Below are 109,330 nucleotides of genomic sequence, written 5' to 3'. Positions count from 1 at the left end.
TCGAGCCAATGCTTGCAAAGGAGCATGTGCTTGCAGGATTTTAGGAAGGAGTGTGATTACACTATAGGGAATGAGAGGATAAAAGGCCATAAAGGAAACTGAAATTCATCTTGTTTCAGGTGGGTGATTAGACTTGTGCACTGCATTAAAAACCAAAGTAGTTCCTGTTTTTCACAGAGCCAGAGATCCCTTTGAGCCTCTGCAGCTGCGTTTTTGTGCATCTGTAGACTTCCTGAAATGGAGGAGTGAGCTGACCCCAAGCATCTCAGTTGGGGTATTGATTCTGGAGCCTTATGATAACATATCACTGTTTTTTAACTGTTTCACTGCTGATGTCTTTAACCAGATGGCTCTGCTGAGGGGCCTATCCAATTAAAACCACAATCCCTTGTTATTTCTGATCCAGTTGTCAACATCAGTCTAGGCTAATTTGTAGTTTACTACAGTAAGCTGTACTGATGTACCTCATGCCTACACAAGGGTTTTAACCTTGCACAGCTGCACTAGTTTAGGATTTCAGTTAAGGTTTAATCTCCTGAAATCCTAGGCTCTCCATAAACTTAGGTAGGTTCAAGCCTAGTTTTGCATGAGTCTTAGATAAATTGAGTTCTATGCAGGTCCTTGTGTGGAAGGGTCATTGGGTTATGAATGAAGTGAGAACAATATGTTTTGTTTCACTGCCTAATGTCTCTGGATGCTACCGGGCAGGGTGGGTGTTCTTTGGTAAACAGGACACAACACTGGGGCTTGAGCTGTGTGGAAGCCATCTGTTGTGGCTTTTGCAGAGCTGATTTGGAAACAGGTCTTTTTTCCCCCCATGGAATAATTTAGACAAGAATGAAAATGATTTTTGGTTGAAAGCAGTTTTGTTTGAACGTTCTTTAGGAAAACTCCAAATATTGAACTGAAAATATTCCCACTGGAAAAAAAATAGCTCTAGGACAACTTTTCCACCAGCAGTTAGCTGAAGCTTGTGGAATTTTTCTCTAATCAAGCCCTCTGTCCCAAGCCAGCAGCCCTTCCCACTTTCCCAGGGGTTCAATAACCATCAGCCAGGCAGTCTTTGATGGCTCTTTGCTGGTTTAAGCAGAAAACATAATTCTCCCTAATGGCAAAATCTGCCATCACATCAGTCGGAAGCCATCAGTCACTCATTGCTGGCTTAACATCCAAGCTGCCAAAATACAGATAATAGGGCTACTTGCTATCTCCCTTTACAGCTTCTGTTTGCGTCCTGTGTTTGTTTACTGGCTTTCCAGTTTCTGGAAGCTAATTTGGCAGGGCTCCCATCCCCTGCCTCCACTTCCTGCCCTCAGCAGGTGTCTTTGTTTGTCCAACATGACAGCACCGCCAACATACAATGTTTGTGTTACTTGGCTTGAAGCTTGTGTTATCCCATCAGGGAGCGCAAGTCAGCCTTTGGCAGCCATGGCAAGGGTGAGATGGGCCAACCGGCTTCCTCCATGCTGGGCTGTTTGTCAGGTAAATGCATACAGCCATCTGAGCTGAGGTGCGTTGTAATGTAGATGTGTCCAGGTGCTGGGGATGAGACTTGGAGACTCTAGACCGTATTCTCCTTTCATGTGTTTGGACAGGGACAGACTCAGGGTCCCCTCTAACTTTTTTCATCCATGCATGGGATGAATTTTAGGTGTGCCAACACGTGCGGATGTGCATCACCAATAGCAACACATGCCGGCAGCTGTGGGCACTCTACTAATCAGCTGGGCAGCATCTCAGTCTCTTCTGGGCGGCTGCCTAAGCATTCAGCTTACAGGGAACATTGGACAGAGTGTGGGAGAAGGAAGGTTGTGTTGTGCCACCTTTGCACTCAGATCCACAGCCTTTGCAGGGCCCTTCTTGAAGTCTAATATGTTCTGGCCCTCTGTGGTCTCCACAGAGTTCCAAACCCTTCCAGTATGGCTAGGAATCTCCTGGAATTGGCTTTAAAAGCAATCTGGGAGATCTGAATAGGATATTTTGAGTGAAAAAATTAATATAATGAATGCACAGAAGTTCATTGTTAAAATATAATAGTGCTATCCCATTCTGTTTTTCCTTCCCTTGGCAGTACCATCTAAACCTGTAGTTCTACCATAACTGACACTTACCTATGCCTATGAACATTGTCTGTTTTTTTCTTTGCATTTCCCTGCTGAGTACCAGGTAAATCCCACACGCTGCTTAGCAAACAGTTCAAAATAAACCCCCAAAACATGAATGACAGTTGCAAGGGGCATTTGAACAGCGGCATGGTGATGAGAATTGGCAACCCTAGACTGGTGGGAAGCAGAAATAGCTGCAGCGCTGTGCACACCAAGCACAGGGCTGAGAGTAGGGAGGGAGGAGAGCTCATCTGCCACTACTAGAGGCTCCTATGCAGGAGGGTTTCTGGGCCAATTTCCCCCTATATTTTTGGGCACTTCAATGCTCCAGAGGGGCCTGCGTGAAACTGAGAAACAAGCCCCCTGTCCACAGGACTAAGGTGGCCCAAGCAGTGCAATGAAAGTTTTCCTTAGGCCAGCATATCTTCTCTGGGAGGTCATGGACAAGGGGTTGCAGTTCTGTGTCCTCTTCCACCCTGATACTTTACTGAGCCTGCATGTCAAAGGAGCTCCTTGCAGGTGTGGATGCTTTTTCACCAGGGTCCCACACCTGGGACAAGGATGCAGAGACACCTGAATCCCAGACCTCTTGTCTGATCGTTTTCCCTGTCCCTGGTATTAGGTACAATATCTCCAGAGCCCTGCACAGATACAAAATTTGTCTCTGCACCTGTAGCAGCAAAAATGAGTCACGAATATCTGCATTGCATGTGCGGATATAAAGCAGATATCCCCAAATTTGCAGGGTTCTAGGTAAAAAATTTGTATCTGCAAAAATGAGCTGTGGAGGCCTGCAGGTACAAAGCAGGTGTCCACGGATTTGCAGGGCTCTATGCATAACCCATGGCTTATCAGTGGATCAAAAGCTATTGCTAAGTACATATGTTCTATTTTGGGTCTTGCTGACAAGCTGGGAACAGGTGAGGCCTGAAAGACAGGTCAGCCACCCTGTTCTCTCTAGAGAAGCCAAAGTGGGCTCACCTTTAATTAGCTGATGCTTTCAAGGAGGCTACTTTGAAGAAGGGAGCTTTTGAGTAAGACTTCAGCTGCTCGAGGGAGCTAAGCCCAGCCTTAATACTCAATAATGGGCTATTCTGAAGCCCCTTCTCCTGGAACAATTATGATCTATTTATTTTCCCTCCCTGAGGGAGCTAACCCTCAAACTCTGTGTATTGTGCTAAGATGTCACTAATTCCTCTCACGCTTTACTCAGATAAATAGATTTAATTCCCATAAACCTGGTTATACTTAATACAAAGAGAATTTCCCTAACATTGTTTGTGTGGCAGAAACACAAGGGTTGCTAACCCTGATCAGGTCTATGGTGTTATTGATCTGGTTTCCTGCAGCCATATTCTCAGCTGATGTAAATACACATATTTCCAAAGCAATGGAGCTGCCTCAGCTGACAGCGGAAGACTTGGCTAACTGTCTCCAATAGCTGCTAATACCAGCTGTTTCAGGGAGAGGTGAAAACGAGGGTTGGGTCAAAAAATGGTGTTTTGTGCCCCCAAAAGCCTTCTGTATAGTGGGGGGGGACCCACAGCCTTTTCTGGAAAATCCAGCCAGTTTCATGTGAAATGTTTGATGGACTTGTCTGATGTAAATGACTTTTATTGCAGTTTTTCACTGAAATGCTAAATTTAGTTTTGTTTTTGTTATTTTTTCTTGGTTCCCTCCCAAGTTCCTCCCTTTTTGGGAAGAATGTCTCCCGCACATCACTTTCCCCAAAAAATCCCTCTGTTAAAAACTTTCCATCTGAAGCAAACCCTCAGCTTGTTTCAAATGGCTGCTGCAATGGGACTGACTTTTCCATCACTGCACGCCTACATTCCTGACACAGACTCCCTAGGCCATTCCCATCTTCCTGCACAACTCCATAGCTTAGACCTGTGCTGAAGGTCCTGTGCATTGCTGAATCACACCCATAGTCCATCTAGCCTGTCTCCAGCCATAGTCAGCACTAACGTTCCCTCTAATTTTTTCCATTAACATATGGAATAAATTTTATGTGCACCAAGGTATGTGGGGGTGTGCACCACCAGTAGAAAAACATGTTGTTTACTGTGGGCGCTCTGCTCATCACCTGGGCAGTGTTTGACTTTCTCCCGGTTGGCTGCCCCAGTGCTCAGTGTACAGGGAACACTGGTCAGCACCAGCTGCTTCAAAGGAAGAGAGATGCACAAAACCTTGCAACAGTTGGCTAACCAAGACCCCAGGGAAGTCCTTTGCTGATGCTACTGGTTAGAAGTTGATTGGTGACCTGTAGCAGGACAGTTTATAGCCCTTCCAAGTTGCTTTGGGTTTTTTAACCCCTGCTGTTGCAACTCAGACTGGTCACCTTAGTCCTATAAACAGGCACTAGCTGCATCCCATTAGGCCCTTACCCCCTGTGTTTACCCACTGCTGGAAGAATGGATAGATTCACCTTCTCTCCTCCTCATGCTGCTGGGTCCCAGGGCAGGTAGCCTGGATGGATCCTTGGAGGCCAGTCCTGGGGCTGTGAGGAGACTGGGATTTGTTGTTCGCTTCCCTGACACTGGAAACAACAAAATCACAAGTCTTCCAGACCGACCCAGAAACGAGCATCAGGAGGGTCTGGAATGAGAAGCATCTTCCCCTTGTGAAGATCTTGCCGGGTCACTTTCCTCAGGGACGTGAGGTTAATGAGATGCTGAAAAAGACACAGAATGGGAGCTGTATTCCACGGAGGTTGCTCATATTAGGGGTTCAGATTAAGGCAGCAGGCTGTGGGGTTGGTTCCTCTGTATGGCTAAATGCCTAATTCTTCCAGCACAGGTGGAAAGGAAACAGCTGGAGACCCTAGGCTTTGAATCTCATTTTTACTAAGACCCCTTTTGCACCACAAGCAGTAAGATGGGTGCAAACTAATTACTAAATAGACCTATGGGGCTCCGCTGTGAGAATCAGCTCCTGTTACTCCTATTCTCCCTAGGTGGGTGTCCCTTGCAAAAAGCGTGGTCTGCAAGGGATCTCCCAGTGGTGGTGAAGTTATAAGACTATTATTTAAGACAGGGATCAGCAACGTCCAGCATGTGTGGCACATAAGCCGATTTTAATCAGCATGTGAGGCAGGAGCTCGGTCCCGTCCCTCCTCCCCCATGCAGCCAGGAGCTTGCTCAAAGCCAGGCCGCCCGCAGATTAACAAAAGACCAGCTAACGCTACCAACCACCACCTAAACGGTAGAGCTCTGCATCTTTATTTATTAATTAAGCTATTGTCAGTAAGACTATTGGTGACTTTAAAAAGTATCACGGGCACTCGCACCGTACGTAAAAGTCTAAAGGTCACTTTTCCACATTTTGGCACTCTGCCTCGGAAAGGCTGCTGACCCCTGATTTAAGAGGTTGTCCACCTTGGTTGTCCTCACAGGCTCTGAGAGAATAAGCATGTAGAGCACCTCAGGGGAAATGTCCTAGCGAAGGACACGATTGTCATCAGTGAAGAAATCAAAGCCCTCTGCTCCAGGCAGAATGGGGGTTCTGATATCCCTCTGCTGTGGCACCCCAATCTCAAATAATCCCTGGTTTAAGAGTATTCTGCATGGGCTGTTCAGGAGAGCGCTGCTCTGAGGCGGGATAGCATATCTAGATCCAGTTACAGACCTTGGATGGCCTCACATTTGAATGTGGGCTTCTGGCTTGGGACTTGGCAACTGACTCACCTGGATTGTTGGATCTTTCTGAGCTGGCACCTCTGTGTACCAAAAATACCCCAATCGGTGCAGCCTTCCAAGAGAGAAGCTCCCCTGGGAGGGTGTGGGCTGCCATCTTGGCTGACTCATGAGGCACTGAGCTAGGTTCCTCTAGCTAAAAGCAGGCCTGGCTGCAGCATGAGTTAGAGCCATGGTTTCTTAGCTGGTGCTGTTCTCTGTACCTTGGGACCGAGGGGGGCCAGTAACACATATTAGCCAGTGGCATATGCTAGCAGAAGACAAAGTGTCAGGGACAGATGGGGCGGAACAGAAGCCGGCTGAATAGGGTTCATTGTGACACGTGCACACACCCCGCAAGGCATTGAAGCATTATCAGCAAATCCCCTTGATCCCTGTGTCTGGGATCCAGGGACAGACATGCCGCCATTCTCTGCACAGAGACCTTGTCCTTCTCCTGTCGCCGAGGCAACCACCACAATCAAAATGGCCGCAGCTGTCTTGCTCAGTTATGTTGCACGGCCTGGGGGCCAGTTTCCTGCGGCGGAGGCTCCAGGTCCTCAGCCCCTCGTGGCACCATGGAGGAACTGAGGCTGTGCACCTGGCAGGATTGGGCCTGGTTTGAGGAGAGGAGGTAATGCACAAGAACTAGAGTAGGTCTCTCAGCCTGTGTGGCAGGAAGTACAAGGACCCCAGTCCTGAGGGTGGGCCTCTTACATTTCACCCCAAAACCCAGCTGAGCCCTGGTCCCAGCATCTGTGCTGCAGCAGTGCTGGCGTGCCCTTCGGAGCTCACCAACGGAGCACCAAGCAGGGAAAAGAAAATGGAAGCAGCTTAATCCCAAACCAGGGAAGGCGGTTGTTATAGGTCAATCAATCGTTAACAAGTATTTAACACGGTGCATTTCTCTTTTACTGCATAACTGACCCCCAGAAAGGATGAAAAAAAATGCCTCTTGCAGGATGGTTTGTGGGGTACTGTAGAAGTCAGGACTCCTGGGTTCTTTCTCTCACTTTGGGAGAGTGTTTAGTGGCTGGAAGAAGCCCTGCGTGCCAAGACTCCTAGGTTCTGTTCCCAGGTCTGGCAGGGAGTTTAGCCTAGCGAGGTGCTAATCAAGTACTTGGTCAAGTGATCTGGGCTGTTGGGTTCTAGTCCTGTCCCTAAGACAGCTGACAGCAGCCAGGCATTTGGGACCATCTGTATCTTGGTCCATGATGTAGGTCTTTATTTCCTTTGCTCTTATCTGACCCCCTCCTCTTGCTCCCTTATAAACAAGCTGGAGTCGGTTTTTAGCAGTCAGTGCAAGGTGCTGGATTCAGAACCTAGGCAGCTGAATCGCTCTGTTTAGCCACAGAATGGGGAGCAGCAGGGCAAGCTTCCCCACGCCCTGTTGCAAACCTCCCCTCACACAAATCCTGCCCTAGAGGAACCCCCTTCTGCTGCTGAAAGGGACAGTCAGCCCTTTGCAGTCCACGAAGTCCTTGGCTTCTCTGCTGGGCTGATGAGAAAGGGGACCAGTGAATCCTGACTGCGGTGATGTGGGCACTTGTCCATTGGAAACTGGCTGAGATCCATCAAACTCGTAACATGCCAGCCACCGAACAACCCTCAACCTTTGAGTGAGAGGCTGTCCATCCAGTTTTACCAAGGCCACAGCTGTGGACCATCTTATAGTGAGGAGTCAAACTGGTTTCCCCAGGATGCTGGAGAACAGATTAGCACCTTCAGGTCATATAGGCCAATTAATGATGTTTGTTGTGTGTCATGGGATGGCAGTCAGGACTCCTGGGTTCTGTCCCCAGCTCTTGGAGTGTTGGCTCATGTTCTGGACACAGGACCCTTGTTTTTTACCACCTGCTCCTGAAGAGTATGGTCTAGTGGTTAGACCTGGAGATTAGGTAGCAGGACTCTGGGGTTCTACACTAAATTCTCAGTGGAAATGTTGCTTAGTAGTGAGAATGGAACAGAGAGCCAGAAATCCTGGGCTCTAGTACCAGTTCTGTTGGTGTCTTGGTATATAGCCTTGGGAGAGACACTGCCCTCTCCCCCTCCATTGCTGCCTCAGTTTCCCCATCTGTAGAGCAAGGATCATAATACCCACCTTTACAAAGTGCTTTGATCTCCCGTGGAAAGTTGCTTCTTAAATCCCACTGACAATACAGCTGGCAGGAGGAACTCGAGCAGTCCTGGCACCTTCTCAAAGGTTGTTTTCTTTTTATCTGAGCAGACAGAGCAGATAAAGAAAAAATATGGAACAGTCAAGGATGGTGCCCCCATGGATGCAGAGCTGAAAGCTGAGCTCCTTTCCAGCCCTGGAGACAACGAGAGTGGTAGGCCTTTAATTATGATGTGCTTGGATGGAAGAAGAGGGGGCAGCAAGGGGAAAAGGGGGACCGGACAGGTGAAAGGATGTAGCAACAAGTCAAACTGTGGGTGGGCACCAGGCCTTCTGGAAAGGCACCCGATGCCAATTCAAAGGGACTGAGATGTCCGTCCAGTGAGCAACTTTTCAAGTGCCCTGGCTGCAACAGGCAGGAGCAATCAAAGCAGTTGTTAGCCTGTCAGCTTCACTGGGGCTGGGAGAGAGGACAGTTGTTTGAATGACAATCTGCACAGTGTGTGAAGGAGGCTGGGGAGGGGTTGTCTGATTCTCTGCTGGACTGCCCCCTATTCTGTCATTTATGCCAATGCAAATTGAGGGTAAAAATGAAGATATTCTGTTTTGGGGCTGGGTGGGAGGCGGAATTCTGGCTCCTCTGAGGTTAGTGACAAAACACCCAGTTCTCACAAAGTCAAACTTGTGTGGATAATTTAGTTTTAGTTTAGTTTCCCTTAGCAAAGGGGATGGGAATCAAGAGACATGAAAGAATTTTGTTTTCTATAAGGTAGATTTCAGGGGCACTTGGTGGATGAACGGGGGGATGGATCAAGGACTATCCTTTTGTTCTGGGTTTGTACTGCGCTTGGCACTGTCCATGACTGGAGCTGCTCAGCACCACAAAAATGCAAATAATATATCATAATGAATCACCTAATCAACACTGGAAGGTTCTGAAACAAATCCTCAGCTGGTGCAAAGCCAGTGTAACTGCCTCAAAGTCAATAGGACTACACTGATTTTCACCAAATTCTAGCCCCAAATCCCTGTATGGCCTCCGTGTCACTGAGAGGTAACAGCTGCACCATGCGCCCAGGATGTGATTCAAGTGAAAATGGTTTGGGTGGCTGGGAAACATGTTTCTTGTCCACATTACAAAACTGCTGCCACAGCGGCCAGGACCCAAAGAATTTTCAAGCCCTGAAATAGTGGGGGGTCTCAGGGAGTGCTGCAAGTTGGGCTTGAGGTGCTTTGGCAGAACTGTGCATGTGAGGAGCCCAGGGCTGGAATAGCAGGGGGCACAGTGGGTGGAGATTGAGAGGTGCCAGCGGAGCTTTGTAGGCGGGGAGCCCAGGGCTGAAGTAACAGGAGAGGCTGCGGGTCAGGCTGAAGAGGCATTGGCTGTAGTGAGGGTGCCCAGGCTGGAATAAGGGGAATGGGATGGATTGCTATGCAGAGGCAATAGCAGAACTGAGCAGGGAGGGATTCAGGGTTGCAATACCAAGGGCTGGAGGGCTGCAGGTCAGGAGTGAAGAGCTTTGTGTCTCCCCCTTATATCATCAAGGCTTTACAGGTCCCCAATCAGCACGTGACATCCCATAAGCATCAGTCATTCTTCTAATTTGCACCAGCTTCCAATCAAGCAGCAGCAGCAGGGCTCCCCCTTCTGCTGTGCACACGGATGCCAGCAAAATCTTACCCCTGCTCTGGGTCCCAGTTTCAATAACATTGGCATAAAAGCGAGAGTAATGCCAGTGAGATCCTCAGAGTCAGGCTGGAATTGACACTGGACTAAAAGGACTGCAGCTGACTGGAGCTTGGCTGCTGGGCTAAAAATTGCTCTGTTGATGTTCAGGCTGGGGCTGGAGACTGGGTTCATGAGGTCCCAGAGCTCAGACCCTGCTCAACAGGGTTCCCTCTAATTTTTTCCATCCATGTGCAGAATAAATTTTATGTGCACCCAGGCATGTACAGATGTGCACCACCAATAGAAATGGAGGCTGCCAGCTGTGGGCGCTCTGCTAATCAGCTGGGTGGCACCAGAATATTTCCTGGGCAACCACTCAAGCACTCAGCTTACAGGGAACACTGCTGCCCAACCCTGACGGTCTACACAGAAATTTTCCAACCCTGCAGCCCAAGCTCTGCCAGGCCCAAGTCAGCTGACCTGGTCCAGCCACAGGAGTTTAACTGCTGTGTAGATAGACTCTCTAAGATCAGAATCTGCCCCTGGACCATGTACAGCCGTGAGACCACTACTAGATAGATGGGGGCCTCTGACATTCACTAACCTGAGCCATCCCCACCTGCCATTTGCCAGTGCTAAATGGGTGTGAAATCCTACTGCATCAGAAAGGGCAGCATTTGCCCTCAGAGTTGGTGTAGACGATAGCCCGAGGTGCAGGGCAGGGGGGATTCAAGAACTTCATCTTCCAGATGGATGGAATGGCACCTTTGGTGCAATGCACGCTCACAGAGCGAAAGACAACGTACACTCTCCTCCCCTCCCAAGTGCCTCTCTGCACATATCTGCAGACACTGTCTTGCCAGCCCAGATCATGGGTCTGATTCTCATTTATACCATCACCTCCTTTTAGCACTCTGGCTATGCAAAGAGCACTTACAGGGCGTACATTGCAGTCACACACCCTTTCGGACCATTTGCTAATGCCAAGGCCACGTAAAAGGATGTTGGTGTAAATATGAATTAGCTCAATCCCGCGAATTCATGTGCATGCAATCTCATTCACAATCTCACACAGATCAACTGTCTGTCACCCACGCGGTCTGATTACCTGCTCGCCTGCTCCACTGGAAATCAAGAACTTCTCCTGAAGCCAGTGGAGTTGCAGCGGAGGGGACCTGAGATCAGAATTTCACCCAGGTCTCACAAATACACAGACTGTCTCACGCACTGTGTTTTCTGTCTCTTACACACACACACACACACACATCCCAACATAATCATAAACACACAGTCTGCCTCTCACAACAACACGTTCCGTCTCTTTCATGCCCATGCAAACACACAGACTGCCTCACACAACATGTTGTGTCTCTTACATGCACACAAACACACAGATTGCTTCATGCAACACATGGTCTGTCTCTTACATGCACACACACACTGCCTCACCCAATGTGTGTTGTCTCTTATGCACACAGACTGTTTCACACAACGTGTTCTGTTTCTTATACTCACACACAAACACACAGACTCTCACACAACATGAGTTCTGTCTCTTACATGCACACACAAGCACACAGATTGCCTCACACGATGTGTGTTGTCTCTTACGTGCACTGACTGTCTCACACAACGTGTTCTGTTTCTTATACTCACACACAAACACACAGACTGCCTCACACAATGTGTTCTGTCTCTTGCACACCCAGACACTGCCACACACAACATGCTCTGTCTCTTCCATACACAGACTTCTTCACATAACACCTGTTCCATTTCTTACACCCCCAAACACAGCCAGTCTCACACCTTTTGTGTTTGCACACATACAAACACAGGCTGCCTCACGCAACACATCTGTCTCTTACACACATGCCACACAGATTGCCTCACACAACACATTCTAGCTCCTACACACGCGTATCCTTTGCCTTGTAGTTTGAGTCATCCTGACAGTGGAAGGAGCCTGCTAGCAAAGTGGATAGGAGCTGATCAGACAGAGAGTTCAGAGCCGCTTACCTGCCAGGCAGGTCTGTGTCCATCTCGATTTGATCCTTATTTCCCCCTAGAGCTGCCACACCTTCAACACTCAGCCCCTCTCAGTTCACTAAGACTCATCCCTCCCTTCACAAAATCCGGCACAGGCCCCCTCTGGTCGACATTGGAGCCTCTGGCTTGTGTGTGGGCGAGCCCCAGGCAGCTGGGGGAAATCTTATATCAAGACTGCTCTCAGAATAGGCTGGCCTTGGTGACAGCTTGAGTGGCAGCCTTGGGAAGGGGCTGGAGCTGTCTTCATCAGCCGGATGCAGTGAGAAGGAGAGAGGCAGGGGTGGGGGCTTGTCATCCACATGAGTGATGTCATCTTGAGCACTGATGCAGCCCCCTACTCCCTAAAAGGACCCCTCTATCTCCCTGGTGGCTGGGGCACTTATACACCGGGATAGGGATGGAGGATTTGGGTTAGGGGGACCTGACCCTGCACGCCAGCACGGGAAGCAGGGGGTTTGTTTTGCCGGGATCAGGCTTGTATTTACATAGGGACAGGGCGTTTAGTACAGCGGGTCAGATCCTCAGCCAGCACCAATTGATGTAATGGTGGGGGGAACCCCAGGGCTGTGCCCCTTAATGCCAGCCAAGGAGCTGGCCTGCTGCCTTCTCTCATTCCCTTCCTGGCTCCTCCTCCGCACCTGCCTAGGCTGCACAGTGGTGTGCTGAAGCCCACACTCAAGAGGGGTTCGGGGCAGAGAACTGCTGGGATGCGAATTGGGACACCTGCCTGCCAATGCCCTGTTGCTGTCCCAGTGCCCTGGATGGGCAAAGGATTTGGGGTGGGGGGACTCATGGCTCAAAGACTCCATCTACCCAACCCTGCTCCCTGCCTCGGAGCAGATGCCACCACAATCAAGGATCCTGAGGCCAGGGCTACCAGGCAGGAATAGACTGTGTGAATGCTGTCTTGGTCAGGAAGCAAAGCAGACCTATCCCTTGGCCATGTGGGTGAGAGAGACCTCAGTGGATTCTCAGGCATTCTAAGACCCATTTGTACCACTCGGGCTGCAAAAAGGAGTCTGAATGGGCCCACTTCTGACCCCTTTACATCAGCAGAGCAGGCTGGAAATTGAGTTTACACAAGACACTGTGTTGGTGTAGTTACACCAGTACAACATCGCCCTAGTGTGAACCCAGTTATAGCAGCGTAAAGGTGCTTAGCCCTGCTTGGCAAGGGGAATAACCTAGAATGGTATAAGGCACATGCCCAGGGGTAAGCAAAGTTTGAGGGGCATGAAATTTCATAAGGTGGGGGCACAGTATGATCGGCTGCTGGGTCTCAGCTTCACCCATCCTATTAAAATATTGAAATATGTTACTGTTTGGCTGTGTCTACACTAGCTCCCTACTTCGAAGGGAGGATGGTAAGTAGGGTGTTGGGAGATTATGAAAATGAAGTGCTGCGGTGCATATGCAGCACCTCATTGAGCTAATTCTCCCCTGCAGCAGCTCTGAAGTTTTAAACTTTGAAGTGCCGGCTCGTGTGTAGCTGTGGCTCACCCACCGGTACTTCAAAGTGCCTGGGCAACTTCCAAGTCCCTTTACTCCTCAAAATTTTGAGGAGTAAAGGGACTTTGAAGTTGCCAGGCATTTTGAAACACCATCGGGTGAGCTGTGGCTAGACGCGAGCTGGCACTTTGACGTTTAAAACTTCAGAGCTGCCGCAGGGAAGAATTAGCTCAATGAGGTGCTGCATATGCACTGTAGCACTTCATTAATAATCTCCCGACACCCTACTTACCATCCTCCCTTCGAAGTAGGGAGCTAGTGTAGACAAGCCCTTTTTGTGTATGTGTATTTACATTGATATCCCGATTAATGAAGTTTTTACATTCTACAGACTTATTTTCTTACACATGCCAAAAGTGTTTCTTTTTTATACAGTAAACTCTTTCATATCCTGCATTCTATCATTTGAAACTCTCAAAAAAACCCCGCATTTTAACCACAAATAACTTTTAGTTAGGTTTCCCATAAGTACAGTATAGTGAAAGTAAATACAAATAAATTCAGCAAATACGGTATAAGTTGACAATATACACTACTACTGTTGTTGGTAAATCAAGTACTCTGAATACATTTTTGTTTGTTTCTTAATATCTAACCTTGTTTTTCTTTAGTGTTATGCATGGCTAGGTATACCTCTCTCTTATCCAGAATATTTGAATATCCGGCAACCTCCCAGTCCTGGGGCTGCCGGATACAAAAGAGTTTCCTAGAATCATAGAATCACAAAACACTAGAACTGGGAGGGACCTCGAGAGGTCATCATGTCCAGTTCCCTGCCCTAATGGCAGGACCAAGCACTGTCTAGACCATCCCGGATAGATGTCCTGTATGAACATAACCAAAATTTCGGTCACTTTGTATGACATTAGACAGGCTGTGGGGTCTACTAACTGCGGGGTGAAAACTGGGGCCTGACCTAAGAAGTTTGCTCACCCCGACGTAGACATTATACTGGTGTAACTGTATCAGTAAAAAAAAAAAAGTCACTCCTCTCCAGACTGACAGGGTTATAGTGAGATCACATCAGCAATCAGGCCCTCAAGGTTTGCTGGCTCCAGTGTGGGAGAAGAAGTAGATTTGCTGTGGATCACTAACAAGGAAGAATTGCATAATGGTGAGCTGGAATCTTGGGTTCTAGCTATACCCAGCTCTGGTAGGTGGGGATGTAGGAACCAGGAGGCTGGTGGGAAAAGTGTGATCTAATGGTTACAGCAGAGGCCTCGATTGTCAGGATTCCTCAGTTTGTGTCTTAGCTCTGTGAGAGAAGTCGGGGTCCAGCTGTTGGAGTGGCAGGATGCCTAGGTTCTATTTTTAGATCTAGAGGTGGAAGGTGATCTGGTGGTTACAGGGTAGGACTTAGAACCAGGCATCCTGGCCTCTGGGCTTGCTTCTGGAAAGAAAGTGTGGTCTAGTGGTTACAGCAACAACGAGTGCGGAGCGACTGGAACTCTTGGGTTCTACTATTGGCACTGCTACACCAGGAGAATACAAATGACCTGCTCCATGAGGTACAAGAGAAGAGCAGATGTTTGCAGCCTGAAAAAAAAAAAATCTCCTGACCCAACATAAAAGCACCCTGTCAAGTGAGATAAGCCCAGCCTTGTGGTCTAAAAATATGGCTCCTTTATCATGTCCTGCAGTCAGGAATCCTAGATAGCTGATGGCAGAGGGACCCTTGCATAGCCAAAGGCCTTGACAGATAAAGTGTGTAACAGAGGGGAAGTCCCATCACCCTGCTCAGGCTGGGCTTGCATTAGAGAACATTTGCCTTCAGACAGCGTAGCAGCATCTATACTGATACACTGGGGAGATCAAACAGACACAGAGTCTCATTCTCTGATCCTGGGAATCACCCCCATGGCCACCTGTCAGCACAAAGGCACCTCAGTGCTTATGAGGCTCTGGGGTCAGAATTAAGGAGGTGCCTAACTCCCATTGCAAATTAGACACCTAAATGCCATTGAGGTTCTGGCTTCTCATGTAGCTGTACCCAGTAGGGAGTGACTGGTACTGTCCAAGTTTGTGCTGGATGAATGTGTTATAGCCCCATCTTGGGACCTTCATCAGCTTTTAGCTCTGAAGGTCCTTGGTTCGATCCTCGGCCATGCTGGCAACCAAAATCTGGGTCTATGGTGCAGATTTACTATATGCTGTTGCCCAAACCCCTCCACCATCCATGCTTGAATGCAGGTTTAAGAGCTTTCAGTGTGCTGGATCTGCACCCCTTCCTGCCCTCTTTCCAGTGTGGAGGTGCGGCATGGGCCTGTGTGCTTGCATCAGATATGCTGCACGAGTGCAAAACTGGGCCTGCACCAAAGTGCAGAGCGCCAGTGGAGCACATCTACCTTAGAAGCTTGCATCTCTGTCACTCATCACCTTAGTGATGTTCCCTAGTAGGGACAGGGCCTTAGCAATGTTCCCTCTATATTTTAACCCATCCGTGTGTGGAATAAATTTTATGTGCACCAAGGCATGTGCAGATGTGCACTACCAGAGGAAATATATGCTGCTGGCTGTGGGCACTGTGCTAATCAGCTGGGCTGCATTTGACTCTCTCCTGGGCAGCTTCCCAAGTAGTCAGCTTGCAAGGAAAACTGGGCATTGGAATCAACCCCAAGTTGCACAGCTGGACTGAAAACAAAGGCTGCGTCTACACGTGCACGCTACTTCGAAGTAGCGGCAGTAACTTCGAAATAGCGCCCGTCACGTCTACACGTGTTGGGCGCTATTTCGAAGTTGAAATCGACGTTAGGCGGCGAGACGTCGAAGTCGCTAACCCCATGAGCGGATGGGAATAGCGCCCTACTTCGACGTTCAACATCGAAGTAGGGACGTGTAGACGATCCGCGTCCCGCAACATCGAAATAGCGGGGTCCTCCATGGCGGCCATCAGCTGGGGGGTTGAGAGATACTCTCTCTCCAGCCCTTGCGGGGCTCTGTGGTCACCGTGGGCAGCAGCCCTTAGCCCAGGGCTTCTGGCTGCTGCTGCTGCAGCTGGGGGTCCGTGCTGCATATACAGGGTCTGCAACTAGTTGTTGGCTCTGTGTATCTTGCACTGTTTAATGAAAGTGTGTCTGGGAGGGGCCCTTTAAGGGAGCGGCTTGCTGTTGAGTCCGCCCCGTGACCCTGTCTGCAGCTGTGCCTGGCTCCCTTATTTCGATGTGTGCTACTTTGCCGTGTAGACGTTCCCTCGTTGTGCCTATTTCGATGTTGGACTGAGCAACGTCGAAGTTGAACATCGACGTTGCCAGCCCTGGAGGACGTGTAGACGTTATTCATCGAAATAGTCTATTTCGATGTCGCAACATCGAAATAAGCTATTTCGATGTAGGCTTCACGTGTAGACGTAGCCAAAGCAACTTTGCCCCTGTTTTTCATTTACCCCAAGGCCCTTTGCTTCACTCAGTCAGCATACAGAGGCTGAAAGTGGGTGGAAATTACAATTATTACTGATTTGTTATTGTAGGGTGGTTCGTGAGCCCTGGGATGCACGCATGACTTTTGTTCAGTGTAGGGTTACTTGCCAGGATCAGACGACAATAAATGTGTTATGGTACGGCAGCTCTGGGTGGCTGATTTGTGCAGGCTGATTTGTTATTGCAGAGTCATTCATAAAGATGGAGGAGCAGGCGGTGGTTTGTTTATTGTAGGGTTGCTGATAATGAACCAAGGAACTATAATCTTTATTTGTTTGTTATGAAAAACAACTCCAGAGCATTTGGTTTAAACAGGGTTGCCACCCACACCCAGACAGTAAAATTGCTGTGGACTTTGTAAATGGATGGGAAAAGTAGGGAGGTCAGATTTTGGTCTGCTTCAAAGAAAAAGTCCCTTTAAATATCCTTGACTTCTGCTTAACTGTATTATTTTGCCATTCCCCAGAGATAAGTTGCTAACCCTGTCGTGCATCCAAATCTTGAGTCACTTTCATGATGAAAGAAAAGAGGTAATTTGATGGCAGCCGCTGCATCTGAGCCTGGAGATTCTTCTGTGCTCCAGAGAATTGTCTCTTAGCAATAGGACCCAAGTGCCTTGGTTCGGCTTCATTCAATCCCCAGTGGCAAACGACTGAGCTTGTATTTCTTAAAAGGTGAAATGAGGGGTTAAGGCAGGGTGCTTCAGAGAAGAAATTAGCTTGGAGGTAATTATGCAGCTGGTTTTTGCCAAAGGATTAGCACAGTTTGCTGCTGTTTATTGAAGGATCTCCATCTCCACTCCCTATGAAACAGAAAGCAAAGTGTTTCACAGGTGGGGAAACTGAGGCACAGAGCTGCAGTGTGATTTTTTTCCAAGGTGAGACAGCAAGCCAGTGTCAGAGGTGGGAAGAGAATGAATGAATCTTGTCTTCCAGTCCCCTGCTTTATCCACTAGGCTATACTCTTCCTCCTAAAATAGGAACAGTACCCAGGAATCCTGGCTGTGCAAGGCAGTGTCATCTACTGAAAAGGAGGCTGGGGGTGGAGGGAGGAGGCATCAGGGCATCTGAGTTCTCTTCCTAGCTCTGCCATTGACTTGCTGGAGGATGGCTCTAGGGTTCAATTAGTTGCTGAGCCTGAAATCCCAGTTTGTGAAGGGATGGGAATCCAAATCACTGCCCCTTTGGGGGTCTCTGAGGTCCCCTCACTAGCATGCAACTCTGAGTTTTCCCCACCAAATCCCTTTCTCCAAGACTCTATAAACTCTGATTTGGGCTGACAGCAACTGCCTCTCCAAGAAGGCTTAATTAGCATCCCAATATTAGCCACTCATTAGCAGTTTTCACTTGTGTTCATGGCAGCTGTCGCCATGACATCCCCACAAGGGTGGAAGAGTCAATGGACAGCTTAAAGAAATGAAGTATAAAAAAAAAACCCCACAACCAGCTCCATCTTTTGCTTTGCCCATGGCTCATTAGCCTAGAGAGCTCATTTCCTGCTCCTAATGATGAGGAGATGGCTTCAAGGAGCGGCATGAGGACCAGGGGAAATGGAGGTAGTAAGAGCATCTCGTTAACAAAGCATGGCAGCAAAAGATAGGAGGGTTCAGTCAGTCTGCCTGTCTGTTTGTCTGCATCCCACTGCTTCAGACTCTGCTGCTGCTATTAGTCAAGTGGCTGTTTACCAGGTTGTCTGTGGTTTCTGGACATGTTCCTATAAGACACAAGGAGGGTGCGGGTAAATGCAGAGCCCTTGAGGTACCTCCTCTGCTTCTGGAGCATCCCGCATTGGCTGAAGTTGGGTCAGGATATGAGATGAAATGGACCAGTCTAGACAGTCTGTTCTTGGCCAGACTGGTTGATGTACTAGATCTTGATTACACATTCTAGATACTAGTTTCTGGACTATGTCACCTGTATGAGATAAATTGTTCTAGATGCCCATTCTAGACCACTCCAGACTCGAAGGATGATGCTGGATGGTTTTGTTCTAAGCTGCCCCAAAGTAGAAGAAGAATGATACCAGGCTAGGTTGACTGTTCTAGGTGGCTTTTTCTGACAGGATCAGCAATGTAGTTTTGGGTGACCTATTGTAGATTGTTCTGAAATAAATAGGAAGCTCTAGATGGCCTGTGCTGACATAACACTTTCTGTACATTTTGTTATCCTGCCAGTAGCTCAGGCAGGATGCTGAATGGCCTTTAGAGGATTCTCTGATGCAATCTGGAGTCATCTTTCAGCTTTGCCTTTCATTACAGGACAGAGGGGTCAAAATACTGGCGCTGGAGACAGAACAGTTGAGTTCTGTTCCTGGTTCCAATGGGGAGTCACAGGGTGACCTGGGACAAATCACTTCACCTTGCTGTGCCTCAGTTTTCCCGCTGTAAAATGGGAAATAGGCTGCTGACCTCCTCAGTAAAGCACTTGGAGACTTGCATATGGAAAGAGCAACACGTTACCATTACACGGCACTTTGAGATCCTGAGAAGGAAAAAATTCTAGAAGAATTCAGAATGTGACGATTAAACACGGAGCACATGCTTCTCAGAGCCTCAGGAGGTTTAGCAGACCCTACCAATGCCGTTAAAGAAGAATATTCGATGATGTTGATTTACTTCCATAGGCTAATTCAGATTTTTATAATAGGGAGCCAACAGAGCTGAGCTGTTGTATTGTTCTGGAGTTATTACTGTATTGTGGTGTTTGTACCTAGCACCAGGGCCGGACCATATGTGCTAGGTACAATCATAGGGCAAGACAGTCTCCGTCTGAAAGAGCTTCTAATTTAAATATAAGACAAGAGGCAACAGCTGGATTCAGACAGTTCAATGGGAGAGCCCAAGGAAACAGTGAGACAAGACTGGCTGGTGAGAGATGCTGATGTATCAGCCCACCAGCAGCCTAATCGGCGCCAGGTTATTTGTGGGCAGTGCTCTTAGCGCAGTAGGCTCAGTAGTTTCTGTTAGCCTTGTAGGTTGCTCATAATGAGGAGGTAGTAAAAGCAGGGGTAGGTCATAACTCCCAGGGCTGGTGGAGTCTTATTGGCCTCCTGTTATCAGATCTGCTGATGGTGGTGGGGAGCAATTGCCCTGGGGCGCAGCAATTTTAAAGGGCCCAGGACTCCCAGCTGCCACCCTGCTGCAGTGGCATGGAAGAGAGCCACTATGGGAGAGCCCCACAATGCACGCTCTGGCCTACTCTAAGGGCTGTCAGATGGACAGGGAGTGATGGAGTTTGGCCTCCACCCAAGGCCCTGCTCTGTCCATCCAAAGCCCCACCCCTTCTGGGCCCCCCTGCCTGTTGTATCTCCTTGTTCTCAGTCCTAAAAGGAGAGCCAATTTCTCACTGGGGATGGTGGGACTGGGGAGAGGGGGGTCACGCTAACCCTATGTCCACCCCTACAGTAGCCTTCCATGTTCCTTTCAGTTGCTCATTATGTGGGCAACCCCCTCCCCGGAGTACTTTTTACAGGTGAGCAGCTTGCCAGGCTAGCCATTCGGATGGGGGTGAACAGACTGGTGTGCTGGCCAAATCAGTGCTCGCTCTTTAACGTGATGTGCTAGGTATTTCGGAGGGGCCACAGTGAGTTAGCCCCTGCCATAAAGAGCCCTGATGAGATTAGGGCTGCGTGGATGAAGCGTGACCAAATTCTTTAATCCAGATGAAAATTAGAATGAGATGCTCTCAAGCATTAATGTCTGAGAGATGCAGAAATTCTTATGATGTCAGTGGGCCAGATCCCACACTGGTGTCAGTAGGCTTGGCTCCCTGGGCAGGAGCCCCAAATGGTGTAAATCAGTGTCACTCCATTGAAATCAAGAAGGTTATACCAATTTACACCAAGACCCTCTCACAGTGTGATTGACTTGACTTTTACCATCAATTTATATGCATCTGTTGAAACTATGGTGCTACGCCAGGAAGGGCGGGTAGCCTGGGAGGATGTGGGGGATGGCAGTTCCTCCAGCCTTTGATTGAGAAAGTGGTGGAAATTTGGAACCAGCTCCACAGCTGGTGTAAATCAGCATAGCGTCATTGACTTCAGTGGAGTGACATTGACTTACACCAGGAAAGGGATCTGGTCCAATTCCCGGTGTAATTCCAATGCAGTTGTGCTAATTTATACCAGGGTGTGGGGAGGGGCAGAGATTTGGTCCATTAATTCTACTGCAGTTATGCTGATTTACACCGGGTGAGGTGGGGGAATCTGGCCGTCCTTTTTTATGTACAGTTGCAGGAAGAAACAAACATACTTAAGCTGACAGGGGCCAAGTGCCATGTGATGGTTACCATGGTAACAGAAAGCTTTCTGACAGGGTCTGTCTCTGGGTGATGCAATCCAGAGCTGGAGGTTTTGTTCTGTAATAGCAAAGCTTTTATCACATACAATGGTTGCGGAGGGTGCAGAGCGGGGAGATATTTGTCTTTCAGCCCCCTTGGCAGCAATCTGAGCTCCTTGTTGTGGCATGGTTGTTTTGTTATTGCATGTCTCTTTAAAATTCTGGGGCCACCTCCAACCTTTCAAATGCAAAGAGACAACAGGCAAGGGGACAATAACTCAGATGGAAAGGTCACTCCATCCTAGACAGGTTGAGTGGGGATGAAGTTGGGGTGGGATAGGGGAGAGGAGATGGTGAAGGAGGATTAACTGCAGCTTCCATGCACATCCTTCATTGGACTAAATACCACAGTATCTATCTATCTATCTATCTAATCATAGAACTGGAAGGAACCTCAAGAAGTCATCTAGTGTACTGCCCTGCACTTGTGAGAGGACCAAGCACCATCTAAACTAGCCCTTTTTTTCTAGCCCACTCTTAAGCATCTCCATTGATGGAGATTTTACAATCTCCCCAGGCAATTTATTTCAGTGCTTAACCACCCTGACAGGTAGGAATTTTATCCTAATGTCCAACCTAAACCTCCCTTGCTACAATTTAAACTCATTGCTGCTTGTCCTATCCTCAGAGATTAAGGATAATAATTTTCCTTCCTCCTCCATGTATCAGTCTTTTAGGAACTTGAAAGATGTTATCATGTCCCCCCTCAGACTTCTCTTTTCTAGGCTATTATATGTAATTAGTATTTTTTAGCATTACATTGCGGTAGCACTTCAGGGCTGGCCAGCGCTCTGGCTGCAATGTACCAAGTGCTCTACTTGGATGGGGAGAGAACGAGAGAGAGAGTACGTGTGTGTGTGTGTGTATGTATATTCATACGTACAAACGTATTATTAACCTCAGACTCTTATATAGCACCTTTCACTGCTAGATCTCAAAGCATTATAAAGAGGTGATCGGATTCTTGTGCCCCCATGTACAGCAGCTCCAAGACCAAACCATATTATCCAAACTGCTTTATTGTTTAGGGACCACAAACAGAACCAAAAAACCAGTCCCTGCTTCAGTTTCCTTCCAATCTAAGTGAGGGTACGTCTACACTTACTGGAAGATTGACACAGTGGCAGTTGATCTTCTGGAGTTTGATTTATCATGCCTAGTGGGGGCTACGCTAAATCAAATGATCAGGGCTCCACCATCGACCCTAGTATTCCTCACTGTCATTGACCTGCCATCGACCTCCTGCTGTGGGGATGGCAGGACGAATGGATTTCTGACAAGTTGTCTCCAGCTATGCAATTCACATAGCTAGCTGTCTTACATCTGTTTTTCACTTTGGCGTTGACCTGGCTCAAGTGGCCATATGCAAGCAGACTTGGCTTCCTGGAAAATGCAGGCATCTTAACTTCTTTGCTCTGCTCAGCAAAATGTCATTTGCTTTTCGCATGACTTATTTTTTGAAAATCTTTCTTTCAAAAGTGCCTGTGAAAATTCCCTCCCACTTCCTCTACCGGTGCAAAAATGAAAACCAAGCACAATAACTCCACACATGCCGTTGCCAGAATGTCAGAAGGGTTTATGCCACAGCCAGCAGCCGCAGCCGTGGGATCCCTGGCTAGGGGGACATTTTTGCATAAATGTGGAACGTGGGACTTAGGTAAATTTGGGACTATCCTGCACATTGCAAGACGTCTGGCAACCCTAACATCAGGCTTCGGGGGAAGGTGGCATATGGTGGATTTGTTTTGTAGTTTGGTTTTATGCTGCAAAAACCAAACAAAACCAAGAGAAACAACAAAAATGTGTCTTAATTTGGGGTAGAGGGAGGACAGACACCATTTTCCTTCAAAAAATGTTTTTATGGGCAATTTTCCACAGTAACTAGGTGCAATGCGACCAGATCAGCTGCAGAAATAGGACCGTGATGCAGTGGCAGCGGGGGGCAGAGCACGCGGGAGAGACGTGGAATGTGCTTTCCAGGGCAAGGGCCCTGGAGGACTCAAACTTTATGGTTTAAACGCCTGGGTGAATTTCTCCTCTATGGTTTAGCGCAAACCCAGAGCGCCCGGAGAGGGGTGAAGGGTTTTACTTCCGGGAAAATGGCCGCCCCCATTGCAGAGCCGGGCATGCGGGCGCAGGGAAGGAATGCGGCTTGATGGTGAGTGGCGGCGTGTGCGGAGCCGCGGGGGCTGGAGACCCTGGGGTGAGCTGAAATCTGGGAGCTGGATGGGTAGCTGAGGGGGTTGGAGAGATAAGGATGTGAGGTTCGAGAGCCAAAGCGGGGAATTGGATGGGGGATGCTGGAAAGCCGGAGGTGAGTATATTGGATGTGGGGCTGGAAAGATGAACGAGGGGATTGGATGTGGGGGCTGGAGAGCTAAACGGGGGATTAGGTGGGGGGATTGGATGGGGAGACTGGCGAGCTAAAATTGAGAGAGGGATTTAGGATGTTGGAGGTGGGGATTGGATGAGCATTGGTGGTGGGACTGCAGGGTATATAGGGGTTCAGAGTGCGGGACATGGAAATAACCTGTTACCAGGACCAGTATCATTGTCTTCATTTTACAGATGGGGAAATTAAGGCACAGGGTAGTGAAATGATTTGCTGAAGGTCATCCAGCAGTACAACGGTAGAATTGAAAATAGAATCCAGGTTTCCTGAGTGCCAGTCAACTGGGCCACACTGTCTCTAGGCCCATTTGCTGCTCAGTACAAGTGATCATTTCAGCATGTGTGATTAGGGAACACTTTTCTTTGACAGATAGATGCATAGGGAGGCCTGGAAGCTGTAGGACTCGGGTAGCATCAAGCTTTGGAAGAGTCACCGAAGTCCACCATGAGCAGCTCCCTGCAAAGGAAGACCAGGGGGATGAAGTTTGCAGAGCAGCAGTTACAAAGGCATGGCTGGAAACAAGGTACAGGCTTGATGTAGCCAAAAAGCAAGTGTATGAAATAATGACTGGTTTTGACATGGACTGGGAGCCCGTTTGCTCCCTGTCCCCTGACAAGGCCCAAGGGACACTCAGTCCAATTTAAATGTGACACGTTCAAAATATGTGAATAACTTGTTCATACAACGTGCCATTGGACTGCCAAATTCCTTGCCACAAGATGTCATTCAGGCCCAGGTTCAAAGGGGCAAGGGGTGCATATGTAGACAATAAGAATGATCACATTTATAATAAGTTAATGAGAAAAAAAATTTGAAGGGATATTGAATCTCCTGCTTTAGGGTTTAAGAGAATCTCTGTTTTATGAGGGTTAGGGAGAAACCTTGCCCAGAACAGGTTATCCCAACAGGGTAGGATTTCTTGCACTCTCCTCTGAACCAGCTGATGTTGCCCATGGTTGGACACACATGATGATGATTCTTGTGCTCACAACATTGTGGCTGTGGCTATGCTAGCCCCTGCCTTTTGGAAGGAACATGCTAATGAGCCGCTGTGGCAGGTGCCAATGAGGTGCTACCATGAATATGCAGCACCTCATTGGCATAATGGTGGCTGCGTGTGTTTCAAAAGTGCTGCTTTTGAAACACACACTGCCTATGTAGCTGGGGCCTTTTGAAAGGACCCCTGAACTTCAAAAGCCCCTTCTTCCAGAAACCAAATGGGAAGAAGGGGCTTTCAAAGTCTGGGGAGTCCTTCCTAAAAGCCCCTGTCTACACGGACAGCATGTGTTTCAAAAGCGACTCTTTCAAAACATGCGCAGCTGCTATTATGCTAATGAGGTGCTGCATATTTATGGAAGCGCGTCATTTGAATCTGTCAAAGTGGCTCATTATCATGCCCCTTCCGAAAGGTGGGGGCAAGTGTAGTCACGGCCTGAGTGTCATGGCTGAGTGTCATGGCTTCTCTGGCTGTTCCACTTCCACGCAAAGTGCCTGCTGGATCCTTGTCCCTTTCTAGTGCCTGAACCATGAAAGAGGTTTTTTGGTTCTGCAGCTGGTTAGTCCTTCAGCTTAAGGTGATTGTGGTTTTAGATTAAGAGGTCCTGGGTTCAATCCCCACCTGTGAGCCCTCCAAGCCCCACTACACAAGGGAAGCTCTGCATTTATCTTGCTGTGCTCTCTTTAGGTAAAGGGCTGGGGAAGCGAGAGGACGGCATCTCTGAAGCCGTCAAGGTGAAAGTGAAATGCGACACAGCTGGGGTAAGGGAGAGCTGCTGTATACAAGCAAAATTTAGCATCAGGAGACTTAGATTGGGAAGTGCTGTGCCCCTTTGGGCTCATATGTAGATGGGGTGCTCTGTGGGCTGAGTGCTTCTGGGGCCCACAAACAAGCCACGGACCCTGAGTTGCTGGTTTAAACGAAGCCCAGTTGCCATCTGGCTGCTTCTTGGAATGAGGTTGGTGGGTCTCAGCCCAATTCCTAATGGGAAAAGTCTGTGGAAATCACAGGTTTGTCTTACTTTTCTGGGCCCTCTTAATTCCTATTGTTCAAAGGCCCTTGGTGTCTCCTGGATTGGCAAGAGGGAATCAGCTGTTCCCTCTTTGCTGTCTTCCTTCCCAGAGCTCTCTCTGCCACTGCTAGGCCAACAGATAAGGTTGCCTTTAAACTGGCTTCACCCCTAGCTGAGCTGTCCCAGCCTATTGCCAGCCCAGGGCTTTCCCTTTCCCACACATACAGGTCAAGATCCTTGAACATCCCATTCTCACAAAAACTTTGTTTTGTTTAAAAAAAAAATAGCAGGACCCAGAGTTTGGCAGGGCGGGAAAAGATCCTGACAGCCACGAGTGGTCCTTTTGGATCAGCAGATCCCAGGAGCAAGGCCAGGCTTTTTAACCCTTTCTTTTCTAATCCAGGTGGGCCACGACCCCTCAGAGCAATTCACTTTCCATTGGTGGGACCACCTCTTCAACAAGTCAGCTGCGAATATCTCTGTGGAGGCCGGGCAGGTACAGGAGGAAATTGGGGGATCCGGGAAGTCTGGATGTCTGATCCAAAGGCTAAAAGTGGCCAATGCCAGGTTACAGATGTGGCTGTATAGGAGACATTCCTAGAACAAAGCCTGGTCCAGTTCTCTTCTCCATAAATACTTTGGGCGTTTTCCTTGGCCGTAGTTGTAGTAAATGAAGCTCCTGTAACTCGTCCAATAGTGTTTGTCTCCCTCTGCACTCAGGCCTCTGGCACTGTGTCTGTTACAGCCCCCAGCTATAGAGTCTGGCTGCTGAGCTCAGTCTGTAGTAATTCCTGAGTTTAGCTCAGGAGATCTGTTTCAGTCGTGGTGGTGGCTGTCATGTAAGCTCTTAAGGACAATGTATCATGCTGGGCTTCACAAAGGGGGCTCAGTATCTTAGCCTTTTTAAGGATGGGGAAACTGAGGCGATATGACTTGCCCAGAGTCAATGCCAGAGCTGGGAGTGGAACTCCTAAGTGTCCTGCTCCCTGTACACACACCACAAGACCATCCATGGACTATGATCAGGAAAAAAAACATTCAAGTGGATTATTTATTTCCTTTTTGTTCCTTGGTCCAAGGGTCTCACGTGGAAAGGTGCTGGGCTGAGTGGCAGGACAGTGGCTTTCTCTTTTTGCTGCAGCTGCTGATTTGCTGGGCTGGCTTGGGTGTGGTGGTCTTCCTCAGAGAAACAGGCAAGCAGACAGCTGAGGCTTCTGAGCCACCTTGGCAAAGCGACTGAAGGGCTCCCTTGTTGTGACACTAGTGAAAAACTCAACACCCATTAGGCAACTGGTGTGCAGAAAACACAGTCTGTTTTACCGAGCAGTATTGTCTCTGCCCCCTTCTGAGTTTGTCCATCAGTCATCGCCTATCTCCAAGATTAGAAGCTATCTGATATGGAAACAATCTTTCTTCTGTCTTTGTGCAGCACGTACCACCATAGGGCTGTGAGCCAGGACTCCTGAGTGCTACAGGTTGAACCTCTCTAATCTAGAACTCTCATCTGGCCACATCTGTAATCTGGCATGATTTGTTAGCCAGATGAGCACTTATCATAGGTGTGGCCAAGTTTCCCATGGTGCTATAAAGCTTGTTTACAGGCACCATCCCTGGCTCTCAGTCTTCTGTGCTGCTGTTTAGCTGTAATTTACCCCTAAATGTCTTGTAAGAGCCCAGTAAACAGTGGGAGTGTCAGTAATGCTGCTAAACAATATTGACTTCCCACGGTCCGACAGATTCTCTGCCGGCACCGGTCCAGTCCCAAGGGTGCTGGACAAGAGTGGTTCAACCTGTATTGCTGTACAGAAAATACAAACACCCTTCAGGAATGGTCTAGTTATCACATGGTCCTGTCTTGAGTGCAGAGGATGGGACTAGATGACCTCTTGAGGTCCCTTCCCGTCCTACGCTTCTGTGATTCTACGACGCATAGTCTATACGTGTGCAATAAGGAACATGATTATTAAACCATGTAGTGGCCTGTAGTGGGGCATGGCTGATCACACAATACCTGTTCCAATCCCTCTTCAGAATGGCATCCAAATGAAAAAGCTCTCTGAGCAGGACGCAATCAGCAACAAGAAACCGTGCAAAGTGCCGAGCACCAGGAGCATGTTGTATGGCCGCTTTGTGAAGGTAACAGGGCACGTGGGTCAGTGTTTGTGAGTTCCCTTCAAAGCAGATGAGCTTGTGCTCTGTCAGCTGTAACACTGTGTGTTTCTATAGCACCTTCCCACTGTGCTCTGTAAACTACACACATGCTTCAGACACTGCTGGGATGCAGCCACCTTTGGGGTGAAACAAGTCAACTCTCTGACAGTGCAGATAATGCACACCAAGTGTTAAAATGCAGCCACTTCTGGAGTGGAATATGGAAGCTGGACAGCATATAAAGCTGCTGTATAGGGTTTGCACTCTTGGAACTGACATGCAAGTGCCTCTGGGGTAAAACAAGGCAGAAGCCTGTGCACAGGGATCAGGCTTCCAGAGCCGAAATGCTGCTTCGTCTGGAGTCAGGTGCACAGCTGCTCTGACACCTGCCCTGCAACTCTGCACTGCAGTTTAGGAGCAGTAGGAAGAAGGTTGTATCCATTTGAAGCTGTGGGGTGGGTTGGGGGCAGTGTTCCCTATAATTTTCTTCATCCATGGGTAGAATAAATTTATGTGCCCTCAAGGCATGTGTGGATGTGCACCACCAATAGAAATAGATGTTGCTGGCTATGGGTTCTCTGTCAATCAGCTGGGCGGCACCTGAATCTCTCCTGGGCGGATGCCCAAGCACTCAGCTTACAGGGATCACTGGTTGTGGGCGGGAAGAAGTTTGCTGGGATACCAGGGCTAATGACACAGAGCCCATAAATGGGGCACTACCTCCTCCGACCTCCACACCCGCCTCTTCAGGAGCCAGGGGAGTGGAGCCTGGGCTGCGTTTCATAGATTTCCAAGGCCAGACGGGACCACTGTGATCATCCACTCTGAGCTGGCGTGCACAGGCCAGAGACTTGCCCCCAAGTCGTTGCGAGAGCAGGTCTCTTGGAAAATGTAACAACTGTCAGGGATGGAGAATCCCTCACAACTCTGGGTAAATTAGGCTAGCGGTCAGTTACTGTCCCCATTCACAATGTACATCTTATTTCCCATCGGACTGCACCTAGCTTCAGCTGCCATAGACCTTTCTCTGCTTGACAGAAGAACCCATTGTTCTGTTCCCCACCACCCCCGATACATATAGACTAGGCTCAACTCACCTTTTAACCATCTGTTTAAGCTAAATGTGGGATGAGGAACCTGAGACACAGAATGAGCCCATCCCTTGCCTGAGGCCAAGCTGGGGATAGCACCCTGGAGTCCTGACTTTGTCTAATCTGCAATTCTGCCTCTTTGGAGAAACGCCTTCCCCTCCCCACCATCACACACACACCTGCAGCGTGGACTTTGGGGTGGGGGGCTGTCTCCTGTGTCTGGTGATTGCTGACTGCGCCTGTCTCTGTCCCAGGCAGCCACGCTGACAGCGGGAGGGGAGGAGCCAACGAAGCAGGTTTCCACGTCTGAGAGCAGCGAGGACGAGGAGATGGACCTGTCGACGGCTAGGAAGTGAGTGCCCAGCCAGGCGTGGGAGCGGCAAGCGGCTGTTCTGAGCCACTGTGCTGGGGCATGTGATAAAGGCCCTGCCACGGGACACATCTCTGCTCAGAGGGCCAGATCCTGTGTGAACAGACTGTACCACCAGGAGGTTGGGATGGGGGGTAGTCCTACTCCATGGCCTGATTCTCTGTTGTCCTAGAGCCCATGGTCTGTCCCCTGCAGTACATAAGGATGGCCCAGGGAATGAACCATTTCTGCAGCGGTTCTTGGTGGTACCCTACAAGTGGGACAGCCAGTGCTCCCCCTCCTGGCTGGGACTGGCGAGCACCAAGAGGTGGAGATGAGCAACTGTCCCTGCCTAGGGGCAGGGTAGGGCACAGCGTGGTCCCCTGACTAGAGCAGCACTTGGGAGCGCGCTCTGCTTACCCCAGCCCTGTTCTCGTGGCAGCTGCAGTGCGGGGCCCTGACCCACTCCCCAGCCAGCCTCTAAGTAATTCATCCAGGCCTGAAGGGCCTGGGCAGGCATATGTGTGTGATTGCCATGGGGGCTGGAGATGGCAAGGATATCCCATGCTGTGTCCTGCTGCTTGTGGCCAATTGGCTGCAGCTGCCATGGGTGAAGTGGGAAATTGGTGGCCTAGAGGCATAAGGGCCCCATCCAGGTTCCCCAGTCGGGGGCGGGGGGTGAAGTGCAGACCCCCATTTTACAGATGGGAAAACTGAGGCACAGGGAGACTAAATGACTTGCTCAAGGACACCCAGCAGAACAGTCTTGCAAGCCACGTCCGATTGGTTCCTAGGGGATGGTCTCTGGCATCTGTGGGCGAAACATCAGTAAGCCTGGAAACGCCTGACTTTCCCGATGGAATTTCCCCCTCCACGGCCTTATGCACATCGCAGGTGGCGGGGTCCTAGGTTCCTCTTCCTTTGGGTATCCAGCGTGGCCGACGGAAGCACTGCAGAGCACGACCCTCGAGCTGTCATCACCCCGTGAGGCCTTGCACTAAACTGCCTTGTTTCTCTCCCCAGGCTGACGGACGAGGAGCTGGTCCGAGCCTGCGGTGGCCGCACGGCGCACAAGTAAGTGGGCAGGACAATGTGGCTGGTACTGTCTCTGGAGGTGCTTCCAGGGTCCCTCACAGCCCTGGTGCCTGCACGGCTGCGGGAGTCCCACTGAATGAACTGCCTTTCTTGTAGCTCACAGCTCCAGGACTGTAGCATCCTGGGGCTGGCGGGGAGGTTGTTTGGTTCCAGGGACCTGTCCCCAGATGTGATGGGGCTGAATTCAGACTTTATTTTCTGCCCCCAGTGGCATACTGCCCCAGCTCCCTGCTAATGAGAAGTCCCCCCAGCAAGACCTGTTCTGACTCCCCTGATGCTTGGAATCTGTACCCATCACTGAGCACCATTGATCCCTAGACTTTCTGCTTCCCCTCCATTCTGCAAGCTGGAGACAGTCTGCCCCGCCTCCAGGCATAGCGTTGTGTCCAGGACACATCCTCGGACCCAGGAGTTATGGAGAGGTGGGAGGGAACTGGAGCCCAGTTCAGGAAGTGGAAAGTTGTGGGGCTGTTCCACACACCCCAGCTGGCTGCCACGGGCACCAGAAAGCTGGCTAGTCCCCAGCATCCTGAGACACCAGCCACAATCCTCCTGTTGGATGCAGCTGTAGCGGAAGCAGAGAAGATGCCTTTCAGGAATGACTTCTGAGAGGACAATGACGGGTCTCCCAGGCTGAGGCATGATCTCTCCTTTGCTGTTGCTAACCCTACCTATCCTTGTGTTCTGCCCAGGGGAGCCCGTCATGGTCTGACCATGAGTGCCAAGCTGGCTCGACTGGAAGAGCAAGAGCGAGCCTTCCTGGCTAAGTATGGCCAGGAGCAGAGAGGCCGCACCCCAGAGCATCAACAGGAGGCCACGTTGGAGGCTTCAGGCCTGGAAAGTAGCAGCCCGGCTGAGAGGAAGACCAAGAAGAAAAAGTGGAAGAGATCCCCATGGAGGGCGGGTTGTGCTGAGGCTCAGGGGAGCCCAGACCCAGCAGGGGAAGAGAAGCAGGCCGGGAAGAAGAGGAAAAAGAAGAAAGAGGGTTGTGAGAGCCGGTTGCTGGATTCAAGGGAGCAGCAGCTGATGGGGGCAGTGGAGCAGCCTGAGAGCGGGACAGCCCGGGATGGCCCTGGGAAAAGGACCAAAAAGAAGAAAGCGAGAAAGAGGCAGGTGCAGTGAACAAGGCCTCAGACTTTGAGTGAGGTGCCGCCCTCAGTGTTGCTACAGCCCCACCACACCTATCTGCTGCTGCAGGGCCTCTTCCCCTTCGGGCAGGAACAGCTCTGCAGCCCACTTCCCCTGATGCTCGCCCGTGGGGCTGGCTGCTCTGCACACGAGTGTGTGCCAGGAAAGATGTGGCTCTGGCTCCTTGGAAAGATCCACTGTGGAGTGTGTACCTGGAATGGGCTTTTCCCCACCACCACCTAATCCTGAAGAAGCCCTGATGCTGCTGGAGCCTGGCTTGAAACTGACACTTACCCCAGGAAGCAGATACACTCAGGGCTTGTCTACACAGCAGGTTATTACCTCACTAAGCCAGGATGTGCTCTGAGATTTCAGTGCATTGCAGCAGTGTCATACCCTGGCCTGCTACACAGTAACATGCTGTATAGATTAACCTTTGACCCTGCACAAGGCGGAGCAAAGAGACTAAAAATCCCACTGGTGGCATGGATCACAACTCCCCCTTGCCAGGGAATCAGCTGTTCTTGAATGACTCCTTTCTCCAGGTTTAGAAATCCCGTTTGGGTGCTGCTGCCCACCCAGGGTTGCAGCTGCTGTGAGCTCGGGGGGAGTTCTGCTTGTTGATTCCATGGGACCAGGATTTCCCCCACCACATCTGCAGCCTAGGGCGGTTGCACAGGAATGGATGGGAGGAGAGGGAAGGAAAGGCCCTTTCTGAGAGATTTTTAATGTCAATAAATCTTTTATTGCAGAGAAAAGCAAAGGCTGATTTTATATACACATCAGGGCCAGCCACATCTGTGATGCCTGCGGCCCCCAAGCCCTGCCGTGTGAGGTATTAAACAGAGCTGGTAGGAGGCCTCCACTTCCAGTCTCATGTGCAACTCCCAACATCCCTCCCCCACCTGAATGAACTTTAACCCTTCGGTTCTGATCCAACAATCCATGCAAAGCCTCCCACTGGCTGCAATGACCCAACACAATCCCCAGCACCCCTATGCCTGCCAGGCAGAGCTATACCGGGGATTCCTCGATGTGCTGATCACCCCCACCCCTGCAATCAGAGCAAGGCAAAGGGCACTTTTTAGACTCAGGCCCTCCCCTACCACCTAGCAACACACACCCCCCCCACCCCCAATGCCTTCTTGATTCAGTTACACTGAGCAGGGCTCATTTCTGCTTCACAATCACATCACGCTCTCCTTCACATTTGCATACTGCCGACTGCTTTGCCCATTCTGCCTCACCCCCTAGGGCAGCTGCAGGACGCAGTCAGTCTCCGGGTACGGTGGCAGGTTAAGTGAGTATTTCTTCTGCAGAGCCATTGGCACAAACCTGCCGCCCAGGAAGTGGTAGCGGCCAGTAAAATGCTGCGCAGCCTTCTTGGGTGCGGTGAGAGAAATGAGCATGTCAGGTTGGATGCTGTCAGGGTTGCCTTTCTCCACATCCCAGCCTGAAAGAAAACAGTGGGGGAGACGGGAGATTGGTAGAGCCAAATAAATCCCATGCCAGGCCAAGTCCCTCCCCTAGCACAAATCATAAAAAGCATTAATAGTTCCCCACTGAATATGCCAGGTCAATTCTGTCACACCAATCTACACGGGTATAACAACTCCCTGTCTCTTCTGTGTACTACAAGAGCACCTCAAAACGCCAGCTGAAATCAGGGCCTCGCTGTGCAGGGTGCTGCACGAACACAGGGAAAGACAGTCCCAAAAATGTGACACACTAAACAGATGAGAGAGAAGAGCATGGGGAGAAAACAAATATATACCCCTATTTTATAGCTGGGGATTTGAGACAAAGGCTATGCCTACACTAGCTCCAGAACTTCGAAAGGGGTGTGATAATGAACCTAATCAAAAGATGCTAATGAGGCACCACCATGAATATTCAGCATCTCATTAGCATAACAGGTGCCACAGCACTTCAAAAGTGCCATTTTCAATTGCGCATGGCTCATCTACCTGGGGTCCTTTTCAAAAAGACCCTGTGCACTTTGAAATCCCCTTATTCCTATAACCAAATAACCTTTCAAGAAGGACCCCGTGTAGACGAGCAGTGCACGATTGAAAGTGGCACTTCTGAAGTGCCATGGCTGCCATTATGCTAATATGCCTCATTAGCATATTTCAATTACATTCATTATCATGCCCTTTTTGAACTTCTGGGGCTAATGTAGACATAGCCAAGAGAGATCTGCCCCAGGTCACATGAAGCTGGGCCTCAGCATCCTCTCTCCTGAGTTCCAGTTCAGCACAGTAACCTTATGCGATTAACTAGAGTCGCCAAAGCAAATGCCAGCGGATGCAGCACAGAACCAGCTTGTGAGTTCACTTGTTGGAGGGGGTTTGGATTATTTTCAAGGGCTAATTAGCCTTACATAAGCACTAACATCTGTCCCTAAGGAATCTCAAACAATGCTCATGCTTCAGGGCACAAGCCAGCAAGGGTCGTAGAACACTAGAACTGGAAGGGACCTCGAGAGGTCATTGAGTCCGGTCCCCTGCCTTCACACCAGGACCAAGGATCATCTCGATCATCCATGATAGGTGTCTGTCCAACCTGGTCTTTATCTCCAATGATGGCGATTCCACAACCTCCCTAGGTAATTTATTCTGGTGTTTAACCACCCTGACAGAAAGTTTTCCCTAATGTCCAACCTAAGCCTCCCTTGCTGCAGTTTAAGCCCATTGCTTCTTGTCCTATCCTCAGAGGCCAAAGAGCAATTTTTCTCCCTCCTCCTTGTAACACTCTTTTAGGTACCTGTAAGCCATTATCGTGTCCCCTCTTTTCCAAACTAAACAACCCCAGTTCTTTCAATTTTCCTCATAGCTTATGTTCTCTTGACCTTTAATCATACTTGTTGCTTCTTCTCTGGACCTTCTCCAACTTCTCCACATCTTTCTTGAAACGTGTGCCCCGAATAGGACACAATAAACCTATTGAGGCCTAATGAGCGCTGATTTCCCATGTCTTGCTCACGACACTCCTATTAATGCATCCCAGAATCACGTTTGCTTTTTTTTGCGACAGCATCACCCTGCTGACTCATATTTAGCTTGTGGTTCACTATGACCCCCACATCCCTTTCTGCAGTGCCGACAGGAAGGATTTCTCATTTTCCCTGCACCTTGAGCAAGTACATTATTACTGCAGCAGAGAAAATTACCTTCCCCTGAAGCCGCAGTTCCCCAGATGGGGACAAGGATTTGGGTGGCTCAGTGAGTTTACCAAGGTAGTACAAATCTTTGCAGCAGAAACCTGGGCTGAACCAGCAGTTCTGCTGTTGTACTGACCAGTGCCAGCCCTGCCAGGCTCAGCATGTCACTAGGACCTTAGAGGCCCAGGAAGAACACAAGAACTCGGCTGACATGGAGAACAGATCCAGGGAGAAAAGTGGATGGAGGCCAACCAGTACACTCAGTGCCAGAAGGGATGAAACGCACCGGATGGGATGTCGATGCTGGCGATGGGGATGGTGACTTCCTCCAAGGTCCTGAGGATGCTGCCAAAAGGCTCCCGCACAGCTCCCTTGAAGCTGAACCCGAAAATGGCATCCACCACCAGGCCATATAGCTCGTCGATCAGCATGGCCTGCAGGCAAATGGGGTCAGGCTGTTACACCAGAAGGATCCTTCCCACCATACGCATACTCCAGGCTACATCTAGGGCCAAAGAAAATCCTCCAGTCCCAGCATCTCCAAACTGGGCCAGACCCTGGACTCAGGTTGCCACAAATCCAGAGTAACCAAGGATTTACATTGGGACAGCTGAGCTCAGGAAAGGTAAATCCACGCTTAGCTTGGTACAAAGGGACTTACTCTGCTCTCATCTGTGTAGAAAGCAGGAGTCACTCCCCTGGAGTTAGACTGGCATCGAGGAGAGGGGATTCAGGCCCGGTATCATTACAGGAGGAGAACAGGCTACGTCAGTCCAAGCCCCCAGCCTTCAGGAGAGCGACTCCTGATTTACACCAGTGTAACAGCAGACTACAGCGCAGTCATTCAGAAACACCTCCTATTCTCCAGCCAATTAAGCAGCAGCATGGGCAAATTTGTCATCTCACACTGGGGTCGCCTCGGTATTGTGGCAAGAAGCACCAGAGAGGCCGATACAGAAGTAATACCTCCATGTTGCTCATTTCCACTTGAACTGGATTAATTTGCAGTGCACTGGCTCCTGGGAGCCTCAGTAATGAAGCTGCTCCCCAGGGGGCTTGGTGCTGTACAAAACTCAGTGGAACCTCCAGGTACTGCACTGGCTTGTGGTCAAACTCCGATGCTACATTGGTATGACCCAGCACCAAAAGACACTTCCCCCCTGCAACCTTTCCCCTTTAGTGCCTCACTGCTCCTTCCTGCAGATCTCAAAGCACTCGGCCCAGATGACTTATTAAACCTCACTACGGGAAGGCAAACTAACAGGCCCTTCTGGCTTCAGAATCTAATCTATGAATCCATCCAGGATTGTCTCTGTTTTGTCAGACGGGGAAATGGACTCTTGCTCTGTATCTGACGCAGAAGTCCCCTTCCCTATTTTGCACAGCGCATATAACTGAAGACATGAAAGGTACACAGACAGCAAGGAAGGATGCTGGAGGTTCTAGTTCTAACAGCAACCAGCATTCCCTCTCATTTTTTCCCTCCATGGGTGTAATAAATTTCATGTGCACTGAGGCATGTATGGATATGCAACACCTACAGAAACATACACTGCCGACTGTGAGCGCTCTGCTAATCAGCTGGGTGGCACCTGAATCTCTCCTGGGTGGCTGCCCAAGTGCTCAGCTTACAGGGGCTACTGCCAGCAATGCATCCTACCTCCAATGGAAACTCCGAGAGAAAGGGAATGTCCATCTTCTGGCACTGAGTCGTCAGCCCTTCAAACAGCGCTTTACTGGGCCGCTTAGGATAATACACGGTCGGCTCGTAGCCCTGCCGGGAAAGTTACTGGGGCTCATGAATGGGTTCAGTCCCAGCACTGACTCACAGCTAGTCACCTGCCTGGGGCTTAGCTGGATCGAGTCCAACACACACACTGCACACCTCCCGCTCCTCCCTGTGCTGCACTGTCCTGTGATTCTCCCAAGCACCCCCTCTCCTGGCTCTCTGGTTCCTTATCCTATCTTTTGTGCACAGGACTGAGTTAAACAGCTGCATCAGCCCCAGTGAGTGGGTAGAATGACACCCAGGACTGCTCACTGACAAACCCGATTGACAAACAGAGGCTAGAGACCCCCTATGGAACACCTCCACTGAAGAGCTGAACTCTAAATGGACCAGGGAGGTTTCCGGGCATTGTGTGACCCACTCCTGCGCAAGCGTATTTGTGGCAGGTAATAATGCATGCAGGACACTTGCTCAGCTGCTGCCTTTGCTGTTTCTGCATTGGGCAGACTGGGCTTAATTCTCCAGGGCTGGCATGTTTTGCCAGCACTACTCACAAACATCTTCAGGTGCCTGGCACAGACCAAGCCATCACCTCCATTATTCCCAGGGCCACAGACGATCAGCACCGTGGGCTGGCTTTTGGTGAAGGAGCTTGGCGGGTAGGCCTGCGGGGGAGAAAAGAACAGGCTTCAGGCCACCAGCAGAAACACAGGATGGACAAGTGCCCTGTAAGTCACCCCAGAGAAATGACACCACTCAGGTTGCAAGCAGTGCTGATATCAGTACACTGCCATGCTTCCTCCTACTCACTGCCTAGCAGGCAGCCTTCACCCAAGGTGGCTGCATTCCAGTGACGTGCATCCATGTGAGAGAAGATCCTTCTATGTATAATCTTGTGCTTTGGGACCCTGGGAGATGGCAGATACAGCCTTAAAAACCCCAGCAGCTGCTTCCCAGGGCAAAATGCTATAAAAACGTCATTTACCACCCTGGGTAGCCAGGATCTTCCTTGAAGACTCTTGGAGATCAGGGGAGATATCGGATGACTGGAAGAAGGCAAATGTAGTGCCCATCTTTAAAAAAGAAAAGAAGGACAATCCAGGGAATTATAGACCCGTCAGCCTTACCTCAATCCCTGGGAAAATAATGGAGGGAATCCTCAAGGAATCCGTTTTGGGGCACTTGGAAGAGGGGAAAGTGATCAAAAGTAGCCAACATGGATGCACCAGGGGCAAGTCCTGCCTGACCAATCTGATTAGCTTCTATGACGAGGTAACAAGCTCTGTGGACATGGGGAAGTCAGTGGATGTGATATACCTTCACTTCAGCAAGGCTTCTGATACAGTCTCCCACAACATTCTTGTCCATACGTTAAGGAAATATGGATTGGGTCCTTGGACTATAAAATGGATAGAAAGGTGGCTTGATGGTCGGGCCCAATGGCTCAATATCTGGATGGCAGTCTGTTTCAAGAGGAGTGCCGCAAGGCTCAGTTCTGGGGCCAGTGTTATTCAACATCTTTATTAATGACCTGGATGAGGGACTGGATTGCACCCTCTGCAAGTATGTGGATGACACAAAACTAGGGGGAGAGGTAGATTCGTAGGAGGGTAGAGAGAGAATCCAGAGGGACCTGGATAAATTGGAGGACTGGGCCAGAAGAAATCTGATTCAGTTCAATAAGAAGTGTAGAGTCCTGCACCTGGGGCGGAAGAATCCCAAGCATTGTTACAGGCTGGGGATGGACTGGCTCAGCAGCAGTACGATAGAAAGGGACCTAGGGTTATGGTGGATGAAAGGCTGGATATGAGTAAACAGTGTGCCCTTGTAGTCAAGAAGGCTAACGACATACTAGGGTGCATTAAATGGAGGAGCATTTCGAGCAGATCTAGGGAAGTAGTTATTCCTCTTTATTCGGCACTGGTGAGGCCACATCTGGAATATTGTGTCCGGTTTTGGGCCCCCCAGTATAAAAAGGATGTGGATTAGCTGGAGCACATTCAGCGAAGGGCAACAAAAATGATTAAGCGTCTGGAGCACAAGACCTATGAGGAGAAGCTGAGGGATTTGGGCTTGTTTAGTTTACAGAAGAGAAGACTTAGAGGTGATTTAATAGCAGCTTTCAACTTCCTGAAGGGGAGCTCTAAAAGGGAGGGTGAGAAACTCTTCTCAGTGGTGTCAGATGGCAGAACAAGGAGTAATGGTCTGAAGTTGAAGAGGAAGAGGTGTAGGTTAGATATGAGGAAAAAACTACTTCACCAGGCGGGTGGTGAAGCACTGGAATGCGTTGCCTAGAGAGGTGGTGGCTTCTCCATCCCTTGAGGTTTTTAAGTCCCGGCTGGACAAGGTCCTGGCTGGGATGACTTAGTGGGGGTTGATCCTGCTTGAAGCAGGGGGCTGGTCTAGATGACCTCCTGAGGTCCCTTCCAGCCCTGTGATTCTGTGATCTGCCACCTCCAGGAGCTCCTAGGACCACACTGCTGCCTGCGGGCCAGGCATGGCGCTCCCTCTCCTCCATGGAAGGTTATGGCTGAATCAGGAGGGGTGGGAGTCCTGAGGTGGGGAACACTGGTGTGCAGGAGCACTAGGGCCTCATGCTCACCTTGGCAATAGCTGTTGCACAGCTCAGCCCTGCCAGCTCCATGAGTTGGTCGACGCTGAACTTATACTCCGTGAAGAGCTCTTGATCGATGGCTTGTGCTTCCTCCTGGCTGAGAAGAGAAAGGTAGCGCAGGCCTCTTGAGATCCAAGGGCTTGTCTTCACGGCGATTAACAGAACGGCAGCCTCGCCAGTGGCTAATGTGAGCACCCAGCAAACCACCTGGCTCCAGGACAGTCAGGCCCCCAGCCCCATCTGGCAAGTCCCCCAGGCAGCCAAACAAGATAGAATCCCAGAACTGGTAGGAATGGCGGGAGGGCACCAAGGCCCATCCCTTGCCCTCGTGGCAGGACCAACCATCAGAGAAACCATTCTCTGCCCCCCAGCCTCACAAAGGTCACCATGGCTGCCCTCGGCCGTCTCTTCTCCCCACAGGGCTGTAGCCAGGCCAGGGATCTGTAGGGAGCCAGCTGTCTGTTTTACCAAGCTATAAAAGCACAGCCAAGGGTGAGGAGAAAGGGCAGGGATGGGGAGGCAGCCTCCATTCCATCTCCAACCCTGGTATAGTCAGAGCCTGAGAGGTTGTTATATTCAGAAGGGTTGGTATATTCAAAGGCTGAGGGACTGATATAGTTAGAACTTGAGGCTCGTATTTTCAGAGGGGCTGCGCTCCCCAGCACTGAGGAGGTTGTTACCCCAGGAAATATACCAGAAAGGGGGTTTCTCTGGGGTGAGGCGGGAGGGAGACTGCCCTGCTCTCTCAGTAGGTGCAAGAGGGGGTGTTTTCGTCCCCCAAGTCTCCGTGATTTTTAATTTACATGAAGGCCTTTTCCCTCCGCCCACCAACCACCTCCAGACACCCCATCCTCCTCCTCTCAGACCCTGACCCACAGGCTCCTCCCCATCCCGGAACGGTGCCACAGGTCACTGCAGAGCCCCTAATGCCCAATTCCCCATGTCCCATCCCCCACAGCCCCCCACTTCTCTCCCCTCCTGCCTCCCGCGCCCGGGAGGGGGCAGGGCCATGGGGCTACCTGAGATACTTGACCCCGCTGCGCCCCGGACTCTCCATGGCGCCGCTGCTGCGCCCCCGGCCCGCGCCCCAGAGCCCCGCAGGGGACCAGCGGCGGAGCGGGCAGTGCCCCGCGCCCGCCGCCAGCCGGGAGCCCGCGGAGACCAGCAGGCCGAGTCCCAGCACCGCCCTGAGCCCAGACATGCGCGGAGCCCGCTCCGCCTGCAGCCGCCCGGCCTCGGGCCCCGCCGCGCACGGAGCAGGCGCTGCGCACTGGCGCCCCGGCGTGGGGGCGGATCCCGGAGCCCGGCCTCCCTCCTTCTCCTCCTCCTCCTCCGCCGGCGCTGGCCGGCTTCGCCCTGCGGCTGCGCTGGGCAAAGCCTCCGGGGCCATGCAGCCGCCCCGGGCTCCGTGCAGCCCGCGGAGCGAGAGACGGGCACCGGCGGCGCCTGGGCTGACAGCCTCCTCCTTAGCGCCGGCTGGCCGCGCCGGGGAGCGCACCCACTCCCCAGGCTCTGAAAATGCCAGCGCTTCTGAGTGCAGCAGCCCCCCAGCCTCAACTTCTGAATATACCAGCGCCTCAGCCTCTGAATATACCGACCCTTCTGAATATACCGGCCCCTCAGCCTCTGAATATACCGACCCTTCTGAATATACCAGCCCCTCAGCCTCTGAATATACCGACCCTTCTGAATATACCGGCCCCTCAGACTCAACCTCTGAAAATACCAGCGCTTCTGAGTATACCAGCCGTTCAGCCCCAACTTCTGAATATACCAGTCTCTCAGCCTCAACTTCTGAAAATACTAGCACTTCTGAATATACCAGCACCTCAACCTCTGAAAATACCAGCGCCTCTGAATATACCAGCCCCTCAGCCTCTGAACATTCCAGTCTTTCTGCTTCAGCACATGGATATACTTCTGAATCTATGGGTTCTTTTGTCTCTGGCTATGCAAGCTCCCCTGCTGCCAGGAACACAAAAACACATGAATATGTAAGCCCTGGTCTCTCTGGATACTCAGCTTCCTCTGGCTATGGGAGCCCTGCTCACTCTGGATACTCAGCTTCCTCTGGATATGGGAGCCCTGCCACCCCTGGATACAAAAACTGTTTCACAACTGAGTACGCAAACGTTACTGGCTATGTAAGCCCTACAGCATCTGGCTATGCAAGCTCCTCTGCTTCTGGGTATTCTAAGCCTTTGGGTATGCAAAATCCATCTGAACACAGGAGCCTGTCCACACCAGAGTATGAAAGCTCTAAAACCTCAGATGTTGTGAGGCTAAGCATGCGTAACACCCTCCGAAGATGCAAGGGGGATTGTATGTGCTGGAGGGATAAGGAAAAGCAATAAAGACCCAGAGGCCTCTCGTGGGTAATGAAACTCAGGTTGGGCTCAGACTGTGACCTTTGGAGCAAATGAAAAAATATCTCTAGAGATCCAGATTGAAATGTTATGGTGGATGTTGTCTGGGTTAAAAAATGATACAGTAAATAAAAGCCACAAATCTCTTCCTACACCTGGGCACCAGTAATGCCTGAGCTTATTAAAGCAGGGTTTAAAAACTATCTACTTCACTGTTCAGCACAGCTGTGGTTTGCTTTACTTTCTTGCCTGTCACTCATCAGGGCAGATGGAAACAGACCAAGGTCCTGTTGCTGCAGGCAGCCCTTTGGCTCCATTCAGAGCCCTATGGTGGAAAGGCTGTGTCTGGCCAGATCTTGCTATTATAGTTTGGATTAGAGCAGCTCTAGAAGCCTCGCCCAAGATGGCTCAGGGCTTCATCATGGCTAGACATATTGTGGAAGACATGCCACGGCCCATGCTTCTCCTTTCACCTAAGCAAGGCGAAGCACAGGAAGATTAAGTGAATTTTCCAAGATCAGCCAGCAAGACTGGGGCAGAGCTAGGCCTCGAACCTGCACCACCTGAGTCCGAGATGAACATCTGAAATCACCAGGTTACGATTAGGGGGACCATCTCTACAGTCAGGGGCCTAGTCAGTTTTGTGAGTTTCACCTCCGTCTAGCAAAAGGCTGTTGGGGTTGCATGGGCCCATTCACATCCAAGCACAAATGAAGTTATAGGACTAAAAATCAGTTCTGTTAGTTTTGGGTTTGTAAAGCTTTATGGTTAAGTGACACAAGTGTTTGTATTAGCTGACAGTGAGATGACAGAGTCTTGTTACTGAAGCCAATTGCCTTCAATGGACGTTTGTGCTTCAGGAATGAATGGCTGATGAAACACACCTTGTGATGATCCAAGAACTAATAAACTGGATCTAAACCAGTGGTGGGCTGGGGCGGGGGGAGAGGGGATGGGAAAGAGCAGGGATGGAGAGAGATTTGCATGCTCTGAAAGTGCTGGGAGGGAGAGGAGGTGCAGGTAGGTGTGGGCTTCAGTGCCCCAGGGCGTGACAGGTGCATGGGGAGGGGAAGGGGGTTTCTAACCATTGCTCAACCAGACAGAGAGAGAATCCTTTGTTCTACGAGAGAGATCCTTCAGTCAGGGCCTTGGGAGAGAATTCAAATGCAGAGACCCCTTTCCAAAGCCATGATCCTACAAGCATGTGCTTGACTTTCTTCTTGTATGTAGCACCATTAAAGTTCATAGGATCATTCGTGGCAGTAAGGTACATATGTGAGCATTTGCAGGGCTGGGGCCTTTATGCATGAAACATTAAGGTTCTGAAACAAATCATCCCCTTGCATCTTGTGCAAGCACTCGCACCAGTGCAAAGCAGGTGTGAAACACTATCAGATCAGCTGAGGGTAGATGTTATTCTCATACTTTCTGTGTAGACCAAAACTTGCCCCTGTGCAAAGGGACAGCCATCTTAAGGGGTTAAGTAAGATGTCAGTAGTGTATTTCACCAGGACTTGGTAGTGCATAGATCCTATGCACAGGGTATGCATTTCACTTATGCTTAAAGCTTGTAGTATGTATGGCACCAAATAACATCCAGCAGACAGGACCCCCATTCCCACCCCACCACAAAAAAATGCAGGGAGATGTACAAAATGCAGGTTTATTTATAGTAATACTCCCAAGCAAAAAGTGACAAAAGAATGTGAATTTAAAGCAGAACAAAAAATGACAAACTGCACCCCCCCCACCACAGCTACTGCTAACTTTATTCTTCATATTATGGTCACAGCTCAAAGCTCCAACTGAGATTAGAGGCCAGTTGTGCTAGGGGCTGTACACACACGTGGTGAGACACAGTACCTGCCTCAAAAAGCTCACAAGCTAAGGCCCTGCTCCTGCACTTCCACATGTTTATATTGGACAAAGCCCCAGGCTCCTCACTCAGTTAAGTTTTCCAGTGAAGTATTTCCTGGGTAAGGGTTGCAGGATTTGGTTACTCTGTTGGTAGTGGTTTCTACTGAGTAACCAGGAGTGAGTTACTTTTTCAGCCCACTCCCTGCAGACATCTGATCTGCCCTCCAATCTCTCACCTTCATTTTTTTTTCTCTAATGCTGGTGGTGCGTTGGTTCACAAAAATGCACAGCCCCCATCTGTGGCTCCAAGTGGGTTGCCTGAGTGGTGTACCCACAGTAGAAGCCTGTGGGTCTGTCTTCTTGCAGTACCTGGCTATGAGGTTTTAAGAGTCTACTACAGCTGCCAGCTAAGGCAGTTACTCCCTTAGCTCAAGTGCTGAAGGTTTATTATTTTGGGGCCGGGACCTGAGCCTACTCCAACAGAAGTCTGTGCTGGCCATGAGCATTTCCACTGTGACCCTGGGAGGGGGAGGGGGATCATGAAATCAGTGGACCCTCACTTTCCTTATTCCATGAGACCAAATGCCAGACTTGGGGTGGTGGTGTAAATTAGACCTTTTTGTACTAGCTGGGACACCCTTATATCCATTCAGCAGGAGCATCTTGATGCATCTCTTATACACCAGAGGTTACAGACCAAAGAGATTGTGACTATATACAACCAAGTAACACCTGGGCAATACGCATTACCTAGCCAAGGTGCTTTTGAAGCTAACCCGTTATATACAGTGAAATACATCATCCTGTCAGAGAGCAGCTTCTGCCCAAACCATTGCAAAGCAATGTACAGAGACTAATTGCCTGTGTGCAAATTCAAACAGCACCTGAGCGGGCAGGGAAAAAAATCCAAGAAAGAAGGGAGTAAAGACACATTTGCATTTTATTATCTGTATTGCCAGAGGGTTCAGCACCCTGTCCCCAGAGAGTGAGTGATGGACAGACACAGACTGAGACGACCGTTCCTGTCCCAAAGAGTTTATCATCTGAATTTGCACTGTGGATTTGTAATGTCAGGAGGGACCATTGTGGTTATCTCCTCTGGCCAATACTGGTTGAGACTCTCTAATCCGCAATTCTCATATGTGGCAACATCTGTGGTCTGGCATGATTTGAGTTAGCCAGATGTCCACTTATAAGGGGTGTGGCCAAGCTTCCTGCAGCCCCATTAAGTTTGTTTGCAGCCACTAGGCCTGGCTCTTAGTATTCTGTGCTGTTATTTAGCTGTAATTTACCCCCAATGTCTTCTAAGAGCCCAGTAAGCACTGGAAGTGTTCAGAATGCTGCTTGACAGTAGTGACCTCCCATGGTTCGGCAAATTCTATTGTTCGGCATCTGCCAGGTCCCAAGGGCGCCAGATTAGGGAGATTTAACCTGTACAAGGCTGGAGGGTTGCACTCAGTCACTCCTAGGCTGAACTTGGCAGCTTCCATCTTGTGGCTCTGCATCAGAGTTGAAATAAACTGGGGATTCAGCAGGATGGAGGCTGTTCCCATGGATGAGGGATGCAGAGGAGAAGGCTCTTGTGCTGGTGGTAGAGGGACAGAGAGGAGGATGCTTCCCAATGACTAGGGAGGGGAAGAGGTTGCGGGTAAGTCTGTGGATGGCTTTGTAGATGGAGAGAGTTAAATATGCCCTGCGTCCTTTCTCTGAGCTGTCTCTCTGGTTTACTTGGAGCAAAGCTGAGTCTCTGTTATTTACCATCACATGAGCGTGCACATTATGGACTCGAACCTGCGTCTCCTTTGCTGTGGCCAGGGCGCCGGTCTCTTGTCGGGGAGACATGCAGCTGGGTTGGCAGCAGCTCTAGGAGGAGAGCAAACGGGATGGGAGCAATTAACATTCTTATTAGGAGTTCCAGCTGTGCTGTAGGGCAAGGAGCTAGGGTGACTCCTCGCACTGTCAGTGGATCAGACTGCTGAGCTGGCTGGGCAGCTGATTCCCCCTCACTGGCAGTTCTAGCTCCTCTTTCCCTGCTCCCACCACTAGGAAACATTTTTCTCAGCTCTACTCAGTACCCATGCAGTGACCCGATTTCCTTTCTGGGATTCTGCAGAGAAGTCAGCAGGGCATGTTCAATGCACGGTCCCAACTGCAATCCAAACTAATCTACTCCCGACAAGCAATCCCACCCCAACAGCTGGGGAGCTGCTCTCTGCATTGCAACCCCACCTACCGCTCCAGCATCCTTGTTCCCAGTTGGAGGGTTTCGTAGTCGTGTGGGCCTGTGAAATCTGATGGAAAAGAGCAACAATCATCAGCGCCCTGGGGGGAAACATTTATTTCCAGTTGCTACAAAATATTGTCCCTTTGCTTGTATTTTACAGAGCAGTTTCAATGGAAGGCAATGGAATCAAACCCAGTGGAACCTAACCTGGTAAACGTGTGGATGGCTGAATGGATCATTCTCCACATTTACCTAGCTCATATCTCATCTGTGACTGTGGTCAGCCCTGGGTGGGCACAGGAAGGCGTGAAAACCTCCTGTGTCTTTACGTCTTCAGAGGCAACTTGCCTGCCTGGCTGGAAGACACACTGGTGTTAGCCAAATGTAAGTTACTGGGCTCAGTTCCGGGGTAACTGACTGGCATTTAAGGGTCTATGCTACATGATCGGACCATAAACTCTATGAATTAAACTCCATGCATCCCCTGCAGTAGGTACATGAGGGATTATCTGCCCCCCTCCACACAATCTTACCTTGATCTTCAGTTGTTAAATCTTGGCTTCAGCCCTGAAGCATGAGATATTCCTTTCAGGATTTGCTGTCATTAACTGTGAAAGCTCTGTCTACTCCTTATATTCAATCCCCAATACAAACTTAACCCAAACCAATGGATGATGTTTAATAACCCAATAAAGCCCCCATGTTTAAGGAATTATACTGGAATAGGAGAACCCAGGTCTCAACGCCACCCAGTTCAGCGTGCTAGCCCCTGGGCTGTGCTGCCTCTGATTTGGTAGCATACTGCAGGTTGAACCTCTCTACTCCGGAATGCTCTCATCTAGCAACATCCATAATCCAGCATGATTTTAGTTAGCTGGATAACCACTTATGGGTGTGGCCAAGTTTCCTGTGGTCCCATAAAGTTTGTTTCCAGCCACCAGTCCTAGCTCTCTGTGTTCTGTGCTGTTATTTAGCTGTAATTTACCCCTCAATGTCTTCTAAGAGACCAGTCAGCAGTGGAAGTGTTGGTCATCTGCTAGACAATATTGACCTCCTGTGGTCTGGCAAATTCTCTCATCCAGCACTGGTCAGGTCCCGATGCTGCCAGGTTGGAGCAGTTCAACCTGTATAACCCCTTTGCACAGGCGTGCATGCAGAACTGCCACCCCCAAGTATTCAATTGCGCCCCCTACCAAAATAATGAATTTTAAAATAATAATAAGTAATAATAATGTTGGGGTTGATTTTATTTACCCTGGTTTTTTTAGCCTCCTGCATTACGCTCAAGTAATGTTTTCAAAGCTTTTCTTTGCAACCCTTAGGGCTAGAACCAAATTTTTTTTTAAAGAAACTGACTGCTGAGGGTCTCACGCAATCACTTGACTCCAGCAGCTGGGTCTTGAGGGGAAACACCAACTATTTGCAAGACATGCAAAACTTTGGACGTGCTGCTAGGGATAGCACAAGGTGCATGCAAAAGGAAAATGGGGCATCAGGACCCAGCATTGCTTACTTTAGAGGGGATCCCTTTTTGTTTTCCTGCTTACTTTTTGATGAATGATGGAGCCTCCCATTCTGCAGGCAGTTGTAGTAGAAGGGATCCGGATGCAGGTAGGTGTTATTCAGGTTGCTAGGAGAATCAAGCAAAGACATCCTGTTACTCTGCTAAGCCAGTGATGGGATAATCAGAAACGGAATAGGCTACATTAGAACCTGAATTTCCATGTTCACTAAGGCCCCTTTATGTTGCCGTGGCAATGCAAATTCAGGCCTAGATCTTCATGTCTAGTTCAGAAGCAAATTCAACCTCGTTAGAACCTGAGCTGTGGTTGCTCTCATTCATCATTTCTCACTTTCCCACCCCTAAAAATTAAGAAATACCAAAGTGAGCGCTGCATTGTCAATTTCTCTGTCATTCTCAGTGTCAATTTTGCTTTTGTGGGACTGTAGTGGGGCAAGTGCCCACTACTGGAAGGAAGGGGTTAAGGAGGGCTGGAGGGAGCCTATGCAGCTCCCCCATCCAATTAGGGAAAGGCTCCTGGGAAAGCCAGTCAGAGGGCAGCTTGCAGGGTCATATAAGGAGCTTAGGCCCTAGTCAGGGAAGGGCCAGGGTCAACGCCAACGCCAAGATAGAGCAAGCACCTCAGTGGAACAGTGCTGGGCAGGCTATGGGGCTAGGGAGAGGCTCTGCCTGATGCCTGCCAGACTGCTGGCCCCAAAATAGAAGCCCACAAGGTGCAAGGGGTCCACAGGGAAAGTGGCCCAGGGAGTAAGACTGTAAAGGAAGGGGAGAGAAGAGGCAGTCAGGACAAGGCTGCAGCCAGAGGGTCCCTAGGCTGGGACTCAGAGTAGTGGGTGAGCCTGAGTCCCTCCTCTTCCCCCCTGTACCACACTGTGACATACCAGAGTGGCCCTAATGGACTGTAGTCTGCCTCTGAGGTGAGGGGCTAGACCGAGGCTGCAGTGGGTCTCAAGGGTGGATGCCCTGAATTAAACCAGGACTGCTGAGTCCCCCAGAAGGGGGCAAGGAACTTTTAGAGCAGGCACTGGCGGAGGACAGTGGCCTGAAGAGGACACAGCAAGCTAAAGGGCAACGTGGTCCAGAGAGTGGCGTGTGCAGCAAGATCGGGCAGCAGACAACAGGGTGAGGCACTGAGCTGGAGAGCAAACAAGCTAATTCCCTCATTGACCAGCAGGAGGCGCCATGGCAGTGAGTGGCCCGGTTACAGGGACATTTAATAATGGGTCTTAAAGTTGCCTTTCTCCTACCAAAGGATTTTATCACCAGATGACAGAGGGAGAAATCTGGATTGGAATTCATTTGCAAGTTTGACCCATTTAACCTGGGGCTTAACAGAGATCTCAGTTGTGTTACATATTACCAGGGCAATTTCCCCACCTTCTGATATTCGCAGGAATATCACTTCATTTACTTCTTCCACAGGTCCTAGTAAAGACAGGTGTCACCCGCACCCTTTTCATCTTCTTCTCCTTCTCCTCCCACTTCCCATCCCCCGTCCCCAAATATATAAACCCCAGATCTTATTTCTGCTCCAAATCTGATGAAGTGCATCTTACCCACGGAAGCTCATTACCTAATGAATAAAATTGTTAGTCTTTAAGGTGCTACAGGCCTGCTTGTTTCTGTGAAGCTACAGACTAACATAGCGACCCCTCTGAGACTCTGTGTAATGAAACATCAAGACCTTCATCATCCCCTTCACCAAATCCCACCACAACCCTGCCTCTAGGCAGAATACCAACTGCAATTATTTTTACACTTGCTGTGAGTTAATGTTATGTATCTTCTACCTATTAGGATGGTTAACTTTAGCTAATGTCAGTAATAACGATTTTGATATCTATTCTATCCTTTTATTTTGAGTCTCAGACGTGTGGGAACAATCGAGGATTAAAGTGGGTGAAACAAGTTTGTGAGATCTATGGTGATCCTGGTGAAATCACTTTGGTAGAATGGTGCTTAAAGTGGACTGTGCAGCCCTGCTCACTTATTATTATTTTTGGCTGGGTCTGTGACTTCTCTGGCCCTTTCCCCACACGTTCCACACTAGTAAAAATCACTTTATCAGATTTTTCATCGGCTTTTTCATCAGCATTGTGGTGGGTGATCCAGGCATTTGCTGCCCCCTGCTGAGGCCCCATTGCTTTGGTGCAACCCCCCCGGGGAGGCATCTTTTTGCTGAAGAGCAGTGAATTCAGACCTCCAAGAATTGCCTAGAGAAGCCACCCAGTGGCAACTGATGTCAAGACCAACAAGAATTGGCCCTCTGCTGGCTAGAAAAGCCAAGTGCAGGCAAAAGCCAATCAGAGCCCAGCATGGATGATAAAAGTGGGGTAGTTGCTTCTTCTAGAGCACGGGTGTCCAACCTTTTGGCTTGCCTGGGCCGCATTGAGTGAAGAGGAATTGTCTTGGGCCGCATATAAAATATATAATATAGTTAATGTATATAAATCACATAATAATGTTAAAAGTTTACGATCTTGTGGGGCCGCATTACTAGCTGTCCAGGGCTGCATGCGGCCCGCGGGTTGGACATGCCTATTCTAGAGGCAGATTCTGGGGAAACTCAAACAGGAAAGGAAGGCTCTCTTTTGGTTTTACCCAAGATAGGCCCATGACTATTGTCCTACTCTGCCCTTTCCTGCTCATGGGAGAGTACTGCACCCACAGTGGGGAATAGAACCCAGAGATTCAGATGCGCTGTCCATTGCAGCTGCTGGAAGACCACACTGGAGCTACCTTTGACTTCACCATTTGGTTAGGTCACTGAATGATTCTTGGTTTTATGGTATGAAATTAAAGGCCAGGTGACCATCTCAAGTTAGACATCAATTTACTGCTATTAAATTAAGGTCAGCTTGATTTGCACCATGCCACAATGGTGCAGGTGAACCTGGGACAAGTGTGTATAACAACCATGTATAACTTAGGTCAACATTCAATGTGAACACTGAACAGTGTTATATCTAATTCTAATTGGTATCCTTCCTGGCACCTCCTGCTGTTTCCTTTGTGACATGCAATGTCCCAGTGCACCGTCAGGCTCCCAAATTCTTTCTGAACAATAGGCAGGTTACGAGGCAGCCCCTGTTTTGAGTCTGTCTCTCTTGTACCCACCTGTTAGCCTGAGGCTGGTTCTGATACTCTGGAGCCATTACATACTTGTTCAGCTCCTCAGAGCCATTGTGTGCTAACACCAGACGGCGGCGTGTGTCTCTGTAATCCTCCGTGGATCCTTCCGCCAGGACTGTTGACTGTGAAGCACCCCTCTCTTAGAAGAAGATAGAATGCTTAGGTGGTAATCATAATAAATAACACAATACCTATCTGTTAATCTCACCTTTCATCAGCAGATCTTGAAGTGCCTTCCAAAGGCGGCCAGTCTCCCTTGTACAGATGGGGAAACTGAGGCACACACCAGGGATGTGACTCACCCAAGCTCACCAAGCAAACCAGTAGCAGAGCTGGGAACAGAACCCAGTACGCTCGTGTCCAGGCTTCTGGATTGGAGACTCAGAAGAGGTGGGTATAAATCTGAGCTCTGAAAGACTGCATGTGTCACCTTGGCCAAGTCACGTATATTTCTCAGTGCCCTAACTTGCCATTTGTACAATAATGATAACAATTCCTTAATGAGCCAAGGTGGGTGAGGAGGGGGAGGGGTATGCAAGGCAAAGGGGTGGAGTTTGGGTGGGAAGGACAGGGGCATGAGTGTGGAAGGGATGTGAGGGGGTGGGGCATGGGCGGAGCCTGGATGAGGAGGGGGTGGAGCAGGAGCATGTAGCTCCCCCTCGAATCCCAGCACTAGTCACCTCTTATTGTTGTCCACTGCTATTGCTGTGACACCGGGAATACCTTTCCCAGGCCTGAACAAGAGCCCTGGGCAAACTCAAAAGCTCATCTCTCCTCTCACCACCACCTGGTCCATTAAAAGTGATTCCTTCCCCCACCTTCTTTTGCTAGCATCCTGGGACCAACCTGACTACAGCAACACTACGTACAATAATCCTTGGTCATTTTGATCCTAAATACTGCAGATCAGAGGCTCCATGTGCAGCCGACCAGAGTGGGGATTGTGATGGTCTCTTCAGACCTGCAAGTCTATGAGAATGGGGCTTAGATCTCAGCTATGACAGCACCGTGGCAAGATGCTGTAATACCAACTGGCATTCCCAGGGCCATCGCTGGGTGGGGCCTGAGACCTGAGACCTCCCCCATCTGCCCCAGGCCCTGCCTCTTTGCGCTGTTGCCCCACTCCTGCTCTACCCCTCCTCCCCAAGACCACCCCGATTGGCATGGCTGGGAGCCCAGGGGACTGGAGTAGGCTGGGACCAGTTTGCTCTGCTTCCTGCTGCCATCGATGAGTGCAGGATGCAGACCCAACTCCTGCCACCACTGCCAAGTCCCTTGTATCCTCTGGACCCTGGGAGACCCCCCACCCAAAGTACAAGGCTCTGGTTACCCCAGCCCACCCAGCCTCTTACCTGAAGCCCTGCAACTTGGTCCCTGCAGAAGCTGCCTCCCAGTGTTCTGGGAGCCACCCCCTGCCCTTCGCTGGGAGGGTCTCAGATTTGCTAGAGCTCCCGGCACAGACTCATATTGCTCCTCCATGGTCTGCGCTGGGGGGACGAGCTTCCCCAAACACCTGGCACAGCCACAGAGAAGAAAGTTGGCTTGTGGGTTCCGGCTCTGTGCACATCTATGAAATGAGATGGGGGAAGACACACACGCCACCCGGCCATGGGTGTCCTGTTGTCCGTACTTTCCTACTTACGAATCGCTTCCCTGCTGCAACGGCTGGCACCTGGTCCCACGCCCCTGGCGTGGGGCTGCAGGAAACCGGACCTGGCTGGAGGTCTGTAATTTCCCAGGCAAGTGCTTCTGTGCAGAGCGACAGAGAGAAAATCAGTGGTTACAAACTAGAGCAATGGGAGAAATAGAGCAAGCTTCCCCTTGATGGGATGCACAGATAGGTAAATGATTCCCAGTTCTGTTCATTCCCTCTGGAACAGCTGCCATTGGCCTCTGTCGGAAGACAGGATGCTGGGCGAGATGGACCTTTGATCTGACCCAGTGTAGCCAATCTTATGTTCACTAGCTGGGTGCATGGAAGACCTGGATTCCGTTTGCTGTGTGGCCTACAGTCTGCTGTGGCTTCTCCTCTGCTCCCTGCCAGCTCAGGAAAGCAGAGAGACTCGCTGGGGCTCAGTGCCCTCTGGCCATGCTCCAATGTGCCCCGTTCAGTGGCGTCCTGTTGCATCCTTATGCCTTAGCTTGGCACTGGCAGGAGGTTTTCAGGATGCTGTTTTGACTGACTTTTTGCTGCCACATGTGAGGCCTTCGTGCATTGGAGAACCAGGCCGCAAGCATGTGCCAGGGTCAGCAATGCAGACCCACCAAGGACTGCTGCTGTGAACACCCTGCGTTTGGTGGCAGGAGATCACGCTGAGCACGGTTGATGTAGGTACCTGGAGGCTGAGGGGAAGGTGCTCTCATTACTCACCAGAGGGGCAGCTGCTGTTATCCCACCACCGTGGGAGAAGCAGCTGTTCAGGGAGAGCTGGTACTGGATGGCATCTGTGAGCTTGTTCACGATTCGCTCCTGGGCCGTTTCAGGGACGCCCTGCAGGGATGTGGTCGACAGTCTCATTAGAGTGAACTGGGAGAAGGGGTGGCCGGTGCTACACCCACGTACGTGGGCTGGGGTCGCTGTCTGACCAAATCAGGGTGCAGTTGTGCTTTTTAACTGCTTGTACCCCTAGGACTGATCCCAGTTCAAGTGAGACTCAGTCAGATTGATTAATAGTATCATATTTGCCCGTAACTCAGGTGCTCCGAGCACTTTACAACGCTAATAAAAGCCTCACAGCGCAACCCCCAGGGAGAAATCCGCTCAGAATAGTCATTTTGTTTGACCCTCCCATGGCCAGTGGGGACCCCGAGAGCTCAAAGTGCTAGTCGCTGCTGCTGCTGAGCTAAAAGCCCTTGCTGCGTTTGCAAAAGCTGTAGCTGCTACTCATCCTAGCTCTGAACACCTCATTACAAGGACACAAACAAATTGCACAGCCAGGGCCCTAAGGCTGACAGATGGTGGCCGCTGGATTTAGGAAGAGGCTCCAAGTCCCAGGTTACATTGGGAATGGAACCCAGAAGGTTGATGGGCTAGTTCTGGGTTCTAACCACTAGACTCCCAGCTCTGTGGCACATAAAATCATGACTGGTGTGGAAAAAGTGAATAAGAAAAAGTTACTTTCTTGTTCTCATAACATAAGAATTAGGGGGTCACCCAATGAAATTAATCATCAGGAGGTTTAAAACTAACAAAAGGAAATTTTTCTTCACGCAGCACACAGTTGACCCATGGAACTCCTCGCTGGAAGAGGTTGTGAAGACCTGGACTTTAACAAGGTTCAAAAAAGAGCTAGAGAAATTCCTGGAGGTTAGGTTCATCAGTGGCTATGAGCCAGGATGGTTAGGAATGGGGTCCTAACCCCTGTTTGTCAGAGGCTGGACATGGATGTCAGCAGTGGGATCGCTTGATGATGTCCTGTTCTGTTCTCTCCCTCTGGGGCACCTGCATTGGCTGCAGTCAGAAGCCAGGACGCTGGGCTAGATGGACCTTTGGTCTGACCGAGTCTGGCCCTTCTTATGTCCATATACCAACAGCCACATCCTCATTTCCACTGACAGGCAGTAGGAGGGGCCTTCTAGTGGGCACGCTGCTGCCAGAGTGGTACCAAAAGGCCTTATGGTCCGTGTGACTCAAGCCCTGGGTGGGGTGTGGATTGGTCTATGCTATGCGCTCAGATGCCTTACCTGGCATTTAGAGAGCAACGTTAAGGCCTCCTTGTAATACAGAATCGCCTTCTCGGGGTCTCCCAAGTGGAAGCGGGCTGCTCCAAGCCCTTCACAAGCCTGCCACTGCCCGGAGAGGTCATCTGGACACAGAAGGGGAGACTGGTTCAGACAGAAGACAGAGCAGTAGGGTCAGGAGACCAGTCCTTGCCTTTCCATTTGGTCTGTCAGGCAGCATCCTGGTGTTCCCTAGTGCCATGCCAGCTCATTCCTGCAGTGCTGAGTCCAAGGGAAGAGCATCATCCACCCAACCACCCATACTGCTTCTTTTAGCTTTCTGGGGAGGGAGGTGTCTCCCAGCCAAGGGCTGATCCAGCTTGAATCTGCTTAGCTTGGGAGCAGTGTTCCCCATAAGCTGAGTGCTTGGGGAGCCACCCAGGAGAGGGTTGGGTGCCACCCAGCTGATTTGCAGAATGCCCACAGCATGTGTTTCTACTGGAGGTGTGCATCCACACAGGCTGTGGTGCACATAACAAAATTTATTCCACCCATGGACAGGAAATACTAGAGGGAACGCTGCTTGGGAGGGCTCCTGAGATAACAGAACTGAGCAGCTGGGGCTGTTACCAGGCTCCCAACATGCTTCAGGGGATCAAAACCTGCCAACAGGCTAGGATGGCGAATGCCCCATCCTCAGCTGCATATCCCTTACCTGAATCCTTGAAGGCCAGCATAGCATGCAGGTAGTTTTCCCCCGCAGCCTCGTGGTCCCCCAGCTGGCTGTATGCATAGGCCAAGTTCCCAAAACACTGCCCTTGAGCTTTTCTGTTTCCCAGCACACCTGAAAAGAGACAAACAACACATCCCCCCGCAGGGCTGGTTTCCCTGTCAGGCTGGGTACGTCTATGTTGCAGTCATGTGTGTGTAATGTGTGTGAGGTGTGTCAGCTCATGCTAGATGCACCTGAACTAGGGTCCATCTAGCCAGCTTGGTTAACAAGAGCAGCGGCAGCAGCCAAATGGTTCCCACCTGGCAGGGTTGTATTGAGGGAGGACAAAGTGTTGCTGGTTTCCTTCTTCTTTTTAGAGTCCAGTGCTCATGACAGGTTTATTTATCATTTATTTAAAATATTTTTACCCCACCTCTCTATTTTAAATATTTGAGGTGGCTGAAATTTTTTTAAACATAATGTAAACATACATACAAAATTTAAAAGTATGAAATCCTAAAGGGACATAAAACCCATGAAGACATCTCGAGAGGAGGGACACGCACACATAGAGTCAAACACCAATAAAAGCACGAGTCAAAAGGGTGGCTTTAGCCTGACACTGAAACAAAGATAACGCTGGTGCCACATGAATACCCCAGGGAAGAGAATTCCGCAGCCTGGGAGCGGAAGCTGAGGAGGCTCTGCCCCAGGTAGATGTTAGTCTTATCTCCCTAAGTGGGGGAACACTGAGCAGAGCCTCCTCAGCTGATCTCAATCCCCAGGCAGGTTCACGTGGGACAAGATGGTCCTTCACATACTCTGGACCCAACCCGTTTAGAGCTTTGTAGGTCATAACCAAAACCTTAAATTGTGCTTGGAGACAGAGTAGAAGCCAGTGCTCTGCCTAATGAGTATTTGTGAACACTTGATGCATTTGACGAAGTAGCTCTTTGCCCACGAAAGCTCGTGCTCCAAAATATCTGTTAGTCTACAAGGTGCCACAGGACTTCTTGTTGTTTTTGAAGATACAGACTAACTTGGCTCCCCCTCTGATACTGGCCACCAAAGAGATTTGATTTGCAATGTTAAAAAAGGGCCCAGGAGGACTCCCACGCTGCGTACCTGTTCTTTCAAGGGAAGAGTAACCCTGTCTGGAACAGGTACTACATCAATCCCTGAACTCATGGCCTCTGATCCACAGGACCTCAGTCTTATCTGGTTTCAACTTCAGCTTATTTGACTTCAGCCAGTCCATCACAGCCTCCAGATATGGGTTTAGATCAGTTGCCGCCATACCTGGTTCTGAGGTCACAGGGAAATAGAGTTGGGTGTCATCTGCATATTAATGGCATTGTCCTCAACGGGGACAGACTCCCCCGTCTATCTCCCAGTGTAGGTCATCCACCAGGGCAACCAAGGTGGTGTCAGTTCCAAAAACCCGACCTAGAGCCAGACTGAAATGGACCTAAATAGTCTGGTTCCTCCAAGAGGGGTTGGAGTTGCAACACTACCGCCCACCAGAGCACCTTGCCGAGAAGAGAATATTAGCCACTGGGTGATCGTTATTCAAATCATGTGGGTCCAGAGAAGGCTTCTGAAGAAGCAGTTTTATCCCTGCCTCTTTCAAGGCAAGTGGGAACCATTCCAGATCTAAAAGATTAATTAATAATCCCCTGGACCCAACCAATCACCCTTCCCAGCTAAATTTAATAAGCCAGGAAGGGCAGGGATCGAGCAAGCGTGTGGTCGGTTGCATGCCTCCAAGCACCTTGTCCACATCCTCAGGCTGCAATAACTGAAAAATGACAAGATGGTGCTCTCAGCACATTCCATACCCCACTTATGTAGCAGCCAGAGTCCAAATCCAGATCGAATGCCAGCAATCTTAACTGCGAAGTGCTTCGGGAACAGATCACAGGAGAGGGCCAAGAGCTCCTCCATTTCGCCATGAGGGCCAGACTGTAACAGGCCCTGCCTCACTTGGAACGGTTCCAGTGGACGGCATTGTGCGGATGCAATACGGGTGGAAAAGGGTGCAGACTGAGAGCTCCAGAGGCCAAAACCTTCCCTCTAGCACCCATGAAGAATTCTAGATCGAGAGGCCCAGAGACCAAAATTCTCCCTTTGGTATTCACGGAAGGTTAGAGAGGGAGAGTCCCACCGCCTTTGATTCCAGCACCCAGTGTCTCCCCACCCACTGCCACTTACCATGCAGCAAAGCTGCTCTCTGGTGGAACTCCAAAGCAACATCAAAGTTTTCTAAGGTGTTGTGAGCAGCACCCAAGTTCTGTAGCACCACGGCTTCCTTGCGCTGGTCGGCCCGGTCAGCTTGGCAGAGCGGGAGGGCTTTCTCAAAGCTTTCGGCTGCCAGGGAGAAGATCTTGAGCTGGGCATAGCTGAGGCCAATGTCGTTGTAGACTTTGCCTGCAGAGCAAGGGAGAGAACTGGGTTGGGGTCTTGGGTTCTGGAGGGACGGTGAGGTTGGAAGATAAGAGACGGGCTCAAACTGTGACTTCAAATGCAAGATTCACAGAACAACATAAATCAAATGACTGTATCGGAAAAGCTTGATGAATGATGGGCAACCTGTGGCCTACGCATCCTTTGTTCACCCCGTGATGATGGGGTGAGTGACAATTTTATTCTCCCAGTGGTGCCTCAGTTTCCCTAGGCACAGCATCAGTGCATAGTGGTGAAGAGAGTTTTGGTGTGATGACTTCTCACACCTAGGCCAGGCCATCCCAGTAGTGCCCCAAATTTTGGTTGCACCACACAACTGATTATTCTGCTTATAGGTAAGGACAGCTCTTCATGTGCAGACACAGCCTGTGTGTCTCCTTACCAAGCTGTGTCTAGAGAGGACACAAAACACCAGCAAAGGGCTTCTAGGAATTTAGAGGTGCAGCAGAAAGTTAACCCGCATCCCCACCTGCTATAGCACTCTGTACTAGGTTTGATCCATAGCCTGAGGCCTCCATGAGACAGAGCACAGTGTGTGAGACTCCTTTGTAACATGCTGTGTTTCAAGGGACACAAAATGGCTGCCGCTTCCAGACAGATTGCTAGGACTTGAAAAGTGCCTTACAAAGAAGGGGACGCATCGTGCACTGCAGGACTGTATTAGCAACTTGGATAGGTTGTAGCCACACAAAACCTAACCTGTCCTCTTACCCAGCAAGGCTTTGTTTGGGATGCTCTCGCACAGCAGCTGGCATTCATTCAGCACCTCGATGATCTCCCCTGCCCCGTACCGCTGGCTCTGCAGCATGTAGTTACTGGCCTCAGTCAGGGCCACCACAGCACCGTCTAGTCTCTCAGCCGTGATGTAAGCCTGTCCAGCGTCCTGGAAACACTGTGCTGCTCGTGAAGAGTCCTGCATCCCCAAGTAACAGTAACCCATCTTCATATAGGTCCCGGCCTGATTGCCAGCCTGGGCCGGGCAGTAGTGACCCAGCGCCTTACGGAAATGCTCTAGGGCCTTGGGAAAATCCCGTAACCCCTCGTACGCCACCCCCACATTGAAATAAAGGTCCCCCAAGTGTTCCCCTGCTTCTCCCTCCTTGGGCTGGGACTTGAGTAGGAATTCCAGGCCCTTTTCTGGCTTCCCAGTCTCCACGTAGATGGCTCCCAGGTTGAAAGCACAGGCCTTCTGGACTTGCCTGCTGGGGGTTTCCAATGACAGGAGAAAGGCCTTTTTGAAGCAGGTCAAGGCCTCCTGAGCCTCCCCAAGCAACAGGGCCTTGTGGCCTGCCTTGGTGAGGCCTTCAATCTCAGCTTGGCTTTTCAGAGGCTCATCTCCGTCCCTGGCTTCTCCAGGAGCCTTGGCCTTCTCCTTCCATTTCTTCTTCTTCTTGGACGCCAGAGGCACAGTGGGATCTGGGTCCACAGGCTGAGCTGCCAATCCAGTGGATTCTACCAAAGCCATAGGCAGTTCTGGTGGTGACAGGACATGGAGGGCCTGCAGAAGACAAGAGGAGGGGTCACACAGGTGGGTCCCGAGAGCAGTATTTCTCAACCACGGGTATGTGTACCCTTGGGGGTACACTGAGGTCTTCTAGGGGGTACATCAACTCATCTAGATATTTTCCTAGTTTTACAACAGGCTATATAAAACACTGGTAAAGTCAGCACCATCTAAAGTTCATTCAGACTATGATTTGTTTCTCCTGCTTCATATGCAGACAATATTTCTATTCCAGTTCATTTATTTGATAATAAGATGGTAGGAAGTCAGCAAGTTTTCAGTAGTCGTCTCCTGTGAAATTTTAGCGTGATCTTGTACATAAGTAGTTTTTAAGTGAGGTGTAACTTGGTGGGACGCAAAACAAATCTGACTCCTGAAAAGGGAACAGTCCTCTGGAAAGGCTGAATGGTGCTTGTTTCAACACTTGTTATCTGTGCATTGTACACTGACGAGATTAGCATTTCCTGCCTATCCATGTATGGCGCAGCTGAACTAGGGTGGTTGCAGGAATCATGATCTGGAATGTCCTGACACTGATGCTGCTAAAATTTCTATCACACCTGCAAGAACCATCCTGACCTGCTGGGGCTCAGGTTCCAGGGTGATTGGAACATGTGTCCCACTGGAGTTAACAACACCATTTTAAGGAGCTGGAGACATAAAAGAGCTAAATAGATCTAGGCTGGCTAGAGGGAGACTCAAATGGAGAGACAATGGCTGTTTACACTCCATTCTGGGTCTGATGCTCATTTGCATTCCAGCCCCTTGACCCTGCTCTGGCAGAGTTCTGAGTGTCTTGATCTTGAATTGGGGTGAAGGAGGGGCGCTGCATGTAGCTAACCACATAGTTGGTAATACAGCCAGCTGGTTACATTCCTTTCTCTGCTAGCGAATTGCTAAATGACACTGGGTGAGTCACTTTGCTTCTCTGCAGTAGCCATTTAAATACACTTGGGTGCCTAACTCCCATGGGATTGAATGCCTGACCTGCTATACATAAAATCTCCTTCTCTACGTCTCAGTTTTCCCAGATGCAAACAAGGAAGTACTAACTAGCGTTACTTACCTAATGCTTCATTATTGTTTGCAGAGCGTGTCAGGGTCTTAGATGGCGGGAGCAGATCATGGTTCTTCTGCCCAAATAACAATGGTCTCAAAGAAGCACCGTGAATGGTGCTCAGGAAGGTCTGAGGCTCCTTGAAATCATCCTTAGGCCGCACTGCTTCCAGGCCCAACCTTGCAACAGGACAGAAAGTTGGAGTGGAGTGCTCGGCTCATACATCTCCCTGGGAATTGCACTCAAGACTGCAAAAAGTGCTAAGGAAATGAGCAAAAGCCAGGCAGGTGCATGCCTGGCCCTGGTGAGCTCTGGGGTTCCTCCTCTGCCGGATGTTTTCCCATGATGGCTCTTCAGGGTCTGGTTTCTGCTCAACTGCCTTCTGATTGCTTGAGACAGGTTGGGCTGCACCATAGCAACTGCATTTCAACAATGCGGGGCCCTCCCCTGTGCAGCCTGCTTGATGGACAGTTAAATCCGCCTCTCAAGCCCCTGGGGTGTTTAACTGAGGCTGTTTTTTTATGGCTCATGCTTTAGGGGAATAAAAGTTGGGTGAATGGAGCAGAGGGGGAAGCCCTGGAAACTGGAGTCCTCGGCCATGGAACTGGGACAGCCCTGGTAACACTTCCCCTGGAGCTAGCTTGTTCATGGCCCATTCATTCGTGGAGCCTCTAGTAAGGTAGCCAGCAAAGGAGCCCATTAATAATGAGGTGGCTGCGCTTGTGGACAGCTGAGACCATACAAACTCACTGCACATAAACAGCCAATGCTGCCCCTCCCCTGACATTTTCATGAGAATTTTCGCCAGTCCTGGCAGCTCTTATAGTTTGGTGCCACCAGGGCAGAGCTGGTAGCTCTTCTGCAGAGACACCCTCCACTGCAATTCACTGGCTGCTGCCGCTGTCAAAGAGCATTAAGAGATTCACACATCACGGGCTTCCCCTGAACATGGGGTTCCCTGGGCTCAGCTTGGGTGTGCACTGGCTACAGCCTGGGAGTGCTCTGTGAGTGTCATATTGCACCCACCCACACACTCATCTGCCACCTGGCTCCGTGAACCAGTCTCCACATTTACCTCTTCTCCCACTGCACCTCCCTCCCCACTGCACAGCACCCAGGGGCAGGGGCTGGCATAAGATATGTGCAGTGGGATGGTGGGAGTGCTAGAAAGGGGCAAAGTAGCTCCTGCTCTCAGCAGCCCTATGAAAGAAATGGGCGGTTCTCTCCCCAGGCAGGCCAGGTGGACCAGTTTGCGTCATGCACTAGCATCTCCTGCACAACAGCCCTTACATTACAGGGAGTAGGACACAGACACCTCTCACCCACAGCCTGACATTGCTACCATCAATCAGTGGAAAAGATAAAGATCTAGTGGTCAGAACAAGAAGAATGAACAGGCTCTGTTCCTATCGGGGCATGGGGTGGGACCTGAGATTTGAAGCAGGGGACTTGAGACTCAGGTGTCCAAGCTTCCCTACGTGACTTTGGGCAATTCTTGTCCCCTTTCTGTGCCTCACTTTTCCCTTCTGTGACATGGGTTGGATGAGAAAGTATCAAAGCCACACCCATGCAATACTTCAAAGCAGTTACTAATGCTGTGCCCTGTGGGACCTCTCGGAAGCTTGCAGGACAATCCTGATAGCCGTGCCCGCTCTGTTCCGTTGCATGATCTGTGAGAGAATCTTCACTAATCGTTAGCCGTGTAGGGCCTGTGACACACAGCTAAACCACTCTGATTCCATGTAGCAGAGGGCAACGGAGCATGCACACACTAGCCAATTCCTTGCAGCCTTCTCTTATCTCCCAGGGGTTTTGTGAGGTTTAATTAATTGGTGACTTTGAGGAGTTCAACTGAGAGTGAGGGGATGTTATGCTCCTCTTAATACACCCTAAAGGGTGCTAGTTATATGGTTATAGTAAAAAGAAGAGTTGGTGATTGTGCCACTTCCAGGTTGTTTTGGGTTGGTCATGCATCCCTGCCCTGGAACAAGGAGGAATGCAGGGCTATATCCATCTCGGGGTCAATTTCCCTAAGTGCTGGGAGTTAATGCCAGGACTAAGCCTGGCTCGTGATTCTTTGCAGCTAACTGGAAAGTGGCATTTCCTCCCCACCTGTCATGCATCATGTCCCAGTTTGAATGAGCCAGAGCAAGGAGTTGGCCTCCTTTGTTTTAAAAAGCACAGTGCCAAAGCCACTGATTACCCTACCCATGCTAATCCAGTTGGGCTGCACACTAAATTACCCAAGAGTTATGGGTATATCCCAAACCCCCAGATACCCCTTACCCAGTCCTGGAAGTTAGAAGCCCAAAACTAAGGAAAGTGAAGGGACCATCCTGCCCCTGCCTTTCACTCTAATTGGTCTGGTGACCCCTGGGCTGTGGACACTGGGGCGGGGATTTATTTCTGACTCCACCACTGACTTGCCAGGTAACCTTGGTCAAATCACGCAGCTCCAGGTCTCAGTTTCCCCACCGACCTCTTGTCTTATCTCGTAGAGTTTAGGCTGTAGGATCAGGAACCCACCTCTCACTGTATTTTCAGCTGTGCTGTGCTGTGCTGTGCTCTGCCCAATGGGGCCCTGATTTGATGAGGAGCCTCTAGGTCACCATCACAGTACTCAGCTTTCATTGTGCCCTGGGGAAGCCCAAACTATGCCCAGGACCCACGTGTCCAGGGGAACCCCCTGCGTGTACCCTGGAACTCCAATGTCTAGGGGAACCTCAAACTATGCCCAGGGAACCCCCTTGCCCAGGTGAACCCCCTAACTGTGCCCTGGGACCCCGCTGTCCAGGGGAAACCCCAGGTTATGCCCCGCGGAACCCCTCAGCTGTGGCTGGGGGAAGCCCATGGCCGTGCCCCCCCGCGGACTACATTCCCCAGCCTGCCCCGCGGCGCGGCCACGTGTCCCGGAGCAGCTGGGCGAGGAGGCGGCGGGAGATTCAAATCCCGACTCCCGAGCCGCATGGAGCCGAGCGGGATGGAGCCGGCGGCGGGGTCCGGGCAGGCCCGGCCGGGCTGTGAGTGAGACCGTGCGGGGGTGCGGCAGGGCGGGCGGACGGACAGACAGACAGACGGGGATGTGGGCCTGGGGAGAGCGGACGGACGGACGGACCGACCGGAGCAAGGGGGCAGGCAGGAGATGGCGGGGGGGTTGCTGGGGTCGGGGGCTGGGGAAATGGACAGACCGGCAGGGCGGGGGTGTGGCTGGGGAGAGAGGACGGGCAGACGGCAGTAGAGGGACAGGCAGGAGTTGGGCGGGGGGGGTGGGGACAGACAGACAGACAGACAGACATGTACGGTGGGCTGGGGGGCAGGGGAGAAGAGAGGACAAACCGATAGGAGCGGTGAGAGATGCAGACAGACAGACAGACGGGCGGGCGGGCGTGGTGCTGGAAGGGGACCCAGGCGGAGGGACGTGGCTGACAGGTGTGGGCTGCAGACAGGTGGGGACAGACAATGGGCCTGAATTGGGTCGGGGATGGGAGCTGGGCTATACGGTCCCCGGGACAGGCGTAGGAGGGCAGGGACACGAGGGTGACCTGGCTGGGGGTGTGGCAGGAGGGAGGATGCTGCAGAGATTCTGTCCTTCCGTCCCTTGACACCAGACAGGTTGGGATCAGGCAGAGGTGGGCTTGGACCAGCCAGTGTTGTGTGGGCAGGTCAGATAACCTGCTGGTCCTGGATCCCATCAGAAAAGGATGGGGTGGGAGCACAGGCCCTTAATGGAGAAGGGGCAGAAGCTGGAATTAAGGTACCTCTGCTTGAGCTACATAATTAACATAGCAGAACTTGCATACCTTAATTCAAACTTCCTCAGAGACAGGTGGTGATCCAGTGGGCAGTCTAAAACTTGAGACACCTGGGACCACCTCCCTGCTCTGCCATAGCTCCCTCACCCACTGGTGTGAGCTTCAGCAAATCACTTAGTTGCTGTGTGCCTCAGTTTCCCCATCTGTAAAATGGGAACACTTGCACTCCAGAGCAAGTGATGAGAGGATGAGTATTGTGAGGTTGTTGGATACTGTGGTAATAGGGCTAAAAAAGTACCATAGAGTCCTGAGGAACAAAGGGCTAGGATAATATTTTGTAGGTAGGATGCCAATGAGGTCTGAGCCCTTTCAGATGGGGGCCCATAAGCAGCAGGAGATGGGAGGGAAGGGCGTGCAAGATTTCTGGGGCATATGGCAAAAGTTATATAAAACCTGATCTGGAGAGCGTGTCTTATTTTGTCCCTGGGAGGGGCTGAGTGCACAAGAGGTGTATGTTTGTGAGTGCAAAAATACCAATCTAGCTGAAGAGGTTTTTAAATAGGACCTGTGCACAGGATACAGTGGGGTCTTGTTAATGTAGCTCTCTGCCTCGCTTGCCTGGCAAAGCAGGAGGGAGGGGAAAACAAGACCTGTTTACACGTAAAAAAGAGAGACAGCCAGAATGTAATAAATAGCCGTTAGAAGCTATTAAGTCATGTGCTAGTCCACTCCCCACATAGCACATAACAGTACTCCACAGTGTGTGCCTGGCCTCACCCAGCTCGTGATTCATAACCCCACCAAAGTCGCTTCAGTTTGTGTTTCCCATGACGGGGCTAGGAGTTTGTTAGCTGAACTTAAAAGCAGCACTCTGCTCTGCTGCTGGGGTTACTGAAACAAAAATCCATATTGTTATGGATATTTAAAAAAAAAAAAAAAATTTACATACAGGCTGAACCTCTCTCGTCCAGCACCCCGGCAACCTGACTAGTGCCAGACGAGGGAATTTGCTGACCCATGGGAGGTTAATGTTGTCGAGCAGCCTTCCCAACACTTCCCCTCTAATTGGGCTTTTAGACATTTAGGGGTAAATTACAGCTAAATAACAGCACAGAACACTGAGAGCCAGGACTGGGTGGCTGGAAACAAACTTTATGGGACCGCAAGAAATTTGGTTGTACCCCCAGTGAGTGGTTGTCCGGCTAACTCAAATCATGCTGGATTACAGATGTTGCTGGATGAGAGTGTTCTGGACTAGAGAGGTTCAACCTGTACATCTAAGAGAACTAGAATGGGAAAGTGCAGTTAGAAATACACATTTAAAAGTCCTGATTTGTGGCAAATGCTGTTTGCTTCTTGCAGCCAACAATTTTAAAGAATTGGCTTCCGCCATTGATGCTGTTTCCTTCAGTGTAGGCAACAAGAGACAGATTAACATCCGTTTCAGGGGTGCAATATCTGTATGGCAGGAGACGTGGAGATGTTATTGGCATGGGAAATCCCGGGAGTGTTCTTCCTAAAAGACTTCACTAAACTTCTATGAAATCTTAACTGAAATATATTTTAAAACGAACTCTACGCTCTTCTCCACGCTTGACCTGGCCTCGTCTTTTGAATTGTCCAGACGAGCGTCTCACAGCAGATGAGATGGATGAACAGAGGAGACAGAATGTGGCCTATCAATATCTCTGTCACCTGGAGGAAGCCAAACGGTGAGAGAGTCTGATTTATTAGAGGGGACCCTTTCGGGGTTATGTTGACCTACCTTCAATGTCTGATTTTTAGAACCTGTTCAACGGGAAACAGTGGGTGGGACTTCTGAAGTCGCACGTTGAGGAGTCTGGTTCGTCAAACACCCAGCATTGGGTCGCTCTGTTAGAGTGGATTTTCTTGACAAGTGGGTCGTAACTCCCAGGGGAGGGGGAAGGATGATGAAAGGCAACGTGGGGATAGAAAGGGAGTAAGTGAAATGACTTGCAATCTAAAGCAAAGAAAATATTGCACTGACCAAACAGCTGGCCCTTCATGGTTGTCTTTGCTGTCAGTCTCTCAAAACGCACAAACACCCAGAACCAGACCAGTGTTTCTTACCCTGTGTTCCATGGACCACTCTCAGGTGTGTTGTGAGCGTTTGGAAAAATACACAGATGGGTTTTCTGTTATTAAAACCAGATACAAAGTTACTTCATTGTTGTGATGCCTGATTAAATGACTTCACTTTGTTTTTGCTGTAGATATTGCTGTCTTTTTGTTTTTTGTTCTGACAATTTTTTTTAAAAGAAAATTTTCATAGGTGTTCCACTTAAATACTATTGTTTGGTGTTCTGTGGTGTCAAAAAGCCTAAAACACTGAACCAGACAGGCTTACAGCTCTCCGTAATGGCCTTTTCTTTCCCTTTTATAGTAAATATAAAGGGGTGGTGCACTTCTTTGTGAATACAGGGTGGCCATACTGAAAAACCATTGCACAGTGACCAGGAGACTATTAAGTGGAAACAATTGGATCTGAGCGCTGACTCAGGGACAAACGGATTCTCCTCCTGGAGGTTCAATTTCCGCTTACCTTGGGCAGGCCATTTCTCTTCTCTGTCCCTTGCTGTCTTCTGTGTGTAAGAGGCAGAAACCCAAGGAGGAGAAGTGCTACACAAACAGATGCAAAATATTGTCATCGTGATACATCCTCATCACCTGAGGCTTTACCTTGTGGCTGTGCTGTTTCTGGAATACCCCATAGGGTCTGTGGGAGACCCCCACTTGATGTGGCCTTGTAAAGGCTATTTTTCGCCCTCTCTCTTGTGCCAGCTGGATGGAGGCTTGTTTGAATGAGGAACTGGCCTCCCCCACGGAGCTGGAGGAGAGCTTACGGAATGGGGTCATCCTGGCCAAGCTGGGACACTGTTTTGCACCAGATGTCATCCCGCTGAAGAAGATCTACGACTGCGAGCAGGCGCGCTACAAGGTAAAGGAGTCGGGTGGAGGGATTTGCTTGGGTTGGAGGGAGGGAGTTTGAGGTTGGGGCTTTGGAGACCTGAGGTCTAATTGTGGCTCATTGTGTGGCTTTGGACAAATAACTTACACTGCACGCACCCACCTCTGCAAACTAGACAGGGGTCAGCAACCCCTGGCATGGGTGCCAAGAGCTGCATGCAGGCCAATTTACATGGCACCCGAGGAAGGATCTCAGCTCTGCCCCTCCTCCCCCATGGAGCCAAAAGCTTGCTCAAAGCCAGGCTGCCTGCAGATTAACAAAAGATCAGCTAATGGTGCTAACCACCCCCTAACCAGTAAAGCTCTGCAGCTTCATTTATTTATTAGTGACGCTGTTGTAAGTAAGACTATTAGTGACCTTAAAAAGCATCACCGGCACTCTGTAGGTACAGAGAGGTCAAAAGGTTAAATTTTGGCACTTCGTCTTGGAAAGATTGCTGACCCCTGATCTAGAGGGTTCTTCCTCCTGCCCTGCCCTTGTGACTGGACTTCAAGCCCCTTCCAGTTCTGATATTCTAAGATGCTATGAAACAGGCGTTGTCTGCCTCTCCTGTGTTGAAGGCAGGTGGATTTTTGCAGGGGAGGGGACAGAGGGGGAAGGGAGGATCTGATATTTCTGATGCAACTTGCAGCAGACCTCATTCATGCAAAGATGACTGTCAATCAGGCCCACCTCTGCATTGTTCCTGGCCTGTGCTGGCTTAAATGGGTTTGGAAGAACTACATGCAGCTGATGCCTCTGGTCCAATGCCCAGAGCCAGCTGCCTTAGATGAAGGCACGAGAAATCCTCTAGTGAGCAAAATGGCATAATACGCTTGGAAGGAAAATTTAATTCGAACGCCTATTTAGTCTCTCCTCTCGTTCTCCAGGCAACTGGACTTCATTTTCGACATACGGATAACATCAACCGTTGGCGTGATGCCATGACCCACTTGGGGTTTCCTACGGTAATGTACTAGTGTCACTGTCCAGGCCAAAAACAGATCCTGCGGAAATAGAAAAGTGCTGTGATTTGATTTTAAAAACACAGCCCCTGCACGGGAGTGGGCACAGTTTGCATGACTCCACCCAGCCAGATAGCTCAGAACCCCTCTGTCGTGCAAGGCAGCTGGTTAGGCTAATAACACGTTCGTCTGAAACCTGGGGACATGAAAGAACCTTCCTTTGTCTCCTGTATAGCCAGGGCATACAGCTTTCCCCGGCAGGGGTGAGTGAACTTTTTACCTTTGGCCCCACTTTTCGTCCCTGCAATTAGCAGGCGCCCCCCCACCCCAACCTGTCTAATCCAAACCGATGGAAATTTCAGTTATATTCCTGTGAACAGAAAAACCCCTTTTGGTGAGTGTGTGGTGTGTTTTTTTTTTTTTAAGCGTAGAATGTCAAAACTTTATTGATCAGTGTATAAATATGATACACACAAAAAACGAACAGATTTTCAATGTTTTTAGTGAGATAGATGAGCCTGAGATCCAGCAGCCAACTGTGTGGTGCCCCCTTATGAAATTTCGTGCTTGCCCCCCGCCAACTTTGCATACCTCTGGTCTAGGGCACAGTCAGGCCTAAGTCTGCATGTGTGCTCCTGTCTCCCTCTGGGTATTGCAGTGACCCGAGAGAGAAACTTGTGGGAGGAGGGGACGTTAAGGGGGTAGCTGCCTCAGCGAGAAGGAGAGGAGACAGCTGTACAATCATGACGGAGCGGCCTGTTGACCTGCATTCTCCCCTCAGGGCCACGCTCCTGACAAGGGCCTGCATGGGGAGGGAGGGTAAGCCTGCACTCATGGCTGCAGAGATCAATTTTCCAGGGTTTGATTGAGCTGGTCTAGTAGGGACCCCCTAAATCAAACACTGAGGATGTCTCCATCAACTCACTACTCCTGGCATTCGCGGTAAGGGAAGTCAACAGGAAAGTCTCTCCTGCTGGCCTCCTGCTGTGGGGGATGGTAGAGACATTCACTCTAAGGTACCCAGATCCAGCATAGCTAGAGTCGATGTATCTTAAGTTGACTTTCTCCCGTAGCGTAGACCTGCTCTGAAGGTCGGTAAAGATAATCCCTAGCATGTCACAGCTTCAGAAAGGAAGGCTGTATCACTGTACCCATTTTATAGATGTGGAAACTGAGGCAGACCGAGGTCACCCAGCAGGTCCGGGCAGAACAAGGGGTTGAACCCTGGTCTCTTGAGTAGCCAGCCCATGCCTTAGCCATGGGGCTTTACCGTACAGCTCAGTAGTTAAAGCTGATTGGTGCTTACGCTGGTGCTGTCTATACTGCCAACAGATCTTTCACCCAGAGACCACAGACATCTACGACAAGAAGAACATGCCACGGGTGGTCTATTGCATCCATGCTCTGAGGTATGTGAGCAATCCAGAGTGTAACCTGTAAAAGAGGTGCTCCTCTGGGATTATTCGAATTGAAGAGTTTTTGGCCTGTAGGTTTTAAGCAGTGATTCTTGTGCCCTCTAGTGGTCACTTTGATTTTGTTTTCGCTACAAAAGCCAATAATCCTTGCATTTGGGTCCAGATCTTGTAAATACCCATGAACGTGTTTAACTCCCTGTCAGACAGATTCCTACACCTGTCAGCTGAGGCTGTGTGTATGACTGGAGTTAGGTACACTAAAAGCTTGACTATCCAGCATACCCGGGGATTGCCAGCTAATCCAATCTTCCGATTAGTTGAGCACCAGGTCGGCAGAGCAGCCACTAGCCAAGCAACCCCATGGGCTGCAGTGCTGGATAACAGAACTTGCTGGTTAGCCAAGTGCTGGCTAACATGGCTTTTACTGCACCATTCCTATGCTTACGGTTCCCTGTCCCTTTTTTTTTTGCTGAGTTCCTCTTGACTGCCCCTGCCAGCCCAGCCTCTTGCTGGAGGTGCCCAGCCTTGTGCACCCAAGTTTGAAAATACCAAGTCCAGGCTTTGAAATACACACAGAGAAGCACACCCCAGACTCTAAGGCTACGTCTACGCAGCAGCGTTACTTTGAAATAATCCATTCTGGAATAGCTGTTCCAAAATAGCTTATTTTGAAATGACACAGCTACTCAAAGAATGAATTTCGTAAGAGCATCCAGCTATTTTGAAATAGCGTGTCCAGACGTAGTGCCTATTTCGAAATCCAGGTTACACTCTGGATTCCTCGCATACCTCCATGGTGCCACAGGACGACTTGCTATTTTGAAATAGTGCCACTGGGTGCCATTGTGGCTTATTTTGAAATAGCACTATTCTGTGTCTGAACAGCACCTATTTTGAAATAGACACAATTCCTCCTGCCATGAGGCTTCAAAATAACATGCCCGCTATTTGGATTTTATTTTGAAATGGGGCGGGGGGGCAGGGTGTAGATGCTCACAAAGTTATTTTGAAACAGCTGTTAGTTTGGAATAACGTTGCTGGTTAGACCTAGTCTGAGTGCCTTGACAAAATGTTCTAAATGCAATGCTTGCACCCTGTGGGGTGGGAGGGAGCTGCTGCCGTTCCCTCCAAATTCCATCTCCTATGGAGGACCCTTTAAAATAAAATACTGTCTCTAAGTCTGTTCTTCCCACGCAGATCTTTCATAAAGAAGGGTTTTGCTGCAGCTCTGTAAAGCTGCTGAGACTGGGCAGGCTCAGAGCAGGGGGAGGGAGTCATTGTCAAAGGCAAGGGGGAAACCCCCAACAGCTGCCTCCTGCCTCTTAAGGGGTTTGTTTTGAATACATATGACAGAGAGGGAGGGAGAGACAGGTTCCAATTTATTTAGCCCTTCCAGGGTCAAAGCAACCACCTCAGTTACTCTGGAAAGCAGCAGCTAGCCAGTTGGGGTCAAATGGTGCTGGTGTTGTGCTTTACAAAGGGGTCTTGTCCCTGTTTTGCAGATGGGGAAACTGAGGCACAGTGACTTGCCTAAGGTGTACAGTGAGTCAGTCACAGAGCTGGCATTGTAGCATTCTGATCTCCCCGTTCTGTGTTCTAATAGTCAGGCTACAGAGTTCCATGAAATATTTTGTTCTTGTTTTATATCTTCAGTTTATACTTGTTTAAGCTGGGGCTGGCTCCGCAGATCCAGGATTTATACGGGAAGGTGAACTTTACAGGTATGGGATGGGAAAAGACAAATCTGTCCTAGTTCCTGCAGGCTTCCTTGTTTATCTCTAACAAATTGGAATTTACTGCTCGTCTCTCTGGAATTGTCCTGCAGAGAGGATGCTTATTTCTAAGGAGCTTTGTTTAAGCTGAGATGGAAAATTGACTTGTATCTACGTAGTTAACACAGGAGATCAGTGGCCCGCTCTCCCAGGCGCTGTGTGTACCCATGACAAGAGTCCCCATCCTGAGCCATCTAGATAGGGATGACTTAGATGGGGTTGATCCTGCTTGAAGCAGGGGGCTGGCCTAGATGACCTCCTGAGGTCCCATCCAGCCCTGGTATTCTATGATCTGATGGACCGCGGGGAGACAGGTCAGGGTAGGGGAGAGACTTGCCCAAGGTCACAGGGTTGGACGGTGGCAAAGTGGGGACTAGAACCCAGGTGTCCTGATCAATGTTCCCTCTGATCTTTTTTTATCCATGGGCAGATTTTTCCATTCATGTGTGAAATGACTGTTATGTGCAAATGTGTACCACCAGTAGAAACAAAAAACCAGCTGCCAATCAGCTGCATGGTATTTGAATCTCTTTGGAAGGGGTGCACAAGCGCTCGGCTTACAGGGAACACTGGTCCTGCTTCCAGTTCTCGCCACTGAACCACACTGTCCCATTGGAGATGGGCTCCTCGGGTGTACCCAGCTCAGCCCTGTTGACATTAGAGACAGAAACACATGCTGGTTCTTGCTCCCTTAGGCTTGGTGGCTTTTATTTTAAAGTTCTTTTGAGACCCTGAATTTCTCTTTATCACATGGCCTTGACTCTGCAACACAGTCCACAGAGGCGCACACATCTCCATTGAAGCTGGAGGCTCTGGCGCAGATCAAACTGGCAGGGAATCTCTGTGAACCTCCACCATTTGGTGGTGGTACAGGGGAGGCTATGGCTGTTCAGGGCCTGGCATACCCTACTGGGGCCTCTGCTTGCCATCCTCATGGTAAAGAGAAATGTCAGAAGGAAGTTTGGCGTCAGCACTGGGTCAAATGGGCGCGAATTCGCTGACTTGCTCTGTTCCAGAGGAGGAAATTAACAACATGAAGCGGGAGCTGGAGAAATACGGCCTCCAGATGCCGGCTTTCAGCAAGATTGGCGGGATCCTCGCCAGCGAGCTCTCGGTGGATGAAGTGGCAGGTGACTTGACTCCCTCGGATTAAAGAGTCCGTGGCTTTCCCATCCGTGGCGTCCCTCCCTGCAGCCTTCTGGCTTAATCTGGTTCTGAGTCCCTGCATGTGTTGGACTACTTTATGGGTTGAGCTAGGTCAGTGGTGTGTTGCCAGCAGCCCACCAGGATTCTATGTGTGGCCCACAAGACCTCTTGGTTGCCAAATGTCACTGGTTTCTTCCTACATGTCTCTTTTTTTCCCCCTTACTGGTATGACTAAGGTGACACGTGTGTAAAGTGAGGGCCCGTGAAGTGAGGTTTGTGCCCGCTGACTGCACACAGCACTGACGGTGCGCTTGCCCTGCAGCCAATCGGTGTTGCTACAGGTCAGAACATAAGAATGGCCAGACTGGGTCAGACCAAAGGTTCATCCAGCCCAGTGTCCTGTGGGCCGACAGTGGCCAATGCCCCAGAGTGGGTGAACAGAACAGGGAATCACTGAGTGATCCCTCTCCTGTCTTCCACTTCCAGCCTCTGACAAGCAGCAGCCAGGGACCCCATTCCTACCCCTCCTGGCTACTAGCCATGGATGGACCTGTCCTCCAGGAATTTCTCTAGCTCTTTTTTGAACCCTGTTCAAGTCCTGGTCTTCATAACCTCCTCCGGCGAGGAGTTCCACGGGTCGACCACGCACATACCACAAATTCTGGGTGTCCAAGCACTGTTAGCCAAACTCTCCTATCCTGGGAGTCAGTCTTGGTTATGACAGTCTTGTGGCTGCTGGGAAGGAGGGCCACTCATGGGGCCCACTGACTAGCCTAGGCTGCCCATCTTTGGTGTAGGTCCAGCTCAGCCCAAACCACTGGCCTGGTGATTTAAAGGCGGCGTTAGGTATATACTGCGTAGGCCCTGGTCTTCAGGAAAATTGTGATCCAGCAAGTTCTTGGCTGTAGGTCACAGCCCTGTCCAGTCTGGATCTATCCCTGTGGGAAGGGTGGGACTCACTGGCATCTCCCATCAGTCACATTAGCACCTTCCTGCTGACTGCGCTGGCTTTTGTGGATCACCGTCCCAGAGATGTATTTCTCTCCATGCGTTGTCTGGGGAGTGACCACCTAACCCAGGGTTTTTTGGATTCTGGGGCTTTATTTTTTTTCAAGTTCCTGGAAAGTTCAGGGTCGCAATGCTGCGTGACCCCATAGCTCCAGGCCCTAGATAAATGGAAAGCCCCAAGCCCTGCTTCCTTTAGCAGCTTGCTCCCTCCCTGACCTCCCAGTGCCCTTATGTCTCTGCCTTGCCTTGGCTGCTCTAGTTCACGCCGCTGTCCTCGCGATCAATGAAGCTGTGGAGAGGGGGGTAGTGGAGCAGACCCTGGTGGCCCTGCGCAATCCCAGCGCCATGCTGCTCAACCTGCAAGAGAACCTCGCTGCTGTCTATCAGGAGATGCTGTACCAGGCCAAGATGGAGAAAGCCGGCAACGCCCGGAACCGGGTAAGGACCCCCTTGGTGAATGGAGAAGCTCCCTTGTTTGGCAGTAGTGGTAGGTTCTTCTCCTGTAGGTGGATCACAGCAGTGCCATGTGCATCATGAGAATTGCACCTGGGGATGACAGACAATGAGACGCTGGGCGTGAGTCAACAACATCCCCTGGTAGCCAAGAAGGCTAATGGCATAGTGGGATGCATTAGGAGCACTGCCAGCAGATCGGGGAAGTGATTATTCCCCTCTGGTCAGCACTGGTGAGGCCACATCTGGAGTATTGCACCCAGTTCTGGGCCCCCCACTCCAGAAAGGCTGTGGAGGCGCTGGAGAGATTCCAGCGGAGGGCGACACAAATCAATCGGGGGTTGGAGCACATGACCTATGAGGAGAGGCTGAGGGATGTGGGCTCAGTGTACAGAAAAGAAGAGGGCAAGGGGTGGGGGATTTGACAGCAGCCTTCAACCATCTGAAGAGGGGCTCCAAAGGAGATGGAGAGAGGCTGTTCTCAGTGGTGGCAGATGGCAGAAGGAGGAGCAATGATCTCCAATTACAGGGGAGGAGTAGTAGTAGGTTGGATATTAAGAGAAACCATTTCCCCAGGAGGGTGGTGAAGCACTGGAATGTGTTACCAAGAGAGGTGGTGGGATTTCCAGCCCTAGAGGTTTTTAAGTCCCGGCTTCACAAAGCCCTGGCTGGGATGATTTCGTTGGGCTTAGCCCTGCTTTGAGCAGGGGGTTGGACTAGATGACTCCTGAGTCTCTCTTCTAAACCTAATCATCCATAAGCCGGGGTTTGCTCCTTGACCATTGACCCCTCTAAATTCTGAGCTTGCATTCTCTTAGAAAAGGAGGGAGGGAAAACACAGGGTGGCTTTCTCTGTAGCAAGGAAAGGAAATCGGCCAGATCCTGCTGGGGTGCTGGCCTAAAGCTGGCTGACCTGGCCAGAGGAGGAATGCCGTGTGGGCCGAGCAGCGGGGTGGGTATATCTGGGCACAGCTGGAGAAAACAGCTGTGCTACTGTACTTTCTTCTGGCTACACCTCATGCTAGTTGCAGCAGCCTTTGGGGCTGAGTCCAGAGCCCCTCTTGGCCAAGATGTGCAACCATGGATGGCTTCTCCCTTTCCTCAGCACCTGCACGGGAGCCCAGAAAGTGAGGATATTTATGACCGGTGTCTGACCCAGGCTGAAATACAAGGGAACATCAACAAAGTCAATGGTGAGCCAAAGAGCTGCATCTGGTGCCTGAGAGGTGGTGGATCTGGGATCTGCCCAGTGTTAACTAATTCTCCCCAAAGGCTTTGTCTGGTGGAAGGCTTGGGCGGGGCTTGTTAGTGGCGGCGTGGCCTCTGCTCTGGCTGCTTTTGGCATTCTGGTCAGGAGCAATGGTGCGGGGGGGCGGGACTTTCTCCTTCCCAGGGCCAAGGGGTTTCTTTCCAGGAGCAGCCTGAGGTTCTCCACGTGGCTCCAGCACAGAAGGAATCCCTGAAGCAGGTGACCTGGGCAATCTCCTTTTAAGGACTTGTCTACACAGGGAAGGGCTAATCCAGATTGACTCCTGGTGCAGAGATGTTCCTGTGAGAGCCTGTGTTGTGAATTAATTTAATGCCATTTTGGAAGAGGAGAAATTGGGAATAGCTAATCCACTTTCAATTCACAAGCTGCTTCATCCTGGCTTCATTTTCATGAGCCCTAACACATTGCACCTGTGTGGATGGCGGGTATCAGACCTCGAACTCGAGACCTCTGTATTGCAGAGCACAAGCCCCTTGTGCATGAGCAGCTTCATTGGCCCAAGTGCCCCTCTACCACTAGAGGTCAGCAGAGCGCCACTTAAGTGGGTGTGGCTTAGTGGTCAGTGCCCTCTACTGGGGCACATTAAACCTGAGTTTGGTTCTTTACTCTGTCACCTTGGACAAATCACATCGCCTTTCTGTGCCTCAGTTTCCCCATTTGTAAAAAGATACTGAGCTTCTTGGTAGGGAGCTTGGCGCTCTACTGACGAGAGCGCTTGGTAACTCTCACTGCAGGTGTGTTAGCCACTCAAAGCTCCGGGACTGGGCGTTCATGGTAGTGAGCAGCTCCATCGGCTGGCCGCAGATGTAGGCTCTTCTCTGTGAGTCCATCAGAGGGCAAGATACTTATAGTGAAACTATTGCACAAATATCCACCAGCCCTTTTGAAAGGGGCTCGCCTGGCAAATCCAACAGCTGGGGCTTCAAGCCAGCCATTAGGGCAAATGGAATCCAGCTCTGTGCGCTGCCTGAACCAGCTCACTGGGATTTTAAATTCTCCATTGCTAAAAGACACTGCAGCACTCCATGGTAGTGAGCAGCCCAGGCCAGTGGCTCTCTGGGGTCCCCTGGCGGGTGACTTCTGCCCTGCCCTGCCCTGTTTTAAAATCTGGCCTCTCTCCTAGTGCAGGGAGCGCTGGAGTATGTGGATGATGCTCTGGAGCGGCAGGACCCTCTGGCTTTGTGCCGGGCCTTGCAGGATCCCGTTTTGGCCATGCGCGGCGTGCAGCGGGAGAACGCGGCCTGGTACTTGGACCAGCTGAGTGCAGACCGGGAGCAGAAAGCACTGGTATGGCCCGAATGAGGTGGCCCTGAAAAAGCAGCAGACTCGCTGGCTCAGTCCCCCTCATGTCTGAGCTCCTGACACTTTGCCTACTGTAGGAGCTGGGGTACGTGGACCTGCTGGAGCGGGAGGAGGTGCAGTCGGGGATCTACGCAGCCAACGAGAAGGGTGATCAGGAACAGGCCAGTAAGTTGTGCCAAGCCATTTGCGCTGCAGAGGGTGGCTGGTATGGAGCCGGGGGTGAGGGGAGATGCAGGTTGCAAAGAATCCGACCAGATCCAGATTTCTTAGCTCCAGTTTTGGGTGGGGGTACAGGCTGCAGGCTGGGAGTGTGGGCTTTGGGGTGGGGCAGCCAGGGATAAGGGCTTTGGGGTGCAGGAGGGTGCTTAGGGCTGGAGGGGTACTCCAGGCGGGGGCAGGAGCTCATGCTTACCTGCTCAGCTCTTTCCTGGGGATAGCAAGGAGGGACACCTTCCCCTGGCCGCTGAAGCTCAGTGCTGGGGCTGGTGGAGAGGGCAATCCCCTTCAATACACTGTCCCCAGCCGCTCCAGGGTTTGGTGAGGGAGATCCCCCCCACCCCCACTACAGTCCTGAGCCCCTGTGTGGGGCTTAATGGGAAGCTGTGCAGCTTAGGGGGGGTACTTGTCCCATCTCCTTCGTCCTACGGCGTGCAGTGAGCTGGGCCGTGAGCCGCATCAATGCGTCCATCCGCCGGGGAGCGGCAGCGGAGACAGTGCGAGAGCTGATGCGCCCCGAGGCCCAGCTGCCTGAGGTGTTGGCCTTTGCTGCCCTGCTGTACCAGCGCGAGCTGTCCCTGCTGCAGCGACAGCACCCGCAGGTGAGGCGGAGACGGGGGGATGCTCTGAGCAGGGGGCGGGGAGGTGTCAGAGGCTATGGGACAGCCACGTCTTTGCTGGTGCCCCCTTACCCCACCCAAGCATGCACTTCGCAGGCTGCCATCTGCACTGGGCATTGGCGGTGGGCGAATGGTTGGCTTGGGGAGGCAAGCCCCAGCCCTGCTCCTTCCGCCCCCAGGCCCTCTCCCTTCCTTCCATGCCCCCTGGAGAACCAGTCCCTGTTGTCATCACTGCCCCAGCTCCCATGCCCAATTTTCCCTGAAAACTGACCGCTTGGGCAGCTGCCCAGGAGAGATTCAGGTGCTGCCCAGATGATTCATGCTCCTGGCTGTGGGCGCTCTGTTAATGTCTATTGTTGGTGCACATAACAAAATTTATTCTGCATGTGAATGGAAACAATTAAAGGGAACACTGCCCATCTCCTGCCTGGTCCTGGAGCACCAGGCAACCCCAGCTGCTGCCCCAGCTTTCCTGGCTGGCTGGAACATGGGCAGGGCCACTGCCCCATCTTTTTTTTTTTAAAATGCCTGTTACCCCAACCCCGTTGCTGGGGAATCACAATGGCTTATGACCTCTTCCATTCAGCTCTTGGCTTTGCAGTGTGGGTGACTGGTTGCCCTGGTGGTTAAAAACCCTGGACTGGAGACATGGGTTCCATCGCTGCCTCTGCTGCAGAGGGCAAGGGGCAAGTCTCTCTCTGCCTCAGTTTCTCCCTCTATATGTGGATTTGTGTCAGGCACTGGGGGTGGGTGGGAAAGAGACCAGAAAAGGATAATTGCCCTCTTCTTGCTTTCTGCAGGGTGAGCTGATGCAGGAGGAGCTGTATGTTGCTGTGGAGATGCTGTCAGCTGTGGCATTGATCAACCAGGCGGTGGAAGCTGGGGATGTCTATGGATGCTGGAGTAGCCTGGTCAGCCCTGCCCTGGGCCTGTCTGATATTGAGGAGGCAAACACACAGCGGTAATTGGTTGATTTCAGTGGGAAAGACGCCCTCTGTGCCCATCCAACTTGGTGAATCGTCTGAATGGAGCTAAGAGGCTTAGTTGCTTTTAAAAGTGACAGTTCTGGGCCCCTGAAGTTGGTGAGCTGAGGGGCGGTGCACATCTGCCCCTGCCTTGGTGCATGTAACAAAACTTGTGCTGCACATGGAGGGGGAGATTTGAGGCCACAAAACAAAATGGACCTGCCAAAAGCTGGGCTCTGAATGGTTAAACTGTCTCTAACCTGGTTCCATTACCGCTTGGAGCTGGCTGCAGGCCCAGCCTCTTGAAGGATCTGTGGCTGTGGGACAAAACCAGCGATGGTCTTCTGCTAAGAAAGGGAGCACTGAATTTGTGTGAGGAAGCCAGGACTCTTGGGTTCCATCCTTTGCAGGCTTTTAGCGCTGCCGTGTGCCTCAGTTTCCCCATTTGTGTAAATTTAAAAAAAAAAAAAGCAATGGCCTCCTGTGATGGGGCATTTTGCAATGGTGTTTTTCAGCCCTTCCATTTCCGTCTTGCACTAAGCATCAGCTCTGTCCTTCCCTTCCAGCTATTTCGATGACTTGTTGGAGCTGCAGCGCCAGTCTGGGAAAGCAGGGGTGGAGTTCCTGAGCTGGAATGACATCCAGGCCTGTGTGAGCAGCGCCAACGCATCGGTACAAGAAGAAAACGACAGTAAGTGGCTTTTATGCCTGAGCCCTGGGCTCTGTGAACTGCAGCGGGCTCTGACCCTCTTTGGTTTCCTTCCACCTCCTTGGCAGAGATCCTCGCCGTCCGATTGATCAACGAGGCACTGGCGCAGTACGACCCGGAGAAAACCCTCACGGCTCTGCTGCTGCCCTCTGCTGGGCTCTCTGCCGTGACCCTCCCGGTAGCGCAGCGCTACCACGACGTGCTGACGGCTGCGCTAAGGCAGAAAGCCCAGGTAGGATGGTGAGCTTTGCACTGCAGAGAAGCAGGGTGAGGCAGAGAGGGAGCTGACATCTTAATAGTTCTCCCCAGTAGTGTTCCCTAGAAGCTGAGCGCTTGGGTGGCGGTTCAGGAGAGGTTCAGGTACTGCTCAGTGGGCTGGCAGAGTGTCCCTAGCTGGCAGCATTGTGGTGCACATTAGCACTTGCTTTGGTGCACATAAAATTTATTCTGCCCCAGCTGGAAAGAATTCGAGGGAACCCTGTTTCCCACCCATCCCTAACACGTCATTCCAAGGGCTAGTTAAGGCTTTACAATTTGCCAGTGGCCTCTTGCCCTGGGTGAGAAGCCCAATTCCACAGCGCAACATGAGGAGCATCTGCCTCTTCTCTCTGGCTTCTCACCTGCATCTTGCTGCTCCTGGTTCCAAAAGAGCCCTAAAGCCCAGTTCCTCCCGCTCCGTGTTATGCTGTTCTCACCCCTTCCCCAGAAGTGGCTGCGTCGCCGTGATGGGCGCCTCACCTTTGCGTGGGGTTTGGGAGGAGAGAGATGTCTTGTCCCTTTTTGCCTCCTGTCTCCTAGGTGACCCGAGATGACGGAGCAGCTCTCTGGTGGGAGGAGATCCAGCAAGGGGTTTGCCAGGCCAATCAGGACACGGCGGCGGCTCGGAGAAGTAAGCGCTCGGAGGCTGACTCTGACCTGGTCCCATGTCTCTGTTTCTCCGTGCCCACGACGTGCGTGATGGGGAGAGAATCCATCGTCCAGTGATGTTGGTCTTTCTGTGCTTCCCTCTGCCTTGAACTTTTCCCGGGCTTGTGAAATACTCGCTCTCATTGGAGCTCCCGAGGTGGTGGGATGAGGGCAGACCAGGGGTCTCCATCCTTAAATCACTCGCTTTTTAATCCATCCATGATTTGCCTCAAACCTAAATGTCCTGGCCCTGCCCCTTTTCTGAGGTCCCACCCTGCTCTCTGTGATAGGTACAGAGGTGGGGGAAGGGAGGCACCCTGACATTGGCCCCTCCCTCTCTCCACCCTGCACCCTGGGAGCAGCAGGGCAGTGGAGGGAGGGGCAGTTGATGTGCCAGCCCTTGATAGCCTCCCAGCCAAACTAGTCAGGATCCCCTGTTGGAGGAGCAACCAGCAGGTCAGGAGCCACCGGTGGGTGAACCTAGACGTGGGAGCTCTGGGGGACCGACTCATAAGCCATTGCCGTGAAATGCTGTGCCAGTGGCCATCCCTCGCCCCGGTCATCCAATTGCAGTCTGACTTCAAGCAGCTGCACCCCTCTAGAACCCCTTGCTTTGTACTGTAGAAATCCCTGTTCTCCAGGGGGCACAAAGGGTTAATCTCCCTCCCCAGGCTTCCTGCAATAGGCATCCGACTCCCCAGGGGGACGGCTGTTGCAAAGGGGGAACGTGGGCTTTGGAGTTAACCGGGCCCCAGCCAGGGAGTGTGGGGATGAACGCCCCCTCTCTCTCCATAGTGGCTCTGGGCATCGCAGCCATCAACCAGGCCATAAAAGAAGGGAAGCCAGCGCAGACGGCGCGGGTGCTGCGTAACCCTGACGTCTCGCTGCACGGCGTGGTGGCAGAATGTGCCCGGGCGTACCAGGCCCAGCTCGCCGCCCTCCTGTCTGCCAAGGGACGAGCAGGTAAAAGATGACTGACTCTGACCTTGAGAACTCTGGTGGTTGGGGTGAGCCTGGCAGCATGGGGCTCGGAGCATTCTGTGTCCGTACAGCACCTAGCATGGGGGCTGGGTCAGAACTGGGGCGAGTGTACACCAATGGTTTGTCTAATTTTTTCATCCATGTGTGGAATAAATGTTATGTGCACCACTAATAGAAACACACACTGCCGGCTGTGGGTGTTTGTAGGCACTGCTGGACGGCTGCCCAGCCACTCAGCTTAGGGGGAACACTGGCGTACACTCAAAGCAAGAGCCTTCTCCCTTGCATCAGATGCATCTAATGCCCTTTCTAAAGCAGCTATCTGCCAGCTCCCCACCCATTTAGACAGGCTTGGCCTAGCCCTTCCTCTCAATCAGCCAGCTTCCAGGAGCAGCTTATAACAGACCATCTAATCTGTCTTTCTGTCCTGGCCACGTGACTGCACCATCCAGTCTCTCTGCTAGCGTGCTCTCCACCACACATTCAGATGGGTTGCTTTAAGACTGTACAGTTGATGCCGTGGTCTCTCATCTCTACGTACAGAACGTTTTGCAGTTCTTCCATCAGCGTAGGCGCTGAGCACTGCTGTCTCGAGTGCATTTGTCCTACCGGAGCTGAGGTGCCAAAGGATTTTCCCAGAGTCAGTCAGTGGTAAAGCTGAGTTGGACAAACCCCAGGCTAGGCCATCCTCTGGGTCAGCCACAACTGGCCACACTGAGTCAGCCCAGTGGTCCAGGTAGCCCAGAATCCTTTGTCCATCAGCAGCTGGTACGAGAGTGGCTGGTGACACCCCCGCCCCCAGCCTTCCCCTCCTGACAGTCAGAGCTTTAGGGTCAGCCCCATCATTCCTGCAGAGTGTGTGGAAATGTGGGGATTCTTGCTTTGGATTTTATTGTCACCGGCATGGACCAGAACCAACACTCCCTCCAGTCTTTCTCATCCCTGTGTGAATTTTTTCCATCCATGTATGGAATAACTTTTTTTTTTTTTATATGCACAGAGGCATGTGTGAATGTGCATGACCATTAGAAAAAGAGAACCTCGTTGTGGGTGCTCTGCTAATCCTCTGGACAGCACCTAAATCTCCTCTGGCTGGCTGCACAGTTCACAGGGAACACGGACCAGGATGCTGGGGACAGGGCTGTACATAAACCGTTTCATCCACTGAGCGTTGGTTTCAAAACCTGACCAGAGACCACAGAAATCCATTTTGCTGGATGGGTTCAGTGCTGTGGACACTTCTCCTCCTGTCGTGTGTGCCTAGAGATGTGTTAAAGCACCCCTTCCCCTAATCCTGTACTAACCCCTATGCCCAGGGAACCCCAGACACCACTGGGTTCAACACCAACTGAGAGATGGAAGTGAGTATTACTTCAGCCTGCAGAGCTTTGAAGGCAGCTGGGAGCAGCCCCCTGACTGTGTCCTTAATTCCACCCACCTCAGCCGCGAGGAAATCCAGGTGAGGGGGCAGTCAATGGGGCTATAATCAAAGCCCTTGTGGTTTGGAGTATCACCAGTCAGGCCTTAAGAACCAGCAGAAGAGCTGTTTCCTCCTGACCCTGCTGGATCTTGCCCCAGGCCATGAAGCATGAGGGTTTGTAGCACTTCCAAAAGCTAAGATACATCTTTATGCATTCTCCAGCTTGCAGTATCCAGTCCTTTCACTGAATCCTGTTAGCATGTGTACACTTGACTGTAACATGCTGGCCAAGTGGGGTTCTAGACCCCTCCCTTGGTTAAGAACCATGTAAGAAGTTCAGAGTCCATCCCTGCCTCTGAGTTAAGGTATCTGGTCCTTCTGCTTAAAATGGTGGTGGATTTTTAGGTTCCAATGGCCTGGGCTCAGCCCCAGCTGGGGGTGTTCCCTTCTCATTGCTGGGTGGCATATGTATGTTTGACGTATACAAGATCTTCCTGAACTGATGACCTGTGAGGGACACTTGAAAGAACTTCGGTTTGTTCAGTCTGGAAAAGGACATAAAACCTACTTACAAAGAGGAGGGAGAAAAATTGTTCTCTTTAATCTCTGATAATAGGACAAGGAGGAACGGGCTTCAATTGCAGCAAGGGAGGTTTAGGTTGGACATTAGGGAAAAGTTCCTAACTGTCCGGTTGCTAAAACACTGGAATAAATTGCCTGGGGAGGTTGTGGAATCTCCATCACTGGAGATATTTAAAAGCAGGTTAGACAGACATCTACCAGGGATGGTCTAGACAGTACTTGGTCCTCCCTTGAGGGCAGGGGACTGGACTGGATGATCTCCTAAGGTCCCTTTCAGTTCTACGATCTGTGTGCCTGTCTCTGCAGTCGACAATCACGGGAGTGACCGTGGCCCACGACCAGGACCGTCTCTGGGAATCCCACGCCGGATTCGTAGTGATGCTTCAGGCCCGCATGAGGGGCTACCTTGTCCGCCAGGAATTCCTGGCCCGCAGACATCGGCTGCGGGAGCAGTTACCGGCTGTTCTCAAAATCCAGGTGAGGGGCGCTGCCTGACTGCATGGCCGATTGACCACTGACGTGCATGGAACCCTTTACGTAGCACCAGGCCATCTGGGTGTCATATGCATCCTGACTGCCTCCCGCATTACCCCAGTCATGGAACATGTTTATTGTTAATCCTGCCTAGTACGCTAGCGTCTCGGGACCAGACCAGAACAGGGACCTTGTGCTAGGAGCTGTACAAGTGCTAACCAGTCCCTGCCTCCCAGACGCACACAGGGTTGGGGGAAGGTGAACAAAGCAATGTTGGTAGCTGAAGGCCTGTTTTCCATGGGCAGTGAGTGTCATAGGCAGGGGAAGACAAGACCTGTACAAATTGTCTCACCTGGCGCCACCCATGCTCTGCTGGGGACTGCAGCTCTGCCACCTGCTGACTTCCTGGCACTCCTGGGCCGTGCTGGGCTGGGGGCCAGAGGCACATGGGGGAGGATAGGGTAAAGGGCTGGGCAACAGGCCGGTGGGCAGGGCCTTGCGAGGTGGGTGGGGAATCTGGAGGGGATGAGGGTGCTTGCTTCCCCACCTCTGGGGTCATCCATCACCCACGATAGCTGCCCCTCTCTTTTGGGACTTGCAGCCTGGCTCTTCGGAAGCCGGTGTGTTAGCTCTGTTTCCATAGGCTCCATTGAAGACTAACCTAGGTAGGACGAGCTGTCATGTGGAGGGTGATGGGAGTGTTCCATGGCCCCTGGAGGGCAGCTTGTGCTGCTGGCAAAGGTGTGAGGATTACCTCCTCTGAGCACAGACCTGGCCCTTGCACGCTGCATGGTGGCGCCTCGGATCAGCCTGGAAACGTTTGTTGTAGTGTAGCTGATCGCGTGTGGTTTTTCTTTTGGCGGCCCCAGTCGTGCTGGCGAGGATACAGACAGCGCAGCGCTTACCAGCGAAGACTATGGTACTTGAGAGCACACACTGATGCCGTGATAAAGGTACGGGAGCCTTTTTAGCCTCCTTAATCCCATCCCCATACCGACCCCTGCTCCTCTGTGTTTTCTAGTAGCACCAACATCCAAGCTGCAGATATTTTTCCCATCTCGCTCTGGGAATCGCGGCACTCCCTGTAGATGCAGCCAGCTCTGGTGGGGAATGGAGCAGCTGTGCCACAGCAACAATAGGACTGAAAGAAATAACGTAGGTCCTTGCCACTAGTTCCAGGAGACAGAACAGATTGGATGTTGGCCCCTAGTGGTCAAAAATCTTGGTGGTATCTGTGATTAGAAAGATACCTGTGGGAACTCAGCGGCCCTCATGCCGTGTAGACGGAATAAATAGAAATGGATGAAACAGGAGACTGCCCCCCAAGGCTTCCAGGATCCAGATTGAAATGGCCAAACCCATGTCTCCTTTTCTGTTCCTGCCTCTCAGATCCAGGCATACGTGAGGATGTGGCGCGCTCGTAAAAGTTACCTGGAACGGCTGCGCTATTTCAGGAAGAACGTGAGTGGCTGAGCCGTGCATGCAAGTGCAAATATATAGCCCCAGAGGTTTTGAAATGAGCCTCTTGCAAATGGACCGAGGTTTATATCCGGACTTGAAGTGGTATGGGTCTGATATTCTCCCACCCCACCCCCACCCACCGCCACCCCCAGCTGAAGGAGAGGTACTTGAACTAGAGTGCTTGAAAATAGACTGGTCACAGCTTGAAGTGTAAACATGCCTTGAATGTCCTTAGACCTCTCCTTCCTCTGCCTGAAGGAGACACTTGATCCTGCTGGGGACAAAAGGGGTCCTTGTAAAATGAATCGGCAAAATAACTGAGTTGTATTCCAGGTTGGAACCTGGGTAAGAGGGAAGAACCTTGTGTTCTTAGTGAGGGGGACTGGAATCTGCCCCTAGGTTGCAAGGTTTCTATTTAATATACAGTGGAAATGTACAAATCTGCAGGAAAGGGACTCGTGAAGTGGGGATGTGAGTTAAGTTCCACGTTTTTGTCAGTGATCTTGAGAGCTGGATGAGAGCCATTTTAAGGAGCTGGATTTTCAGCCAGGACTCAGTGTGTTTATATTGGGGATTGCATTGGAATTGCAAGCTGTGCAACTGTGTGGTTGTGAGGTTGCTTTGTTTCTGGCCCTGCTTGCAGGCTAGGGAGTTATTGAGTAAGTGTTTGTTTGACCAGAGGAGCTGGTTTTTAAAAAACACATTGGGGTTAGTGGTGCCCAGTTGCAATAGGGAGCAGCCTGTTTTCTCTCCCTCTTTCTTGTTTTGTTTTTTTTTTTTATTGTTCCAAGAAATACAGTTGCTATGTTGCAATCTTCCAGCAAAAGGATTTAAGTTTTTAATCAAACTTTCATGTGTGCTGTGACTGTTTCACCAAGCACCCTCTCTGTAAATCAGCCCCCTTTAAGACATCTCAAGTGTTGTCACATGCAAGATCACAAATAGCTTTTGAAAGTTTGGGGTAAAGGGGCCTGGAGTAAGGAGGCTTGTTGCCCATGAGCAATGAAAGTTAAGCATTGAGTTCATTCAGTCTGTTGCCAAATGTGGCACTTCTGAAGAAAACAGCTGGTAAGACCCAGGGTAAAATTTTTCAAAAGTGTCTGTCTTAGTCAGTGTTTCTCAACCGTTTTTTTTTTTTTTTTTTTTCCCCCTCTTTTTTCTTATAAAGTACCTGCTTTTAAAAGGAAAAAAATAGTACCCCCAAACTTCTCTTGTGTACCCCTAAGGGTACATGTACCACCAGTTGAGAAATATGGTCCTTAAGCAATGAAAGGTGTTGTTGAAACAAGCACCATTCAACCTTTCCAGATGACCGTACCCTTTGCAGGAGTCAGATTTGTTTTGAGTACAACCAAGTTACACCTCACTTAAAAACCGGTGACTAAGAAAACATGCAAAACTATCCCAGCAGACTACTGAAAATTTGCTGTTTTGTTTTTTTTTTTCTGCCATCTTATTATCAAATCAATGAACTGCAGTAGAAATATTGTATTTATATTTCAGCATAAGTCATATGAAACAGGAGAAACAAGTCATTGTCTGAATGAACTTTTAGGTTGTATTGACTTCACAAATGTTTTTTCTGTAGCCTGTTTGTAAAACTAGGCACATATCTGGATGAGTTGATGTTCCCCTGGAAGATCTTGGTGTATCCCAAGGGAACACATACCCCCCCAGTGGAGAAACACTGCTCTAAGTGACCGCTCCTAAGTCCTGTTGCTTTAGTTGCTTTTCGAAGTTTTACCCAAAGCACTTTGCAAACATATAAACCCACACAAAACACCTGTGAGCCAGAAGAGGGTAAACCCATTTTACAGCTAGAGGAGAAACTGAGGCAAGGAGGGTAAATGGCTTGCCCAAAGGCATGCAGCACCACATCCAGGATTAAAACCCAACAGGACTGACTCCCTGTCCCATGTTCGGACCAATTCCTCTGGCCAGGAGTTCACTCTCTTAACAGGATCCCAGTGGATGGGCTGCCTGACATGCCAGCTAACTGGCTCACTAGTTGCATGGCTGATGTATTTCCCCTCCTCCCCCAACCACCTTCTATCTTCACACTTGCTGCGGGCTGTAGAGACTCTGTAGCAAACTTCCCTCTTTCCCCTTTGTTTGTCTTGGCAGATTAATGCTGTAATTAAAATCCAGGCTTTTGTGAGAGCTAACAAGGCCCGTGGGGATTACAGGATGTTGGGTAAGTGCTTCTCTGCCTGGTGTGGATTTTTTTTTAATACAGTTGTGGCATTAATTAATTGCAGGGATGTTGTCTTCTCATTACCATTCCTACACTTGGGGCATGGACTGAGGCCTTCTTTGCAGCTCTCTGTAATCTTGAGCTGTACACAGACCGTGCCAACTCCTTGGTGTAAGGTAGAGCAGCCCTGAGGCTGCTCTAGCAGCTTAGGCTGCTGTTCCTTAGGGGATGTCTAGCTCCATGCCAGCTGGGGAGGCCCTAGGGCAACAGGGATGCTCAGGGCCTGCTTCCTCCCACTTCTTAAAGCCCTGAACATGAATGAAAACCAAACCCTCAATAGCCTTTAGCCCTATTCAATGGAGGTTTCCCTGTGTCCTCCGCCAGTCCATGCCAAGGACCCGCCACTGAGCATTGTTCGCCGCTTCGCCCACCTGCTGGAGCAGAGCCAGCACGACTTCTGGGAGGAGTCAGAGCTGCTGAAGCTGCGGGAGGAGGTGGTGAAGAGGATCCGCTCCAACCAGCAGCTGGAGAGTGACCTCAACCTGATGGACATCAAGATTGGGCTTCTGGTGAAGAACAGGATCACGCTGCAGGTCAGGGGTCAGAGCTGTGGCAGCAGCAGGTAGTTTTAGCTGTCTCAGGGCTTCCTCCCATTCATCTGCCCTTCCTGTTCAGGGTCCAGGCTCTGGTCTGCTTACACTATCCTGATTCTGGCATTGTGCCCCTGGAATGGATGAAGTTTGGGATTCCTAAGTCCCCTAGGCTCCTTTTTAATGTGTTCACTTGTGGCTTTGGAAATCCTCCTCCAACAATGCGAGGCTCAAATCCAGGTCTGGTGCACGCAAAGCACCACACCTGCTTATGCCAGAGATGAGTTGGGCCCTTAGGGTTCTTCCTCAGCTCAGGGCAACTGCATCTATATTCCCCCTCAAGGATCTACCAAGGGCACCTGGCTCCCCAGCCGTCCACTCTTGAGCAGAGGTCTGGGTCTTTCTCCCTCCTGAGGCAGCACAACTCCTGGATTAGGCTGGGAGCTGAGTAGCCCAGGCAGTCAGAAGACATAAGCAGGCCTGCTTTGCTTTTCCCTCTCTAACTGGCCCATTTACCCAGAGGTGTAAGCGATCACCTTGCCCTTTCTAAGCCAGTACATGGATTCTTCAGGTGGAAGCTTGACTCAAAACCAGACTGAAACTGACAGGCATGCAGATAAGCTGACCAACGATTGTCCCAGCTCCAGCCAGGGCTCTCTCTGGTGGTCAGTCCTTGGATCCCCACCCAGAATCTTTCTGTGGTCACAAGTGCAGTTGCCCAAGAACGAGCCCAGCCCCCTGCAAATAAACTAAGGCTTTCCTGCTCTTCCTGCAAAGCACTTGGGGTCCCCTCACCCAGGACAGACGGTCCCATCCGTTGGCTGGAGCCAAAAGCAGCTCCCAAGTGTGCTTAAGCCCTGGAGTTTTCTTTGGTTCTCCTCCAGTGGGCGGCAACTCTCGGGAGCTCTTAGAACCTGCGGGACTTTGCCTGGTCACACCCTCCCCGTAGCTCCTGCAGGGCTGTGGTTCCCCTCCCACAAGGACAGCAGCAGCAGCAGTTGCCGTGGGCCCCATGGCAAGGTGGGAGGGGATCCCAGCTCTGCACCCCGGAAGAGGCAGAGCCATGAGTGGAAGGGGCAGGGCCAAGGGAGCGCTGCTGGGACCACGGTGCTGCCTCTATCCCCAGCTCCCTCGCAGCGGGAGCAGCACTGCTGAGGCAGTTGAAAAGGCCCCAGAGCCAAAGCAGCAGCTGTGGTGGCCAGAGCTCCAGCTGCCTTTGAAATATTGGGAACGGAGGCAACTGCTTCGTCATCCCCTGCCGGTGGGCCTGCCTATTGAAATGTCATACAACCCCAGCCCTGCAGTGGTACCTAAGACGTAATGCAGTGAACTTTGTTCACGTTATTGGTACATACGTTGCAGGGCTTAATCCAGAAGCCACAGAAGTTAGCAGGAATCTTGCCCCTGATTTCAGGGGGCTTCAGAGCAGGTCCCTGGTGCATCAGGTTGACTCATAAAAGACATGTATCTATTTTTATTTTGTGCTGCTTTTCATCCACATGTCTAGACCAGAAGTCATCGCCATCACTGTTTTTACAAGTAGGGAAACTGAGTCATGGTGAGCAGTCACTTGCCCAAAGTCATGCAGCAAGTCAGTGGCAGAGCTGGGAAAAGACCCAAGCAATGTTCCTTCTAAATTTTTCCATCCATGGGCAGAATAAATTTTATGTGCACTGAGGCATGTGTGGATGTGCACCACCAATAAAAACACAGGCTGCTGGCTGAGGGCGCTCTGCTAATCAGCTGGGCGGCACCTGAATCTCTCCTGGGCAGCTCCCCAAGTGCACAGCTCACAGGTGTCCTGACTCCTGGACCAGTGCGATGCCCTGAGTCACGCAGCCTCCCATTGAGCTCAGCCCCACGTAGCTGATGTAAAGAAGGATGATGCGGGGGACAGGGAGCCTCCCAACGGCCAGTGGAGCTAGATGGATTTAGCTGTGCATGTGGTGCTGGTGGGGAGTGGTTTTATGGGAGGATAAACTTCCCCTGGCTGCATACCTGGCAAAGCTCTGTGAATCCCAAGGCCCAAAGATGAGGAATTTTCCTAGAGGATTTAGGAACCCCATTTTCATCACACCTCCAATGAGATGTGTGCTCCCAAGTCACTCAGTCCCAGCTACTTCATTTGGGTCAGGAGTGCCTAAATCATCCAGGCACTCCTGCTGACTGCACCCTGGCCCTCCCGCCTGCCCCACGACAGGAGGTGGTTTCCCACTGCAAGAAGCTGACGAAGAAAAACAAGGAGCAACTGTCGAACCTGATGGCCCTCGACACGCAGAAGGGGATCAAGTCGCTCAGCAAGGAGAAGCGCCAGAAGCTGGAGGCCTACCAACATCTCTTCTACCTGCTGCAGGTGTGCTGGCGGCTGCTGTGTGGGAGGCCATTGGTTGTAGGGGGTAAGAGGCTGCAACCCCCCCCCATATCCCCCCAGGGCTGTCCTTGGGCACGGGTGGAATACCTGGGTACCGCTGCACAGCTGTGTGTGTTTTATGCTTGAGGATAGCCCTGACCATCTCTGGCTCCCCTCCAGCCCCTCTCACCTGTCCACTGCAGGGCTTCTGCTTGTCCTCTCTCCCACGTGCTCCTCTTGGCCAGCAGCCAGTTAGTGAAGGCTCTCTGTGCCAGAGAGGTGCCACCAACCTCTGCAGCTCTGCTCCAGCCCCAGGGAAGCCCCTGGCAAAAGCTGCATGGGGGTAGGGGCAGGGACGCACCAAACTGGGGTGGGCAGGGTAGAGGAGAGAAGCTGCAGGCTGCCTGCAGAAGTTGTGCCTGCAAATGAGTCTTCTCTGCTCACCATAGTGCCCCATAGCTTGTAAGACTGGCCCTGCAACCCACCCCTCTGGTCACATGCCCCCTGCCTCGGTTTCCTCGGCTCCCTGAAAGGACTGCATGTAAGCCCCGAGTCTGAGCACAGCCCTGTCTTCAGGTCCCGGGGTTACCCACAGGTCCAGGTTCAATCCTGGGCCCTTCCTGAAGCTGATTCTGTGGCGTTGGTTGCTGCTAATGCCTCCCCTGGACTGGCTCCCTCCTTCAAAGGAAGTACCGCCTCCGAGCTGCTACCACATAGTGCTTTGTCACCTGCCCCAGCCAGGCACAGAGTTGTGTGCTGGCTCCCCAGGGAGCTGAGAGCCACTCCTTGTGAGCAGTGTTGAATTTATTACCATAGCACCTCATGGTCATAACTGACCATGGCCCTGTTGTGCTAGGCCCACATGTGAACACAGCAAGTCCCTGTCCCAAAGAGCTTCCTCTAACCCCGTGGTTTTCAACTGGTGTGCAATGAGTCCTGATCCTAGCTGGTGCAGGGCTTGTCAATTTCCACTCCCAGTGGCTCTGCAGAGTCACCCAGGGGGAGGTGGGGAATTGGCAACCCCAAAGTTCTCTCCCCACAGCCCCCGTGGTGGGTCTTTGCAGAGCTGCTGCAAGGGGAAATGCCGGTCCTGCAGGAGCCCATTCATGCCAGGAGGCAGCTGAAAAGCTTCTTTCTGGCCCCAATAGCTCGTGGGATGCCCACCCCCACTGTAGCTAGGAGAGAAGGAAGGCAGGAGTCTGCTGGGAGTTAGGATGTGGTTTAAATGCCATATCCCAGCTCCAGAGGGCTGGCAGGGAGGCATCTGAGCAATCAATTAGCTGAAAAAAAAGTGGGTGTGCTACGCAGTTGTTTTGTTGAAGTGTGGTGTGTTACTGAAAAGGTTGGGAATCCTTGATCTAACCAAGCAAGACAAAGATGGCAGAGTATAGAGAAGGGAGTGACTTGCCCAAGGTCACTCATAGATCAGTGGCAGAGCAGTGAATAGATCCCAGCTCTCCTGACTCCCTGTCCAGGGCTGTACTCACCAGCCCCCGCTGCCTTTACAAGCCCCACAATAGTGCTCCTCTTTAACACGCCTCCTTTGCCCACAGACCCATCCTGTGTATCTGGCTAAGCTGATTTTCCAGATGCCCCAGAACAAATCTACTAAGTTCCTGGAATCAGTGGTTTTCACACTCTACAATTATGCCTCCAACCCCAGAGAGGCCTACCTGCTGCTTCAGCTCTTCAAGACCGCCCTGCGGGAGGAGATCAGGTAAGAGCTACAAACACATACCATCAACCCAGGGAAGCCGAGGCTGGACCGGCACTGATCCCAGGGCTGTCTGAAGGATTCGTATGTCACTTCTTCCCTGCAGTCCAATGAAACAGTCTCAGCTGGATGCCTAGTTTGGATTAGAGCCCCTGCTTCCAGGGGCTTTAATACCTAGTACTATATCTATAGAATTATTTCAGAATAAACTATTCCAGAATAGTTTTGGGAAACAGTCCCAATTCCCTATCTATGCAGCTCCATTCCATTCTGTCTGCTTTGGAAGAGGCGTTGTTCCTCGTGGAATGAGGTTTACTGAATTCGATATCGGCTGTCTGCTAGCTGAAGTTATTTCGAAATGGCGGCTGCGGCGTAGAGATGCTGGCCAAGTTATTTTGGAAGAGCGGCTCTTATTCCGAAATAAGTTTGCTGCGTGGACACACACCCCTATTGACAGCTTGTGGAGACCCTCCCCTTAAGGGATGGCTTGACTGCAGCTGGGTGGGCAATTAAAAGCCAACTCAGGCTACTGGCGCTGCAATTATACCCCTTGGCCATCAACAGGGACGAAGCTGCAGCAGCACAGCTGTAGGAGCCGTCCTGAGAGCTCAGGGTGTGCTTGCATAGCTATTCGCTGCTGCTGCTGTTTCGCTGCTCTTGCTGCTCCAGTTAGCTGTGTCTAGGTGTGCTGCAGTAGCAGCTCTGGTTACAGTGCACCCAGGCCCTTAGTATCTGACCCCCCTCCCAGCCTGCCCCACGTCTAGGAGGGGCCTGGAGATTCTGCCTGTAGGAGATGCCAGGCCAGCAGCAGCCCCTTGGACTAGTCAGGGTAGTCCCTCAGGGTGCAGGGCTTGGGGCACCTCTCTGCCACAGGCTCCACCACTTCTTCAAGCTCTGGCCCTGCTGTGCTACGCCCCCTAGCCAAAGGTCCCTCCCCTAAACAACGACAGCTGGGGATTATCAGGTGAGCCTGACGGTTGCTGCCACCCTGTGCCAGGTTGCCAGGGATTGCTCCAGGGGTCCCCCAAAGTGCAGGGTCTGAGGCGCTGCCCTGAACCATCCTAAGGACAGGACAGCTCTGGGACTAGCCTATACATGAGGAGGTAGGCGGTGGTACTAGAAGGCAGGCTTGACAGATCCCCAGGGGACAGCAACTGCAGTGTTTGTCAAGCATGGCTCTATGTTCACTAACTGCAAACCCAACCAGCCTGCATCGTCGGGCCCAGGTCAGAATTTCTTCCTTTCTAACGCACCCCTGCCCCCGTCCAGGTCCAAAGTTGACCAGCCCCGTGATATCCTAACTGGGAACCCCACGGTGATCAGGCTGGTGGTGAGCTTTTACCGGAATGCCCGTGGGCAGAACGCCTTGCGCCAGATCCTGGGCGAGCCTGTGCAGGAAATCCTGCAGGACAAAACCCTCAGCATCCGCACCAACCCCGTGGACATCTACAAGGCTTGGATCAATCAGCTGGAGTCCCAGAGCGGACAGAAAAGGTCAGACCCGGCCCGCGCCCAGCCTCGCCGCAGAGGCTGCCTGACTTTTTTCCCTTTTGCTGATGCTGAAAGTTGTCTGTCTTTATGTCTGCAGCAAGCTCCCATATGAAGTTAGCCCGGATCAGGCCCTGAGCCACCCTGAGGTTCAGCAGCGGCTGGACATCTCCATCCGCAACCTCTTGGTGGTGACGGACAAGTTCCTCTGTGCCATCACCTCTTCTGTGGACAAAATTCCGTAGGTAGCTTGGGGCTGGCCTGTTACTCTCCGAGGCAGCATGGCCTAGGGGAGAGGGGACTGGGTAGGGAGCAAGAAGACCTCCTTTTATATCCATCCCCTTGACTTGCTGTACAAGCTGGAGCAAGTCCTGTCACTGCTGTGCCTCAGTTTCCCTATGTGTAAAGCAGAGTGACAGCTCTGCCCTTCCTCTCTGGGGTGCTCAGGCCTCCAGCAGGAAGGGTCCAGGCAGGACTTCCGGGCTAGTTTGGATTTAATGCCAGAGGTGCTTTCAAGGAAGAACGCAACTAGCACAGCTTGTGGCACGGTGGCTGTTCTGACTCGCTTGCCTTTTCGTGGGCGTGAACCTGTTCTGCAGTTCCGAGCCTGGGAATGGCAGGGGGTGGGTTTCCTCCGGTGAGGAAGTGGGACCTAATTGTTAAAATACAGGACCAGGAATTGAGAGCTAGGCCTCCTCCCTGACCTCAAGCAAGTCATGCCTCAGTTTCCCCAATTCATAACGTGGGGGTAAAGTGTTTGGTTAATATTCTGCACCTCCCATATGTTGAAGGCTGGGAAGGTGTCCCTCCAAGAGCTTGCACTGCTGTTCAGCAGAGGGTCAAGCTGGCTGGTGCCTTGTTGGCTGTGGAGACATGACTTGTTCCACGTCCCTGTCTGTGCTGGTGCATGGGAGCCCCCATCACAACCCAGGACCCAACAGCGCTCGGTGCTGTATGAGCACAGAGCAAAGACACTGACGGGCTTACAAGAAAAAAGGAACAGATTTCTAATGGGAGAGTAGTTTGCCATTAGACCAACTTGCCCAGGGAGGTGGTGGATTCCCTCAGCTGCTTCACCATCAGATGCCTTTCCCATAGCTCTGCTGTAACTCATAGGTCACGGCCCGGATTCAGGAACAATTGGAAGAGGCTCTGTAGGAGATCTGGCGAGGTGATCGCTAGCCCACTCTGGTCTTAGCGGATGTGAGTGTAAGCCAGAAGGCTGACCTCAGCCCAGGTGATTGACCTCTCCTCTGATTTCTCCTAGCTACGGGATGCGCTATGTGGCCAAAATCCTAAAGACATCCCTGGCCGAGAAATTCCCAGACGCCAGCGAAGAAGAAATCTGCAAGGTGGGTAGAGGAGGTGGATAGCTGAGCACAGGACAGCAGCAAGGTCTTGGCAATTGGCTGTGAAAAGCCAAGGCTGGAGAGGCTTTGGATAGCCATCCTGCTCTCCCTCGCAGCCATCAGAGAAGCAGTATGGCCTACTGGTGCAATCCCAGGAATCTGGATTCTGGTTGCAGTTCTAACCAGTTGCCTTGGGCACGTCGCATGCCTTGATACTAAACTGTTCAAAATAGCGAAGATGAAAGCAGACTGTGAAGAACTTCAAAAACATGTCACCAAACTCAGTGATTGGGCAACAAAATGGCAAATGAAATTTAACGTGGATAAGTGTAAAGTAACACACATGGGGAAAAAATAACCCCAAGTATACATACAATATGATGGGGGCTAACTTAGCTACAACTAATCAGAAAAGAGATTTGGGGGTTATCATGGATAGTTCTGTGAAAACATCTACACAGCAGCAGTCAAAAAAGCAATGGGATGTTAGGAATTATTAAAAAAGGGAAATAAGACACAGAATATTTTGCTGCCCCTTTATAAAACTATGGTACGCCCACATCTTGAATACTGCATACAGATGTGGTCTCCTAACCTCAAAAAAGATACTTTGGTGTTAGAAAAGGCTCAGAGAAGAGCAACGAAAATGATTAGGGGTTTGAAACAGGTCTCATATGAGGAGAAGTTAGAGACTGGGACTTTTCAGTTTAGAAAAGAGGAGACTGGGGGGCGGAATATGATAGAGGTGTATAAAATTATGAGCGGTGTGGAGAGGGTGAATAAAGAAAAGTTATGTACTTGTTCCCATAACAGAAGAACTAGAGGACACCAAATGAAATTAATGGGTAGCAGGTTTAAAACTAATAAAAGAAAGTTCTTTTCCACACAGCACACAGTCACCCTGTGGAACTCCTTGCCAGAGGAGGCTGTGAAGGCTAGGATTATAAGAGAGGTCAAAGAAGAGCTAGGTAAATTCATGGAGGTTAGGTCCATAAAAGGCTATTAGCCAAGGGTAGGAATGGTGTCCCTGGCCTCTGATTGTCAGAGGCTGGAGATGGGTGGCAGGAGACAAGTCACTTGATCATTGTCTTCAGTCGCCCCCTTCCTGGCCACCTGGCATTGGCCACTGTCGGCAGACAGGCTACTGGGCTGGATGGAACTTTGGTCTGACCCAGTATGACTGTTCTTATGATCTCTGCTTCTGTTTCCCCATCTGTGTAAGAGGGATAAGCCAGTGTAATGAGCTGGCTAGTGTACATGCACTGCTGACCCCTATGGGATGGAAACGGTGCTTCTAAACTGTATCATAGGCCCTGTACTGCATAGTTTTATAGTAAACTATCGCTGTGTTTATAGCCTGGAACAAATATTTAGACAACATCTAGATACTTCTAGACAGAGGTGGGAAACATATCTAAAAAGTTATTGGAGTAAAAGTGCAGCGGCTTTCACTTCTGGCTACTTGAGTACAATAAAGATGTGTGTATGCCCATGTGTATTTTTACTGAAATAGTTTCCAGAGGGACACTGGTGACTTGTACTTAAGTGCATACGCACCTCGCCCCACCCCACGGTAGCCGCACTTCTACTCAAGTAACTTTTTGGGTCCTTCTTCCACCTCTGTTTCTAGGGCTACATAAGAAATAGAGAGTAGGTGTAGGAATATTTCTTGTTCTCTGCTCCTCCCTGTGCCCTAGATTGTCGGGAACCTGCTTTATTACCGCTTCATGAACCCGGCCGTGGTGGCTCCGGATGGCTTTGATGTAGTCGATATCTCTGCCAGAGTGGCTCTGCATCCTGAGCACCGGCGCAACCTGGGCTCCATAGCCAAGATCCTGCAGCATGCGGCTGCCAATAAGATGTTCGAAGGGGAGAATGGGCATCTACGGGTGTTGAACCAGTACCTGGAAGAAACCCACTCAAAGTTCAGGTTGGCACCATGCAGTGGCGGTAGTAGCCGAAGTTCTGTTGCACTAGGAGCTGTACATACATGTAGTTAGACAGCTCCTAGCCCCCCAAAGAGTTTAACTGAAACAAAACAAATAGACCTGAAGTGGTGGTCCTCCCTTCTTCACAAATAGAGAAACTGAGGCTCAAAGAGACTCTACATCTTGCTGAGTCTCTGGCAGGGAGTCTACAGCAGCGCTGTGACCAGAATCTGGGCCTCTTAAATTCTGGACTAAAGTCTCGACAACAAGGTCAGGCTGCCTTTTCCTAGTTCTGTTGTTTAAACCACCCCCTTTGCAGCAAAGCTTAATTGAGTTTTGAGGACATCTGCTTTTATAGTTAAGAGTCTGGGTGGAAAAGAGAATCTACACTTAAGAACTGTCCAGGACTGTTCCTTTGTTTTATTTTGTACAGCACCTAGCACTGTGGAGTCATGATCCATGGCTTAGGCTCCAAGGTATTATGAGAATACAACTTCTCAATAATAACTAGTAAATCTGTGTCTGTTAGAGGAGTGAGTTTTTTTTCTTTCTGGCTATATCTACACCACAACAGAAAGCTGACTTAATCTACGCAACGCCTGCTATGAGAATAACATAGCTGGAGTCTATTATACCTTAAGTCAAGTTACCATGAGGGACAAGAGGGTTCGACATGAGAAATTCTCCCGTTTACTTCCTCTACTCTACCCTGGCAAGAAGAGTAACAGGATGGGCAGGGGAGGGATCTGCAATCAATTTGGCAGGTCTTAACTAGACCTGTTAAATCAAGTGCCTGTGGAATGATCTCAGAAGAGAGGGGACCAGACTGGGGGCGGGGGGCGTGATGATGGATGGAGAGAATCCTCTTAATTGAAGCTGCTGGATATAGGTGCTGTGGTTCTCTTTCTCTCCCTCCGTAACTCTCTAGCCTGTGTCCCACATGCCTAATATTAGGGGTCTCAAACTTCCAGTCTGTGGGCTATTCCCAGCCTAAGTGACTGTGCAGTCCAGCCCAAGACTCTGAGGGGGAAAGTGGGTGTGTGGGGGGGGGTCAATTACCAGCCCCCAAGCCCCGCCCTCTCCTTCCCATGGTGTCCTGTACCCCAGGATATGGGGCTTTGGGGTCTCCACCGGGGCTGGCACATGTTCTGTTGCCATGGGACGGGGGTGGAGAGCATGACCGTCCTGCAGCAACACCCCTGCCCCTCCCCGCCCCCCCGGGATCCCTGAAGCTGCTTCCTAAGAAATGGGGTGTGATGGAGGGGAGCAGGGGGCAGCAATAACAGGGTTTGGAGGCTGGCAATAGACGGCCTCCCTCCCTCCCCACCCATCTCCCGGCTCACTGGGAGTCCTGGGCTGGATCACGTAGTTGCTGTGGCCGGAGTTGGCATGCAGGCCACCCTGGACTGGATTCAGTAGTCACGGAAGGGATGTTATCCCCCACATTGCTCCTTAGGAAATTCATCTGCACTGCCTGCTGCGTCCCTGAGCCGGAAGAAAGGTTTAATGTGGACGAGTACTCGGAGATGGTGGCTGTGGCCAAACCGGTCATCTACATCACGGCGGCAGAGCTCATTAACACCCACAAGGTGCGGGGCCCTTGTCCAGAAAGGGCTCATGTGCCTACCTGGCAGCTGGGAGGGGGAGCAGGGCTTGTGTTGATGCCCATCCCCATCAAGGGCTCCGATCTTGGACCCTTGGATCAACAGACTGAGGTGGAGCCCAGCAACCCAACCCAAGCCAGTTCCTACTGCAAGTACTGGGGTTAGGGTCAGTCTTCCCTGTAATCTTTTTTTTCCACCTAGGTGTGGAATAAATTTTGTTGTGTGTGGATGAGTCCCACCAATAGACAGGCTGCTGGCTGTGGACGCTCTGCTAATCAACTGGGCGGCACCTGAATCTCTCCTGGGCACGCCCAAGCGCTCAGCTTACAGGGAACACTGGTTGGGTCAGAAAACAAACCCTTCCCCCACTATCCCTGGGGGTGTGTTGGCTCTGCTCCTGCTGCCTGCGGGTCAGGGGGCGACCAGGGCACACAAAGTGTGCCAGACACGGCCATACTGTACCATTGCTTTATAGAATGGTGGCGCGCACTAGTCATCTGGAAGACGGTTTTTAATGTCATTCCTTTTTTTTCCTCTCCCTTGCTCCCATTCTCCCTCTGGCCATGCAGCTGTTACTTGAGCACCAGGACTCCATTGCACCTGACCGCAAGGACCCCCTGCATGAACTTCTGGAAGACCTGGATGAACTGCCTACAGTCCAGGCTCTAACAGGTCCGTAGAACCTCCCGTGTAAGTTCTAAGAAAATACCCCTGCCCTCTCCTCCAGGGCTTTCTCTCCTTTGAGGGAACACGGGTTGCTTGTTATCACCTCTGATCGTAGTCTTGAAAAATTCCATTCACCTGGGGCAAGTAACCTGTCGCCCATTCCCAGCTTCTGAGAAACCGAGGCTAGGGACACCATCCCTGCCCAGCTTGGCTATTAGCCACTGATGGACCTGTCGTCTGTGAACATATTTAGTTCTTGTTTTGAGCGCTGTTACAGTCTTGGCCTTCACAACATCCTGTGGCGAGGAGTCCTGCAGGTTGATAGTGCATTGTGTGATGAAAAATTTCCTCTTGTTTCTTTTAATGGCCCCTGGCACCACTTGTTATTGATCACAGCCTCTGCTTTGCAAGCAGAAGCCCAGAGGGACTCTAAGCAACCTACCCCCCATGCAGCCGTTCACCCTGGTGACAGGGCACCATGTAAAACCCAGATCTCTCCTCTCTGGCTCTGATCAACCCTCTCCCCCAATGAGTGAGCTTGTTGCTATTCCCAACCCTCTTTGGCCTGGCAGGTGAGAGCGCACCAAATCCAGGTGAGCTGGAGGTCTCGCTCACTCTCACTAACAAGTTTGATGTGATGGAGGCCAGCAGCGAGGAGGCTGATACAAAGAGCTTACTGCTGAGGTGAGTGCAGCCCCCTAACATGGTGAACCAGAAAAGCCAGGGCACATCCTCCTCAGAAAGGGACCCAGTGGCCTGAGGAATTCAGTGAAGCTTTTCTGCCACTCAGAAGCTAAGCCGGCGAAGGCCTGTCTTGGCTGGGTTGGGCTCCTTGTTTTGCTCTAGTACCGGCACTGTAAGGAAATCTTCTATGGCTGGCTCGTCCTCTGGAGCTCAAAGCTCCCTGCTGCTCTGTAGCCACCCAAATGTGCAACTCATGTTCCCTTTCTTCTGCTTCAGCACCAAACAGATGCTAGTGGATGTGATCCAGTCCCAGCCAGGAGATTCCCTCTTGGAGATTTTACGGACAGCTGCCTCAGAGGATCAGGTGGGGTGGAAAAAAACAGAGCAATATTGCGGGGCTGGGCAAATCGCAGCCAGCCTTAAACAGGAGGCATTTGTACTGGCTTTCTTTAACAAACAGGTTTATACCCAGCTTGAGTCCCAGCCTTGCTTCTGTTTACCAGGGCTAACTCTTTGCCTGGGGCTCACTACAGCACACAGTGCCATCTCCTGGCTCCTATATGTGTAAACATATAATATTGAAAGCATATCTTTGCAAAGGACAGGAGCTTACTTTCAGTATATGTCACAGGTGTGGCCACCCCGCTTGTTGTGTGTAGGAATGTTGCAGACACGCCCTACTTAAATGCCTTCCTCCAAAGGTGTCCCTTCAGCCGTCCCCAGCTTACTCCCCTGGTCAAGTCACCAGTTCAAACTTAACTTCCTCCAGGATAATAAACACAAACAAAAGATTCTTCTGCCCTGCTGGGGTGGCTCCTCTGGGCTTGGTTCCTGTCCCTTCTGGGCTCCCAGTCTGCTCTGGGATAGAGCCTGGAATCATCTGCTGCTTCCTCACCTATTACAGGGCCTCCCCCAGGCAGAGTTGTCCATCCTTCCCTGAGGCCCATCACCTGAACTCAGTTAGTCCTACATAGGCCAGCCTATTACAACTGCACCCGTTAAGGCCTTGTGCCCTGCCTAGTCTGAGAAGCTAGAGTGCCCTCTGCCCAGGGAGGAGATCGATGCTTGAGGCTGTGTGTGTGGTTGTGCAGGTTGTGTTCCTAAGCTCTCCCGTACGGCTCAAAGCCGGCTGTCAGGAGTGCTGTTGCAGGAGCCGTGCTGATGGAAGAAACGTCTCGTCTCTTCCTCCCCGTCCCTCAGGAAGCCTTCCATCACCACCAGATGCACAGACGCGCCCTCCGCGAGGCCCAGACTCCCGACAGGCTGAAACGCAACCATTCCCTGGCCGGCAACTCCCGCCTCTCCATAGAAGAGAAGAAGCGTAAGGTCATCCGGAACCTGCGGCGCCTGGAGAGCCTGGGGGTTGTACACCTGGCTAATCAGTACCAGGAGATCATCAACGAGCTGGCAAAGGTATGGGCTCCTGCCCTGGTGTAGGGAACCTAGGAGAAGCCCAGGGGCAGGACTGCTCACGGGAGGGAAAGAAGTGGGTAAGTAGGCACCCCTACTTTAGCGGTGGCCAGGGCTTCTGGTCCCTTTGAAGTGCTGCCACTCAAAACAGTCCTGTGATGGCCTGGAACAGTCTGGTGCTTTTAAGCCCTGTGGTCATGTCTTGCTCCAGGAACCCAAATGGCATTTCAGCTTGTGGCTAGCTACAGAACCATTCGTGAGCCACTCTCTACTTCAGCAAACTGGCTCAGTGTTGACTTCCAGCTGCTGACTTGACTGGATTCCTCTATGCATTCCAGGATATTTGCAATCAGAGGCGTTACCGGCAGCACCGCAAGGGGGAGCTGTTAAAACTGCAGCAGACCCTCCACAGCCTCAGCAACAAGACCGTGTTTTATGAGGAGCAAATTGACTATTACAATCAGTACATCCGGACGTGTCTGGACAACCTGGCTGCCAGCAGCAAGTAAGTTGGGTGACGCATGGGCTGATAAAGAGCTCAAAGCAATGACCAGCAACATGTACGCAGGGGAAACCAATGAGTAACTGAATGTGATGCTTCAGGGCATGAGCTGGGGGTCAGGAAGGAATTCTTGGCTATGTAAGTAGCATTACATCTGTTTTTTTTTGTTTTTGTTTTTTTTAAGTTAATGTCACGAGCCTTCTTCCTAGTCTGCCTTCTTGGTTCACCCAGCACCTACTTCCTCTCTTTAAATTGCAGCAAGGGAAGTTTAGGTTGGACATTAGGAAAAATTTTCTAGCTGTCTGAGTGGTTAAACGCCTGGAATAAATTGCCTGGAAGGTTGTAGAATCTCCATCAATGGAAATATTTAAGAACGGGTTAGATAAATATCTAGCAGAAATTATCATGGTGTGTTTGGTCCTGCCATTAGGGCAGGGGACAGGACCTGATGACCTCCGTGAGGTCCCTTCCAGTTCTAGTGTTGTATGATTTAGGTCAAGACCTTCTCCCCTGCATCCCTTTTTAATCTGGAAACCCTTCTGCACATCTCTCAAGCTCACTGACTTCCTTCCCCCGCTGCCCCGTTCCTCCCCACCCCAGCTGCCTCTCCCTGCCATGGCTCTGTAACCCACACACCCAGGATTGGTTCACTGTCCCATGTAGTGGCACTTAGACAAATTACACAGAGAATGAATGATTCTCCTGCAGCCTTGGCTGGGAGCCAGCTGGCTTTAACTCAACCTGTAGAGGCTCCTACACTGAGGTCCCAGGTTTGAGTCCACTTGTGACCTGCTTGAGCCCTGCTGGAGACCTGCTTCATAGGTCCAAATCTGGGACTGGGATGATTGAGTGTAGAGCCACACTCTGCATTTAGTGTGGCCCAGGCAGGCTGCTGAGCGGCTGGGTTTCAGCCCCTCGTGTTCCCTGTCTTTTGCAGGCTCAACGGGAAGAGCAAGAAGCAGCAGTCGGTGCATTACACAGCGGCTCGGCTGTTCGAGAAGGGTGTGTTGCTGGAGATAGAGGACCTGCCTGTCAGCCAGTGAGTAACCAACCAGCCATCTGCGTTGGAAGCTGCCCTAGTCCAACAGCTGATCCTCTGCCCATGTGATAAGATCTGGCCCTCTTAGGCTGTGTCCTCGCTCCTCCTTTGAGCCTCTCAGCCTAGAGGTCGTACAGCAGTGACAGGCACCCGCAAAGGGTGAGTGGGCTGCATGAGTGGCCCTCCTTCACTTCACTCCTCCACTGGGGCTCCCCCTGTGATCCCCTCTCCCCCACATGCCTGTTGTGGACAGGGCATTTCATTGATCCTCCTCGTCCTTCCCAGCCCCTCAGAGCCATGAACCCCCCGATTGGTGCTCCACCCTCGCTTCCTCTCCTTGTGCTCCCCTCCCCACCCCAAGCTGGAATGCTGCAAACAGCTGGTTCGTGGCATTTCCGCTCACAGAGGGAAGGATGGGGACTGAGCTCAAATCAAACAAATCCTGGCCCTGAAAGAAGGGGAGGAGTGTGGGGCTCTGGCGCCCCAGTGCATGAGAGGCGCATGGGGGTGGGGACTGCAATGGGGTTCATGGGTTGCCCGTGGAGCCCCAGTGGACAGCATGCGGCCCATGGGCCGCAGATGGCCCACAGCTGCCATAAGGCTATTGGCCTTATCTGAGCCTGAAGGGGTCTCTGCAAGGGCAGTGTAAGAGAGAAGATTATTTGAGCTGGCCAAAAACTGAGCAGTTGGAAAGAGCACCCAGTTCTCTCTTGAGTCTGGTGGTTAGAACATACTCTGCTTCCCAAGGAGAATTTTCTATCCCATTACTATGAATGAGGGCATCAGAGCTGATCAGTGACCTGAAGGTGAGCCTAGAACCTCAGTATCCTGAGTCCCACCCACCCTCATCTAACCATTAGGCTACACTCCCCTGGCAGCATGGCATTAGAACCCATGGTCTTGTTTAACCCTCCCCGCTTCCCAGGTTCCGGAATGTGATTTTCGACATCCTTCCCTGCGGGGAAGCCGGCAAGTTCCAGGTGACGGCCAGATTCCTGGGGATCGACATGGAGAAGTTCCAGCTGCACTATCAGGTAGGGAGCCCGTCTTGTGGCCTTCACCTGAGGGGATGCTCCAGGGCAGGGCTGAGCCTACAGGCGCATGGGAGAGCTGAGGTGAAGTCAGTGCACAGGTGGCTGGAGTTCAGAGAGGACCAGAGACGTTGATCTCTTGCCAGCCAAGAGGTTTACTTTATGTAAACTCCTAAAGGTTAATGTCACAGTGGGAGCAGGAGACTGGATAGAACCTAGGAGTCCTGGCTTGGGCCATGTGCTCTACCCACTAGACTACGCTCCCTTCCTGAGCCAGGCACAGACGCTAGGGTTTGGCTCCAGGCAGGGAACATGAGCTGATGCTCGAAGCAGGAGACCTGTCCTCTCCCTGGGTTCTATGTTTGACAGCGCCGCCTGCTCCATAGTCTGAATGAAATGCCTTCCCCTGGGGCTGCCCTATCCCCAGGGATGCAAACCCAGCAGCCCTCCCCGGGGGAGCATGGCCAGGGTGCTGATAACGGTTCTTAGTCAGTGTTTTAGTTTATACCAGAGTAAACACCTCCCAGGAGAAGGTGCTTGATCAGCCAGCTCCCTGTTCCAGATTCCTGGGTTCTGTATTCCCAGCTCTGGGAAGGGAGGGCGAGCTAGTGGCTAGAGCTGGAGAGCAGGACTACCAGGACTCCTGGGTTCCATGTTCCCGCGTTCTGCTGCAGATCAGCTCTGCAGCCCTCACTCTCTCCATCAATGTCTCGCTTTGTATGTTGCTGTCCCCTGCCTCAGTTTCTCCATCTGTAAAACAGGCCATGCCTGAGGGGAGGGGGGTGGAAGGTGAGGGGAGACTGAACATTCCTCCAGGACTCAGAACCTGGCATGCAGCTGGGTGTAGATTCCCACTGTGAGGTGCCCCTTAGCAGCTGCTCTCCTGCAGAAGGAGCTGTGGGTGGGATCTAGCATCCTGAAGGCAAGAGATCGAGTCTCCCATTGGCGTAGGCTCTACCCAAGCCCCGCCCTCTGTAGGATTCTTGCTCCCTCTCTCAGGACCTGCTGCAGTTGCAGTACGAAGGCGTCGCTGTCATGAAGATGTTCGACAAGGCCAAAGTCAACGTCAACTTGCTGCTCTTCCTCCTCAACAAGAAGTTCTTCAGGAAGTAGCTGGGGGCACAGGGAGAGGGGTCCTGGAAGGGGGGTGGGGTGGAAATGGCCAAAGAGATTCCAGGGATACAATCCGGCTTCTGCACGGTCCCTTGCCGAGGAGAGAGAAGACTTGGGCCACCCAGTTGCTGCTGTGAACTCTCCTGCCTGGAACTGGGAAGCTACCGCTTTTCTACTTCAGGCTGTATCAGGGTTAAAACTAGGTCCTGGCATGCAGAGGGGGTGGAGGGGAGAAGTTGGTGCCTCCCCTTTTCAGGGGCTTACGCATGCCCTGGCACACATTAGAGCAACCTTTAGCATTGACCTTGAGTTGCAATGGTCCCTAGGGGTCTTTGCAGTCAGCTTGAACTGTAGGTGGGCAGATCTCCCTTCTGCCTTTCCTTCTGCAGTGGGGGCTATGGGAGGGGCCTTCTGCTGTTCTGCAGCTTCCCTGCAGTAAATGACCCAGTGGCCAAAGGTCTGGTTGCTCGTGGCCTTATCCACACCGCAGCTTTGGCTGGATAGGAAGTGGGTGGCACCTCAGAGTTTAATGTGTTTCTTATGAACAAGGCAATGGGGTTTTGTTGTTGGTTTTTGTGTGTGTTTTTTTTTTTTTTTTTTTTTTTTTTTTTACAAGGCCGAGGCCTTTTCAGTATCAAGTTGTTGGTTTCTGAGCAATCCCTTCTCAGCCCCAGAAGTGCCACGCTGGAAGCTTTTTGCCCCTGATTTGGGTGCAGCCAGAGGGAACCAGGCAAGAGCTCAGCACTGACATGTGCAAACAATCCCAGGCCACCCAAGGGTCCTCTCCCGCTTGAGGCGGAACAGCAGTGACTTGAGCTGAGCAGCTGCTCTTGGACTGTCCTTGTCACAACGCCTGATGCCTCTGTCTGGAGCTGGAGAGGGGGAAGTGAGTAGTTTGTGGCTTTTTAAAAGCTGTATTTAAGCCTTTTTTAAACACGTATTTTTAGAGGTCTGGGATGAGTTTTGTTCTCGTGTGTCGCTTGGCCAGTGGCTCTTCAAGGACGCTGAGGGGTAAGATATTTTTTTTCCCAATAAATTTATTGTAATTATTTTTTCTGCTCCAGCAAAAAAACCCAGCTACCTCTGTTTTCTCAATCCAAATTAGACTGCTCATAGGACAAGAAAAATCCCATAAGCAAACAGACACCAGCTTTGTGTGGCCCCTGCACCCCACCACACACACACCAGTGTGTGTGTGTGTGTGTGTGTTGCTTGGGCTCTGGCCATCCTACAATAAGCTAACCAGTGTGCAATATAGGGAAAATGACATATAGTTAAGGCAGATACGTTCATTTTAAAGTTTCTCCCATGTTCCGTGATGGGGGCAGGGAGAAATGGCTCAAAATAGCCCTGTGCTTTTTGGGGCCCTGGCCAGCTTAAGCTCCGTAATTGCCATCTGTTACGAAGCCCCAGCGTAGGGTGCATGGTGTGATTGTTCTTAATCTTCATGTTCTCTGGGTGGCCTTTACCCCAGCAAGGAAGAAGAATCGTGCCCCATCCGTGAAGGATAGGAAAGGAATAAAAGCAAAGGGTTAACATCAATTCTAGACAGAATAATTGGTGGGGCCAATAAGTACAAACCAGTCCCTGGGCCTTGCGAGATGCAGGTGTTTACATGTGAGTGCTTCTATTAAGTGGCAGGGGGAAGGGAAGGGAAATGCCTGCTCACCCTGGTCATGGCCTGGGACTCTGTGGTGCAAGGAGCTGTACAAAAACAGACAGCCCTGACCCCAAGAGCTTTCAATCAAAAGTGGCACTTGAGTTACTTAGAGGTCGGGGGGCGATTGCTGCTTATGGTATTAAAGAGCACACGCTCCGTTTAAGAACCTCTCTAGTCCAGCACCCTAGGGGACCAGACCTGGCAGACCACCAGAGGTCAATGTTTTCTAGCAGCATTACCAACACTGCTACTGCTTACTGGGCTCTTGGAAGAAATTTAGGTGTAAATTTCAACTAAATAACAGCACAGAACGCTGAGGCTGGTGGCTGTAAACAAACTTGATGGGACTCTGGGAAACTTGGCCGCACCCATGATAAGAGGTCATCTGCCTAACTAGAGCCATGCTGGATTACGGATGCCGCCAGATGGGAGAGTGCTGGATTAGAGAAGTTCAGACTATAGCTCCTTTACCATCCGCTCTATAAAGCAATTTGAGAGCTGCAGATGAAAAGCCTTGTATAGTGCCAAGTGTTAAAACTGGTGTGCCTCTGCCCCCAAACTCTGAAATCACAGGCACTTAACCCTTAAGACCTGTCCTCTCCCTGGGTTCTATGTTTTGACAGTGCTGCCCACTCCATAGGCTGCCAGTGTGTTTAGTTTAAACACCTCCTGGGAGAAGGCACTTGATTAGCCAGTTCCCTGTTCCAGATTCCTGGGTTCTGTATTCCCAGCTCTGGAAAGGGAGGGCGATCTAGTGCCTAGAGCTGGAGAGCAGGAATACCAGGACTCCTGGGTTCCATATTCCTGGGCTCTGCTGCTGTGATCAGCTCTGCAACCTTCACACTCTCTTCAGCACTGTCTCGCTTTGTATATTTCTGTCCCCGCCTCAGTTTCTTCATCTGTAAAGATGCTGGTATTTTGCATATGGCTTGGGCATACTGTTTGGCCCTATCTGATGCAAATCAGCAATGAAGCTATCAAGACAAAAAAAGCAGTCCAGTAGCACTTTAAAGACTAACAAAATAATTTATTAGGTGATGCGCTTTCGTGGGACAGACCCATCATGGATCTGAAGAAGTGGGTCTGTCCCACGAAAGCGCATCACCTAATAAATTATTTTGTTAGTCTTTAAAGTGCTACTGGACTGCTTTTTTTTGTCTTGATAGTATATAGACTAGCACGTCTCTCTCTCTCTGTTACTGTTCAGCAATAAAGCTAGGCTCTCATAAACCCGATGAGGATCTGGCAGAGTCTGTATAAGGAGGTGGCCTTTAAAAGGCAAAAGAACTACTACATGAGTCTGGCACTCATAGTAACAAAGGACAGTTGCGTTAGCAGCTGCAGGAAATCTAGCCAAATTCAAGCTACAATGATGAATTCTTTTTGAAACGGTCCCCTTGGCTGACACAATGACACCTAGAACAACAAGAAGTCCTGTGGCACCTTATAGACTATTGGATATTTTGGAGCATAAGCTTTCATGGGCAAAGACCCACTTCATCAGATGCATGAGTGTGTGGGTGGGGGTGGTTTCAGAGGGGTATTTAAAGAGCCGGGTCCCAGTAACGGGGAGGGCCAGAGCTGACAAGGTCTATTCAGTCAATGTGGAAAAGGCTGTTTATCAGCAGTATGTATGAAAGAGGAAAAAACAGGTCAGATAAGACAGGACCCATATCCCCCGCACCCCCCTTATCTGACCTGTTTTTTCCTCTCTTCATACATACTGCTGATAAACAGCCTTTTCCACTGACTGAATAGACCTTGTCAGCTCTGGCCCTCCCTGTTACTGGGACCCGGCTCTTTAAATACCTCTCTGAAACCAACCCCCCCCCCCCCACACACACACACACACTCATGCATCTGATGAAGCAGGTCTTTGCCCACTAAAGCTTATGCTCCAAAATATCTGTTAGTCTATAAGGTGCCATAGGACTTTTTGTTCTCGGAGATATAGACTAACTCAGCTACCTCTCTGCATCTGATGAAGTGAGTCTGTGCTCACGAAAGCTCATGCTCGAAACTTTTCTGTTAGTCTATAAGGTGCTACAGGACCCTTCATTGCTCTCTGACATGGACACCTAGTGGCCTAAGAGAGTATTACCTGTTAAAACACTTCAACCTTTTTGAATGAGTAGGAATCTGGTAGAGTGAGTTGGCATTTGCTTTACAAAGCAGTTTTTTATACCAAGAGCCTTTTTTGGGGTGTTTTTCAGTGCTAAACTTTAGTGGGTTTTTTGTTTTCTGTTTTTTGTGCCCCCCCCCCCCCCAAAAAAAAAAAAAAAAAGCTGTGCTCTGAGGTGGTGGTATTAAATCTTACACTATTTCTAAGGGAACGTGAACTAACAGTGTAGTGGAGGAGTTACACAAAAGTTAATGTTTAGGGTGTAGTAGCAGGAGTGTCGTATGTACAGCAGTGCCCACAGCTGCCACAGGCCTCAAGGGAGGTGGTGGGGGTAGCTCTGTGCCCTGGAAGGGGTGGAGCATAGGGTGTTTGCCCCCCACCACCCCAGCACTGCCCCCCACAGCTGCATTGCCACAGCAATTAAGAGTCCCACAGTTTCAGCCACCACTGCTGTGATGTTGGTAGGCCCTTTTGAAAAGCCGGCCCCAGGAACAATTGCTTCCTCCCCACGCACCCCCATGAGCAGGCCTGCTTATATAAGACACACTAGGAAGCTTGGGAATGGCAGAGATGCTTAATGACTTCTTTGTTTTGGTCTTTACCAAGTAGTCTGAAGAAGGAATGCCTAACATAGTGAATACTAGTAGGAGAGGGGTAGGTTTACAAGATAAAATAAAAAAAGAAAAAGTTAAAAATCAATTAGAAAAGTTAGATGTCTGCAAGTCACCAGGGCCTGATGAAATGCATCCTAGAATACTCAAGGAGCTGATAGCTAAAGGCTCAGATACCTCCTCTATCATCTCTGGAAAATCCTGGGAGACGGGAGAGATTCCAGAAGACTGGAAAAAGGCAAATATAGTGCCCATCTATAAAAAGGGGAATAAGAACAATTCAGGAAACTACAGACCAGTCAGTTTAACTTCTGTGCCAGGAAAGATAATGGAACAAGTAATTAAGTAACTTGGAAGGTGGTAAGGTGATAGGGAACAGCCAGCCTGGATTTCTAAAGAACAAATCATGTCAAACCAATCTGATAGCTTTCTTTGATAGGATAATGAGCCTTGTGGATAAGGGAAAAGCTGTGGCTGTGGTATACCTAGACTTTAGTAAGGCATTTGATACGGTCTCGCATGATATTCTTATCAATAAACTAAGCAAACACAACTTACATAGGGCTACTATCAGGTGGGTGCAAAACTGGCTGGATAACTGTACTCAGAGTAGTAGTTAATGGTTCTCAATCCTGCTGGAAAGGTATAACAAGTGGGGTTCTGCAGGGGTCTGTTTTAGGACAGGTTCTATTCGATATCTTCATCAACAATTTAGATATTGGCATAGAAAGTGTGCTTATTAAGTCTGGTATCTCCTAAAGATGATACCAAGCTAGGAGGGGTTGCAACTGCTTTGGAGGATAGGGTCAAAATTCAAAATGATCTGGACAAATTGGAGAAATGGTGTGAGGTAAACAGGATGAAGTTTAAGAAAGACAAATGCAAAGTGCTCCACTTAGGAAGGAACAATCAGTTTCACACACATAGAATGGGAGGCAACTGTCTAGGAAGGAGTGTGGCAGAAAGGGATCTAGGGGTAGTTGTGGACCACAGGCTAAATATGAGTCAATAGTGTGATGCTGTTACAAAAAAAGCGAACATGATTCTGGGATGCATTAACAGGTGTGTTGTGAGCAAGACATGACAGAATGACTTCTCTTTCTACTCTGTGCTGATTAGGCCTCACTTGGAGTGTTGTGTGCAATTCTGGACACCACATTTCAAGAAAGATGTGGGGAAGCTGGAGAGGGTCCAGAGAAGAGCAACAAGAATGATTAAAAGTCTAGAGAACATGAGCTATGAAGGAAGGCTGAAGGAATTGGGCTTGTTGAGTTTGGAAAAAAGAAGATTGAGGGGGGAACATGATAGTGGTTTTCAGCTATCTAAAAGGATGTCATAAGGAGGAGCGAGAAAACTTATTCTTCTTGGCCTCTGAGGATAGAACAAGAAGCAATGGGCTTAAACTGCAGCAAGGAAGGTTTAGGTTGGACATTAGAAAAAAAGTTCCTAACTGTCAGGGTGGTTAAACACTGGAATAAATTGCCAAGGAGGTTGTGGAATCTCCATCTCTGGAGATATTTAAGAACAGGTTAGATAAATGTCTATCAGGGGTGATCTAGACAGTACTTGTTCCTGCCATGAGGGTGGGGGCTGGACTCGGTCACCTCTCAAGGTCTTTTCCAGTCCTGCTATTCTGTGATTTGTCATGCCTTGGGGCATGTAACAAAATTTATTCTGCACATGAATGGACAAAAGTAGAGGGAACTTTGGTGTGGACATAATTTCTACTTGCCAATTTGCATGATTCACCTTGATTCTTCCCCTCCTGCTGCTGAGCAAAACAAGCCCTGCCCTT

General features: G+C 50.7%; 4 protein-coding genes across 8 annotated transcripts; 2 read left to right on the top strand and 2 right to left on the bottom strand.

The window, feature by feature from the left end:
* Positions 1–22,979: 22,979 nt before the first annotated feature.
* Positions 22,980–31,675, top strand: GPATCH4 (G-patch domain containing 4). 4 transcript variants are annotated; one of them, XM_074981120.1, is made up of 8 exons: positions 22,980–23,035; positions 23,639–23,792; positions 24,954–25,027; positions 25,682–25,774; positions 27,310–27,414; positions 28,775–28,872; positions 29,893–29,943; positions 30,657–31,675. In XM_074981120.1, the coding sequence occupies exons 2-8, from the start codon at positions 23,714–23,716 to the stop codon at positions 31,084–31,086; spliced, it is 930 nt and encodes a 309-aa protein (XP_074837221.1). In that variant the 5' UTR covers positions 22,980–23,035; positions 23,639–23,713; the 3' UTR covers positions 31,087–31,675. The 4 variants fall into 4 exon arrangements, with proteins under 4 accessions (XP_074837221.1, XP_074837222.1, XP_074837223.1 ...); XM_074981121.1 differs by having other exon boundaries at positions 23,007–23,080; XM_074981122.1 differs by having other exon boundaries at positions 23,018–23,035; positions 23,643–23,792.
* A 139-nt stretch (positions 31,676–31,814) lies between these two features.
* NAXE (NAD(P)HX epimerase) lies at positions 31,815–39,864 on the bottom strand. Of its 2 annotated transcripts, XM_074981124.1 has the most exons (6): positions 39,618–39,861; positions 38,587–38,695; positions 36,539–36,649; positions 35,916–36,029; positions 34,542–34,689; positions 31,815–32,545 (listed from the first exon to the last, which is right to left on the bottom strand). In XM_074981124.1, exons 1-6 carry the CDS (start codon positions 39,797–39,799, stop codon positions 32,343–32,345), a joined length of 867 nt encoding a protein of 288 aa, XP_074837225.1. In that variant the 5' UTR covers positions 39,800–39,861; the 3' UTR covers positions 31,815–32,342. The 2 variants fall into 2 exon arrangements, with proteins under 2 accessions (XP_074837225.1, XP_074837226.1); XM_074981125.1 differs by lacking the exon at positions 35,916–36,029 and having other exon boundaries at positions 39,618–39,864.
* Positions 39,865–42,700: 2,836 nt separating this feature from the next.
* Positions 42,701–59,136, bottom strand: TTC24 (tetratricopeptide repeat domain 24). The gene is made up of 12 exons (XM_074981055.1): positions 59,105–59,136; positions 57,246–58,032; positions 56,283–56,498; positions 54,075–54,203; positions 53,384–53,505; positions 52,071–52,190; positions 51,342–51,448; positions 51,052–51,212; positions 49,685–49,838; positions 46,593–46,675; positions 45,055–45,112; positions 42,701–44,684 (listed from the first exon to the last, which is right to left on the bottom strand). Exons 2-12 carry the CDS (start codon positions 57,997–57,999, stop codon positions 44,582–44,584), a joined length of 2,007 nt encoding a protein of 668 aa, XP_074837156.1. The 5' UTR covers positions 58,000–58,032; positions 59,105–59,136; the 3' UTR covers positions 42,701–44,581.
* Positions 59,137–62,075: 2,939 nt separating this feature from the next.
* On the top strand, positions 62,076–103,142 carry IQGAP3 (IQ motif containing GTPase activating protein 3). Its single transcript, XM_074980598.1, has 38 exons — positions 62,076–62,115; positions 64,472–64,559; positions 65,650–65,806; positions 66,706–66,783; positions 68,113–68,189; positions 69,849–69,916; positions 70,984–71,097; positions 72,381–72,559; positions 73,680–73,767; positions 74,968–75,131; positions 75,224–75,311; positions 75,801–75,964; positions 76,783–76,943; positions 77,514–77,638; positions 77,725–77,888; positions 78,455–78,545; positions 79,358–79,525; positions 80,860–81,002; positions 81,852–82,022; positions 82,889–82,972; positions 83,409–83,480; positions 85,605–85,674; positions 86,059–86,267; positions 88,465–88,617; positions 90,168–90,331; positions 91,598–91,822; positions 91,917–92,057; positions 93,084–93,168; positions 94,863–95,095; positions 96,550–96,682; positions 97,267–97,369; positions 97,936–98,047; positions 98,324–98,411; positions 99,248–99,460; positions 99,796–99,962; positions 100,897–100,998; positions 101,924–102,032; positions 103,029–103,142. The coding sequence occupies exons 1-38, from the start codon at positions 62,076–62,078 to the stop codon at positions 103,140–103,142; spliced, it is 4,905 nt and encodes a 1,634-aa protein (XP_074836699.1).
* The last annotated feature ends 6,188 nt before the right edge of the window (positions 103,143–109,330 follow it).

This window comes from Carettochelys insculpta, chromosome 30, assembly GCF_033958435.1.
Source record: "Carettochelys insculpta isolate YL-2023 chromosome 30, ASM3395843v1, whole genome shotgun sequence".
NCBI classification, from domain to species: domain Eukaryota; kingdom Metazoa; phylum Chordata; order Testudines; family Carettochelyidae; genus Carettochelys; species Carettochelys insculpta.
This window is presented reverse-complemented; position numbering and strand designations above follow the sequence as displayed.

Excerpts from the sequence above, each read along its gene's own strand:
- IQGAP3 (XM_074980598.1), top strand. The coding sequence starts at position 62,076 with ATGGAGCCGGCGGCGGGGTCCGGGCAGGCCCGGCCGGGCT. Across the intron at positions 76,944-77,513 it reads GAGGAGGCAAACACACAGCG|CTATTTCGATGACTTGTTGG; the intron begins GTAATTGGTTGA and ends CTTCCCTTCCAG. Across the intron at positions 88,618-90,167 it reads ATCTCTTCTACCTGCTGCAG|ACCCATCCTGTGTATCTGGC; the intron begins GTGTGCTGGCGG and ends CTTTGCCCACAG.
- NAXE (XM_074981124.1), bottom strand. The coding sequence starts at position 39,799 with ATGTCTGGGCTCAGGGCGGTGCTGGGACTCGGCCTGCTGGTCTCCGCG. Across the intron at positions 38,696-39,617 it reads AGCGGGGTCAAGTATCTCAG|CCAGGAGGAAGCACAAGCCA; the intron begins GTAGCCCCATGG and ends TTCTCTTCTCAG. Across the intron at positions 32,546-34,541 it reads CAGCATCGACATCCCATCCG|GCTGGGATGTGGAGAAAGGC; the intron begins GTGCGTTTCATC and ends GTTTTCTTTCAG.
- TTC24 (XM_074981055.1), bottom strand. The coding sequence starts at position 57,999 with ATGGCTTTGGTAGAATCCACTGGATTGGCAGCTCAGCCTGTGGACCCA. Across the intron at positions 51,213-51,341 it reads TTGCAGCAGGGAAGCGATTC|GTGTTTGGGGAAGCTCGTCC; the intron begins GTAAGTAGGAAA and ends TGGCTGTGCCAG. Across the intron at positions 44,685-45,054 it reads GGAACAAGGATGCTGGAGCG|AGCTGCTGCCAACCCAGCTG; the intron begins GTAGGTGGGGTT and ends CTCTCCTCCTAG.
- GPATCH4 (XM_074981120.1), top strand. The coding sequence starts at position 23,714 with ATGAGCAGCTCCCTGCAAAGGAAGACCAGGGGGATGAAGTTTGCAGAG. Across the intron at positions 25,775-27,309 it reads TCTCTGTGGAGGCCGGGCAG|AATGGCATCCAAATGAAAAA; the intron begins GTACAGGAGGAA and ends ATCCCTCTTCAG. Across the intron at positions 29,944-30,656 it reads GGTGGCCGCACGGCGCACAA|GGGAGCCCGTCATGGTCTGA; the intron begins GTAAGTGGGCAG and ends TGTTCTGCCCAG.